We start from the raw sequence: 116,183 nt of genomic DNA on the forward strand, positions 1-116,183 counted from the left end.
TTGCAGAACAATCTATTCATGAAACCATAGGTAAAAAGGTAACTGGATTCCAGAAGGCAAAAGCTCCCTTAAGAACTGTGCCAGAAGGAGTGGAAGACGAAACCAGCGTACGTCAAGTAGAGTACGGCATCGCTCCTAGAACACGTGCAAGGGGACAGCTGAGTAGAAGGCTAAGTACTCCATCGGCAGGCACTCAGCAGCTACTGAAGACAGGCAAACCAGGTCTGTTTGCACTGTCTCCTAGGAGAAGTAGCAGGCGAACAAAAGAAGCACCTGAGACTTCTAGTCTTCAAACGGAAGAAAATGCTCAAGAGGAGCAAACACTTGTGATGCCTGTTACTCCTAGGAGAGGCAGGAAGCCTAAACCAAGTACTGCAGGAAAAGTAGAAAGCAGTCTTTCTGATGGACAAACATTGTCCCTCCCTACACAGTCCGTAGCCACTACTCCAAGAAGAAGATTAAGGAGAGCGAAGGAAGCTGCAGCTGAACTCTTGGGAGAGGCTAATGAGGAAACTTCTCTTGCTGAAGGTAGCATTATCGCTTCTGCTACTTCCCAAAGGACTAGAGGAGGGAAAAGTTCAGCAGGAGGTCAAGAAACTGGCCAGACTGACACAGGTCATAAGATAAAAACGTCAGTCAGTCCCAGCAGAAGTGCAAGAAAACTGAAAAGCGTTAATTTACAATTTATGGAAAATATTGTCAAGGATCAAGAGGTGCAGCCTAGTGCCCAACTCCTTTTACCGGTGGCAACTCAAAGAGGCAGAAGAAGAAAGATGAGTTCATCAGAAGTTTCAGAAAATTCTGACCTTGATCTGTCTAAATCATCGCTTCCTCAAACAGAATTCAAACTTCCCGTCACTCCGAGGAGAAGTGCTAGGAAGCAGGCACAAAATCTCCTGGCAGACACAGAATCTCTCTCTGCTCAGGAAGACATGTGTGCAGGTGGGAAAGTGGGAATCCTCGATACTCCTAAGAGAAGAATAAGAGGAGTCCCACATGCTAAACTAGAAAAAACACATGCTCCTGAGCAAAGAGCTGCCCAGCCAAACGAGGAATCAAGCACACCCAGGACTGCAGCAGGAACCAGGCGTCGGGGCAGAAAGAGACGATTAGCACTGGAGGAGAGCACAGAGGAGGAGGCCTTCCCCCAAGGACCTGGTAGCAGTCCTATGATGCTTAAAGAGAGAAACCCATCAAAATGTGCTGCAATATTAAGATCTGTAATGGACCGTATTACAAGAACATGCCTAGTGTGTAAGTAAAGCCACAGATAACTCTCAGGGTTGTCAGTGCAATACATTTATTTGCTGGAACTTCATCAGTTCCCATGTAACTAATCCGAAATAGCCTAGGTGTTGATTTCTGGTGGGGAAAAAAACAAGCTACAGGCAGAAACCAGTCCATAGTTTCTTGTGAGTTGTTAGGCAATGCTTATAACCTATTAGTCTAGGCCAATCTGAAAATACGAAGAGAGAATAGGATTTCAAGTAGTAAGACAGCATTTGTTTCCTATTCTGTTTGCACTTTTGTCTTCTATGCAAAACTTCCAGATTTCCATTCCAGGAATGCTTTTTTCACCAAAGCAGTCAAGATCATGAGTGTCTTTGATATGCCTGGAGATAAATGTACCGCGGTTCCTTTTGAATTAAAGCTGTTCCTAAAATAAAATGCATTTTCCAATGCACTGTGCTGTGTGGATGACCCATCTGTGAGGTAGAGGGAAAAATGCAAGTTACGGTCACTGATGTGGCTGTTTGTTCAGGTCACTCACTCCTTGGCTGTGACTCTGACCTGGCAAGGTCCAAGAGCAGGCTTATCCCACAGCAGTCATTGGTGTGGTGTGCATTGCTGTTGTTCACTAAACCGTGAATTCTTAGTGAATGACTGATTGCTTGTATTTTGATACTACGACTGCAACTTCAATACACAGAGAGAGAAAGGTGAGGAGGTAGGTGTGCGATTTCTATGAGCACCAACAGCACAAGCATATGTAGAATCCTTCTGGAAGCAGGACGTTGGGAACAGTCTTGCAGAGGGGCAGTTTAGTTCCAAGTTAACTGCAGTACGCACATTGTCCCATAGCTTTCTGAAATACACTCATGTTTATTGCAGGGAACAAAGGAAGTTAAAATTGGACTTCTCAATATACTTAAGCCCTTAGAGATGCAAGTTGTAGCTTAACCATCTCATTATTTAAGTGCTCAATGGCTCTGTGAAGTTTGACTTGCATGCCCACAAGCAAGAACGTATATGCTTCTTAATCCATTTAAGGGACTGACAACGTAAGTGATGCCAGTTAAGCAATCTCAGTCTCTGTCAAATTCAGTGATGGCTTTTTGTAGGAATTTTACTTGTCTTAAACTGTCTTTCCATTCACTGCCATCAAACTCTTCTCATGTAAGGACATAACTGACCAATCTTCTTGGTGCTGATCTTTTTGGCTTTGCCCACCTGAACAGAATAGTTGTGATCTCAATCTTCAACACAGCTGTGATACTACAGAGCAACAGTTGCATGGAATTTGCCTGCTAATAGAGATGGTGAATGTGATACAGCTGTGGGAGATGAAGAGATTTTTCTACCTCAAAAGAGTAACTTTCAGAACTTTAGGAGGAAACTTTCTTATGTAAAGTACTTCAGTAAGGGTCACCAATATTAGCTTTACTCATTACACTTTTCATTTGTCTTATCTAGTTAATGACATAACGTAAATAATCAACCAAAAGGAAAATAATGTTAAGAGCCATATTCAGTTTTCCTCCAAGGTTCAAAATAAAGGAGGATGTAGACTGTGAAAACCGAGATGGACTTAACAGGTTTTGGTAGACCTTAGCTACAACAACAAAAAAACCCCCAACAACCACCACCACCACCAAACAGCCCACCCAGAAAAACCCTGAACCACCACCAGCTTGTAGGGCCACTCAGGCCTCCCAGCCCTGGCACCGCTGGCCACCATGGGGAGAAGAACTGCCGTGCTGCTGATCACGGTCTCATTGACAAACCCTACTCTTTGTGCTTTCTCTTCCATTTTAGCGCAACTCACTACAGGCAAGCTAGTAAGAATGAAAGTCAACATACCTTATGACAACAGTACAGAGTCACCTGGTCTCTATAATAACCCAGGGGAAAAAAAGAGACAAAACTGTTCCTTAAGCTCTGAGAAACAACAACTACTCTTTTATTTCACTGTGGGCACTCAGGCTTTGAAAGCAAGAACACCACAAAGCAATAGCACCCCTCCCAAAGAGGCATGAGGAGTAACTAGTTGTTTCATCTGCTAAGGCACTTGTTATCCAGGGCCTGCCTGCTTTTAATAGTTGCAGACTGGGGCCAAGCAAGAAGGCTGTGGCTGATTGTGAAGCTGATGCCATAGTGGTTCCGTTAAGTAGTAACTTAAAACTTAGAAGAGATCAAAGAAAATTCTAGAACTAGTACCCAACAAGTCACTGATTTAATATGCTTGGGAATTAAAACTCAATACCCTTTATGGGCTTGCTCGCTATAGCAAATAGTATTGTAACTTTTAACTCTGTTTTTCTTCTGTTTCTGCTGTAAACAATAGCACAGTGAAACTATTTTATGATTAGGCTTTTGCAGCCAAAGGAGTTTTATTGGAGTTAGACCCAGGAAAGGGGTTAGTTCATACAGTTCTGTCTTGACTTCAGAGTTCAGGCTTGCTAATAACAGAGAACTCAACACCACGTTTGCTGAGGCGATCGATCAGTTTTGTTTTGGAGAAAGCAGCTCCTGGAGAATATACACCACCCCTGTTAATGAAAATCAAAAGAGAAAAACACTAGTGGTACAGTGAGTGAGTGAGACCTTTTTTTTATTTTTTTTATTTTTCTTTTTTTAAGTCAAGGATGTATTTCACTGCCTGAGAAAGAAAAAGCCACTCTCTCCCACAGGAGAGCGTGTGCAGAATGTACCAAGCCAGCAAACTCAATAGAAACCATCCCATTAACTGAAAATCCAGACATTGATGCAACAGATGCAGCAAAAGCATTTCTAAAGACGTATGACTACATCCTTTCAAATTGAAAGGCAGATGAAGAGTAAATGGCTGTGAATCAGTATCTGAAGGTTTCATGTATTATTTTAATAATGACCTTAGAATTATTACATATATTACACATTACTACATAGGTGTATTACGATGACACACATAAAAGTACATTGAAATGCAGTGGATTGACCTTGGCTGAATGCCAGGTGCCCACCAAGCCGCTCTATCACTTCCCTCCTCAGTAGGACAGGGAGAGGAGAAAATAATAAGGAAAAAAACCCCTCACAGGTCAAGATCAAGGTGGTTTAATAAAGCAAAAGCAAAGTGTGTGAAGTTATCTCCCTTGCACAGCCATTTGGGTGAGGCAAGACAAAAATCCACAGGGTTATGAGATCTGCAGTTTCCAAGAGAAACATACACATATAGTAGCTTTAGGGGAGATCAAGCTGTTCTGCATGGGAAAGTACTTACCGTTTAGGCAGACAAGCTGCATCCTCCAGAAGAGATACAGCTGCTTGAACCATTGCAATTGGTGTAGCAACATAGCCAGGCTCTGACAAAAAAAAAAAAACCAACCACAAAAAACCCCAAACAAACAATGTACAGCGTGTTGAAATGTAGAATGTAATCTCGCTCTTACCCACAGCGTGCTGAAGAATAATCTCCTTGGCCACGAAACAGCCTTCCCCATTTAAGAACAGCTTTTTTACCTTGTAATCATCCCAAGTAGCTGGTGAAGTCCCTAAGATCTAATCTGGACAAATACTGCTTCAACTACAGGCCTATAACCACACAACAACCATGAGCGATCACCTCACAGGTGAGAGAGGGCTCTCCATTACAGCAAGAGCTTTCCCCATTCTGTGCTTAAATTCAGACTTTTGCTGTGAGACTGCTGCATTCAGCAGTTATTTAAAGAAGCTATGCTTCATTAACTCCTTTCTGAATACACATTCTTGCTGTCTCCAAACTTGACTTCAGGTGTCACCTCCCCTCAAAGGAATGACCTGAACACAGGTATGTTATAGCTAGAAATGATACTATGCCAGATCTGCTTAAGTTCACTCCCAGGGGACTGGAAATAAACACATAGTAAGTCCAGGCTGCAACAACTGAAAACTAATGTTAAAACACTCTCCCTTTAACTGCTCTACTCTGCAAAAATGAAGGAAAGCGAATGACAAGGCAGCAAATGAAGGGGCTATTTCAAAAAACAGGTCACAGTGAACGCTACTCTCTGTAAAGGCTGTTGACTTTGTCCATGCTGCAAGTGCTCCTCAAGGGTGAGTAGCAGTGGAACCATAAACTTCTTTTCAAGTAGGGAATGTAAGGCAAAAGCAGTAAGCTGCTACTGACATACATACCTGGTCCTTTCACTTCAGTGCAGATCTTTACATTCGGTTTGCCATACTGGGGGTCTTGCCCCTCACTGTAACCCTCGCCAAAAAAAGTCATTGTAAAAGAGGTTCCATCCATCTGTAGTGGACAAGACAAATGTGGCCGCCAAAACAGTAACGCACTTATTATCAGGCAAGCACAAGTAGTAAATACAGGTATCTATTATGCCAAATTATGCCAAATACTATGATCTATCTAAATATGAGAGGAGTTATTGCTTAAAAGGTACAATCTCATCTAAATTTGTAATCACTTCCCCTTTGTTGGAACTGTTATTGTCCTGAAGCCCATTTATTCTCTCAGGGCTTTCAGTCCTGGGTTTGTACTACTCAGTGTCCCCCTGTCATCACCGCTGACAGATTTGAGTGCTGCGAGCCATCCATGTAAATACATCAGACCCAGCAACATGACCCATTTTCTCCTGGTATGAGTTGCACATACTTTGATGTCTAATAGCAGAAGGCATGATGATTTAAATATTCAAAGCTAACTGAACAGGCACACACAATGTGCATTTAGAAATTATTTCTCTGGGACTAAGCAGCTGACTCTAGATTACTATTCCACCATTATCATCACAAATCTATTCAGTAATTGTGATGGAAAACAGTCAGCTACCTGTTTCTGGGTTGGTCCTTTCTTTGTGAAGAATCCAGCAGAGAAAAATTCCGGGTACTATGTAAGAACAGGGGAAAAAACAAACAAACAACAGTAAACTAGAGGGAAAAAAAATATCCGAACACTTAATTCTTTTGTGTTCTGAACACTTACTTTTGTCAGAAGTTTTCTTCCAAAGCTAAACTTCACAAGAAGAAGAAATAAAATGCCGGCAAACATCAGCTTGATAACAGAGCCAAGGCCACCTATGTTCACATAAGCGCCATACTGCACCTGAGGCAAAAACATATTTCCAGTGGTAGAATTTACATTAAAATTTTTGCATCAGTGCATTTGTCAAAATGAATCTACCCCCAAATTAGGATGCAATTCTTTGATACAATAGATAGCTGTTTAAATAGGGCCTTAGACAATTGTCTTAGTTCTAAACAACTCTTTGAATAATGCTTCACTTTATAATTCATTATGAGAAGACAGTGTAACTACAGAATGGCGAGGGAGCGAGCATGGTAAACAAGAGTGGAAAACTTTAAAGAAAGATGCATTTTGGTATCCAATTCCAGGCTTCTTTCCCAAGATCTTCCTTTCCTCCTCTTACTGCTTTAGTTTAAGACAAACTGACGCCTTCCTTTAGAATTTCGGAATAGCAATGGGAAGCCTTTCTCATGAGTAGTTTCCAAGCATATTTTCAGAGCACTGCCTCACCTTCATCTCTTAACTGATGCCTGTGATTCTGCACAGCTCTTCTATACATTGTTGGTGCTGGTCTCCTCTCAGGAAACCATGGAAAACAAAAACTAAACACGACCACCACTTCACCTTGCCTTTACTCTGCACACCAGAGACCCAAGCATCCAAGAAGTCTCCAGATACAAACGAGCAGCATACGAATTCTTTATCAGAATGTTTACTACACTATACTGACCTGACTATAGTTGCACAGACTACAATTACAATGCTTTTAGAAGCTCCACTGATTAAAACGAGAAAAGCCTCTGCACAGGAACAGAATTTAACGTATTCGTCATTCCCAAAAATAAGGAAGCCTACCTCTCAAATATTTCTGTGACTCAAGGCTTCCATTCCCTACAAACACAGGCCCAGAAATCAGATAGCATAAGAACCCTACAAGAGACTCTCGTATCTATTATGCTAGCAGCAATAAGCAAGCTCATCAGGCAGAGTATCGAGTAGTACGAAACAGGCCCGTGCACCCAGAAGAACCTGGACCACATCAGGTCAAACAGCTTGCAAAGGAGATCAACAGCACAAGCCTCCTTCTCTACAGAAGCAAAAGCACATCGCAGTTCATTACTATTTACCTAACTACAGAAGCCCTACTATGCAGATCTGCACTAAGAACAGTTACCACATAAAGGAAAGATGCGCTGAAAATGCTAATAAAGACACAGTATACCAAAACCAGTAACTTACAGGTGTTTCCTGCAACTCTGTGTGCAAGTAACACTGAGACCGTTTCACAACGGAACCATCAGATCCCATGAATCGAATGGAGTACTCTTTGAATTCCTGATTGTAAAACACAAGTCCTCTGCCAATGGAAAAAAGAAAGTCAGAAAAAATTTTCAAATGTTCACGCATACTGAAAGAAACAGATCATAACAGCCCTACCAATACTGGCTTTTTCCTCAAGCATTTTTATGACGTCACCTCTTTCCACTGAAAGCAAACCATTCCAAATTTATCCCTGGCTCAACTCAAAATTCCACGCGCTACAGCGAGGATGAATTTGATAATCAAAATAATACTCTCCTCACATTTCTTTTTTCCTTCTACCAATCGCTTCTGAAATCAAACACAAAAGTTTGCCATGTCAACAAAAGTCTCTTAGAACAAGTTAACTTTGAGACCCACTAAATGCTGGGACATGTTCTTTATTTTCAGTAAAATAGGAACAAATCAGTAAAACTGAACTTATCTTCAATTCTACTAGATGAGTATCCATCCGTTCATATTACACTGGAGTCCTAAATGCATCTTTTTAGTATTTAGCAATACGTTACCAACCTATATAGCAAATACTGGAGCTGTTAGAAGACAGCGTGTTTCACATCTTACGCTTCTTATACCTGCTTTTAAGTTTTGCACCAACTACTGGAACAGGGGCATATCCTATCTTTTTTCGAAGCTTCCTCAGGTTGTCTTGATCCGCAAGGCCATAAACAGCTGACTTCCAGGTCCCATCATGTGCACAAGAGCCCTGGCAACATACCATGAAACCGTAGTTAATTCACTATCTGAAGGTTTCATGTATTATTTTAATAATGACCTTAGAATTATTACATATATTACACATTATTACATAGGTGTATTACGATTACACGCATAAAAGTACATTGAAATGCGGTGGATTGGCCTTGGCTGAATGCCAGGTGCCCACCAAGCCGCTCTATCACTTCCCTCCTCAGTAGGGCAGGGAGAAGAGAAAATAACATGGAAAAAAACCCCTCATAAGTCAAGATCAAGGTGGTTTAATAAAGCAAAAGCAAAGGCCGCATGCAGAAGCAAAGGAAAACAAAAGCTTTATTCTCTACTTCCCATCAGCAGGCGATGTCCAGCCACTTCCCGGGAAGCAGGGCTTCAGGACACAGAGCAGTTGCTCCAGAAGGCAAACATTGTACTAACACGTGCCCCCCACCCTTCCTCCTTTCTCTTAGCTTTTATCACTGAGCAGACATCATATGGTATGGAATATGCCTTTTGTCAGTTTGGGTCAGCTATCCTGGCTGTGTCCCCTCCCAGAATCTTGCCCACCCCCAGACTGCTGGGTGAGGGCGGGGGGAAATATTGGAGAGACAGCCTTGATGCTGTGCGAGCACTGCTTAGCAGCAGCCAGAACACTGGTGTGTTATCAGCACCTTTCTAGCACCAATACAGAGCACAGCACTATGAGGGCTGCTATGGGGAAAATTAACTCCATCTCAGCCAGACCCAATGCAATCTCCACCCCTTACGCCATACCATTTGTGTCATGCTCAGGTCCCACCTAAGTTAAGACAGAGAAGATTTTATATTTTTATATATAACTGCCCCATTGTATTTAATTCTCATTACTAAATCCCTTCTTACCAACACTTACAACCTATCCTACATACTTAAACCACCTTTATACCCAACATACAGGTTTATACACTCTCATTAACTACTATTCCCTGTCCTTTAACAGACAGGTATTACTCTCCCAATCCATGCACTTCCTCCACTCCTCCCAATGCTCATAAGAACAGGCTATGACTTGGGCCCCATCTGTCAATATGGGTGCTCAGGACAGGACAGGAGAAGCAGTATGTTCAATTGCTGGGCACCAACACTGTCTTGGTTTGGGTCATCGTTGCATTCTTTAAACAATGACCTTACAATTAGTACATATATTACACCCTATTACAATTATTACATACTTTAATGCATGTAATGCTAATACATGTACCTTGAAACATACCCCCCAAACAGAACAAACAAACAAACCAACTCACCAAACAGCCAAACACTAGGATTACTGGCAACACACTATGTATCTGTTACAGTTTACTTATGTATGAATCCTTCCGACATCTCTGCAAAACTAAGTTATTTCCTGAAATGGCTTAACACAACAAACTTTCGGTAGACAGCCTATGCAAATGAACCTTACAAAAGCGTGTTTGCTCGGCATACTTCTGTTAGCTCCTAAAGCTCTTAGAGCCATCACCAAAGAACTGCCAGCTTGTTCCTTGGTCTGAATTAATGTAACAACAGTTATTCTAATGGGCTACGGTGATGTCACCACAAATACCTCTCAGTTTCCAAGAAGGCGTAAACCAACTAACCTCAGGCCCAGATTTCACCTTCAGGAAACTTTCAACAGCAGTTAAGGTACCTTTAAGGGAGGAGAAAACATTACTTGGCATATACAGTCGTTAGTTCACAAAGCCAGAGTACACTCTGGTAGACTCAAACAGCAGGCCACTGACACTGTTAGTTGAAAAGGCAGAGTCACATCTTTACCTCAAAGTAAAATAAACTACAGTTAAGTTCCACAGCTGTTTTAGTTAGCAAGTATCAAACTTCTTGCGTAAAGTACTTCAAGAAGGATCACCAATATTAGCTTTACTCACTACATTTTTCATTTGTCTTATCTATTTTTATTATGTCATTAACTAATCCACAAAAAAAAAAAAAAGGAAAGGAATATTAAGAGCCATATTCAGTTTTCCTCCAAGTTTCAAAATTAAGGATGATGTAGGCTGTGAAAACTGAGATGGACTTACAGGTTTTGGTAGACCTTAACTACAAAAAAAACAAACCAAACAAAAAAACCCCACCAACCCCCTCCCCCAAACCTCAAAACACACAAGATATCCTAAAACCTTTAATTTTAGCATAGCTTGTGTTTTGCAAAGCATGCTTAGTTGTGACGAATAGCAAAACAAAACAACAACTCCAAATTCTGCTTTGTTTTGCTTTGCTCAGTTCCTTCTGAGAACGTGAAGACTGTACTCGTGGGGGCAAATTTCAATACAGCAAGCAACTGGATAGACAGCTGGTAATACCCTAAAGGCCAAATAGGAAGATATAAAAGACATCTTTATTCAAAACAAGTATCAGACATCAAATTATAACCCCACAAACAACCAGATACTCATTTCCATGCCTCTCCTCTCCCTTCAATCAGATCCAGATTGAGTTTTATTAAACTGAAAGCTGATGACACACTCCAATGTAAAGCAATCCCACTTTATAGCACTTTTAACGGTACATAAAAGCAAAACATTCGGATACTTTTATCAGCCCTTCCAATTGCAAGTCAGACCTGATGAATGAAGTACCCTCATTTGAGATTAGGAGCAAGTCCTATTTGCACAGAATGGAATCATCTCGCATCTTTTCTCAAATATATTTGTCCTCTTTCAGTTACTGTCCAGCTGCTCTTAAAGAAAAAGGCATTGCACAGCACTGGCTGTCTTCTTACACGCAGACAATGGCTTCTCAGGGCTTCCAGTAGAGAAAGAAAACCCAGGAAACCGGATTACCCACTAATTTCCAATCCCTCTCCCACAGCCTTCCTGTCCCCACTGTCTTTTCCCTACAAGATCCGCACTGCACAAGGGGCAGTGTGCTGAGCCTTGCCTAGGGATGTCCACATCCTGGCTCAACAGCCTGCTGCTGACAGCTGCAGGTTCTGTTCTCTCAGTGAGCAACATTACCTTGAATCCCTCCTTCACCTAATGACCAATCTTCTCCAAGCTAATGGGAATATGATTTACTTTTCAATTTTTATTTACCAGGTTTGGTTGAAACCGATCAGCTGGTAAAGGCAGGCAAAAAGAGAGACTGAAGGAGTCTCCACATAAGCATCGCTGCTTTGGGAAGCCAGATGAAAGCATGATCTGCATTTCTTTTTCCGCATAAGGTCACACTTAAATAAGTCACCTTTCAACTTGTCTCTGGTGTACAGTACTCCCATATCAGCTGGTATAGAGTCAAAGCCACAGCTTCCAATGACATACACTCCCTTTTCCGCAGCTTTTTCGTTGTATTTCAGGTACATTCCTTCCAGAAACTAAAACACAGTCAGAACAAGTATTGTAAGCAGAACTCTGTACTCGGCCACACCCAATATTAGCCATCAGCGCTTTACTGTCTTATCACAGCACCCCACATACTTCAAAACACTTACAAGCATCTTTAAGACAGATACATGCTACTCCTGTCTTACGGTATGAAAGTATCACAGCAGTGCAGAGAAAGGTGGCCTGCACAAAATTCCTATGTAGAATCACAACCCAGACTCGAAGCAGAACTCAAACATTTTGGATTTCCAGAGAACCCGAGAGGCGCTTGTCTCTAAGTCAGAAAACTATCCAACTAATACACATTAATGTACTTTAAAACAATTAATGCATCTTAAACCAGCAGATCAGGAGGCAAAAGTTGTCTTCACGTTCAGCAACGTTCGCGGAAAAATACTACACAAATACCCCTTTAACAGCTCTTTGATAGAAGGTAGCATTTTTCTACGGTCACGTACCTGGGGTTCTCCACAGATGTCAATGCAGCTCGCACCATTTTCAACACAAGCTTCTACCACAGGCTCTCCAAAGAATCTATACTATAGAAGGAAAGACCACCACACGTAACAAAAAATAAAACCCCCACACCACAACTCACCCAGCGTGCTTCATCTAACAGAGCCACCTACAAGAGAAGTAAGCCCTTGGTGGGTATTGGTTTTGCTACATGGGGCCAAAATGCAATAGCACTTGTGGGTTTTGGGGGGCTCGGGAGGAGGAACAGCACAACAAACTTCATCACTGATGATGCAGTTTGCTGCACGGACTGCTGCACCCTGTTTCTCTCTCTCCACAGGTAAGACCACCAAGGCCAATTCAACAAGGTATGCTTTTTGCGCTCCTGTTATCAGCATATTCTGTACTTAAGCGCCCCCAATTTCAAAGACGTCATCGTGACCCAACTTCCAGCTCTGGTACTTTGATCCCCTCCAAACGCGCTGGAAGTATCGCCACTGAAAGTTTTCAAGGGGCCAAGAACTTAGAAGAGCATCTCTAGGGGCTTCTTTTCCACAGATTTCCATTTCTTTTCAGCGCTAGCACCCCTGAAACCATTCTGGCCCAACCCAAAGCTCCTCCCCACTGTTACAAGCAGTTTCTTATGCTGCCTGTGAAAGACTCCCCCCAAGCCACAAAACAAGCAAAAAAAACCCCCCCGCCGCCAAACCCCCAACCAACCCTGCTGCCCTTCAGCGAGAACCGCCCGCGAATGACACCAGCAGAAATCGTGCTGGGGAATCTTCAGGCGACCCCAGGACACGGCTGCACTGCTGGCTCCCTCTCAAAAAGCGCCCTGTCAGCCGGACGGCTCCCGAAACCCCGCAGCCCAGCCGCAGAGGCTCCCGGTCGCCGCCTCAGCTCTCCCCGCCCCGAGCAGCGGGGCGCCCGGCCGAGGGGCAGGCGCCGGCCGAGGGGCAGGCGCCGGCCGAGGGGCAGGCGCCGGCCGAGGGGCAGGCGCCGGCCGAGGGGCAGGCGCCGGCCGAGGGGCAGGCGCCGGCCGAGGGGCAGGCGCCGGCCGAGGGGCAGGCGCCGGCCGAGGGGCAGGCGCCGGCCGAGGGGCAGGCGCCGGCCGAGGGGCAGGCGCCGGCCGAGGGGCAGGCGCCGGCCCGGGCTCTGCCGGCAGCCGCGCCCGGCGGACGCCGCGGGAGCACCGCCCGCGTCCCCGCACTCACCGGGCCCACGCAGTTGAGCACCAGCCGGGTCTGCCTCGCCACGGCGGCCAGCGAGGCCGCGTCGCCCACGTCGCACAGCAGCACGCCGACCTCCGCCCCGAGCGCCGCCTTCCCTGCGCACCGGAGACCGCCGTCACCGACGCCGCCCGCCGCCTCGCTTCCCGCCCCGGGCCGAGCCGCCGCCGCCGCCGCCCCCTCCCCGGCGCGGGCCCCGACGCCGCCGGGTGGGCGGGGGGGGGCTCGCCCCGCGTCGCCCCCTCAGCCCTTCCCTTCACAGCCGCCCGCCGGCGGCTCCCCACGGAGGCGGCCGGGGCCGGGGCCGGGGCCGGGGCCGGGGCCGGGGCCGGGGCCGGGGCCGGGGCCGGGGCCGGGGCCGGGGCCGGGGCCGGGGCCGGGGCCGGGGCCGGGGCCGGGGCCGGGGCCGGGGCCGGGCGGCTTTGCTGCGCCAACACGGCCCCCCCCGCCGCGGCCCGTACCCAGCCTCTCGGCCGCCCGCTCGAGCACCGCCTGCAGCTTCTCCCGGCTTTGCGGCGCAGCTTTCGTAGCTGCTGGATGCTCCCGCGCCATCAGCGGCCTTCTGCGCTTGTGGTCCGGCGGGTTCTAGCGCTGCTGTAAGCAGAAAGCTTCGCTCCCGTGACGGAGTGCCTTCTGTCTGCAAAAGTACCACCCCGGTTGCTGGAGGCTGCTTGTGATTTACTCCTCCCTTCAGAAAGAGCACGTTGTTTTCCCGAACCAGCCTCCCCAGCTCTGTGCCAGCAGAAATGACGCAGGGATGCCACTTGCGAACACGTCTCTGTTTTCCTCTGACGCCGTCCACTGTGCGCTCCTGTGAGAAACGCACACGGCAGTGACAACTCATTCCTCCCCATCTCGCTCGCCATAGCCACGGGGACATGCAAGCCCCTGTTTGGTGTGGATTTACTCCCGTTAGAGCCAGTTCTCGGGCAGAGGGAAAAAACCGTGTCCTGGACCTTTCTTGTTACTTTTAATGCGTAACCATGGTCTTGCTAGTAGGGAACAGGTTTCTTTTTCAAGTTAGCGGATTTCGTACTGCGAAGCTTAACGGTTGATGCCAGAGCCGGCCAAGTGGTGGAAGGGATGGTACAGCTCTGCTCGCCCGGGGCTTCCTCCTTGCGGGCCGCAGGAGCCTGGCCTGGGGCACCCCAGGCCCGGGGGTGTCTCGGAGCCAGACCCGTGGATGTGGCCGCTGCTTTCCCGTTTGCAGGTTCGGCCAGTAGCGAGGCTGAGCGTGCACCACGCACATGCATGGCAACACCACGGCCGGCTACGCAGGCTGCCAGAGAATGGGCCGTGCCTTTGCCAGCCGCCATCTGGCACTAAGGCAACTCGCCGAAAGCCTCCTCCCCGGCTCGTTGCCGTCGAAGCTCACGGGTGACACCAGAGGCATGCTGTCACCCTGCAGGTTCCCACGCGCGCCCACGTTTCCAGAGCCCCCGAAGATCAGCGCAGCCTCAAGCCCAGGTGCCGTCTGTGCCCCCACCCTGGGCTCCCTCGCTCACCTCTGGCTGAGACACCGAGTCTCTCCAGAGAGGGCTTTTCCTCCCGCTCGCTGCCTAGCCCACCCCAAAGTCTGCCAGCAATGTACACGTGCACCTAGGGCTAGGGGAAAATACAATCACCTGCTCCCTCCCCTCGCTGGCACCTCGGACGCCTGCGCCGCGTGACTGTGGTCCCCTGTCCAGCCGCTGGCACCGAGACCCTCACCGCCCCGCTTGCTGACACCGCAGACCCACGCGCCTCTGTCACCCGTGACCTGACTTCGGTTGCTGACGCTTAACCGTGACCCGTGGTCCCACCAGTTGCTGGCACGGGGACCCTCATGCGATCCGACCGCCATGATGTAGCATAGCAGATGCTCTCACGTCACACGTACCCTTACGCAGGTAATACGTATGGCTGGAGCTGTTCATCCAGAAATCGGAACCATTGGCTTTTTCTTTCTTAAAACAGCCTCGAAAATAAGTACTGGTTGAACCACCGTGCCCAGCTATCAGAAATTAACATTTGCCCGTCTTGAATTTTCTGCATAGCTGTCTAGATGCTGCACAACTTAATTTCTAAGTAAAATGCGTTATTGAAATGTACCTTAGGATGGCGTCTACCTAGACGGCGATAAGGATTATGCACGTAAGAGTAGGTTGAAGAAATGCTGGAGAAGAAAGAGAGTGGGGATGAATGAAACAGTATGGATCTGATAAATAACTGCATGAAGTAAGCTTTTGTAATGGTTTGGGATGAAGGCAAGTTTTGATCTGTGTAACCTGTGTTATTTTTACAGCGGGATGACACTCTGTGAAGCTGGTGGGTTTTTTCCCAAACACGTGTTACCTTCTAGTTACTTCTCGTCTTTACAGATTACTTCCAGTATGCTGGGAACTTCTAACCAACAGGTGATGAACTCGCTTTGTTTCAGTATTAACAAACCTTAGTTTTCTGTGTACATTTCTTTCTTTTGTTTTTGCCTATTGCAATTGGAAAGTCATCCGTTCTGCTATCTTAACATGACCCTTCTGGGCACGTTGGCTGAAGTGTGTGGGTGCTATCTGGACCTAGCAGCACCTTTTTGCTGCTTTTTGCTGCCCGGCTGCTCTGCCGTACCGGTGGCCAAGCTGTTTCATCCCTTGTAGTACTTTTCTTCTTTCTCCTTTCTGTATTTTGCTCCTTGGTGAAGAAGAAGGGGGTTAAGAAGAAAGTTAGCATTTTTATCTGCTCTCTTTCCCCGATGCTCCTCGTCTTGTTAGTCTCTGACGTTGGCAGACACGGGACTCGTTGCTAATTGGAAATGGGTAATCTGTTTCTCCTGAGCTGGGAGGGGATTTTGAAGATGGTGTATGTGTCAGAGCACTGAATTTTTAGCTGTCCTTCTAAGGTTTATGCAGTTTGCCACTTGCCTGTGAACTACTTTCCCCTGTACCTCCCTCCTCATTGGTCTGGAGCCACGTGGCCAATTTCAGACAGGTTTGATGCAGTGGGCAGGAAAAAAATAGGAAAAAAATGAGCACAGGGGAAGACAGACCTCATTCATTTTAGCGGCGCATGGAATAAGCTTGTTGAAACCCCTTATCTAATGGCGATGACAGAAGCAGAGGCAAATGACGCCTTTGTCCTGAATGTTGCAAACGTCTTAAGTCTACAGATGTGAGCTCTCGGTGTGGATTAAACTTACCGGGCAAGTGGAACTCTCCGGGAATGAATTTCGCGAACAACTACCCCGTGCTCCGCCGTAGTCGATCTTAATTTTTGTTCCATCCTTACTAAGCGTAACAATTTTTTTTCTGGTGCTGGTAACACATTTTGGCTCTCCAAAACCAGGAAGCCTGGTGGGCTCAAGATTAGAGAAGAGCAGCAGCAAGGTTTTTAAGTGGACGGTTTGAAGCTGGTGCCCTGTGGAGGTGGAGAGGTTAATGGAATGCGGGAAGAAGATGAGAAGAGCAGCTACGACTACCATGAATGCCACCAGCCGTGGGTCTCAGGGGGTCGTCACCATCCAGCTCGAACAGGTGTAGTGTGCAGGCACTGTTTCCGCCGTTCAGTATAGCTGTTTAGCACTCTGCATGAACTCAGTCCTCTTAGATGCACCGTCAGACGAACTCGTGGAAGTTCATGCAGACGCGAAACCCAGGGTGGCTCTGTTTTACCTAGACCCACCCTCGTTTATTGGCACCTCCACGACAGCGAGCAGATGAGAGCCTGTTGGGTTGCCTCACCCCGGGCTGCAGGGCCAGCCTTGCCAGCCCACCTTTTTGGCGCTTGCACGCTGTCCGCCGCCGCTGCTCTCGGAGCGGGGATCGCCGAAGGCAGAGGTGTCCGAAACCACTGCCTGCTTGCAGGTTGGCTCCGTATTTAAGATCCTCTGCGTGCCAAATATTACAGGCGGTCTTTGAAAATCTCTCGCTGGTGTCCAGAAATAACCTACGGCCACTGTTTCTCTCTGGCAGCTGCTGCTTGCCCGTCAGCGCTCTGCAGAACTCCTGGGCTCGCGCTAACAAGCAGCCCTGCAGCGAGCAAGCTCACAGGGCGCGGCACAAGCGCGGGGCAGTCTGCGGCACCTCCCCGACCCCGCGTGAGGGAAGGCCGCAGCGCGGCGGTGGCAGAGACGTGACCCCAGAGGGTCACCGTGGCCCGAATCCTGCTGTCCTCGCTGTGTGTGCCCCCGGCCAGGCGGAGGGGTGCTGGGTGACCGTGGTGCTGCTGCTGACGGGCGGCTGAACCACCTCAGAGCAGCCGGGCCGGGGGAGGCGACTGCTCGCGGCTCTGCTCCGGACAACGGGCCTTGCTCCTATCATCGCTCGCTCCCCCAACGTTTCCCCTCGGGAGACGGACACCAGAACTACCGTTTTTGCTGAAGTCCCCTGTCGACAGAGCTGGAGAGGGGTCTGCAGAGCCGCTTACGCAGGACGAGCCCGGGCTGGGGCTGGTTGAGGAGGAGGGGGCTCCGGCTGGCCCGGACGTGCGTGACCCGTCTCTGGAGCACAAGCGAGCTCAGCTCCCCACGGCTGCTCGCGCAGGCAGCTCCGAAAGCTGCTCAGCCCTGGCAGGCAGGGCCAGTCCCGGGCTCATCTGGGACGGGGATGGGAGGGAGACGTCGTCTTTGCAGCCGGGGGAGGTTGGGAGCCAGCGGTGCTTCCGTACCCCCTTTCTGCGGGTGCAGGGGATGAGCGGCTTTGTCTGCTGCTTCATCCTGAGAGGCGGTAGGTCGTTTGCTTTGAGGCACACCTTTGTGGTTCTCGTCTTTACAGCAATTCTTCCTAGGTCAGATGTTCCAAGAGCGGTAACTGTCGCAACCTATTTATTTCCTCTGCGTTTCTGCAGAGTATCGTTTTCTGTATCTTACTTCATAATGTCTGAGGGACGGATCTGGTAATTTTTCCTGCTGTTGATACCGTATTTTAACAGATTTTTCTCGACGAAGCCATCGCCAAACAGCCAGTTATAAATCTGGCGGACTTGGCAGGAAGCGAAAGGCAAAAATCCTCCTCTGAAGGATCTGAAGGAGACAGGTTGAAGGAAGGCAGGTGGGTAAATCTAAGTCTAACCACATTAGGAAATGTCACCAGCTGGTTTTCTTTTTCTTTTTTTTTAAAAAAATCCTTCCCTGTGAAGTAAAAATTAAATTTCTGCAGGTGAAAAATAGTTTTCCCTCCATTCAGGATTCCTTGCCGTCTGGCTAAAGAAGTTACTTAAATGAATAAAGCCTGAGATGTCCACAAGCACAAACATACTGAAGCCTGTGCCTAAGCATGAATATACGGAAGGTTCTAATCTGGTAGCCTCTTCCCTGCCGCCGGCCCCCCAGATTTGCTTTTCATAGTCATGCTTCTACTTTTCACTTTATTTTCCCTTAGTGCTCTGGCTGAGGTTGCTACAGGAAAGAGAGTGGTGCACATCCCATACAGGGACTTGGTCCTGACGAGACTCCTGCAGTCTGCTCAGGGGGGAAGAAGCAGGACCATCATGGTAAGTTGATTCTTGAATTTATAACCCGCTTTGCCCATTGAAATAGAATTGTGCGGCTCTGACATTGGTGAAAGTGAGTGTAATTTAAAAGTTAAGCTTGCTTCCTGTGCAACACAAAGGGGAGAACCCTTCTGCTGGTCAAAAGCTTCTAGCCACTACTAAACGTGTTACTCAAATGGAGAGCACTTCTGTTTTCGGAACAGAAATGTGGCTGGCGCAAAATAGATATCTCTGTCTACGTTAGAGATACAACCTCCGTTTCTTCTGAAAGAGTTTTCTGCATATCTGTAAAAATTTATTGACATATAGGTAAATGTAGCTATAAAGCTCAGAGGCACCTGTTTTATATAAAACCCGTGTTCTTTACCTACCTAAAACTAGGCTGCATTATGAAACAAGTCCTTTTTGCCCTAACTTCTGAGATTATCGTTTGTGCCGTGCACCAGAGGTTGCATTCCTAAATGAGATGAAACTCCCCTAGGTTCTTCCTTGTCTCAGGTGAATTAACTGTATGCTCCAGCATCTTGGAAGAGGTATTTTTTTTAAAGGAAGTGCAATTAAATGAAAGGTGGAAGAATACGAACAGAAAATGTGCACATGTGAAAAGGTTGACTGTAAATGCTGATACTCTCAAAACAGCTTACCTGGGTTTCTTCAAATGCTAGCTTGCGTAATTCATCGGAGATGTTTTGAACAAACTGAAGGACAGATCCTTCAATTGCTACTTGAACAAAGACCATCAAAGTGGTTTTGCGCCCTTTTTTTTTGCGTTGGTGCTAGCATTAAGGCAGAGTTAGCAGGATTCGAGCGCCTTCAGTATTAATTTTTGCAAAACCCACCTCTATCTTCTCATCTTTCTTTCTGTCTCATTTCTCTTCTGGCACAAGTGTTAGAAAGAGTTAATTTATGGCCAGATTGCTAAGACACCTGGGTTCTCCTTTTATATTTGGGGACTTAATGGTCTATCTTTCCACGTTAATCCCTGTCTGGTTTTTGGTAGCGTTTAAAACTATTTTAAAAACCCTCCTTCAAAATCTAATGTCAGTTAATACTTTTCATATGCTTAGAGATTGCGGCCGTTGAGTCCAGCAGACATCTGTTACGAAGAAACTTTGTCAACCTTACGATATGCTGACAGGTACGCTTTCATAAGTTTTCCCTTTCTGGTCTTGGTGCACATTGCGGTCAGGTGCTGGGCAAAATGACAGAAGATACCAGTTCAACGGGACTGACAGCTCAGAAGGAAGAAAGGGTGAATCTGTCCATAGGCAGGGGCGGCACATGAAGAGCTTGTTCTTTACCCTTATTAACGAACGGCATGTGTTTTTACAGGTAAGTTGTACGACAGAGGTAACTGTATTTCCTGAGGATTCCAGGTCTCCCTCATATGTGTGACTTAATTGAGCTTCTTTCCTGCCCTTTCTTTCCCAGTAACACAGCACCTCTAAAACTAAGCTGTAGTTTGGGGTCCCACAGCCCAACCGTGGTTGAAACGTAGAACATAGAAGTGATGCCTGCTGCCAGGCATTTGTCGTCTCTGCTTCCCAATCCCAGATCCCAGCGATAGTGCCACACAGAGCTATTCCTTCCTGCCCAGGAGCAGCTTGCTTTCCCGGCCACTTTCCCAGTCCGTCAGCTCCTTCTGGAGGAGAAGGTTCCCTCTCTGCTCCCCTTTGCTCTCCTCCTGCGCTTCCTGGGCCTCAGGACTGAAAACCGCTCTCTTTGCAGTCCTTTCAGGCAGGCTTTTGCTGGACTCCAGCACTAATGCCTTCTTATTCCCTCTCCCATAAAAAGAGGTCAGGCGCTTACACCCCAGTCCGTTATCCCAAAGCGGGTGATGGCTCGGTGACCTTGTAGCCGCAGCAGCCTGGCTGTTTGCAGGTGTCAGGAGCAGAAGATTTAATGTCTCCAGCAGCAGTTCAGTCCTGCAGAGAGCTGAACTGCTTTCATGTGCCGATATGAACGCAGACCAACAAACTCCCCACGCCTGAGCCAGCTCCGTGCAGGGGCAGCTGGAGTTGTCCTTTGCCTGCCTACCTGCCGTACCCACACTTACAGTGGGTGAGGTGTGGTTTTGAAGTACCCCATCCCATATTGCCCTGCATACTAGAGGCAGAGCGGCTATGGCTCCATTGCTGCAAGTTAGGGTTAGCTGGAGAAGAGAAAGGTTTTCGTGGGCTGGCAGGGGCAAAACCAAACCGGGCTGTGATTGCTGGTAGCGGTACAGGAGAGGGCATCAGATGTTTCCACCCAAGGAGCAAAGTGGCTGTGAGACTTTTTCGCTTGTGAAGTTCCAGAGCTACATGGGATATTTCCGAACAGGGAAAAGAACAAAACAAAACCAAACCAAAAGTCACGTTTGATTGGAAACGTTGTCGTTTGCTGGGATTGTCTGGGTAACAGCTTCTTTTTTGTCTTTTATGTATTTTCATATTTAAAAGGACAAAACGGGTCAGGAACAAAGCAGTGGTAAATGCCAGTCCCAGTGGGAAGCTTCTAAGAGAACCAACCGCAGGCTGCAAATAACAAACTGTTGTGCAGACTGGCTGGGCTCGGGAGCACAGGGCGACCAATAGCCGATGGAACACGTACGTATTTCAGCATAAATACAGCTATGAATAGCAAGCAGATTTTGACTTCCCAGAACATTCTCAGGAGGCATTTTTGGTAATCTGTAACACCGAAGAAGTACGGTGGGAATGGAGCTGAGGAGGATTCGCGGGGGTTGGCTCCTGTGCACGCTCTGGGCACCGTGTTTTGTTGATCACCTTCTGGTTAGACGAGGACAAGGAAGATGGCAGCTTTCATTTCCAGTTCAGGATGCTGACAGCAGCAACAAACATCTCGGCTGTTCCGCAGCGAGGTGGGTTTGTGTCCCCACGTGCCGTACGGTCCCCAGGAGGTTTGGGTTGGAAGGGCTTGCTCTGCAAGAGGCCAGACCGCCTCCCACTGCATGGCTTCCTCGCTGCTGGTCCTCGTCTCTCACGGGGCTTGATATTTTACACGTAGGTACCCTGGTTAAAGCTGTCTTGCTGTTCACAAGAGGTGTGGTTTTTGCTGGCTGAGAACAAGTGGCAGATCTGGAGCACGCAGGCGACGTGGGAGTCCTGGCTGGAGGAAGCCCAGAAGGAGTGGGAGCACCAGCACACTGCAGTGGCTCAGGCGAGTTTCCCAGTAATGGGCATCGCGGCCAGATACCTTAACCTCTGCTCTTCTGCTTCTGATGTTTTCCCCTTCTTGTCATCTTTAAGACTCGTTGCTCACACACTTCTGTGCCAACAGTGCCCCGATGAGACCCTCCAGGGGCTTTTCAGCCTGGGTAAACTGGCAATAACGTAGCCCTGGGTTACGGGTCCACAACATAATAGCAAATCTCTCATGAGCTCAGATAACAGCATATTCTGTCTACTTCTAAGTACCTTACGGTTTCTTGGTTTCATTTTGTAGTTGTGAGAAATCATGACTGAAATAAAAGGTGCCAGTGAATGTACCGAGCCGTGTCAAAGCAGCTCAGGCTTGGGTCACTTCAAAGTCCTTGACAGGGAGAACCAGAGGTTTTCCCTTTAAAACCAGTCATGAGATGAACACCCTAGAACTTGGGGCAGATGTGTTCTTTGCACTTTCTGAAAAAAACCCAAAAAACAAACCAAACCCCCCCCAAACAAACCCCCAAAACCCAACACCCCCTCCCCCCCCTTTTAGTTTTGGGCATGTTTCTGAAAGCAACCAATGTTCACATGACTTATTTAGCCAGCCAGAAGCATTTCAGTAGGAGGCTGTGGCGGTGCGTGAGAGCCAAGGAGTGCATGACGGGCTGCTCTGGGAAAGAAGGGGCCTGATGGTGACTTGATGAATAAGTCGTTCAAGGCACACCTTCACTGAAAGGCCATACGCTGCTCCCCTCCCAGCTGCTTCTCACGAACCATTTTATTGCTTCAACATGGGTAACTGCCAAACAGAGGAGCTGGGAAATCGGCTCTCTGCATAGAGCGGCGATCGATTGTGGGAAGAGGGCTGGGTTTAATGGGGAGAGCAGAGCTTTACAGGAATCCCGCGCGTTTTGTGGGGGTCTCTTGATTTTTGCATGAAGCCTGCATCACGCAGCAAAGTTGCTGACTTAAACAAAAGTGCTTGATTTCTTCCTGACTCGAGGTCTGGAGCTTCTGCCAATAGAAGGAAGCGTGGAGTCAGTCTTTCAGCTCTAGTAATTGCTTGCTGATGGTGTTTGGTAAAACTAGGGGACATTCAGGGGCTGAATTCTGTCGGGAATGCTGAACCCCGTGTAGGGTGTACGGCTAAACGTGGTAGTTCAAGTGCCGCCTTAGGCCCATCGGTCTGGATGATGGCATCAGTCTTGGCTGGCAGCTGTCACAGGTGTTTGGGCACACAGGACAGGACCCTGTTCTGCTGAGGACAGCTCCTCATCCACTTACTGCATCGGCTCGTTTTCCTGCATTGATTTGCCCGGGGTGTGCTTTTTTAAGACGGTGAAATGAACTTAATCGGGCTTCTATTAGTTTTGAGTCTTCTCCCCAGCAAGCTGTTGGATACAGTTTTAGAGAAGTAATGGTGACAAGCCTTTGCTGGTGTGGTATTTTTTCACCTGTGTGGTGGAGAGAATACTTAAATTGGTAGGAGAGAGTCACCAAAAGCCTGGGCCTGTTGCACGTGTTGCCAATGTTTTTGCGGTTCAGCTTGTCAGGTTGCTGTTTGTCCAAGTACGTTTCAGAGCTGGATACTCAGAAGCCGTCTGGACGTGGTGCTGGGCAGGCTGCTCTAGGTGAGCCTGCTTGAGCAGGGGCTTGGACCAGATGACCTCCAGTGATTCTGGAAGGCCGCCTGCTTCCAGAAGAGAACTTCTGGAAGTTCTCTTCCTTGTGATTCTGTGATTCTAGAATTTGTGCTGGGAGGGGCAGGCACCGGGGCGATGGCACACCGGTGTGGTATGCTGGAAATGTCAGCTGCTGTCTCCCTCTCTTAGGAAGGCTGCGCGTGTGTTCTGTGCTGAGACACTTAGCACCTATGTCTGTCTGTCCAGGTACGCCAAGCAATGTAAAAAGAGCGTAAGTTCAGAAGGGACTTTAGGAACTTTTGCTAGCTTAGCCACGTTAGACGGGGGCTGCGACTCTTGAATGAAAGTATGGTCGTGTTAGAGAATAACCATAGGAGGTGGCTGGGTAAACTGGCTCCAGTGTCAAATTCTGAGCTGTGTTGGTTTTGTTTGTGTTTTCCTTTGAAGGGAAGTCAAATCTATGGTCTTAGCTGTTGGGGGTTGTTGGGCTAGAGAGCTGAAATTCTTCCTTCTCCTTGCCTTCTGCTGTAGGTTTGGGCTTGTGGAGCATCCGCACAAACTCTGCAAGAGAATCTGTAGGCTGCGCTTGAGTGAAATAAGCCTGGCTGTGGAGTTCCGATACAGACTGTCTCTGTTATGCTAGTGGCTTTTTAGACTAGAACTTAGGCTTTGGATGAAATGTAGGGTGGTTGCCTAAAGCATCGGGGCGGGGGGGGTGTTTCTGCCTAAGTGGGAAAGAAATGACCCGGTGGTACTCACAAAGTCACCTGCTAACTCACTCACTAAATCCTCTTTCGGCTGGAGTAAAATATGGCAAAGCGCAAATTCACTGAACCCGACTACTAAGGTGCAGAAAGTGTCTTTTCCATCCACTGCTCCTCCAGCGCTTGTGAGCTGCCTCCTGCTTTTCTGGGGAAAATGTCATTGAACCAGTCGTTAATAATAATTCAAAAAATTCTGTCATTGTCATCTTTAGCTGTTATTCAACAAAGTGGATGCTGGTTTCTCAAAAGGACTTAGTTTTTCTTCCATTTCTTCTTCTTTGGCTTCTTCCCACTCTGTGTCCTGTTTCCTTGGAAAATGTGACCTGAATCGTGTCGCACGCTGTTGTCCGTTCTCTGATCACCAGGTAGCACTTCCCTGAAATCGCTTTAGCTTCCACATCTGGCTGAATGAAAGAATGATGCCTGTCAGCTGCAGCCTTTCTCAGTGAGACAGTGAGTCTCTACGCGCACGAGGGAGTTAAAAGTTGACTGACTGTGTCTCGGGTGGTGTCCTTTCTAAAAGGAAAGGGTTCTGCAGCTCTCCTTGCAAATTGTGTGTGTAGTTTCACACGTGTATGAGCTAGCGTAACGGCTTACTGCCACAAAATGGAGACGGACGAATTCCCTCTCCTTCTTCCCAACGCACTGTCCTGCCTCCTTCCTTGTGCCAACTTTCATGCTTGCCAGTTCTCTCTGCCAGCCAGTTTAACTCTCTAAGCTGGTGGAAAACTATCTACTTTTCTGGGTTCGTTTCCCATCTGCTTAGGCAGTTAACCTGGCTCGTAAAGTGCTCTAAAAAGTGCTCAAGTCAGTGCAAGGTAAGCCGCAGGAATACAGCAGTAGAACAAAGGAGCAGATGGAGAGATGGGAGGCGGCAGCAAGGCCTCTCTTCCGGCGGCAGTGAAGGCAACGTGTTTTGTGAAACCGTATCTTCAGCTGCGACTGAGCGTATTTTTAGCTTTTTCTTCAGTAAGCCTGTAACATTGTTGGCCTTTGATTTTCCTGGACTACCGTCAGTCAGAACTGACATCGCAGAACTCTGACTTGGCTGTATGTGATTCCACTTGAACATGTAATTTCTCTTTTTTTTTTCCCCCTGGGGATTTTTAATCCAGAAATCTGTCATCAGTCTATGACTTGTGGCATGTTCCTTTCTTTGGAAACAGTTCATGGTGTTTAGAGGTCATAAGTAGCAAGGGTGAAGAAGAACGGTAATTTTGGCAACTTGTGCACAGACCACTTTGGTGTAGCATACAGCGGGGAGGTTGGATTCTGGCTTCCTCCTGAACATGGAGTAGGCCTGTGGCGTTTTACACTGATCTGTTTTCTACCAGACAGAAGGAGGAATGTGACTGTAGTTGTTGTTTTCAAAGAGAGCAGAAATGCAGTTAGTGTTGGATATCGCTCTTAAAGGAGAGGCTTCACGCCTTTAACCTAGTTCTATCTAACTATTTTCCCACTGTGTGGATTTGCCAGTAATCCTTGGTTCAACTTAGCAGAATGATGCAAGTAAAACGTCCTGATAGCCAGGTCACTGTATATACAGTTCAGGCTTTATTGTGGAGTTTATTTTCCTAGTTCCATATTACCAAGCCAGATGTCTAGGAACAAAATGTTTCAAACGGCCATTGGCGTACTGGCGGAAACCTGGGCATGCCTGATGGTCTAGCGTTTTCATGTGCTTTTCTATGCAGTTAATAACTGCAGCGGAATTAAATTTAAAGTTCCATGAATGGTCCGGGCGTGGGAGTGTTACGTACTTGATGGTTCTTAGCGGTGGTATGGGCCTGATAAGCACATTTGTTGTGTACTGTAGGCAGGAGTACACTGTGTCAAGGTGTGAGCTTTCCACCAGAGAAGAATTCTTTCTGATTTGGTGGGGAGTTTGGGGTGGCGAGTGGTTTGTTTTTACGCTCAACTCTCCCCAGTAGAGTATCTTAAAATTTGATGTGCAATTTGGCCACGCCAAGTTCTGTGCTCTTGGCCTGTCCAGGTAGGCAGTGGCAAAGGCAGGGTGACGCAGGGTGACTCTTGTTCTTCCTCTTCTGAAATTTCTTCCCGTGATAATCTTCTCTGGTCATTCCTCCTTTCTTATTCAGCATCACGGTATTGCTGAAGGCACCTGTCAAAACAGCTGGACGTTGAAGGCCTTTGAGAGATGCTATTCACCAACCCAATAGATCTGTATTTGTATTTGGTATTATGGGTTACTCATAAAACATATGGATTAAATCATGACAATTAAACTGAGCCGGAAGGCTGGTCAAACTGTGGGGCTTTTTACTCTCTGGAGCCCCTGGATGCAGTGCAAAAGTTCATCCCGCTGTCCCTGTGAAAGGATGACAAGTACCAAAAAGCAAACGCGAGAAAACTACTGCAAATGAGTTGTCCCACTTGGAACTTGACCTGTGCTAGTTGTGAATGCTGGCAGGGCGGTCAGGCTGGCCGGCTGCAGCAGCGTCCTGCAATACTGGCTTTGCCATCGGCAGCCTTTTTTTCCGAAGGTTGACTTGCGCTTAGTGCGGGACCCTGGCTTACACTGCCTGTGTTTCACGCGCTCATTGTTTTCATGCTGGCAGAAGATACTGGAACATGTTCTCAGGTAGAGTGCTTGTGACCTGAAATATAGTAGATTCCAATGCCCAGGCTTTAGAGCATAACCTTTCTCCACAGAAGTACAATCTGTGTAAATGGTATTATTTATAAGCGTTTCCCTTTAATAACTTTGTGTTGCTCCCAGAGTCTGGTCTTCAGAACTAGCTGTAACCTCCTATGCCGTAAGGAAAATAGGTTATTAGTGCACGCTGGAAGAAGCAACCATAAAACTTTGCTTGCGGGAGAACATGTGTGCTACAGTTAATGCAATGGGCTTTGTGTGCCCATTGAAGTGGCTGGCTGTACTGGTTTGTGGCATAGGGTAAGGGTTCTGTTTGATGCCCGAGTTGGTCAGCATGTGTAACGCCCAGGAATAGCGAGCTACGTAGAATATCTTCCTTCTGAGACTCCATGGAGAAAGCAGTGCTATTTGAAGAGATGCTTGAACCTGTCTTGTCTTCCGGAGGCTTTTTCAATAACCCATAGAACTTGCAAAACGTAGTGAGCTGAAGTAGTTTGTATTTCCACGTGTGTGGAATATCTCTTATTTAGCCTCCTATTCAATCTTGTAAGTCACCTGAGCTTTTAAGTCCCCGTCCCCCGTCCCCCATCCCCCAAAAAAATCTATCTTGACATAGTGAAACGTGAACTGTCTGTGGAGCACTGATAGAGGTGTGGAAACTGAAAGGCCTCAAAGTTTTTGTACAATAGTGCAGAGATGTGATAAGGACTGGCAATAGGAAGGAAAGGACTGGAATAAGGAATATGGGGATTTAAGTGTAGAAAAGAATCCGTGTTTTAAGGTGCTGTGTTATGTTCAGGTGATAAGTGTATGGAAAACTACTTTCCAACTGATGAGCTATGAAAGTCTGTATCGCTTGTCATGCGGAAACATCAACGGTACATTTTCTGGAAGAGTTTGAGAGTGAAGGTAGTTAAGAACTTAGTATTCCTTAGAGTTCAAAATAAACACACAAGAAGTGAACAAGACACAAACGATGCCTGAAATCTACTAGAAGACAATTGGCAATAAATAATGAGGTACAAAATCAAGAGCAAGGACTAATGGAACCTCACACCTCTTACTGCAGCGCTAATTGAAATATGCTTTTTCTCGGATTGCATCTTACTACAGACTCGCATATCTGAGTAGACTTGAACTCGGTGTATTGTTTTTTTTTCCTGTTATTGACCTTATCAATACCCCTGTGTCGCTTTTTGTTGGTGATCTCATAGGCATTAGAAAAGTAAAAGGATTCTCCTTTTGCTCTGCTGTGAGATCAAAAACTGTCCCGAGTGCCATTTTTTGAAGGAAAAGAGCTACAGGAGCTGTCTAGGAGATTACTTGCGGCATACTGATGAAACTTCTGTCAATCTCAAAAAGCAAATCTCAGTTATGGCTGACATGAGTCTGTTTTTGCATTTTTTTCTTTATTTACAGTGAAGAATGCGAGACCTATCAGCTCAGGTAACGAGCAGTCTGCTGCAGTTTCCAGAGGTGACTACTGAGGCACTTGGGGAAGATGAGAAACCCCTAGGTTCTGTGCTGAGCGGGAAGTTTTCTGGAGGTGAGCGTTCTCCTTTAAATTTGGTCTCGGTCTGAAGTTCTTATTGCCTGGAGGTTACCTGAAGCACAGGGTCACAGTATCGACTGTGTCAGGCTGGTGCTGTTGTTAAGATGCATCAGGTTTCGAGAGAACAGGAAGGAAGTTTTAACTATTAAAAATGCTAATATTAAAACCTTAAAACTAGTATAGTTAAACTTTGAAATTACAGCAACCTTCACCAGTCTTGTGCTATTAAAATAATTTAGTTAAGCATGCTGAGTCAGCGGGCCTTCCTCAATGTTGTGGTCACTCAATTGTTAATTAAATAAAAGGCAGTTTTCAAAAAAGTGATAGTGTTGTTTTGGGCCCTATTTATTTGTACCAGCTCAAGCTCTATGACCATCATAACACCACATGCGGAACTAGTTCTTCTACAACGTTACAGAGGCACCCCCCTCCCGCCGCCCCCCCCCCCCCCCGCTTTTTCTTTTCCTAGTCTGAATACAAACAGCAAAGGAAGAGGATAACACTGTTAAGCGCTGCAGCCATATTTCCAACGTATTTAACAGGGTGCAGATGAGTACCCAGGGAGAGCTGCTGAAAGTGGCTAAGCAGATTAGGTAGTTGACTTTCTAGGTGATCCGCAAGTAGAGCTAGCTGGGTGCCTACCTGGTTGTCTAGGCTCTGTTAGACCAGGTGGAATCCATCTACCTGACTGAAAGTGCAGTAATTGAGTTAATACTTCCTCCGAGTTTGTTCAGTGAAACAAAATGTGTTAAATTCTTTCTGTCGTCAGCCCGTGTAAAAGATCAGATGTACTCATGCAGTGCCCATTTGACGATAATTTCTTGCTGCCGTCCAAATCCCTGCCCCAAGTAGGCGTGTGTCAAGTAAAATTAATAAACTAGAAATGAATTGGTTTAGATTTGTTATCTTTGAAGTGTGCTTTAAGACTTGTATTCCCGTATGTATTTAGACGATTTCTAGCCAAAACAAGCCGAATATGGGATGAAGTCTCTAGATCAATATGTTGTCATCTTCATCCCAAGCAGTCCAAATCCTTCAGTGCGGGAATGACAAGTAGAAATGCAAAATAATAAGGTTGTTAATATTAAGAGGTAGTGCTGGAGGATCTCCATGGGTGATTTTGAATAATTGACCACAACTAGGGAAGTCGGTCTTCCCTTTTGGGTACTTTTAGTGAAGGAAAGGGGCAGTGGCTGTGATTTTTCAGTTGTTTTCAGTCTTGTATTGGAAATTTGCTTTAGTCAGCTTTCTTTTCTCTTACAGGGAGAAATGGCTTGGCATGGCTGGCGTGTGGTCCTCAACTGGAGGTAGTGAGCTCTGTGACGGGAGAGCGGCGCTCTGCTTACCGTTTCCGTGGAGTAAAGAAACAGCCTCCCACCATTCGTGTGGTAAAGGATTTTTCCTGGCAGAAGAGAACGGGACTGCTGGTTGGGTTGGAAGAAGCAGAGGGAAGTGTTCTCTGTCTGTACGACCTTGGAATATCGAGAGTGGTTAAAGCAGTTGTTCTCCCAGGAAGGGTACGTACACTTTAATCGGAGGAACGAAGCTTTTGCGTTGTCAGGTGCTGCGTAATCCTGTTTCAGGAGAAGCTTTGGAGCGTCTCTTTGTAGGCGGTATTTTTTCTATCTTGCATTAGTGCAGACTGCCACTTCAGAGTATCCAGTCAAGAGAGCCTTGGTGCAAACTCTTGGGCTTAACAGTACCGTTATCTTTTGAGCTTACTGATTGTAAAACAAGTTTTCTGGGTTTATGGTAGAGCACATAGTTACCTAATTCTCCACTGCCACAAAAAGGCATTGAGAACTATCTTTTATTGGCCAGAGTGAAAAAGGAAAAAAACCCCCGCTGTTCCCAGTGTCTGTAACATACATTTCCGAAATGCTTGATTTCTATGTATGTTAGAAATACTGTCTTTAAAATATCTGAAACTTCCATAGTTGTGCTGTAAATGACTTAGACACATTCCCCTGAATCTCAGACTAGCAAGCGGGTGGCTTTAGAGCAGAACAGATTTTTATGTTGACTTAGGATAGGAAAGAAGAGCCGTTAGGGAGTTACCTGACGGATTGTTGAACGATTGACTTTCAACCTGCAGTCCTTGAATCGCTGCTTATTGAATATTGTGTTTGTGTAGATGGGAGAGGCTGGTGGAATGTTACTCATTTTTTTCTGTCTTCTGTAACCCAGGAAGTCCAATGATGTAATGTCCCCTAGTCTCATTATCTTAATGTAAACAAGAATCAGTGCAAGTTAATAGAACATCAAGATTGACTATATTGGTTTTTTCTTGATATAACTGGAAACAATGCTTTGCTTTTAAGTCTTATGGTCCTCTGCATTTACTTTCTTGTTTCTGATGTGCTAATTCCGGCTTCACTTTTGAATGATTTCTGTTCAGCTTGTCAAACAGCTTAAATGCTAGCTTGCAGTTTTCCTGTAGGTAACTGCTATAGAACCCATAACTAATCACGGAGGACCCAGCGTGAGCACTCGGCACCTACATCAGAGTCTGCGATGGCTCTTTGGAGTGGCAGCAGTGGCTACAGATGTTGGTCACCTACTTCTGGTGGACCTTTGTTTGGATGATTTCTCTTGCAGTCAGAATGAAATACAAGCATCGGGTAAGCCTGCAGTTTTTAAACTTGAATTTGAGAGTAGGAAAACTTGTGTATAAACAACATGCATCCCACTTGGAAGACACTAGTGTGCAGGCATTTCTGACTGCTGGTTACAGATGGCGGTTTGCCTTGGTATAGTCCCGACCTGATTAAAAATGGGAGTGGCTTAATACTCCTTCTAATGTTATAAATGCCCCCCTGCCACCAAGATCCGTACATCACTATGATGCTTGCCAGTGAGGTGTAGGAATTTTACCACGTGAGTCAGTGCAGCTGCCTGAGAGGAAGTTGTGTCAGAGGCGCCCTATTTCTTGGGAATGTTCTTCTGCTTCTGTGGGTTGACTTGGGGCAAATTTTAGGCTTGCTTGTTAAAATGAATCCGACTTGTCAAAAATCGTGCATTTGGATGACTGAAATCTCTAATTTGCATATTTGGGTTGCATACGCTGTTTTGGCTATTACAAGAGTGGCTTCAGGAGTTGGTGTCGCTTCAGCCAGCTTCATCGTGAGGCCCAAACGCGTGATTTATAGAGCCCAGGAAGAATTTGTCTACGAAGGTTACGCTCTTACCTGGTTTTTATTTACGAGTGAGAATACCTGTCCGATCGGAGAGTTCTTCTGTTCTTTGGAAACATACAAAAGAAAGCGTTGCATAAATGGGTATTTTGCCCCGGACGGTAGAATTGGATGAGACGTGTTGTCACGTCAGTGTTCAACATGCAGCCTAAATGGCCTGACACATTAACTCATGGCGTGGTTTTGTGTGTGTAGGTCTAGAAGTTGTCACTAGAATTCCTGCTGAAGTTCCACAAAGAAGAGAAGCTGTGACCAGAGAAGGGAGACATCTCTGCTTTCAACTACAAAATCCTTCAGGAACAGCAATATCAACCCTGTACTACATAAGCAGAAGCAATCAGCTTGTTGTGGGTTTTTCAGATGGCTGCCTGTCACTGTGGAATATGAAAACTTTGAAGAGGGAGTAAGTAGGCCTTTACAGCTGGCCATGCCCGGAGGTGCAGGGGTCTCAATTGTTTGCTTACGGAAGCATGTTCATGAAAGAGAACATTTTAGGGAGTGAAATTTTGGGTATAATCTTGGGATGTTTAGAAATCCTCTTCTGAAATAACTATTAAAAGTCATACATGGATTAAGTGGACCGCCTTCTCCCCAGTGGACTAGGATTGTTTTCCTCCTTGTGCCTGTGGCTCGAGGGATTGTGGAAAGCATGCTTCTTGGGGTTACGTCAAGCAGTTTAGGATGCGATGGAGCTCATTTTTCTAAGACGCTTTGTCCGATCAGTAGTGTTCAGTGAAGCCAGGAAACGTGTGTGTTTTGATGAACCAGATTTTAGGAATGATTTTTCAGAACCAGCTACTGCAATTAGGGCATACATTGAGAAGCTTACGTATGTTAATAATGTGGGTTTGGGGATAATATTCTTTAAAGCGCCCAGGATGAAACTAGTGAGACACGAAAAATCAATAGCTGATCCGTGCCTGAAAAGATATTCTTTCCTACATGTCAGCCTTGTCCAAAATAGGGGACTGACCCATTCCAAGGCAACGTTGCGTGTGAATGAAAATTTGCTTGGAACACTTGGAGATGAGGATAAGGGGCATGTAAATCTATAAGCAATAGAAAAATTAAGAGACGATTTTATATCTGCCAAAGGGCAATCACACGTGAAATATGTGACCAAATTCAGATAGGGATTGGCTTAAGCAAACCTGCAGTGACTCACCAGAAACTGTTGGATGCATAAATAGACAGTGGAGGACTAACTGGGTGGCAAGAATAGATTGTGAAGGTACACGTAAGGTTCAGAAGTCTGGAGGAAAAATGCTTTACGTAGCATCCGAGTAAAGAAATGAGAAAGTACTTGTGTTTGGCCCTGTCTTAAATTTGTTCAGAAGGTAGGCTGCATTTTAAGTTCAATATTGAAGTCGGCTGGAACAGGAGGAACAATCTTTTGCCTGGCAGGTGAAGTAATCATTTATGTTCTTCCTCCCTAGGCAGAGGAGGATATAAACCCAGGTTATTGCATTTGATGGACAGTAATTTCCTCAGCTCTTGACTGCTGCATAAAAAGTAGTCGCTTCCCTGACTCACTTGTCTGAGATGGAAGTGTGACCTTCTGTACTTTGGGGATAAGCACGGAAGGATAAGCTTTTTTCTCAGAAGATGCTTCTACCCTTCTACAAACAGTTAGGGCTCATCGTAGGCTCACAGGTTTTTATTTTTCTCTCTTTTCCCCTTTTCCTTTTTTTTTTTTCATTTTTTCTTTCTTTTTTTTTTTTTTTTTTCCCAACCACGTAGGCACCACTCTCAGCTTGAAGGAGGAAGGATTCCTGTCTATGCTGTTACTTTTCAGGAGCCTGAGAATGATCCTCGCAATTGTTGCTACTTGTGGGCTGTTCAGTCTACACAAGAAAGGTGAATAAAAAGTTACTATAAGCCACTGAATGCATTTAAATTTTTTTGTATCTTTGTTCACATACCGTTGATACATGTATATTTGTTTTGTTTATGTAGCCGTGCAGGAGATTCTCTCAGGTGTGGAAGGTGTTAAGCTTACACTGCAATTTTTACAGGATTTAACAGATGTGAAGAGGGACCTACTAGTGCCTACCTTCTGAAAGAAGGCAAAGCAACAGTGGCTGTATCTTTGTGCTTGCATTCTTAAACGATTTCCTTTGTTTCTTGAGGACTGCTTCACGATTTGTTTGGTACTCGCACCATGGTATGAAAATACCATTCAAAGTAGTTGGGGCTGCAGATCTCGAGCGCTAAACGTGCCAATATGACAGCCGGCTGCCCCTAAAGGAGGGAGGTGACAGTATTGCGGATTACCTTGTGCCAACTTGCACGGTCTTTGGAGCCTTTGTGAGCCAGGCCAGCTCACCTGGCAGAGACCGATCCCTGTTGAGCAGCAAAGTCAATGGTTTCCTGCTGGGCTAATGACCCGAATCAGTATGTGGAAGGGTGCAGCGTGTGTATGCAAGAGAGGGGCTGGAACTTTGGTGGGAAGGGAAGGGAAGGGGAGAAAGATCTCTCTCTTTCAGCATCAGCAAGCTATTTAATCAGCTCAGCCGTTCACAGTGTGGCAGTCTTTTTAAGTTTGACTTTAAAGCAACAATTTGTAGTCCGTACAACATATTAAAGTTTTCAAATTGTATGGTTAGCATTTGCCCCTGAAGCTGTTAGTGTCCAAATGTCCTCCTTTGTGTTGTAGCGGCTGCACGTGACCAGTTATCTGATGGTTTGGGAAGTGGTGTTTTTCTTTTCAGCAAGAAAACATCAGTCTAGATCTAATAAAATGATAACAAGGCCTCTAAAGCAGCTTTGTAATCAAATGTCCTAATTTCTACCTTTTTCAGTGAAGGTGACGTCGTGAGTTTACATCTGTTGCAGTTAGCATTTGGTGACAGAAAACGCTTGGCCCCAGGACAAGTCATGTATGAGGTAAGGCGTGCACGTATGTGAAAAGATGAAAATAGTGATTTTGTCTATGTGAGTATCAGTGAAGTTGTCAGGGGTGATTTTTACCATCAAAATTCAGAGGTGACTGAAACCCCAATCTTTTGCTGAGTCTTTTTGGGCATGTTTTATGCTGCTGCATCTCTTGTAGTGCTCTAAGCACTTTGGCAGGTCGACAGGAGAAAGATGCTTTAATCGTTCTCCAGTTTCACTTTTGAACTTCTGCTTTGCTTTATCCTCTTTTAAAAGTTATTTGTAGCTACAGTCTTAGCAGTGGCAAAGACCTTGTACTGTGTGCTGCTTTGGAAGAAAACCCAGTCGTCGATATCCATTCCTCGCGTGGCTACTTTGTTCTGTCTCAACGCTTTAATGTTAAAATGGGGGACCTTTTACTATTTGGCAATGCTTTGCCTTGGTCATCTTCTTTTCCTGAAAAAGGTGTGACGAGTGTCAGATTTCACCTCAGAGGGTTGAAATGTTTCAGCAGCTTTGAAAAATGGGTCTGCTAAAATTTCCGGTTTTAAAAAAAAGCACACAAAGTGATTAAATAATGTGGTTTGCGTTTGTGACCTGAGAAAGCTGTGGTGTCGCTAGTGTGAGACTTTTAACCCTCTACAGACAGTGCAACCAGTAATACATTCACAGGCTTCTAAGAGGTGTCAGGCACCAGTCTCTGCCTTTGAGATATTTTACTCCCCTGCTGTTCCTGCGTTCCTGTGATGAGCGTTGTGCAAGGTTGAAACAGGAACCAATCTCACAAGGTAGTTGAAGAGAGAACAAAACAGCTGGACCTCTGGGGGGAAAAGTCAGGTTCTTCAGCTAGCTTCCAGATGAGCCACTTACACATGTAGCTTCATACCAAGACTTGCTAACACCTCCTGCCAAAAAAACCCCCCAACAACTCCCACCCCCCGGAAACAAACCCAGAAGAAGCATTAGTACAGGATCTGTGTTCTACAGAGGACACTTGGAGTGTCGGAATACTTCCCTGTAGCCACAGATTGGTCAGTACTACATGACTGTCTGCCTGCGTGACTGGCTGAGTCAAGTTTCTTGTCCGTCTTCCGTGGCAGAAAATTGAAGAGTTGTTCCCAATTGCCAGGCCAAATTGGAGGAAAGGAGGAGGAATCTACTGTTGACCCTTGTTCGTTGAAGAGAGTTCACAGAAGCTTGAAAGAAAGCTTGAAATCTAGTGCATCCGGCCATGGTCATGGAGCGCACCTTGACATTTGTCCTGCATGATGCTTGCAGGTGGATAGAGTATGCAGCCCCCACGTCCACATCAGAGTCTGACGAGTGCATCTCATTTGAAAACTGTCTTCAGATTTTACGGGTCAATAAAGTCATTATTTAACATCTTCCACGCAGTGGAGTTCCTTAACTTAGATTTGCTTGCCCCAGTGGAGAATTTAAAATACGCTGTTTTGCTTCAGAAGTTGTCTTCGGCAGGAATTGTTTGATATCTTTTTTCCCTTCCCCTCAGCCCTAACTTTGCGGGGGGACTGGCTCTTCACAGATGAATAAAAGTTGAAATTTCTAGCGGTTAAAATTCATCTCTAAGAGGTTGATGGAGTTGTAGTACTTTATCTGACAAAAGGGTCTTTTGGCACGGTGGACCTGTTCAGGACATCTTTTATTATAAACTGTGTTTGGTGATTATTCCTTCTGTAATAAAAATGGGATTCTTTGCTTAGGCTTCGCGCTAGTTTTTCAAAGAGATGGTTTAGATTTTCCTGTCTACTCTGCACATGTCTGTTATTTCCAAAGTTACTTGATAAAGTAGAATGAACTGTGCATACTGCAGAGCAAATTTTAGCGAGGGAAATGCTAAATTCTGAAAATGTGCAAAGCCCGTTACTATTTGATGCTTCATTCTCTTGCATGTCAGATGTAGTTTCTATTTGCCATCAGAAATAAGCTCATGGGAAATATACGGTACAATATGCATATTATATTATACATATATACATTCTTTCACATTTAGCTATAATGTATGTTTTTATCTCAAAATGACCTTTTCTCTCTCCTTTTATTTTTTCCCCAGGGTCTGGAATACTGTGTCGAAAGATACAGCTTAGGTCTCACAGGTGGAGTCTTTCCCTTGAGCGGGCAGGCCAGCGATATTAAATTACTTAGCTGTCAGACTGTAGAAAAACTTCCCAAACGTGTCGATGGAGAGGATAGCGTTAATGCAGGTTTGTTCTAATGTCCCTGTTTGGTTATTCTAAAATAAGTAGTTTTGGAATCTAAGCAATGAATGCTGTTCTGTACCCCAGTCTGTGAGTCTTGAATACCTTTACAGACTAGCTTGTTGGGCTTATTTAAAAAAAATAAATGGGTGCTTAAGTTATATGGGACTTCTTTAAAGGAAAAAATAAGTTGTGTTTTATGCTTGCTGACATGCTATAGCGATGTATGGTGGGGTCACCTGCATGAAGCTTGTCAGTCGTTCTATTCCTCCAGCTGTCGTCTTTGAACAGTAAGATGATGCTCCCCATTGCTTAGGAGTGTTACCTGAATTTTTCTTTCCCTGTTCCAACCTATGTCTGCATCTGCATCCAGCTGGTGGCCGGTCACAAGTGGTGTTCCCCAGGGCTCGGTATTGGGGCCAGTTCTGTTTAATATCTCTGTCAATGATCCGGACGAGGGGATTGAGTGCACCCTCAGTAAGTTTGCAGATGACACCAAGTTGGGTGGGAGTGTTGATCTGCTTGAGGGTCTACAGAGGCTCTGTGGAGGGATCTGGACAGGCTGGCTCAATGGGCCAAGGCCAACTGTATGAAGTTCATCAAGGCTAAATGCCAGGTCCTGCTCTTGGGTCACAAGAACCCCATGCAACACTACAGGCTTGGGAAAGAGTGGCTGGAAAGCTGCCTGGCTTTGGGCCCCTCGCTACAAGAAAGACATTGAGGTGCTGGAGCGCATCCAAAGAAGGGCAACAGAGCTGGTGAAGGGTCTGGAGAACAAGTCTTACGGGGGTGGCTGAGGGAACTGGGGTTGTTTAGCCTGGAGAAAAGGAGGCTGAGGGGAGACCTTACCACTCCCCCCAAGTACCTGAAAGGAGGCTGTAGCGGGGTGTAGTGTTGGTCTCTTCTCCCAGGTAGCAAGTGATAGGACGACAGGAAATGGCCTCAAGTTGCGCCTGGGGAGGTTCAGGTTGGGTATTAGGAAAAATTTCTTCACTGACTGTGTTACAAAGCATTGGAACAGGCTGCCCGGGGTTGAGTCGCCATCCCTGGAGGTATTTAAAAGACAGGGAGATGTGGCGCTTAGGGACGTGGTTTGGTGGTGGACTTGGCAGTTGGCTTTAGGGTTGGGCTCAATGAACATAAAGGTCTTTTCCAACCTAAGCAACTCTACGATTCTGTGATCTGCCTGTCCATTTCTTCCTCTCTAAATCTAATAGGTTCCTACACCTGCAAGTTCTTAAAGCAATAGCTTTCCTTGTCCATATACACAGTTAAAACTCTTACAAAGTCTTTCATTATCTTGCAGTAATTAAATGTCCCTCTCTGGGTTTACAAATTCACTTATGTTCTGACCCTATTTTTGAGCCTGCTGCAGTGATAACTTCCATGGCCCTTTGTTTTGACTGCATTATTCACCTTCCCTCTCTTCTGACTGGCCTTTACTGATGTATGATGTTTGCAAAGAAGACACTTGCATGATCTTTCTAGGCTACTTCTGTTTATCATCTTTGACTTAGTCCTGAAGCGGCAACTTGCATCTCTTTTGTGATGCCATCCTCTATCAACAGTGTGTCAAAATCAAACAAAAACACCTTTGGATTTTCTCCACTTGTGTCACGTTTCTGAGGAGAGTGCCTCCTAAAAGCTTGTTAAAAACAAACACACACCACCACTCCACCACACCCGAAAAAAAAACCCCAAACCAAAATAAGAACAACAAACCCCCTTTCTGTCTCCTTTTTATGAAGCATGAGGCATGGAGAAATACCTGTAATTTCTCGGATGGTTTCTAATTAGCTTTCATTCAGAATCTGTTTGAGTTAAGTTCTAGGCACACATGAGCTGCTGTTGGATGTGGGTTGAGGCTAGCAGAGAAGCTGTCTTCTGAATTATGAAAATAATTGGTATCTTCAAAGGCACTTGCAGCAGCTACAAAACGGAAGCGGCACAGATGTTCACAATGAAACATAGTAAAGTGTGTGAGGATCCCTAAACGTAATGATGAATTCAGCAGAGAACAGAGAAACCTTTTGCCAAACAAACTGTCGCCTTCTTCCTTACTCTACTAGGGTAAATGATATACCACATCCTTTGCTTACATCTGGAGAATGCGTTCTCCCCAGAGAAGACAAACCATTCCACTTATTGAGAGAACTGGAGTATAACATTGTGAATGTTTTATGTTAAAATCTTTGTTCCAATTTCCCGTTTGTTGGGTTTGGGTTTTTTGTATTTATTTTGTGTGATAATTGTGTTCGTTCATTCTGAATGTGCTGGAAAGGAGCTATTCTTAAAACCTGTAATTGAGTCCGATCTGGAAATTAGTAGTGCCTGCTGAGTGATACCAGAAGAAGGGGCAGTATGACTGAAACCTGTCACAGAGATGTTTGCTATTCCGTAAATTTTTTTTGTTGTTCTCAGTGAGTGTTGTGCTTTGTGAGTGATATAACAGAATTAAGCCAAAATAGGAAGTGGTGTTTTAAACATATCAGCTATAGCGTTATTTTCTACAAATAAGAAACAATGTCTTGTCTTTTACAGTAATATCGCCTGACACCAGTGTATCAATCTTCAGCTGGCAAGTGAATACATGTGGTCAGGGAAAACCATCTGCTTACTTGGGTGTATTTGACATTAATCGCTGGTATCGTGCTCAAATGCCAGATTCACTAAGGTATATTTTTATTAAGTTGTTTTCAATATCCCTACAAATCAATCATTTGGAAGTCGGTGTTTAGCTTATGCACTTGCTTGCTTTCAGGCCAGAAGAACTCCTTCATGATTGCCCCTATTTTGCGTTGTGGTCACTGGATACTGTAATAAGCATGACTTCTCCAAACCCCATTTTGGATATTCTGGTACACGAGCGGAGTCTAAGTCAGGGAGTTCCTCTTTCTCGTCCACCACCTGAGCAGTTTTTTCATCCAAGCTCCTACAATTTTGGTAGGTATTTCACTGCTTTTGATAGTGATAAGCTTAAAGTGAGGTCAAATGCCATTTATTGGTTCTCCTGTTCATTGTTTGTCACTCAAACCCCATCCGAAACCAAAAAGCCCCAAACGCCCACAAGCCCAACCCTTGATTACGTTGTACTAACAAGGTGTTTAACACTGTGACACATATCTGACAGTCTGCTGAGTTTTGGGTTGTGGTGCTTTTGTAATGTAGCCTGTGAAGGGGTGATGGTCATCAAATGAAATGACGTTGAACTGAAGCTCAGAGCAGAGCACCTTGATAGCACTAGAGATAAAATTGCTACACGCAGTAATTATTTTCAAAAAAGTAAGTTTGGAAGTGATCTGATGAAGAAAATGGGTACTCAGTTACAGCTTTCCAGATACTGCTATTTACAAAACGTAAAGTGGTCATAAGCTAAGTGCGAGAGTATGGAAGGCTGTCAAACGTTCATTGTCTCTGCAGATGGTACGTGCTTGCTGAGCTCCGGAGTTGTTCGTATGACTTGCACCGGCTTCCAGAAGGAGGTGATCTTTTACTGTATCTTTATTGAGAATGGCAAGAGATGAACCTTTCCTATGTTTTCTATTGCACTGCTTTCAGGGTCGGAGACCATTTTATGCCCATCCTGCCCATCCACATGCATGATTGCAATGGTGTCCTGCCAGTTTTATGCAAATGGTAACATTTTAGGTCCACTCTTGGGACTGTAGAACTACCACTGTCTCCTGTTGAAGCACGCTGAGGGATTGAATGTCTAGAGCGGAATACAACGTTGCTGTAGGAGCAGGAACAAAACTGTTGTGGAAGTTGGGGAAAGCTGTTACTTCTGCATTACCCATCAGTGGAACTGCCTCCATAGTCTTGAGTTAGGGTTTTGATGCCTGATTAACTTGAAAAAGGAGGGCAGAATGGAGAAAATGAAATATTACTTAACTGTTTGAGAAGAAACGATTATTTTTTTTTTCTCCCGCACTTGGCCGAATTAAAACTTCCAAGCCACTGCACAGCTTGTGACAAATAATTCTGAATTAAATTTCAGCTCGCTAAGTGTTTCCAACATAAATCAACTTCTGCACAAACAAGCACAGAAAGGGTCTTCCAAAGCGTGATTTAAAGTTGTGTGCTAGCTTTAGCTTATATAGAATACATTTTGTGTCAGTGTTCAGGGTAAAAAAAGGTCTGTGTATTGACAGAGAAGCTAGAGAATACTTAATTAAGCATTGCAAGGGCTGACCTTTTGTTTTACAGGATATTTTTTATAAACCGTAGCGGTTAGTTTGGCTGCCGTCTTTAAGACTCTACGTAGTAGTGCTTACTGATGCAAGCTTTCTAACAATTTAAGTGAACATTTTTTTTTATTTCTCTTAGCGATTATTCAGAACCTTAGTGACTGAATAATACTGCTGTCTTAATCCGTAGTTTTTGATTAATGTTTCAGGCCTTGAAATTTTTAAAGAAATGTGGTCCTTCTATAAGTGAAACCATTCACGATAGCTACAACAGGTGTCTTGTAGCTGGCTTGCTGTCTCCAAGACGCGTTGATGTCCAGCCATCCAGTTTGAGTCAGGTGAGTGCGTATCAGGGAATCAAGGGGGAAATACATCCATCTCGTCTGAGAGGGCTGTAGAGGCTACAAGACATGATAATCTGATTTTCCTATTATTCGCAAGTTGCACTGAAATGCAGGTGTTGACTTGAGTTAGCAGAAGTTATAGTATTCTTCAATCCAAACTACCGAGTTTGAGTGGGGGCAGCACTAAGAGATCTGCGTTGAGAGACCCATCTCTTAATTCCGTGCCACAGATACGCACAAGGAAGCGTGCAGGCAGTGCTGGTCATGCGCAACATAAAGCATCTTTCCCTCACAACAACCTTCACCCCATCGGTTTCTCAAAGCATTATGTTCAGTGCAGTAGCTGACTATGGGGGTGCCTCACTCGGATGCGAGCTGTTGCAAACATCAGCTTGCTGCACTAGACGTGATCGCTTGCTTCCAAGGAATTGGGCTGTGGTAAACAATTACTCTTGTCAGCTCTGCCCGACAACTTCATCACCGCTCCCCCTCATCTTCCCTTCATCAGTAGGCTTTCCTGCAGCCTCTCAAAGCAGATCTTCACCTCTGTAGCCTCGTAGCCCAATTTACTCTGCTTAGACTGCCCCCTTGTTGCTGCAACACCTGAATCGCCTTTATCTCCTGACACCCACTATCTTCTCTCTGCTTTGTCCCACCATAGTGACTCCCCCCGCCTCGTCACAGGTTTTCCACTTGCAGTGCACCAACCTTTCTCTCTCATCTGAAGAGTTTCATGAGAGACGGAGCCTTTGTGATGAACAGCCCCTCTTCACGCAGGCAGGATCTAAGCTAAACGATTAGCTAGCTAGTCGTCACACAGTGGAGCCATTAGTAGGAAGGGGAGAGCGGTCTTCTCGCTGCCCTCATCTTCCTGTCTACTGGACTGTTCACCAGATTTGTGGAAATGCGTTAAGGCAAATAACACTTCTGCACAGTGTGGTAGCTAAAAGAAGTTTCTTGGCAAGCTGCCCTAGCCCATAGACTGCTTATTTTGCAAGCCTGGCGTAGACTCTTGCATTCAAATGGGATGTTCTGATGTCAGCTCCGGTTTGGAAATAGCTTGGGCAACCAAGACGTGTTTTAATAACCTTTGCTGAATTGTGGCCATATCATTCAGAGACTTGTTATGCATTTGAGCAGGGATTTCTTTTGAAAGTTAGTAAGACAAATTTCAGAATTAGGGTCGAGAAGCTGGGTTTGGAGTTTTGTTTGCCACCGTAAGTAGTATCTGGTGTGTTTCCTTGTCTGAAACCCATTTTCAGAAAAAGATGGACATATCATATGTGTATTCTAATGTGTAGAAATTGCTTTGAATGTAATGATTTTGCCTAGAAGGGAAAGCTACTTTTGAATGTGTTTAAAAAAAACCACATTAAAAAAACAAACAAAGAAAAAAACAAAAAGAAAGAAGTAAAATTTTGTGAAGGGTCATTTCACCTGAAAGAAGTAATCACACCACCAGCTGAAATAAGCTGCTACTTAATAATCGCACGTCTGTGCATAGCTGTGCATTATCCTTCTCAAGGATTACCACTGCATTATAATACAGTATTTGAGCAGCCTACAATTTAAACCTATTAGAATTTAAATGTGTCACGTCTTTTTCTGTCATTTTAGAAAATGGTAAAGTTTTGGGTGTCTGAACTGCTTCATGTCTTCAGAGTCTAGGAAGCTGCTTGCCCTTAGCTTCCCCGTTTCCGTGCAAGCGTTGCACCGTTGTCTTTGCTCTGTCCCCTTCACGCATTCCTGATGGCAAACTTCTACGTGCAAAATGCGTGACGGGTATTAGCAGAGGATGTTACCGGAAATAGTTAATTGGAACTCGGTAAACTGAGACTATACTGCAGAGGCATGCAAATAAAGGTTAGAATCAGCCTTCAGTAAGTTGAAATGTTAGAGGGAAAGTTTAACGTGTTTCTCAGACCAACAAGCAGTGCAGCCTGTGGCTAGAGTTAAGAAAAGGAATGTGGAATTAGCTGCGTGTGTACGAGTGGACTGTGTGATGTTTGAATGAGTGTACAGTTAGAAACAAACGCTTGCTGTTGCTGGTTCAGATATTGAAAGCATGTAAGATTCTCAGTTTATTTTGTCGGTTATGTTTAGGAGGAGCAGTTAGAAGCGGTATTGTCAGCTGCCGTCCAGACAGGTTCTTTAGAACTTCTGACTGGATGCATTAAACATTGGGCATCTGAAGGTAATACTTCTTACGTTGTTCTTACGTTATATATTTTTCTAGTTTGCAATTGTCGATTCATTTCTTTTTTGTTTTCTTTTTTTAAAGCGCAGCCAAGTTCTGCTGCTAATTTACAGTTTGTTCTTGAGTGGACATGGAAGAAAGTGATCTATGCAAAAGATGAGTTTGACCAAATATGTGAGTACTAGTGTAGTCATTCTGCCAACACAAAATGGTTCTTTCTAATTGAGCTTATTCAGGAACGTGGCGGTATATGGTACTGCACGGGGTTCTTTAAGCGTACTTTGAAGCTCTGAAATTGCTCTGAAGGCTAATGATGTAATATTTATTCTTGAAAAGGTGTTCCGCTGTTTGATGGCTCTCGCAACTTTGTTGACCCGCAGACGTTACAGTCTCTTCAGCACTGCCAGTTGCTTTGGAGCAACCTGAGCACGGTCTTAACCTGTTTTCTAACAGAAGCACAAGAGCTTACTGAAAAAGGTTTGTAATCGTATATATGAAATCTTTGGTATGTTTTACTAAGATTTGGAATTATGCTTGAGTTGTAAGTGTGGAAAGATGAGCTTCTGTTGGTTTTGATGATTGGAAGACAGCCAAATTTAGCTGGGAGAAGGGGCTGAAATCTGAGAAGTTGGGACTACCACTTAATACGCGTTGATTTCAGGGAAACAGTTGGTTGTGGAGTTCATGCAAGTGGGTAGGGGAGGCTACATTCAGCGAGAAGCTGTGTAAGCAGCTGGGTGGAGATTCCAGCAACCGGATGTGGTAGCGCTGCAAATGATTCCTTTTAATTCTTAGCTAGCAATTTATAATTGCATGCGAATGTTGTATTGCAAATTGCTAGAAAATACAAAGGAAGCACAAATGAGTAACTTGTGAAGTAAGTTACTTGAGTTTCTGTAGCTTTTTATGTTATCACTTGTCCTTGGCATATTGAGGGGAAAAGAAGACTATCCCTTTGCTACGGTAAAAATCCCCCGCTACGTGAAAAACAAATGTCTTATTCGTGAGTGTATGTAATAGTTCCGGCTTTAGGTTTTTTTTCTTTGAAGCTTTAGTGAATCTGGTTCTTTGTAGGGGTTGCTTTTTTGGTTTGGTGGTGAATGTGGTTTTTTTCTTCAAATAAGAAGGTGCCACAGAGTGAGAAATGCAAAGACCGCGATGTCTACCACGTTACTTTTATACTTTCTATTTGGGATGATGAAAGGGGGTTTGTAAAAATGAAAGGAATTGGATAACAAGAATCATCTCGTGCCTTTTTTTCAGGTTTTACAGACTTGACAAACAAGCAGGTGGTAACTGGCCTCCTTTCTTTGTATGCACGAGTGGTCATCTGGTTCTGTCGATCCAGTCTCCTTCCAGAGGGTTTAGGTAAGCATGAACTGTAACACATTTGTAACAGGGAGACTATCCAGTAAGTGATTCCGATGAACATGTGCTTAGCCATGTTTTTGTAAATGTTTTGTCAGTGCTGAAGGTTCTTTTGGTGAAACGGAGATTTTACTGTTTTTTTCAAATACCTAGTGTAGAATAATGCAAGCAGTTTCTTTCCTGGATGTTCCTTAGAAAGAGCAATAAGCCTCTGACTTGAAGGAGTTGCTTGTGTCCACAGCTTGCAAGACTTGGGATTTGAAACAAATTACTATTACACAACAAATCCTGGAATGCTTGTTTTTACAGCAAAGGCATTACCTGCGTGTTTGGAACTTTTTATTCATTGCCTGAGGAAAAAATACACCTCGGCAATACTTCTTTATTTGGGTGGATTATAAAGTCTATTGTCAGCCTTCATTGTCTCACAAATGCTCACATGACATGTTTAAGAAACCATTCCCTTTGAGAATTGTCCTTTCTGTAGTGAGCTTCTGCTTACAGTACGTGTTCTGAATGCTACCTCAATTGTAAACTTGAAATGGCACTTGAGAGAAGAAGGAGTTGAGTCTTGTGTCTCACCGCTCCGTTAGCAAAGGCAGAAAGAGGATTGGCTTCTTTCAAAGTGGGAGGCTTGCCTGTGCTTCTTGATGCTTAGCTCGTATGATCTTCTGTCTTTTTAGTCAAACGTTTTAGTTTCAACATGTGATATTGCTTCTTTAACTTGCTTTTACTTTATTGCCTGTAGATGATGATGCGCGTTTGGGTAGACCTTTCTACAATTACCCTCTGATTCAGAGCTACTACACTGGTCATCGACAGAAACTTGAGCGTTTATCAAGGTGAGCCTTACAGGAGAACTCGAGAACACTTCCACTGCGAAATCAGAAGTGGCAGTGAGTGAGTGGCTTTGCTATCAACAGTTGGTATTTGCTCTGCTTAATGCAGTTGCCGGCAATCCTCTCCGCTTCAGTGATGCATGCGTTCTCTTGAACACGGAGGTTACTTTCCTGTGTTACAACATTTGTGTATACCTCTGCTTAGTACCATTTGTTGGCATCATCGTTTCTTGGTAGCGTACTTAATCCAGCGGCCAATCTGTATCATTTGGTACTACTGAAAAAGGTCATGTGTTCAGGAGAGGGTCAGCGATCTCCCGTTCAGCAAAGCACGGTGTTCACAGAACAGGTGTTTTGGACAGAGAAGAAAGCCAGTTTTAAACCCAAACCAAACCTCATCTCGTTTATTGACTAGCGAGCAAGGGTAATAACTGTATTGGCCTAAATCACAAGTACATTTGTGTGATTTAACGAGATAGTCAGAGTTCGATGTAGTTGGCACACCTAGCACTCTACTGGCTGTTGGATAAAAGTCACTTGCTGAACGTGAACTCTCTTTGCTGCGCTAGCTCACTAGCATATAGGTGATATGCCTTGGATTAGACGATAATAGATTTTTCTTTGGAAATTGTGCTGAAAACTAAATAAAGAGCTAAAGAAGCTTAGGCTATGGCACCGCAAACAAGAACAGGATGCTGCAAGATGAGTTAAGGTGCAAGCTGCGGTGTAGTAGCTATTGACTTTAAAGTTCATCTTACTTAGCTTACTTCTCAAGTAACTTCCATACCGGCTCAGATGTCCCTTAGAAGCATACAACCTCCAGTGTGCTCTTTCTGCTTCTTATTATGGGGAAATTAAAGGGTAGTGTCGCAGTCAGCCAAAGATTGTGATGGACTTGTGAAGAAAGCAATTTTTAAAGCTTCACCCATCCATGGTTGTAATGGTCTGTGCACAGAAACATAAATGCTGCTTAAGATGACACTAAGCTTCACCTGTATGCTCAGCTTTCTGAAAACAACTTTTTTTCAGTAGCAAAAGTGAGCTGCTGAGAACAAAATCTGAACTTTCCGCGGTGTTGTCTTCTCACAGCTGTGTATTGGGACACTCCAACGGGAGGCATTAGACTTGCGCTAAAGAATAGTCCTGGTCTTTTGATACTGTTCCGTTTCCTCTGTTAGACAGTAGGAGAGTGGTTATTTCTGGCACATAAAAAACTTTGTTCACACTTCCTTTGTACTACAAGTAAGACAGCAAAAGAGAGAACCTGAAAACGAAAAGGTCCCTTAGTAGGGGAGCTTTCCAGGATGTCTGTTTGGAACTCCTCGAATCATTCACTATGATCTAACAAACATCTTTCACCTGACTCGGACGTTTCTTTCATGTGCGTTTCAAGTCATAATCATGCCTTTGTGTGTTTGTCACTTTCTTTGCCTCGTGGGAGCTTTTTTCTGTTTGGTTTGACTGGAGGAGATCTGTTACACTGAGAGGCTGGAATTAGTGTTTGACTCTCCAAATCCTTGCTACCTTTTGTTCCAGAGGAAAATGGGATTCTGACTGCTTGATGATTGATGGAATGGTTTCCCAGTTAGGAGACCAAGTTGAGAAGTTGTGGCGGAGAGATGAAGGAGGAACTGGGAAATACCCACCTGCTAGTTTACACGTGAGTGTTACGTTCCCTGAAAACAGCAACGAACCCCCCAAAGCCCCACCCAAAAGCCCATGATTCATGAAAGACAGGAGTTTTTAAAAAACTTTTGATTTTTCATTTTCAGGCACTGCTGGATCTCTATTTGCTAGAAGGCATTGAAGAAAGCTACAAACATGCAATTGTATCCCTTCTCGTTATTTTTACTACACCTTCAGCATATGCACATAAATGTTCTTAAATGTTTGTCACCTGCGCCTTTAATAATGTTTTTGAATTTATGCTTCCAACACAGTGCAAGTGAAAACATTTAGTTTAGAATGAAGGCGTGGACAGGAGCATTGTTTTATTTCTTTGTACCGTGGATTCTTTATGATTTTTTTTTTAATGTTTTGTTGCAAAGTCTTTTCTGACATGCGAAAACAGGTTTACTGAGAAATGTTAAAGATAAAAATCTCCCTTGGTTTTTCTCAAAACTTAGCACAGTGTTTAATTTTTTAAAGCACCCGTACCTGTAGCAAATGGCTGCTTACTAGGATGATGCAGTAATACGTGCTGCTTGAGAGCAGAAGGATTTCTAACCGGTACCTGATTTTTGCCCAATTCATCCGTCTTCCAGCCCAGATAGCAGTGCTTGCTTTTGTTCTGTTAGAAGTGCAGGCACACCGAATAAGAAAGGGAGAGAAGAGAAAAGTCATCGGGCAGAAACTTAATTTTTAAGCTGCTGAAATATACAGAATTACTTTTTGTTGTTTGCTGCCTAACCCGAGAGGGGAGCCTAGAGAGCAAGGGGTTTAAAAACGGTTGTACCCCAGAGCTGTCTTATTAGAATATGTCCCTAAAAACGGATGTCAGAAAGAGAAAATGACACTACCGATGAGTGATCCGCATACTGTTTTAAATCCAGTGTCAATCATTCAGTGCTACGTTGTCTTGTAAGGACACCTTAATTTACATTGTTCTATATACTCTGGAAATGAGGAAAAAACCAACGGTAGAATTTGTTTGCTTTAATAATTAAGCATTGGATGTTCAGGTGTTTTGAATGTCCAACTGGTAGCTCCAGTGACTAAAGAGGGAGCCTGAGTTTGTAACAACGGAAGTATTTAAGTATCTAAAGTTAACCTTTCTGAATGCCTTACAGAAATCAAAGAGTATTTCTTTGTGGCTATTTATTCAGAATGCAGTTTTGTGGTTAGGACCTGACCGTCCTCAAGTTAGAATAGCTCAAAATGGCAAGACTAATACGGCAGTATTTTCTGCTTCCTACCACTTGTATATCCTGACTTCACTGTGTTTTTCGAAACGTGATGTGATAAGTGTTTGGTCTTCCAAATTGATTAGCCTTAACTAGATACTTGATGTCAGACAATTTACTTGCTGCTAGATATCACGCGTTCCTTTCCGAATAAAACAGAGACTTCAATCGACTCCTTCCCAACTGCCTTTGCTATCCCTTGGGGACTTGTTAAGCTTGTTGAAGGTTTTTGGCTTCTAGATCACAATGATTACGAAGTAAGTACGTTACAGTTCAGTTAGACATCCCTTACAGTCCAAAGCTGTAATCTGTAAAATGATTTTAAAAAATCGGTGCTTAGCTAATAACAGGTGCTACAACATTAGAAGCCCTTTTGTCATACTGCTTCGACATCTTTAGCAATAAGTTATAATCTGAAATTCTCTTTTAGCCACTTTGACAGGAAATGGATTAAAACAAAGAAGAAATCAACTTTAATCATGCTTGATACTTGAGTTTTCAAAGCCATCCATTTAGGTTGCTTCCAGCAGACCGATGGAGCGCTTTCTCAAAGACAGTGTTTTAGGTACTTTAAATATTAAAACTATGATCATAGCAGCAAGGTTTGAGGCAGAAGACTGCAGAAGTGACTGTTCAACCTAATTCATGTTCTTTCTGATGCTGAAGGTTGTTCTTTGCCTGTCACAAAGTTAATATATCTGTTTGTCTGGGAGAATAGCTTATTATTTAGTAATGTATTTATAGAAAGTGGTGTTTGTACACAGAGATTTGGTTACTCTGGAAAAGTGTGAATTACTCCTTTTAAAACACTCGCTTTGTTCTGTATGGCTAACTGGATTATTTTTTTTGCAAATACTTGAGAATTTTTATCTACAGTAGTTAGTCATCTAAGTTTATTTGACACACGTCCACCCTTACTTAAGATACTTTTGAATGTTCTTGTGGCGTGCGTGCACGTGCATATGATAATACACCTGACCTCTAACCTCTACAGAATTCACTGGCCCTGCTCTTTCATCCAGCCACAATCAAAACTGTGTCATGGCAGCACAGGAGAATTATTCAATCCCTGATGTGCCAAGGAGAGCGTAGGCGAGCCCTCAGATACATACAGATGATGAAGCCAGCAATGTCAAGCAGCAGTGAAGTGCGGCTTTTCCTCACGGTGTTGTTGTCCAATAGGTAAAGAAACCTATCCCACCGTTTTGGCATTCCAATATTGTGAAAGGTGGAGAACAACTAATGCGAATCACCATGCCCTAAATTCCCTTTAAACTCTGAATACAGTCGTTTGGGGGCATCTTTTTGGTGATACTATTAATATTCCTTTACATCTCAAAAAATTGAATTACAGGTGCGTGGTGGAGGCTTGGGGTCTGTTGCAGCAACATGCCACCAGGTTAAACATCGAAGAGCTGTTAAAACACGTGTATGAAATCTGTCAGGAGATGGGACTAATGGAAGACTTACTGAAGCTACCTTTCACAGGCACTGAACAAGTAAGTGTGGACACGAAAAAAATCTTAATGGTCTCTTTGAAAAGAGAAGAGGCAGAATCATAACAGATTTTTGAAATGTGTTATTTCTCATAGGAGTGTTTGGAGAAGATTTTACAGAGCGATGCTGCTGTCCGGAATCTTAGATTTCCTTTAGACCACCATGTGCAGCGTGCCAACTATATCCCAGCGCTGCAGTCGAATCGTTCAATGAACGTTAATCTTACGGTAAGCGTGAAAGTTCTGTCAAGTGTGCAGGTTTCTGTTAGGTGTTACTAACCATTTTTGGTAGTAAATAAAATAAAAATCAACGCTTTGGTTTTTATACCATTCTTTGAAATACTAGGAATAAGTTTCTACACTTTCCGTTCCAGCTGAACCTAAAAGTTGAACAAAATATTTCACTACTCCAAAGCTACTGCGTGAAGTTATAAACTAAGTGTTGCAGACCATTGTTGACTCCACTTAAAATAGTTTGTTTGCATCTAAGGAATAATGGTTTAGATTGCCGAACGCTGTTTGTGTCACTCCTTTCTGTGGCATGAAGAGTATGTTGTATGTCACCTCTTGAATCTTGCACACAACTTTATTTTTCTAGCTGAGAGCAGTCTGGATGCCAATGCACAGGTAAAATCTGTGTGCTGGTTTGGTTTTCTTTTTATTTCCTCCAGTTATAGCATGAGCTCTGCGACTCCACAACTTCTGTTTTACCCCTTTGATGACAGAAATTCTTATCTAACTTCTGTTTCTCAAAACAGCCAGATTAAATTTTGCATTTTGCGAACTTCTGTTATGAATCTGTGATACATTTTCTGTGTTCCGGAACCATAGTTTTCCAGTGGATCGCACTTATAAGGTGGTCTTGGAAGGTTTAGGTCCTGCATTTGAAAACTTTCATTTGGCCAGAAGGTGTGTGTAGGTAGCCTTTTCTTACTTGTTTTAATATTCACATCATTGCGTCCACTGTAATTTGCAGTTGCCCTGAATATTCAGTCATCTCGGACATTGGTGTTTCAGGAAAAACAAGGGAAAGCCTGCTATTTCGTAAGCCATTTGAAAATTGCAGGTGAGAACAAGCGTATCGGAGTGAGGTTCTGCCGAGTGCCAGAATTGTTTCAACTTGAAGTTGTAGGTTCTGTTCTTATCCTAGTCTGCCTTGCCCTTTGCTGAAATTACCAGGTGAAATTGGTGTGTGCCAAGGAGTAGAACTTGCTGCTCCTCTGTGCAGTGGCGGTATTATACAGTATCTGTGGAGGAAATGTATTCACTAATTAGAAATAGCAGAGATAGTTGTGTGCAATGAACTTCTTGTAATCAGTTACCTTCTTGCTTTATGCTTTTTGTTCATCAGAATGATCGTGAGCCTGGCTTGAGAGAGAGAGCAGTTGCCAGGAATTCTACATTGCACCAATGTGGCAAGATCCTTCCTAGAGTTCAAAGGAAGCTGGCCAGAGAGAGAGCCAAGCCTTACCACTTGCCTTCATCGGTCTCAAGAGAAGGTAATTCTTTAGAGGAGGGAAATACAATGGACAACTGACCACGACTTTGATCACACAAGGCTGATATGTTTTCCCCTCTTGCTTTACAGGCGCAAGACAAAAGCCGTTATCAACAGTAACAAAACAAGCAAATGCAGGAAATGTGCGTACAAGAGCAACGTTCATCAGTAATGTATTGTCCAAAATTGGAGAAGTAGGGGTAGGAAATGAGCAGGAAACCAGTTGCTCATGCCGTGAGAGGTAAGCAGCCTTTTAACAAAGTTTAGTCTTGAGCTGCGTGTTTGGAGAGAGGGAGAGAGAGAGAAATCCACTTGAATTATGTTAGTGTTTTGGAGGGAAGGGGCACCTGAATAAAGCTTTCTTTGGCTTTTTTTGCACCTACAAGATATAACATTTAAGAATCGATTCATCTTAAGTAATACTTGGAGCGAGAGTTCTTCTGCTATGATAGTCTCATTTATGCGAATACATCTATTTACATTACAGTAAAAGTGTTTACAGAATTTAAGGTAGCTGAAACGAAACCCATGATTGCCAACAAGCTATTGGTGTACAGGTTTTGGTAGACTTGATTGTGTGATCAAATAGCAATCTTTTACCACTTTGTGCCCAGCTTCTGCTTCGTTTCTGCCTTTTTCTTTTTTTTTTCACTCAAAACCAGGCAGAATTATAAAGAGCAAAAAAGAAGCTAGCAGTTGTCAGATGATTTTCCTAGAGGTAGTATATTCAAGGTGAAACTTGAATTCTGGTACGTTTGGACTTGAGGGGAGTGCAAGTCAGTTACATTTTCCTTTTAATTCTAGGCCTAGAGCTACAGAACCACCAGTCATAACACGTCCTCTCCCTGATGCAGAGTTGCCCGACGCATTTGTTGGGACACCCGTTAACAAAATTTAGCTTTGTACCTGTTAAAGAAAAGGTCGGCTTGGGGACACAACTAAGTGGAGAATTTGAAGTGGCCCCAGCATTGAAATGCAGAGGAATTTTCTTCTGACATGAGAATTACATCACTGGTGCAACGTAAAATTGCATTACTCTTGCCTCAGATGGCAGGGATTTAGGAAATTAAGTGTGACATGTCACGAAATCATGAAAAAACAAGAGAAGGCCTGTAACTTGTTCATGGGCCTGATCCATCAGCCCAGCAGTGCGGGTTCACCTGTATTTCTTGTTCATTGAATGTTTTTGTTATGTATCATCTCAGATGTCTTGAGTGCAGCTCAAGATTTTATTTCATGTATTTATTTATGTTCATATTTTCAATTGTGTATCTTCACAGATTGCCGGATTTGGTGGTTCGTCCTGTTCCTTCAAGTTCTGCAGCACAGGGTGGTAGCTGGCAGTCACCATGCAGCGCTTCTACTTCATTCATGGCATCCAGCCCATTGAAATCAAATATGCTTGGTTCCATCTCACAAAAGAATTTTTCAAGAGCATCGGAGCTGAATTTACTGGAGACACCTCTTGTGGTTAAGGTTTGTGTTTTAGAAAACAGGATCAACCAACCGAAGCAAAAGCCTGTAAGCTTTGTTTAACATGAAACCACCGAAGTATTTAACACAAACCCTGTTGGATTCAGACTGTGGAATATTTTCCGCATGCGTGTGGTTATTGGACGTAGAATCCTTTTGGAAGCAGGACGTTGGGAACAGTCTTGAAGAGGGAAAGTTTAGTTCTAAGTTAACTGCCGTACGCACATTGTCCCATAGCTTTGTGAAATACTTTGTTCCATGCAATAAAAACGAGTGTAAGTTAAAAATTGGACTTCTGAGTACACATAGATCCTTAGAGATGCAATTTGTAGCTTAACCATCTCATTGTCTAAGTGCTCGATAGCTCTGTGGAGTTTGACTTGCATACCGACAAGCAAGAATGTATATGCTTCAGTTTCTTAATCCACTTAAGGGAATGACAACGTAAGTGATGCCAGTTAAGCGATGTCAGTCTCTGTCAAATTCAGTGATGGCTTTTTGCAGGGATTCTACGTATTGATGCTTGTGACAAGAAGATGCCATATCCTTGTTTCTTCAGGAAGTTAATTTGAACGCTAACATTTTATGTTGCATTAATTAAAAAAAAAAAAAGAAGAAAGAAGCCAGTAGATTCATAAGAAACATAAAATGCATGGTTTTTATACCATTAAGTTTTTTGTCCCTTTGGAAAAAACAGCAGTGCAGAGGCTAAACTTTGTCCTCTCTGCTGGTACAAACTCGGTTTAATTTGAACTAATACTTTAGTTGTGTGCAGTGAACTTCTTGTAATCAGTTACCTTCTTGCTTTATGCTTTTTGTTCATCAGAATGATCGTGAGCCTGGCTTGAGAGAGAGAGCAGTTGCCAGGAATTCTACATTGCACCAATGTGGCAAGATCCTTCCTAGAGTTCAAAGGAAGCTGGCCAGAGAGAGAGCCAAGCCTTACCACTTGCCTTCATCGGTCTCAAGAGAAGGTAATTCTTTAGAGGAGGGAAATACAATGGACAACTGACCACGACTTTGATCACACAAGGCTGATATGTTTTCCCCTCTTGCTTTACAGGCGCAAGACAAAAGCCGTTATCAACAGTAACAAAACAAGCAAATGCAGGAAATGTGCGTACAAGAGCAACGTTCATCAGTAATGTATTGTCCAAAATTGGAGAAGTAGGGGTAGGAAATGAGCAGGAAACCAGTTGCTCATGCCGTGAGAGGTAAGCAGCCTTTTAACAAAGTTTAGTCTTGAGCTGCGTGTTTGGAGAGAGGGAGAGAGAGAGAAATCCACTTGAATTATGTTAGTGTTTTGGAGGGAAGGGGCACCTGAATAAAGCTTTCTTTGGCTTTTTTTGCACCTACAAGATATAACATTTAAGAATCGATTCATCTTAAGTAATACTTGGAGCGAGAGTTCTTCTGCTATGATAGTCTCATTTATGCGAATACATCTATTTACATTACAGTAAAAGTGTTTACAGAATTTAAGGTAGCTGAAACGAAACCCATGATTGCCAACAAGCTATTGGTGTACAGGTTTTGGTAGACTTGATTGTGTGATCAAATAGCAATCTTTTACCACTTTGTGCCCAGCTTCTGCTTCGTTTCTGCCTTTTTCTTTTTTTTTTCACTCAAAACCAGGCAGAATTATAAAGAGCAAAAAAGAAGCTAGCAGTTGTCAGATGATTTTCCTAGAGGTAGTATATTCAAGGTGAAACTTGAATTCTGGTACGTTTGGACTTGAGGGGAGTGCAAGTCAGTTACATTTTCCTTTTAATTCTAGGCCTAGAGCTACAGAACCACCAGTCATAACACGTCCTCTCCCTGATGCAGAGTTGCCCGACGCATTTGTTGGGACACCCGTTAACAAAATTTAGCTTTGTACCTGTTAAAGAAAAGGTCGGCTTGGGGACACAACTAAGTGGAGAATTTGAAGTGGCCCCAGCATTGAAATGCAGAGGAATTTTCTTCTGACATGAGAATTACATCACTGGTGCAACGTAAAATTGCATTACTCTTGCCTCAGATGGCAGGGATTTAGGAAATTAAGTGTGACATGTCACGAAATCATGAAAAAACAAGAGAAGGCCTGTAACTTGTTCATGGGCCTGATCCATCAGCCCAGCAGTGCGGGTTCACCTGTATTTCTTGTTCATTGAATGTTTTTGTTATGTATCATCTCAGATGTCTTGAGTGCAGCTCAAGATTTTATTTCATGTATTTATTTATGTTCATATTTTCAATTGTGTATCTTCACAGATTGCCGGATTTGGTGGTTCGTCCTGTTCCTTCAAGTTCTGCAGCACAGGGTGGTAGCTGGCAGTCACCATGCAGCGCTTCTACTTCATTCATGGCATCCAGCCCACTGAAATCAAATATGCTTGGTTCCATCTCACAAAAGAATTTTTCAAGAGCATCGGAGCTGAATTTACTGGAGACACCTCTTGTGGTTAAGGTTTGTGTTTTAGAAAACAGGATCAACCAACCGAAGCAAAAGCCTGTAAGCTTTGTTTAACATGAAACCACCGAAGTATTTAACACAAACCCTGTTGGATTCAGACTGTGGAATATTTCCCGCATGCGTGTGGTTATTGGACGTAGAATCCTTTTGGATGCAGGACGTTGGGAACAGTCTTGAAGAGGGAAAGTTTAGTTCTAAGTTAACTGCCGTACGCACATTGTCCCATAGCTTTGTGAAATACTTTGTTCCATGCAATAAAAACGAGTGTAAGTTAAAAATTGGACTTCTGAGTACACATAGATCCTTAGAGATGCAATTTGTAGCTTAACCATCTCATTGTCTAAGTGCTCGATAGCTCTGTGGAGTTTGACTTGCATACCGACAAGCAAGAATGTATATGCTTCAGTTTCTTAATCCACTTAAGGGAATGACAACGTAAGTGATGCCAGTTAAGCGATGTCAGTCTCTGTCAAATTCAGTGATGGCTTTTTGCAGGGATTCTACGTATTGATGCTTGTGACAAGAAGATGCCATATCCTTGTTTCTTCAGGAAGTTAATTTGAACGCTAACATTTTATGTTGCATTAATTAAAAAAAAAAAGAAGAAAGAAGCCAGTAGATTCATAAGAAACATAAAATGCATGGTTTTTATACCATTAAGTTTTTTGTCCCTTTGGAAAAAACAGCAGTGCAGAGGCTAAACTTTGTCCTCTCTGCTGGTACAAACTCGGTTTAATTTGAACTAATACTTTAGTTGTGTGCAGTGAACTTCTTGTAATCAGTTACCTTCTTGCTTTATGCTTTTTGTTCATCAGAATGATCGTGAGCCTGGCTTGAGAGAGAGAGCAGTTGCCAGGAATTCTACATTGCACCAATGTGGCAAGATCCTTCCTAGAGTTCAAAGGAAGCTGGCCAGAGAGAGAGCCAAGCCTTACCACTTGCCTTCATCGGTCTCAAGAGAAGGTAATTCTTTAGAGGAGGGAAATACAATGGACAACTGACCACGACTTTGATCACACAAGGCTGATATTTTTTCCCCTCTTGCTTTACAGTCGCAAGACCAAAGCCGTTATCAACAGTAACAAAAGTTTTGGCCACAGCTGCTTCTGGTTTTCCTGTGTTTACTCCTCGGTCTATTCTCAGATCCAGCCTTCGCACTACACCCCTAGCAACTCCTTCTGCATCTCCAGGACGATCTCTACCTCCTCCTCTACGAGCAAAGGAGCGTAGAGTATCTTTCAGGGAAGAGAACTTGAATGCAAAATGGACTGTTGGGGTAAGCTGGCCTGTAGTTAGTGATCTTTATAGTTAAAGGCTTTACAGACTGTGATTTGATTTAGTTTTTTTCAAGTTTTCCAATACTCCTTATATTGAGAACTGGAATAGCAAATCAGAACGGCAGACTTGAATTTGGTCCAAAAAGGTTATGTTAGACCTTCTGTAACATCACCTGCCTGCAGGAACATATTCTTAACAAATACCAGCCACCTTGGTGGTTTTTACTCCAGCATCACTAGGCGCTGTGATTGTTCCAAATTGCATGTGTGCAGCTTCCCGCTATACCTTTTGAAATGGTGGTATGGCAGGAGGGTAAGGAATACAGATTGAGTCAGTTGTTTGGGTTCGTTAAGCTTTGTGAATGAAACACCTCTGAAAGCAACAAAAGTCATGAGCTGCATTTACTCTCAGTCTCTCTTTTTGCAAGGCCTGGGTTTCCTTAAGCTATGGTAAAAATAGACTGCCGATGAAGAGAGCTGTATGGCTGTCTCTTCTCTAGCCCTAAAGTTCTTGGTTTTGCTTCTTGCCTTGCACCAGCGATAGCATTTGTGTAGTTGTCAAATGAAGTCTGTCCACCTGGAAGTTGCCCCCTTCTGCTCCTCCTTTTGTTCTGTCAGGTGGCTTCCCTGATTCAGCTCGTCATGCAGTTGCCAAAATAATGTTCCAAAGCTAGTATCTACCTGGAGGAGCTTTCCGTACCTGTACTAACAAATTGTCTTAACCTGTTTTTATCGTACCTGTTATTGCCTGTTATAAAGAGCTAGTCAACTGTAAGAAGAGGCTCTCTCTCCTGTAGGAAGTTCTTAGTAATAGTGCAGTGTGGCCGGATTAATTTACTTGTTCCACGCCACAGGCATAGTGAACGCTAAAATATGTTAGTAGTGCATACAAGCTGAAAAGGCAAGCATAAAAAAAGAGAAATCTTGGAGTTATGATTTTAGGTATGCAAAGCTCCCTCTTCTTGAAAACACAGTAGTGAACCCAATGAACAGCCTTGAGATGACAGGGTAAGCAAGCACTTACAAAGCCCACTTCATCTTAATTCTCCAAGGCTGTGGAAACTCAATAAGCAGTCAACAGTGGGATTGGTTTTTACACTCTGCTTTAAAAGCTAAGATAGTGCTAGCATGAGAACTAATTTTGTAGCGCCTTGCTTAAGGCGACACTTGCAAAACTGACAAATATCGGTATATATTTGTTCTTTTTTTTTGTCTTGCTTTGACAAAAAGCATATGTGTGATCTTGATTGTGAACTTTCTTTTTAAAAAATAAAGGTAACGGAAGATAACAAAGCACCATCTGGAGTTTCATCTGAGCATCATCACGGAGTGGTGGAGGATGCTTGGTCGGAAAGTAGAGATAAACCAGCTCTGTTTCCTCTGAGCAATCCCGAGGAAGGTGGTGCTGAAGTGGAAGAGTCTGGAGACGGTTTGGAGAAAACGGATGTCAGCAAAGAAAACAGTAACTTCTCTGCCAGGTCAGACCAAGCTGCTTTGGAGTATCATGATGCAAAATCACCTGGCGATTTTGAAGATGAAGTCATCTTTATAGCTGCTAATCCAGCTAATTCTTCCGCTGAAGAAACTGCCGATTTTGAAGAACTGGAGAAGGAGGAAGACAGTGAAATAGTTGAAGAGAAACCCTTCCCGATGGGACAACCAGATTCATCAGAACTGAGAAAAGCAGCTGGTGTGTTTCCTGCTATGATAACCTAAGCTTCTGCATTTTTCAAATGTCTTCAAAAGGCTAAATTACTGACGGGTGCAACAGTCCATGATGAGCATTCACAAATGTCCGAGGCACTTCCTTGTCCTAGGCTTTTAAAATTGCCACTGTGTTTTGAGCCCTTTTTTAGGTCTCGTGGACATTCTGCATGTATACTGCTTTTGGCTGGCATTTCTTGTGTGTAATTGCAGCGGAGAGGCAGCAGCGACTTGTGGGAGTTTTGAGAGGGGTACAAGCTGAAAACTTAGGCTTCTGGTTCTGTTTTAGGGGGACTTCTGTAGGCTGCAGGTTCTTTTACAGCACGTTTAGCCTATGGCGTGCTTTGACTAGATAGGTAATTTTTTGTTGTTTTGTTTTTTTACCCCCCTCGTTAGTGCTCAGTTAAGTAGTTTTCTTTGGGAAGTGAGTCTGCTTGTGTATCTGCTTCTCATTACAGCCATGTTTGCTCCTTTTGCTGGCTCAACAGCTTCTGCAGCCTTTTCCAAACCTATTTCAGCTGGTCTTTGGTAATTCAGCTCAATTCAACTCATTCAAGCCAGTGCAGCTGCTGAGGATGTGTTCATATGAGCAGGTCTGCTGGCAGATTAGAAGAGATGTAGCTCACTAGGTGGTGAGCAGTGATGAAGAGCTGGGAATGACAGTGGTGCAGGAACAGGGAGAAGATGTGTAAACACAGCTACAGTCAGGATTGGACAAACAGAGCTCAGTCCGCTCAGCTCCTTAGAACAAAAGTTTGCTATTCCTGGGAGAGGTATGCAAGTGTCGGAGTTCTGCGTCCGAGGTCTCGAAACAGTTTGTAGCGGGGAGCGTGTACTCCGGTATCAGTGCATCATATGCAGCCTGATTCAGTCCTAAGCCTGAGATGATTCCGGAGGATCCTGGAGAGTCACTGCTGCTCCTGAAGCTCCTCAGCTCCTTTTCTTTTTCAATAAGAGCAGTGCCCAGACAGGGACTCCGTGTACATGGGTAAAAGGGGTTCTCCAGGTCTGAGTGTTTCTAGTAAGATAGGTCAAAACATTTGCCTGTCTGCTTTTAGCTGCCCTGTGTTTGGACAAGAAATCAAGGGTGCTTTTCCTTAAAAACAATGATAAGGTCCTAATCATTAAAGAATAACCTTATGAAGAAAGTTTGTCATTGCCGGACTATGGTACAAACAGTTCTGTACAATTTCGGTACTCTGGAAGCGTTAGGGGGCAGTCAGTATAGCTCTTGTTTGGGCTGAGCTAGCAAAATTATCCCAGTCCTGCGTACTGTCTGCAAAGGTAATTGTTGGATCTGGAGGAAGCAGATGGCAGAAACAAAGAAGAAAAGGAGGAGGGTGTTTCTAGAATTTGGCCTGTTGAGAGAAAAACAGGCTAGCAAGCAGTTGGGTTTCAACACCACCAGTCAACCGCTAGAGAAAAGAACAGGAGACGACCTTAGATGCATTCTTGTAGAAGAGGGGAAACGAAATCAGGAAAGGAAAGAAGCATTGCTGGGATGAGTTAAATATCCAAAGAGAAATAAGAAAAACTTCTGACCCAATTTTAAGAAGGAGGGATGTTTCCTGAGGTTTTTATGTATTAGGTCAGTAACATATCAAGTTGAGTTTGTAAACAGAATGTCAATGGCCATGTTGTTTTCTTGACGGAAACTATGCATCAGACTTCTGGTTTTACTGGACAGAAGAACTCAGACCTTCTGTGCAGTTGAAGTCTTGGTAGCGTTATTTTGTTAGATCACCATCCTAGGTGAAATGCGTTACGGCTCTCTTGAAAATCATATGAGCATTTTGAAAGAAATGATGTTAAGTGCAACAGGGAAGTCACCCATCTGTCTGTTTTTGTAGGATTTGTGGAAGAATCAAATGCTGACCGTCTTACCCTTCCTGAGGATGGTAAATGGTTGTTTAAAGCTGCTGAGGCTGCTACTTCTGGGACTGCAAGTGAAGGGTAAGTTTATGAAATATAGATACACCTTTAGGTTCACACAACATGTGACTGCTGGCTTTCCTGTGTTTGAAAACTATGATTTTTGAGCTGGTATTGGTTCTCTCCTGTGTTCTTAAATACAACAGGTTTCCTGTTCCTTTCTGTCTGTGGACAGAACTAATGTGGCATGAAGAGAAGTCAAATTGACGAGCTGTCAGTTTGAGCCTTTTTTTCTCAAATCATTGCAGACCCCAAAGTAGCGGGATAAGGATTTTGTTCAGCAGGCTATATGCACCTTTTTACAGTTTGAGGGGGTTACTAAGCAGGTACTGTGAAGAGAAGCCCTGCTTTTGTCTGAATGTTATGTCGGTGCAAATTACACCTGAGATTCCTGTAACTTTAGTGGGTTTATTGTGGGGCTTGACTACTTTCTGGCAGTAATTTATACACTTAGTTTCTATTTTCTGTGTGTGGTCAATTAGCACCTGTTTGTTTCTGGAAAGGGAAGCAGTTTTCTCACCAGGTACTTTAAAAGCTGCAACTGCTTAGTGAGAGACGTTAGCGATGAAATAACCCTTAATTTCAAGTGGTAACTTACAGTGGCACAAACTTTTGTTCAGTTGGTTCTAGACCTCGAGTATGGCAGTTGCACTCTTTCTACAGAAGACAAAGAATATATTATTCTTTAATACAACTCTGTTGTTATGTTATTATCCAGTGTGAGATAGCTGGGAAGAATGTTAAGTACTTGATTCGTTGCACAAGATGAGTCGGGAATTGAATGTCGATGTGTTGGTAAAGGAATTTCTCATTTTCCTTAGTTTTTTTCTGTTTGGAAACTGGAAGACTTTACAGTGAGAAAGTAATTTGTAAAGCTCTTCAAGGTTTGTTTTGAAGCTTTGTGATGGATTTCTCTCTTTCTGCTCATGCAGTGAAGCAAACCAGCAGGAGTCCAAAATGTCCTCTTCATCAGAAGAAAAAGCCATACCAGTTGCAACAAACCCACAGCTTTCTGAATCCCTGCAGGCAGAGGGTGAATGTACGTACAGTATGTGGGAGATGTTATGTGAGTTAAGGCAGCTGAAGGCCTCAAGTAAAACATGCAGTTTGCCATAGCGCTACAGGTGTCTCAGACTGAAGTAGTACTAGCATGTTACTGCTACCTTTCATTAAACTGTAGAGAGAAGAATACCCTCCTCAGAGAAAGTCCTTGTAGAAAATGCATAGCCAATGTTCCTGTTCTGGATAAAGGTACTGAGAAAACGGGTAGAATGTCAAATATTAGAAGGAGAGATCATTATGTATTTCGGTGTTGTACACCACTACTAATTTGTGTGCTATGGGATCTGCTGCTTGAGTTACTATTTTGAAAGATGATGCATCCCTCAGTACTCAGGCTGTGAAGAATAACTAGCTGCCGGGTAGATGGTTCTGGTTTCTAGCGTTTGGGGAAAGCCCGATGTATGTGGCAGGATGGAGAACTGTATTCTTGGCTCCTGCTCCCTCTGTTACTTCCTGTTGCTTAAACGCATCTCATTTATAGAGCAGTTAAGTTAAAATGATATAAATCTCTTCCAGCTGTGATACGTATCCTTGACAGCGAGGAAGTGGTCAGTACTCATTCAGAAAATTGCCTTGAGGGGAAGTGTGTGGATTTACCTGAAGAACGTAACCCAGAAGCAGCTGGAGATGAAGGAAACGTTCCTTTTCCACAGGAAGAAGTAACTGTTTCTAACAATCTTCCTAAAACTGAGGAAATTAATGTAAGTAAACTATTTTCCCATTTTCTACTAAAGAGAAAACACCTTGCAAATTGAGGACAGTCCTGTCTAACTGACGATTAGAAGGCACGCAAAACCGTCTCAGTTTCTTTAGCTGGGTAACACAAGTCCAAACCTCGTTGGGTAAGGGCAGATAGGTTTTTCTCCTACGCATTTGCTGTACCGATAACACAGAATAGAACCTGTCAAGACTTGGGCCTTTGAGAGCTGTAGGAGTGCCAAAACCCGCCTAAATATTTTTTAAAATCACCATGCCTTCATTTGGTTTGCTAGACTGTAAATGTTTCTTATTTGACTTAAAAAAAGAAATAGTTTTAATGTTAAAGACAATAAGAAAAGTTGGGGAGTGCAGCTTTTCAATACCGGAGGCCGTTTACCAAATGACAAAATGGCGTGGGAACCAAACTCATTTTCAGAATGATTTGGGTGCTTAGATCCTTTGCTATTTGTTCCTTATTAACATAAAGAGAATTCCCAGTAATGAGTTAATTTCAGTGTCAAGATATTTCCAGCTGCCTAAAACTCTTTTTGTGTGCGTGTGAAAATGCGGGGGTTTTAACATCTCAACTTTGTAAAGTATGAATTTTAAAAGGTTGTTCACAAGGGCTGAAAATCAGAGCCAGAGATTCCTCAGTTGTGGCAGGTTTTCCCCATTGTTCTCACTTCTGCTGGGGCCGATGAGTGATTTGGATTCATTGTGGATGTCCTCTAAGTACCACATAGAGTATGCTGTCGATTTCCTGTAGGGTTGTACTCACGGGAATTAGTAATAGTTAGAGTGAAATACAAACTGAAAGGTAGGCGTAGCACAAATAGATTGGTCTCAAGCAACAGAAGATGCTTTTCGGTGTCGCAGATTTCAGATGAAGTTGAATAGGCAGTCGCTTACGTCGCTCGTCTCGGCTTTGGGGTTTAGGACAACGCTCTAGAGAAGATGATTATAGACTTGGGAATACATAAATCACTCACTTATGGGAGTAAATGGAGAATTTGTGATGGGAAGAAGGGAGCCGGTACGTGAGACGGTCACAAAGCTGCTGCAGTCATTCCTGTAGCAGTAGAGTGAAGGTTTTCCTGCTTTCGTTATGAGTGGTTCTTACTGAGTTATACGTAAACGTGTCTTTTTGGCTTGTCTACCTTCACTGAATTTAGGACAAACTACTTACTACTTTCTTGGTCGTAGATTTGTAAGCATAAAAGGAAAGTTTATGCAGACTGAGAGGGTTGTCAAACATTGGCATGTGCTGCCCAGGGAAGTGGTTGAGTCACCATCCCTGGAGATATTCAAAAAGTGAGTGGACAGGGTACTTCAGGACATGGTTTAGTGGGCATGGTTAATGGTTGGACTCGATGATCTTGAAGGTCTTTTCCAACCTAAATGATTCTACGATTCTATGATTCTATGACTAGTATTTCTCGAATTTAGCTTTGAAGCGTGGCATGTTGCTAGATGCGTGTTGCGCAACTACATGCACTTGTTCTCAAATTTGCGCTAATACCTCGCTTGCAGTCTGTGCTCCCTGCCGTGCTGTTAATGGCCGGTGGGAACCGGGCTGGAGTTACCCTGTCGTTGCACTTTGTAACGCCGGCTTATGACAGGGTAGAATTGCTGGTGGTCGTGAAACTAGTCTGGTATTTGTACTCGGTATTGCCGTCACCTTCGTACTTCGGGAGCCATCCATCGGAAACTATCAGTAATTACAGCTTTTAGCTTTTTTCCTCGGCGAGCCCGCCTATGGGGGGCATCTCCGTCCTTCGGGTGCCATCGCCTGGAGACTGTTAATGATTCCACTTTTTACCTTTTCTCCTTGGGGAGCCAGCCTAGGGAGGAGAAATCTTCCCGCATCTTCCCCTTCTCTGCCAGGCTAATTCCAATAGTGTTTGAGGACTTTGAAAATTTGCATATCCTTGGGCTGCTGAAACCAGCATGGTCCTATGCGAGGTCTCCTGCATGTCGTTCAGGTCTTGTTTAGGGTTGAACAACTGTTTAAGAATACGATCAAAGATGATGCTTTAGCAACTTTTGGCAAGGCAGGAGGCAAGAAAATAAGCAGATTCTATGGAGACTCCCGCTGAGTGGCTTCCTCCTTCTGCCCTCTTTGGCTAGCCCTATAACTTAGAGGGTTGGGCAAAGGTCTTCACGCGTTGATTAAATTACCTTGGCCACCTGCGTCACTTGAAATACATAACAGAGACTACTTTTGCTCTCAGCATAAAAGCTTGAGTGTCTCATGTGGCTCTAGCAGGAGAGAATAATTGCTCAGTACGGGGAGCTACAAAGGCTGCGATGGAGGTATTTAGAATCTATGTGTTGTCTCCTGCAATCCAAGTGATTCCTTAAAGTGCGGTGTTGAGTTGTGCGATGTGATACCTGGCCAGTTTGACTAAGTGTTGCGGTGACACCTATGATGAGCGAAACTTTAAGCTTGGGGGACATCGTTGTACTTTGCCCCGTTAGATGCAGAGTCGGTCACTCTGTGTGGATTTGTAGTCAGTGCGGAAAGTACTGCAATGTGATGATTACTGCCAGCTGGGTGTACAGCTTGTATTGTAAAACTGCTCACTTTGTTCACGGGTGGTGGCAAATCGTTAGTCATGAACAGAAGTATCAGAAATGGAGCATGTGATTGCATACACGGGATACTCTGTTCTCTGTCCCTTAAACGCATAAACTTTTACCTGTAGTAGAGAGTACATGGTATGTTTCTAACTTTACATTTGGTGGTGATCGGAAAGGAAAAGCAGCATTTCAGTGTCCTCAGCTTCATCTAGCTCAGCCTGAAGTTAGTCTGTTTGGTAACTGATACTGCATTAAGAGACCTTTTTTAACTTTAGGTTCTTGAAGACGGTGCGGTTAAGGCACAAACCTCAGAAGAAGCACCTGAAACATCACCATGTAGTGAACTACATCCCTCAGGCAATCTTCAGTACAGCTATGATAGTACAGAGCAACAGTTTGCATGTCATTTGCCTGATAACAGAGATGGTGAATGTGATGCAGCTGAGGGAGATGGAGAGCTTTTTCTATCTCAGAGTAATTTTACTTTAGTCTTGGAAGGAGAAGAAGGTGAAGCAGAGATGGGAGACCCTACATTAGTAGATGCTTCTAAAGCAGCTGGCACAACAACAGAGGAAAAACCTGTCAACAGTTTAGGCAATACTGAAAACCAAGAACATGTTACCAACTCGGTGTCCACTGTAACTAGTGATCAGGCATCTCAAAATATTGCAGAGTCGCTCCCGTATGTGCCTGAACCCATTAAGGCAGCTACTGCTGAGAACTTACCGGATGCAATCAAAGACACAAGAAGTAAAGAATTTACATCTGAAGTTGCAGAACAATCTATTCATGAAACCATAGGTAAAAAGGTAACTGGATTCCAGAAGGCAAAAGCTCCCTTAAGAACTGTGCCGGAAGGAGTGGAAGACGAAACCAGCGTACGTCAAGTAGAGTACGGCATCGCTCCTGGAACACGTGCAAGGGGACAGCTGAGTAGAAGGCTAAGTACTCCATCGGCAGGCACTCAGCAGCTACTGAAGACAGGCAAACCAGGTCTGTTTGCACTGTCTCCTAGGAGAAGTAGCAGGCGAACAAAAGAAGCACCTGAGACTTCTAGTCTTCAAACGGAAGAAAATGCTCAAGAGGAGCAAACGCTTGTGATGCCTGTTACTCCTAGGAGAGGCAGGAAGCCTAAACCAAGTACTGCAGGAAAAGTAGAAAGCAGCCTTTCTGATGGACAAGCATTGTCCCTCCCTACACAGTCCGTAGCCGCTACTCCAAGAAGAAGATTAAGGAGAGCGAAGGAAGCTGCAGCTGAACTCTTGGGAGAGGCTAATGAGGAAACTTCTCTTGCTGAAGGTAGCGTTATCGCTTCTGCTACTTCCCAAAGGACTAGAGGAGGGAAAAGTTCAGCAGGAGGTCAAGAAACTGGCCAGACTGACACGGGTCATAAGATAAAAACGTCAGTCAGTCCCAGCAGAAGTGCAAGAAAACTGAAAAGCGTTAATTTACAATTTATGGAAAATATTGTCAAGGATCAAGAGGTGCAGCCTAGTGCCCAACTCCTTTTACCGGTGGCAACTCAAAGAGGCAGAAGAAGAAAGACGAGTTCATCAGAAGTTTCAGAAAATTCTGACCTTGATCTGTCTAAATCATCGCTTCCTCAAACAGAATTCAAACTTCCCGTCACTCCGAGGAGAAGTGCTAGGAAGCAGGCACAAAATCTCCTGGCAGACACAGAATCTCTCTCTGCTCAGGAAGACATGTGTGCAGGTGGGAAAGTGGGAATCCTCGATACTCCTAAGAGAAGAATAAGAGGAGTCCCACATGCTAAACTAGAAAAAACGGATGCTCCTGAGCAAAGAGCTGCCCAGCCAAACGAGGAATCAAGCACACCCAGGACTACAGTAGGAACAGGGCATCGGGGCAGAAAGAGACAGTCAGTATTGGAGGAGAGCACAGGGGAGAAGGCCTTCCCCCAAGGAGCTGGTGACAGTCCTTTGCTGCCTGAAGACAGAAACCCATCAGGACATGCTTTAACAGATCGTTTTACAAGAGCCAGATCCCGCAAAACTTCTATGCATCAGAAACTGTCTCTTGAGGAAAAAGAGTCCTTCCTTTTCTCTCCTCCTCTCACAAAGCTGACAAAGAAATGTAAAGGTAGGTGCACTATGTTTATATGCAAAATAGGGCATATTGCTGTTTTGTAAACCACAGAAAACAGCTTGTGAGGATGGCTTTAAGTATGGTAAGAGTATAACCATAGGAAATAAAAAATTGGGAAAGAGGCATTTCATCTTTTTTCTGAACTCTGTATGACTGCCTGGCTAGCTGTGGTGGAGACAGGAGAGGAGGCTGATCTGAGTACACTGAAATGAAATTTAAGCTTAATTTTTTGTCATGAGCTGAATGTCTATCTGTTTTGAAAACTGGAGGACATATCTTAATATGTGGTTGTCATCACTTCCCCCCAGTGGAGAAATAAAGGAGACATGCTTTCAAATTCTGTTAATGTTTTAACTTAACATGAGCTGCAACTTGCAACAAACTATACAGCTGTTTAGTTATAGGATTGTTTTTCATGGGCATATACTTTGTTAGTGAAGTCACTGCTCATGGGGTTCTTTGTATTGGAGTACATGATAAAAAAATATTTTTTGAGATGAGTAAGGACTGTCGATGCCTCTTGAGCATAGTATCTTTCATTATGTAAGGGCAGGTAAAATGGCTACACTGGCTTATTTTTGTTTCACTATATAATGTAAAAGAATGGATCTCAAGAGGCAGTTACTAGGCGAAGAATACCTGCACATTTTTTATAAACCCAATTGGACCTTTTATGTCAGGAATCTATTGTGCTTTTGATTATTAGCTGTAATTTAATGTCACCGTCGTTTATGTATAACGTACATGAATGTTAAGAATGCCTTGTCATTTTAGCTGGAAAAGAAGACCATCCTGTGCAGCTTAAGGATATAGACCCGGACTTGTCTTCTCAATTTGTCTTTTCACCCCCTCTGTTGAGGTCGAGGAGAAAAAATAAATCTAGGATTTCCCAAATTGTGAAAGAAGCAGTAAGTAAAAACTCTAGTTGTTTCATGTTCAGAAGAATAAGAGGAGTCCCACATGCTAAACCAGAAAAAACGGATGCTCCTGAGCAAAGAGCTGCCCAGCCAAACGAGGAATCAAGCACACCCAGGACTACAGCAGGAACAGGGCGTCGGGGCAGAAAGAGACGATTAGCACTGGAGGAGAGCACAGAGGAGGAGGCCTTCCCCCAAGGACCTGGTGGCAGTCCTATGATGCTTGAAGAGTGAAACCCATCAAAATGTGCTGCAATATTAAGATCTGTAATGGATCGTATTACAAGAACATGCCTAGTGTGTCAATAAAGCCGCAGATAACTCTCAGGGTTGTCAGTGCAATCCATTTATTTGCTGGAGTTTCATCGGTTCCCATGTAACTAATCCGAAATAGCCTAGGTGTTGATTTCTGGTGGGGATCTGGCCTGTTGAGAGAAAAGCTCTGCAGAACTCCTGGGCTCGCGCTAACAAGCAGCCCTGCAGCGAGCAAGCTCACAGGGCGCGGCACAAGCGCGGGGCAGTCTGCGGCACCTCCCCGACCCCGCGTGAGGGAAGGCCGCAGCGCGGCGGTGGCAGAGACGTGACCCCAGAGGGTCACCGTGGCCCGAATCCTGCTGTCCTCGCTGTGTGTGCCCCCGGCCAGGCGGAGGGGTGCTGGGTGACCGTGGTGCTGCTGCTGACGGGCGGCTGAACCACCTCAGAGCAGCCGGGCCGGGGGAGGCGACTGCTCGCGGCTCTGCTCCGGACAACGGGCCTTGCTCCTATCATCGCTCGCTCCCCCAACGTTTCCCCTCGGGAGACGGACACCAGAACTACCGTTTTTGCTGAAGTCCCCTGTCGACAGAGCTGGAGAGGGGTCTGCAGAGCCGCTTACGCAGGACGAGCCCGGGCTGGGGCTGGTTGAGGAGGAGGGGGCTCCGGCTGGCCCGGACGTGCGTGACCCGTCTCTGGAGCACAAGCGAGCTCAGCTCCCCACGGCTGCTCGCGCAGGCAGCTCCGAAAGCTGCTCAGCCCTGGCAGGCAGGGCCAGTCCCGGGCTCATCTGGGACGGGGATGGGAGGGAGACGTCGTCTTTGCAGCCGGGGGAGGTTGGGAGCCAGCGGTGCTTCCGTACCCCCTTTCTGCGGGTGCAGGGGATGAGCGGCTTTGTCTGCTGCTTCATCCTGAGAGGCGGTAGGTCGTTTGCTTTGAGGCACACCTTTGTGGTTCTCGTCTTTACAGCAATTCTTCCTAGGTCAGATGTTCCAAGAGCGGTAACTGTCGCAACCTATTTATTTCCTCTGCGTTTCTGCAGAGTATCGTTTTCTGTATCTTACTTCATAATGTCTGAGGGACGGATCTGGTAATTTTTCCTGCTGTTGATACCGTATTTTAACAGATTTTTCTCGACGAAGCCATCGCCAAACAGCCAGTTATAAATCTGGCGGACTTGGCAGGAAGCGAAAGGCAAAAATCCTCTGAAGGATCTGAAGGAGACAGGTTGAAGGAAGGCAGGTGGGTAAATCTAAGTCTAACCACATTAGGAAATGTCACCAGCTGGTTTTCTTTTTCTTTTTTTAAAAAAAAATCCTTCCCTGTGAAGTAAAAATTAAATTTCTGCAGGTGAAAAATAGTTTTCCCTCCATTCAGGATTCCTTGCCGTCTGGCTAAAGAAGTTACTTAAATGAATAAAGCCTGAGATGTCCACAAGCACAAACATACTGAAGCCTGTGCCTAAGCATGAATATACGGAAGGTTCTAATCTGGTAGCCTCTTCCCTGCCGCCGGCCCCCCAGATTTGCTTTTCATAGTCATGCTTCTACTTTTCACTTTATTTTCCCTTAGTGCTCTGGCTGAGGTTGCTACAGGAAAGAGAGTGGTGCACATCCCATACAGGGACTTGGTCCTGACGAGACTCCTGCAGTCTGCTCAGGGGGGAAGAAGCAGGACCATCATGGTAAGTTGATTCTTGAATTTATAACCCGCTTTGCCCATTGAAATAGAATTGTGCGGCTCTGACATTGGTGAAAGTGAGTGTAATTTAAAAGTTAAGCTTGCTTCCTGTGCAACACAAAGGGGAGAACCCTTCTGCTGGTCAAAAGCTTCTAGCCACTACTAAACGTGTTACTCAAATGGAGAGCACTTCTGTTTTCGGAACAGAAATGTGGCTGGCGCAAAATAGATATCTCTGTCTACGTTAGAGATACAACCTCCGTTTCTTCTGAAAGAGTTTTCTGCATATCTGTAAAAATTTATTGACATATAGGTAAATGTAGCTATAAAACTCAGAGGCACCTGTTTTATATAAAACCCGTGTTCTTTACCTACCTAAAACTAGGCTGCATTATGAAACAAGTCCTTTTTGCCCTAACTTCTGAGATTATCGTTTGTGCCGTGCACCAGAGGTTGCATTCCTAAATGAGATGAAACTCCCCTAGGTTCTTCCTTGTCTCAGGTGAATTAACTGTATGCTCCAGCATCTTGGAAGAGGTATTTTTTTTAAAGGAAGTGCAATTAAATGAAAGGTGGAAGAATACGAACAGAAAATGTGCACATGTGAAAAGGTTGACTGTAAATGCTGATACTCTCAAAACAGCTTACCTGGGTTTCTTCAAATGCTAGCTTGCATAATTCATCAAAGATGTTTTGAACAAATTGAAGGACAGATTCTTCAATTGCTACTTGTACAAAGACCATCAAAGTGGTTTTGCGCCTTTTTTTTTTTTTTTTTTTTTTTTTGCGTTGGTGCTAGCATTAAGGCAGAGTTAGCAGGATTCGAGCGCCTTCAGTATTAATTTTTGCAAAACCCACCTCTATCTTCTCATCTTTCTTTCTGTCTCATTTCTCTTCTGGCACAAGTGTTAGAAAGAGTTAATTTATGGCCAGATTGCTAAGACACCTGGGTTCTCCTTTTATATTTGGGGACTTAATGGTCTATCTTTCCACGTTAATCCCTGTCTGGTTTTTGGTAGCGTTTAAAACTATTTTAAAAACCCTCCTTCAAAATCTAATGTCAGTTAATACTTTTCATATGCTTAGAGATTGCGGCCGTTGAGTCCAGCAGACATCTGTTACGAAGAAACTTTGTCAACCTTACGATATGCTGACAGGTACGCTTTCATAAGTTTTCCCTTTCTGGTCTTGGTGCACATTGCGGTCAGGTGCTGGGCAAAATGACAGAAGATACCAGTTCAACGGGACTGACAGCTCAGAAGGAAGAAAGGGTGAATCTGTCCATAGGCAGGGGCGGCACATGAAGAGCTTATTCTTTACCCTTATTAACGAACGGCATGTGTTTTTACAGGTAAGTTGTACGACAGAGGTAACTGTATTTCCTGAGGATTCCAGGTCTCCCTCATATGTGTGACTTAATTGAGCTTCTTTCCTGCCCTTTCTCTCCCAGTAACACAGCACCTCTAAAACTAAGCTGTAGTTTGGGGTCCCACAGCCCAACCGTGGTTGAAACGTAGAACATAGAAGTGATGCCTGCTGCCAGGCATTTGTCGTCTCTGCTTCCCAATCCCAGATCCCAGCGATAGTGCCACACAGAGCTATTCCTTCCTGCCCAGGAGCAGCTTGCTTTCCCGGCCACTTTCCCAGTCCGTCAGCTCCTTCTGGAGGAGAAGGTTCCCTCTCTGCTCCCCTTTGCTCTCCTCCTGCGCTTCCTGGGCCTCAGGACTGAAAACCGCTCTCTTTGCAGTCCTTTCAGGCAGGCTTTTGCTGGACTCCAGCACTAATGCCTTCTTATTCCCTCTCCCATAAAAAGAGGTCAGGCACTTACACCCCAGTCCGTTATCCCAAAGCGGGTGATGGCTCGGTGACCTTGTAGCCGCAGCAGCCTGGCTGTTCGCAGGTGTCAGGAGCAGAAGATTTAATGTCTCCAGCAGCAGTTGAGTCCTGCAGAGAGCTGAACTGCTTTCATGTGCCGATATGAACGCAGACCAACAAACTCCCCACGCCTGAGCCAGCTCCGTGCAGGGGCAGCTGGAGTTGTCCTTTGCCTGCCTACCTGCCGTACCCACACTTACAGTGGGTGAGGTGTGGTTTTGAAGTACCCCATCCCATATTGCCCTGCATACTAGAGGCAGAGCGGCTATGGCTCCATTGCTGCAAGTTAGGGTTAGCTGGAGAAGAGAAGGGTTTTCGTGGGCTGGCAGGGGCAAAACCAAACCGGGCTGTGATTGCTGGTAGCGGTACAGGAGAGGGCATCAGATGTTTCCACCCAAGGAGCAAAGTGGCTGTGAGACTTTTTCGCTTGTGAAGTTCCAGAGCTACATGGGATATTTCCGAACAGGGAAAAGAACAAAACAAAACCAAACCAAAAGTCACGTTTGATTGGAAACGTTGTCGTTTGCTGGGATTGTCTGGGTAACAGCTTCTTTTTTGTCTTTTATGTATTTTCATATTTAAAAGGACAAAACGGGTCAGGAACAAAGCAGTGGTAAATGCCAGTCCCAGTGGGAAGCTTCTAAGAGAACCAACCGCAGGCTGCAAATAACAAACTGTTGTGCAGACTGGCTGGGCTCGGGAGCACAGGGCGACCAATAGCCGATGGAACACGTACGTATTTCAGCATAAATACAGCTATGAATAGCAAGCAGATTTTGACTTCCCAGAACATTCTCAGGAGGCATTTTTGGTAATCTGTAACACCGAAGAAGTACGGTGGGAATGGAGCTGAGGAGGATTCGCGGGGGTTGGCTCCTGTGCACGCTCTGGGCACCGTGTTTTGTTGCTCACCTTCTGGTTAGACGAGGACAAGGAAGATGGCAGCTTTCATTTCCAGTTCAGGATGCTGACAGCAGCAACAAACGTCTCGGCTGTTCCGCAGCGAGGTGGGTTTGTGTCCCCACGTGCCGTACGGTCCCCAGGAGGTTTGGGTTGGAAGGGCTTGCTCTGCAAGAGGCCAGACCGCCTCCCACTGCATGGCTTCCTCGCTGCTGGTCCTCGTCTCTCACGGGGCTTGATATTTTACACGTAGGTACCCTGGTTAAAGCTGTCTTGCTGTTCACAAGAGGTGTGGTTTTTGCTGGCTGAGAACAAGTGGCAGATCTGGAGCACGCAGGCGACGTGGGAGTCCTGGCTGGAGGAAGCCCAGAAGGAGTGGGAGCACCAGCACACTGCAGTGGCTCAGGCGAGTTTCCCAGTAATGGGCATCGCGGCCAGATACCTTAACCTCTGCTCTTCTGCTTCTGATGTTTTCCCCTTCTTGTCATCTTTAAGACTCGTTGCTCACACACTTCTGTGCCAACAGTGCCCCGATGAGACCCTCCAGGGGCTTTTCAGCCTGGGTAAACTGGCAATAACGTAGCCCTGGGTTACGGGTCCACAACATAATAGCAAATCTCTCATGAGCTCAGATAACAGCATATTCTGTCTACTTCTAAGTACCTTACGGTTTCTTGGTTTCATTTTGTAGTTGTGAGAAATCATGACTGAAATAAAAGGTGCCAGTGAATGTACCGAGCCGTGTCAAAGCAGCTCAGGCTTGGGTCACTTCAAAGTCCTTGACAGGGAGAACCAGAGGTTTTCCCTTTAAAACCAGTCATGAGATGAACACCCTAGAACTTGGGGCAGATGTGTTCTTTGCACTTTCTGAAAAAAACCCAAAAAACAAACCAAACCCCCCCCAAACAAACCCCCAAAACCCAACACCCCCTCCCCCCCCTTTTAGTTTTGGGCATGTTTCTGAAAGCAACCAATGTTCACATGACTTATTTAGCCAGCCAGAAGCATTTCAGTAGGAGGCTGTGGCGGTGCGTGAGAGCCAAGGAGTGCATGACGGGCTGCTCTGGGAAAGAAGGGGCCTGATGGTGACTTGATGAATAAGTCGTTCAAGGCACACCTTCACTGAAAGGCCATACGCTGCTCCCCTCCCAGCTGCTTCTCACGAACCATTTTATTGCTTCAACATGGGTAACTGCCAAACAGAGGAGCTGGGAAATCGGCTCTCTGCATAGAGCGGCGATCGATTGCGGGAAGAGGGCTGGGTTTAATGGGGAGAGCAGAGCTTTACAGGAATCCCGCGCGTTTTGTGGGGGTCTCTTGATTTTTGCATGAAGCCTGCATCACGCAGCAAAGTTGCTGACTTAAACAAAAGTGCTTGATTTCTTCCTGACTCGAGGTCTGGAGCTTCTGCCAATAGAAGGAAGCGTGGAGTCAGTCTTTCAGCTCTAGTAATTGCTTGCTGATGGTGTTTGGTAAAACTAGGGGACATTCAGGGGCTGAATTCTGTCGGGAATGCTGAACCCCGTGTAGGGTGTACGGCTAAACGTGGTAGTTCAAGTGCCGCCTTAGGCCCATCGGTCTGGATGATGGCATCAGTCTTGGCTGGCAGCTGTCACAGGTGTTTGGGCACACAGGACAGGACCCTGTTCTGCTGAGGACAGCTCCTCATCCACTTACTGCATCGGCTCGTTTTCCTGCATTGATTTGCCCGGGGTGTGCTTTTTTAAGACGGTGAAATGAACTTAATCGGGCTTCTATTAGTTTTGAGTCTTCTCCCCAGCAAGCTGTTGGATACAGTTTTAGAGAAGTAATGGTGACAAGCCTTTGCTGGTGTGGTATTTTTTCACCTGTGTGGTGGAGAGAATACTTAAATTGGTAGGAGAGAGTCACCAAAAGCCTGGGCCTGTTGCACGTGTTGCCAATGTTTTTGCGGTTCAGCTTGTCAGGTTGCTGTTTGTCCAAGTACGTTTCAGAGCTGGATACTCAGAAGCCGTCTGGACGTGGTGCTGGGCAGGCTGCTCTAGGTGAGCCTGCTTGAGCAGGGGCTTGGACCAGATGACCTCCAGTGATTCTGGAAGGCCGCCTGCTTCCAGAAGAGAACTTCTGGAAGTTCTCTTCCTTGTGATTCTGTGATTCTAGAATTTGTGCTGGGAGGGGCAGGCACCGGGGCGATGGCACACCGGTGTGGTATGCTGGAAATGTCAGCTGCTGTCTCCCTCTCTTAGGAAGGCTGCGCGTGTGTTCTGTGCTGAGACACTTAGCACCTATGTCTGTCTGTCCAGGTACGCCAAGCAATGTAAAAAGAGCGTAAGTTCAGAAGGGACTTTAGGAACTTTTGCTCGCTTAGCCACGTTAGACAGGGGCTGCGACTCTTGAATGAAAGTATGGTCGTGTTAGAGAATAACCATAGGAGGTGGCTGGGTAAACTGGCTCCAGTGTCAAATTCTGAGCTGTGTTGGTTTTGTTTGTGTTTTCCTTTGAAGGGAAGTCAAATCTATGGTCTTAGCTGTTGGGGGTTGTTGGGCTAGAGAGCTGAAATTCTTCCTTCTCCTTGCCTTCTGCTGTAGGTTTGGGCTTGTGGAGCATCCGCACAAACTCTGCAAGAGAATCTGTAGGCTGCGCTTGAGTGAAATAAGCCTGGCTGTGGAGTTCCGATACAGACCGTCTCTGTTATGCTAGTGGCTTTTTAGACTAGAACTTAGGCTTTGGATGAAATGTAGGGTGGTTGCCTAAAGCATCGGGGCGGGGGGGGTGTTTCTGCCTAAGTGGGAAAGAAATGACCCGGTGGTACTCACAAAGTCACCTGCTAACTCACTCACTAAATCCTCTTTCGGCTGGAGTAAAATATGGCAAAGCGCAAATTCACTGAACCCGACTACTAAGGTGCAGAAAGTGTCTTTTCCATCCACTGCTCCTCCAGCGCTTGTGAGCTGCCTCCTGCTTTTCTGGGGAAAATGTCATTGAACCAGTCGTTAATAATAATTCAAAAAATTCTGTCATTGTCATCTTTAGCTGTTATTCAACAAAGTGGATGCTGGTTTCTCAAAAGGACTTAGTTTTTCTTCCATTTCTTCTTCTTTGGCTTCTTCCCACTCTGTGTCCTGTTTCCTTGGAAAATGTGACCTGAATCGTGTCGCACGCTGTTGTCCGTTCTCTGATCACCAGGTAGCACTTCCCTGAAATCGCTTTAGCTTCCACATCTGGCTGAATGAAAGAATGATGCCTGTCAGCTGCAGCCTTTCTCAGTGAGACAGTGAGTCTCTACGCGCACGAGGGAGTTAAAAGTTGACTGACTGTGTCTCGGGTGGTGTCCTTTCTAAAAGGAAAGGGTTCTGCAGCTCTCCTTGCAAATTGTGTGTGTAGTTTCACACGTGTATGAGCTAGCGTAACGGCTTACTGCCACAAAATGGAGACGGACGAATTCCCTCTCCTTCTTCCCAACGCACTGTCCTGCCTCCTTCCTTGTGCCAACTTTCATGCTTGCTAGTTCTCTCTGCCAGCCAGTTTAACTCTCTAAGCTGGTGGAAAACTATCTACTTTTCTGGGTTCGTTTCCCATCTTCTTAGGCAGTTAACCTGGCTCGTAAAGTGCTCTAAAAAGTGCTCAAGTCAGTGCAAGGTAAGCCGCAGGAATACAGCAGTAGAACAAAGGAGCAGATGGAGAGATGGGAGGTGGCAGCAAGGCCTCTCTTCCTGCGGCAGTGAAGGCAACGTGTTTTGTGAAACCGTATCTTCAGCTGCAACTGAGCGTATTTTTAGCTTTTTCTTCAGTAAGCCTGTAACATTGTTGGCCTTTGATTTTCCTGGACTACCGTCAGTCAGAACTGACATCGCAGAACTCTGACTTGGCTGTATGTGATTCCACTTGAACATGTAATTTCTCTTTTTTTTTTTTTTTTTCCCCCTGGGGTTTTTTAATCCAGAAATCTGTCATCAGTCTATGACTTGTGGCATGTTCCTTTCTTTGGAAACAGTTCATGGTGTTTAGAGGTCATAAGTAGCAAGGGTGAAGAAGAACGGTAATTTTGGCAACTTGTGCACAGACCACTTTGGTGTAGCATACAGCAGGGAGGTTGGATTCTGGCTTCCTCCTGAACATGGAGTAGGCCTGTGGCATTTTACACTGATCTGTTTTCTACCAGACAGAAGGAGGAATGTGACTGTAGTTGTTGTTTTCAAAGAGAGCAGAAATGCAGTTAGTGTTGGATATCGCTCTTAAAGGAGAGGCTTCACGCCTTTAACCTAGTTCTATCTAACTATTTTCCCACTGTATGGATTTGCCAGTAATCCTTGGTTCAACTTAGCAGAATGATGCAAGTAAAACGTCCTGATAGCCAGGTCACTGTATATACAGTTCAGGCTTTATTGTGGAGTTTATTTTCCTAGTTCCATATTACCAAGCCAGATGTCTAGGAACAAAATGTTTCAAACGGCCATTGGCGTACTGGCAGAAACCTGGGCATGCCTGATGGTCTAGCGTTTTCACGTGCTTTTCTATGCAGTTAATAACTGCAGCGGAATTAAATTTAAAGTTCCATGAATGGTCCGGGCGTGGGAGTGTTACGTACTTGATGGTTCTTAGCGGTGGTATGGGCCTGATAAGCACATTTGTTGTGTACTGTAGGCAGGAGTACACTGTGTCAAGGTGTGAGCTTTCCACCAGAGAAGAATTCTTTCTGATTTGGTGGGGAGTTTGGGGTGGCGAGTGGTTTGTTTTTACGCTCAACTCTCCCCAGTAGAGTATCTTAAAATTTGATGTGCAATTTGGCCACGCCAAGTTCTGTGCTCTTGGCCTGTCCAGGTAGGCAGTGGCAAAGGCAGGGTGACGCAGGGTGACTCTTGTTCTTCCTCTTCTGAAATTTCTTCCCGTGATAATCTTCTCTGGTCATTCCTCCTTTCTTATTCAGCATCACGGTATTGCTGAAGGCACCTGTCAAAACAGCTGGACGTTGAAGGCCTTTGAGAGATGCTATTCACCAACCCAATAGATCTGTATTTGTATTTGGTATTATGGGTTACTCATAAAACATATGGATTAAATCATGACAATTAAACTGAGCCGGAAGGCTGGTCAAACTGTGGGGCTTTTTACTCTCTGGAGCCCCTGGATGCAGTGCAAAAGTTCATCCCGCTGTCCCTGTGAAAGGATGACAAGTACCAAAAAGCAAACGCGAGAAAACTACTGCAAATGAGTTGTCCCACTTGGAACTTGACCTGTGCTAGTTGTGAATGCTGGCAGGGCGGTCAGGCTGGCCGGCTGCAGCAGCGTCCTGCAATACTGGCTTTGCCATCGGCAACCTTTTTTTCCGAAGGTTGACTTGCGCTTAGTGCGGGACCCTGGCTTACACTGCCTGTGTTTCACGCGCTCGTTGTTTTCATGCTGGCAGAAGATACTGGAACATGTTCTCAGGTAGAGTGCTTGTGACCTGAAATATAGTAGATTCCAATGCCCAGGCTTTAGAGCATAACCTTTCTCCACAGAAGTACAATCTGTGTAAATGGTATTATTTATAAGCGTTTCCCTTTAATAACTTTGTGTTGCTCCCAGAGTCTGGTCTTCAGAACTAGCTGTAACCTCCTATGCCGTAAGGAAAATAGGTTATTAGTGCACGCTGGAAGAAGCAACCATAAAACTTTGCTTGCGGGAGAACATGTGTGCTACAGTTAATGCAATGGGCTTTGTGTGCCCATTGAAGTGGCTGGCTGTACTGGTTTGTGGCATAGGGTAAGGGTTCTGTTTGATGCCCGAGTTGGTCAGCATGTGTAACGCCCAGGAATAGCGAGCTACGTAGAATATCTTCCTTCTGAGACTCCATGGAGAAAGCAGTGCTATTTGAAGAGATGCTTGAACCTGTCTTGTCTTCCGGAGGCTTTTTCAATAACCCATAGAACTTGCAAAACGTAGTGAGCTGAAGTAGTTTGTATTTCCACGTGTGTGGAATATCTCTTATTTAGCCTCCTATTCAATCTTGTAAGTCACCTGAGCTTTTAAGTCCCCGTCCCCCGTCCCCCATCCCCCCAAAAAATCTATCTTGACATAGTGAAACGTGAACTGTCTGTGGAGCACCGATAGAGGTGTGGAAACTGAAAGGCCTCAAAGTTTTTGTACAATAGTGCAGAGATGTGATAAGGACTGGCAATAGGAAGGAAAGGACTGGAATAAGGAATATGGGGATTTAAGTGTAGAAAAGAATCCGTGTTTTAAGGTGCTGTGTTATGTTCAGGTGATAAGTGTATGGAAAACTACTTTCCAACTGATGAGCTATGAAAGTCTGTATCGCTTGTCATGCGGAAACATCAACGGTACATTTTCTGGAAGAGTTTGAGAGTGAAGGTAGTTAAGAACTTAGTATTCCTTAGAGTTCAAAATAAACACACAAGAAGTGAACAAGACACAAACGATGCCTGAAATCTACTAGAAGACAATTGGCAATAAATAATGAGGTACAAAATCAAGAGCAAGGACTAATGGAACCTCACACCTCTTACTGCAGCGCTAATTGAAATACGCTTTTTCTCGGATTGCATCTTACTACAGACTCGCATATCTGAGTAGACTTGAACTCGGTGTATTGTTTTTTTTCCTGTTATTGACCTTACCAATACCCCTGTGTCGCTTTTTGTTGGTGATCTCATAGGCATTAGAAAAGTAAAAGGATTCTCCTTTTGCTCTGCTGTGAGATCAAAAACTGTCCCGAGTGCCATTTTTTGAAGGAAAAGAGCTACAGGAGCTGTCTAGGAGATTACTTGCGGCATACTGATGAAACTTCTGTCAATCTCAAAAAGCAAATCTCAGTTATGGCTGACATGAGTCTGTTTTTGCATTTTTTTCTTTATTTACAGTGAAGAATGCGAGACCTATCAGCTCAGGTAACGAGCAGTCTGCTGCAGTTTCCAGAGGTGACTACTGAGGCACTTGGGGAAGATGAGAAACCCCTAGGTTCTGTGCTGAGCGGGAAGTTTTCTGGAGGTGAGCGTTCTCCTTTAAATTTGGTCTCGGTCTGAAGTTCTTATTGCCTGGAGGTTACCTGAAGCACAGGGTCACAGTATTGACTGTGTCAGGCTGGTGCTGTTGTTAAGATGCATCAGGTTTCGAGAGAACAGGAAGGAAGTTTTAACTATTAAAAATGCTAATATTAAAACCTTAAAACTAGTATAGTTAAACTTTGAAATTACAGCAACCTTCACCAGTCTTGTGCTATTAAAATAATTTAGTTAAGCATGCTGAGTCAGCGGGCCTTCCTCAATGTTGTGGTCACTCAATTTTTAATTAAATAAAAGGCAGTTTTCAAAAAAGTGATAGTGTTGTTTTGGGCCCTATTTATTTGTACCAGCTCAAGCTCTATGACCATCATAACACCACATGCGGAACTAGTTCTTCTACAACGTTACAGAGGCACCCCCCTCCCGCCGCCCCCCCCCCCCGCTTTTTCTTTTCCTAGTCTGAATACAAACAGCAAAGGAAGAGGATAACACTGTTAAGCGCTGCAGCCATATTTCCAACGTATTTAACAGGGTGCAGATGAGTACCCAGGGAGAGCTGCTGAAAGTGGCTAAGCAGATTAGGTAGTTGACTTTCTAGGTGATCCGCAAGTAGAGCTAGCTGGGTGCCTACCTGGTTGTCTAGGCTCTGTTAGACCAGGTGGAATCCATCTACCTGACTGAAAGTGCAGTAATTGAGTTAATACTTCCTCCGAGTTTGTTCAGTGAAACAAAATGTGTTAAATTCTTTCTGTCGTCAGCCCGTGTAAAAGATCAGATGTACTCATGCAGTGCCCATTTGACGATAATTTCTTGCTGCCGTCCAAATCCCTGCCCCAAGTAGGCGTGTGTCAAGTAAAATTAATAAACTAGAAATGAATTGGTTTAGATTTGTTATCTTTGAAGTGTGCTTTAAGACTCGTATTCCCGTATGTATTTAGACGATTTCTAGCCAAAACAAGCCGAATATGGGATGAAGTCTCTAGATCAATATGTTGTCATCTTCATCCCAAGCAGTCCAAATCCTTCAGTGCGGGAATGACAAGTAGAAATGCAAAATAATAAGGTTGTTAATATTAAGAGGTAGTGCTGGAGGATCTCCATGGGTGATTTTGAATAATTGACCACAACTAGGGAAGTCGGTCTTCCCTTTTGGGTACTTTTAGTGAAGGAAAGGGGCAGTGGCTGTGATTTTTCAGTTGTTTTCAGTCTTGTATTGGAAATTTGCTTTAGTCAGCTTTCTTTTCTCTTACAGGGAGAAATGGCTTGGCATGGCTGGCGTGTGGTCCTCAACTGGAGGTAGTGAGCTCTGTGACGGGAGAGCGGCGCTCTGCTTACCGTTTCCGTGGAGTAAAGAAACAGCCTCCCACCATTCGTGTGGTAAAGCATTTTTCCTGGCAGAAGAGAACGGGACTGCTGGTTGGGTTGGAAGAAGCAGAGGGAAGTGTTCTCTGTCTGTACGACCTTGGAATATCGAGAGTGGTTAAAGCAGTTGTTCTCCCAGGAAGGGTACGTACACTTTAATCGGAGGAACGAAGCTTTTGCGTTGTCAGGTGCTGCGTAATCCTGTTTCAGGAGAAGCTTTGGAGCGTCTCTTTGTAGGCGGTATTTTTTCTATCTTGCATTAGTGCAGACTGCCACTTCAGAGTATCCAGTCAAGAGAGCCTTGGTGCAAACTCTTGGGCTTAACGGTACCGTTATCTTTTGAGCTTACTGATTGTAAAACAAGTTTTCTGGGTTTATGGTAGAGCACATAGTTACCTAATTCTCCACTGCCACAAAAAGGCATTGAGAACTATCTTTTATTGGCCAGAGTGAAAAAGGAAAAAAACCCCCGCTGTTCCCAGTGTCTGTAACATACATTTCCGAAATGCTTGATTTCTATGTATGTTAGAAATACTGTCTTTAAAATATCTGAAACTTCCATAGTTGTGCTGTAAATGACTTAGACACATTCCCCTGAATCTCAGACTAGCAAGCGGGTGGCTTTAGAGCAGAACAGATTTTTATGTTGACTTAGGATAGGAAAGAAGAGCCGTTAGGGAGTTACCTGACGGATTGTTGAACGATTGACTTTCAACCTGCAGTCCTTGAATCGCTGCTTATTGAATATTGTGTTTGTGTAGATGGGAGAGGCTGGTGGAATGTTACTCATTTTTTTCTGTCTTCTGTAACCCAGGAAGTCCAATGATGTAATGTCCCCTAGTCTCATTATCTTAATGTAAACAAGAATCAGTGCAAGTTAATAGAACATCAAGATTGACTATATTGGTTTTTTCTTGATATAACTGGAAACAATGCTTTGCTTTTAAGTCTTATGGTCCTCTGCATTTACTTTCTTGTTTCTGATGTGCTAATTCCGGCTTCACTTTTGAATGATTTCTGTTCAGCTTGTCAAACAGCTTAAATGCTAGCTTGCAGTTTTCCTGTAGGTAACTGCTATAGAACCCATAACTAATCACGGAGGACCCAGCGTGAGCACTGAGCACCTACATCAGAGTCTGCGATGGCTCTTTGGAGTGGCAGCAGTGGCTACAGATGTTGGTCATCTACTTCTGGTGGACCTTTGTTTGGATGATTTCTCTTGCAGTCAGAATGAAATACAAGCATCGGGTAAGCCTGCAGTTTTTAAACTTGAATTTGAGAGTAGGAAAACTTGTGTATAAACAACATGCATCCCACTTGGAAGACACTAGTGTGCAGGCATTTCTGACTGCTGGTTACAGATGGCGGTTTGCCTTGGTATAGTCCCGACCTGATTAAAAATGGGAGTGGCTTAATACTCCTTCTAATGTTATAAATGCCCCCCTGCCACCAAGATCCGTACGTCACTATGATGCTTGCCAGTGAGGTGTAGGAATTTTACCACGTGAGTCAGTGCAGCTGCCTAAGAGGAAGTTGTGTCAGAGGCGCCCTATTTCTTGGGAATGTTCTTCTGCTTCTGTGGGTTGACTTGGGGCAAATTTTAGGCTTGCTTGTTAAAATGAATCTGACTTGTCAAAAATCGTGCATTTGGATGACTGAAATCTCTAATTTGCATATTTGGATTGCATACGCTGTTTTGGCTATTACAAGAGTGGCTTCAGGAGTTGGTGTCGCTTCAGCCAGCTTCATCGTGAGGCCCAAACGTGTGATTTATAGAGCCCAGGAAGAATTTGTCTACGAAGGTTACGCTCTTACTTGGTTTTAAAATACGAGTGAGAATACCTGTCCGATCAGAGAGTTCTTCTGTTCTTTGGAAACATACAAAAGAAAGCGTTGCATAAATGGGTATTTTGCCCCAGACGGTAGAATTGGATGAGACGTGTTGTCACGTCAGTGTTCAAAATGCAGCCTAAATGGCCTGACACATTAACTCATGGCGTGGTTTTGTGTGTGTAGGTCTAGAAGTTGTCACTAGAATTCCTGCTGAAGTTCCACAAAGAAGAGAAGCTGTGACCAGAGAAGGGAGACATCTCTGCTTTCAACTACAAAATCCTTCAGGAACAGCAATATCAACCCTGTACTACATAAGCAGAAGCAATCAGCTTGTTGTGGGTTTTTCAGATGGCTGCCTGTCACTGTGGAATATGAAAACTTTGAAGAGGGAGTAAGTAGGCCTTTACAGCTGGCCATGCCCGGAGGTGCAGGGGTCTCAATTGTTTGCTTACGGAAGCATGTTCATGAAAGAGAACATTTTAGGGAGTGAAATTTTGGGTATAATCTTGGGATGTTTAGAAATCCTCTTCTGAAATAACTATTAAAAGTCATACATGGATTAAGTGGACCGCCTTCTCCCCAGTGGACTAGGATTGTTTTCCTTCTTGTGCCTGTGGCTCGAGGGATTGTGGAAAGCATGCTTCTTGGGGTTACGTCAAGCAGTTTAGGATGCGATGGAGCTCATTTTTCTAAGACGCTTTGTCCGATCAGTAGTGTTCAGTGAAGCCAGGAAACGTATGTGTTTTGATGAACCAGATTTTAGGAATGATTTTTCAGAACCAGCTACTGCAATTAGGGCATACATTGAGAAGCTTACGTATGTTAATAATGTGGGTTTGGGGATAATATTCTTTAAAGCGCCCAGGATGAAACTAGTGAGACACGAAAAATCAATAGCTGATCCGTGCCTGAAAAGATATTCTTTCCTACATGTCAGCCTTGTCCAAAATAGGGGACTGACCCATTCCAAGGCAACGTTGCGTGTGAATGAAAATTTGCTTGGAACACTTGGAGATGAGGATAAGGGGCATGTAAATCTATAAGCAATAGAAAAATTAAGAGACGATTTTATATCTGCCAAAGGGCAATCACACGTGAAATATGTGACCAAATTCAGATAGGGATTGGCTTAAGCAAACCTGCAGTGACTCACCAGAAACTGTTGGATGCATAAATAGACAGTGGAGGACTAACTGGGTGGCAAGAATAGATTGTGAAGGTACACGTAAGGTTCAGAAGTCTGGAGGAAAAATGCTTTACGTAGCATCCGAGTAAAGAAATGAGAAAGTACTTGTGTTTGGCCCTGTCTTAAATTTGTTCAGAAGGTAGGCTGCATTTTAAGTTCAATATTGAAGTCGGCTGGAACAGGAGGAACAATCTTTTGCCTGGCAGCTGAAGTAATCGTTTATGTTCTTCCTCCCTAGGCAGAGGAGGATATAAACCCAGGTTATTGCATTTGATGGACAGTAATTTCCTCAGCTCTTGACTGCTGCATAAAAAGTAGTCGCTTCCCTGACTCACTTGTCTGAGATGGAAGTGTGACCTTCTGTACTTTGGGGATAAGCACGGAAGGATAAGCTTTTTTCTCAGAAGATGCTTCTACCCTTCTACAAACAGTTAGGGCTCATCGTAGGCTCACAGGTTTTTATTTTTCTCTCTTTTCCCCTTTTCCTTTTTTTTTTTTCATTTTTTCTGTCTTTCTTTTTTTTTTTTTTTTCCCAACCACGTAGGCACCACTCTCAGCTTGAAGGAGGAAGGATTCCTGTCTATGCTGTTACTTTTCAGGAGCCTGAGAATGATCCTCGCAATTGTTGCTACTTGTGGGCTGTTCAGTCTACACAAGAAAGGTGAATAAAAAGTTACTATAAGCCACTGAATGCATTTAAATTTTTTTGTATCTTTGTTCACATACCGTTGATACATGTATATTTGTTTTGTTTATGTAGCCGTGCAGGAGATTCTCTCAGGTGTGGAAGGTGTTAAGCTTACACTGCAATTTTTACAGGATTTAACAGATGTGAAGAGGGACCTACTAGTGCCTACCTTCTGAAAGAAGGCAAAGCAACAGTGGCTGTATCTTTGTGCTTGCATTCTTAAACGATTTCCTTTGTTTCTTGAGGACTGCTTCACGATTTGTTTGGTACTCGCACCATGGTATGAAAATACCATTCGAAGTAGTTGGGGCTGCAGATCTCGAGCGCTAAACGTGCCAATATGACAGCCGGCTGCCCCTAAAGGAGGGAGGTGACAGTATTGCGGATTACCTTGTGCCAACTTGCGCGGTCTTTGGAGCCTTTGTGAGCCAGGCCAGCTCACCTGGCAGAGACCGATCCCTGTTGAGCAGCAAAGTCAATGGTTTCCTGCTGGGCTAATGACCCGAATCAGTATGTGGAAGGGTGCAGCGTGTGTATGCAAGAGAGGGGCTGGAACTTTGGTGGGAAGGGAAGGGAAGGGGAGAAAGATCTCTCTCTTTCAGCATCAGCAAGCTATTTAATCAGCTCAGCCGTTCACAGTGTGGCAGTCTTTTTAAGTTTGACTTTAAAGCAACAATTTGTAGTCCGTACAACATATTAAAGCTTTCAAATTGTATGGTTAGCATTTGCCCCTGAAGCTGTTAGTGTCCAAATGTCCTCCTTTGCACGTGACCAGTTATCTGATGGTTTGGGAAGTGGTGTTTTTCTTTTCAGCAAGAAAACATCAGTCTAGATCTAATAAAATGATAACAAGGCCTCTAAAGCAGCTTTGTAATCAAATGTCCTAATTTCTACCTTTTTCAGTGAAGGTGACGTCGTGAGTTTACATCTGTTGCAGTTAGCATTTGGTGACAGAAAACGCTTGGCCCCAGGACAAGTCATGTATGAGGTAAGGCGTGCACGTATGTGAAAAGATGAAAATAGTGATTTTGTCTATGTGAGTATCAGTGAAGTTGTCAGGGGTGATTTTTACCATCAAAATTCAGAGGTGACTGAAACCCCAATCTTTTGCTGAGTCTTCTTGGGCATGTTTTATGCTGCTGCATCTCTTGTAGTGCTCTAAGCACTTTGGCAGGTCGACAGGAGAAAGATGCTTTAATCGTTCTCCAGTTTCACTTTTGAACTTCTGCTTTGCTTTATCCTCTTTTAAAAGTTATTTGTAGCTACAGTCTTAGCAGTGGCAAAGACCTTGTACTGTGTGCTGCTTTGGAAGAAAACCCAGTCGTCGATATCCATTCCTCGCGTGGCTACTTTGTTCTGTCTCAACGCTTTAATGTTAAAATGGGGGACCTTTTACTATTTGGCAATGCTTTGCCTTGGTCATCTTCTTTTCCTGAAAAAGGTGTGACGAGTGTCAGATTTCACCTCAGAGGGTTGAAATGTTTCAGCAGCTTTGAAAAATGGGTCTGCTAAAATTTCCGGTTTTAAAAAAAAGCACACAAAGTGATTAAATAATGTGGTTTGCGTTTGTGACCTGAGAAAGCTGTGGTGTCGCTAGTGTGAGACTTTTAACCCTCTACAGACAGTGCAACCAGTAATACATTCACAGGCTTCTAAGAGGTGTCAGGCACCAGTCTCTGCCTTTGAGATATTTTACTCCCCTGCTGTTCCTGCGTTCCTGTGATGAGCGTTGTGCAAGGTTGAAACAGGAACCAATCTCACAAGGTAGTTGAAGAGAGAACAAAACAGCTGGACCTCTGGGGGGAAAAGTCAGGTTCTTCAGCTAGCTTCCAGATGAGCCACTTACACATGTAGCTTCATACCAAGACTTGCTAACACCTCCTGCCAAAAAAACCCCCCAACAACTCCCACCCCCCTGGAAACAAACCCAGAAGAAGCATTAGTACAGGATCTGTGTTCTACAGAGGACACTTGGAGTGTCGGAATACTTCCCTGTAGCCACAGATTGGTCAGTACTACATGACTGTCTGCCTGCGTGACTGGCTGAGTCAAGTTTCTTGTCCGTCTTCCGTGGCAGAAAATTGAAGAGTTGTTCCCAATTGCCAGGCCAAATTGGAGGAAAGGAGGAGGAATCTACTGTTGACCCTTGTTCGTTGAAGAGAGTTCACAGAAGCTTGAAAGAAAGCTTGAAATCTAGTGCATCCGGCCATGGTCATGGAGCGCACCTTGACATTTGTCCTGCATGATGCTTGCAGGTGGATAGAGTATGCAGCCCCCACGTCCACATCAGAGTCTGACGAGTGCATCTCATTTGAAAACTGTCTTCAGATTTTACGGGTCAATAAAGTCATTATTTAACATCTTCCACGCAGTGGAGTTCCTTAACTTAGATTTGCTTGCCCCAGTGGAGAATTTAAAATACGCTGTTTTGCTTCAGAAGTTGTCTTCGGCAGGAATTGTTTGATATCTTTTTTCCCTTCCCCTCAGCCCTAACTTTGGGGGGGGACTGGCTCTTCACAGATGAATAAAAGTTGAAATTTCTAGCGGTTAAAATTCATCTCTAAGAGGTTGATGGAGTTGTAGTACTTTATCTGACGAAAGGGTCTTTTGGCACGGTGGACCTGTTCAGGACATCTTTTATTATAAACTGTGTTTGGTGATTATTCCTTCTGTAATAAAAATGGGATTCTTTGCTTAGGCTTCGCGCTAGTTTTTCAAAGAGATGGTTTAGATTTTCCTGTCTACTCTGCACATGTCTGTTATTTCCAAAGTTACTTGATAAAGTAGAATGAACTGTGCATACTGCAGAGCAAATTTTAGCGAGGGAAATGCTAAATTCTGAAAATGTGCAAAGCCCGTTACTATTTGACGCTTCATTCTCTTGCATGTCAGATGTAGTTTCTATTTGCCATCAGAAATAAGCTCAGGGGAAATATACGGTACAATATGCATATTATATTATACATATATACATTCTTTCACATTTAGCTATAATGTATGTTTTTATCTCAAAATGACCTTTTCTCTCTCCTTTTATTTTTTCCCCAGGGTCTGGAATACTGTGTCGAAAGATACAGCTTGGGTCTCACAGGTGGAGTCTTTCCCTTGAGCGGGCAGGCCAGCGATATTAAATTACTTAGCTGTCAGACTGTAGAAAAACTTCCCAAACGTGTCGACGGAGAGGATAGCGTTAATGCAGGTTTGTTCTAATGTCCCTGTTTGGTTATTCTAAAATAAGTAGTTTTGGAATCTAAGCAATGAATGCTGTTCTGTACCCCAGTCTGTGAGTCTTGAATACCTTTGCAGACTAGCTTGTTGGGCTTATTTAAAAAAAATAAATGGGTGCTTAAGTTATATGGGACTTCTTTAAAGGAAAAAATAAGTTGTATTTTATGCTTGCTGACATGCTATAGTGATGTATGGTGGGGTCACCTGCATGAAGCTTGTCAGTCGTTCTATTCCTCCAGCTGTCGTCTTTGAACAGTAAGATGATGCTCCCCATTGCTTAGGAGTGTTACCTGAATTTTTCTTTCCCTGTTCCAACCTATGTCTGCATCTGCATCCAGCTGGTGGCCGGTCACAAGTGGTGTTCCCCAGGGCTCGGTATTGGGGCCAGTTCTGTTTAATATCTCTGTCAATGATCCGGACGAGGGGATTGAGTGCACCCTCAGTAAGTTTGCAGATGACACCAAGTTGGGTGGGAGTGTTGATCTGCTTGAGGGTCTACAGAGGCTCTGTGGAGGGATCTGGACAGGCTGGCTCAATGGGCCAAGGCCAACTGTATGAAGTTCATCAAGGCTAAATGCCAGGTCCTGCTCTTGGGTCACAAGAACCCCATGCAACACTACAGGCTTGGGAAAGAGTGGCTGGAAAGCTGCCTGGCTTTGGGCCCCTCGCTACAAGAAAGACATTGAGGTGCTGGAGCGCATCCAAAGAAGGGCAACAGAGCTGGTGAAGGGTCTGGAGAACAAGTCTTACGGGGGTGGCTGAGGGAACTGGGGTTGTTTAGCCTGGAGAAAAGGAGGCTGAGGGGAGACCTTACCACTCCCCCCAAGTACCTGAAAGGAGGCTGTAGCGGGGTGTAGTGTTGGTCTCTTCTCCCAGGTAGCAAGTGATAGGACGACAGGAAATGGCCTCAAGTTGCGCCTGGGGAGGTTCAGGTTGGGTATTAGGAAAAATTTCTTCACTGACTGTGTTACAAAGCATTGGAACAGGCTGCCCGGGGTTGAGTCGCCATCCCTGGAGGTATTTAAAAGACAGGGAGATGTGGCGCTTAGGGACGTGGTTTGGTGGTGGACTTGGCAGTTGGCTTTAGGGTTGGGCTCAATGAACATAAAGGTCTTTTCCAACCTAAGCAACTCTACGATTCTGTGATCTGCCTGTCCATTTCTTCCTCTCTAAATCTAATAGGTTCCTACACCTGCAAGTTCTTAAAGCAATAGCTTTCCTTGTCCATATACACAGTTAAAACTCTTACGAAGTCTTTCATTATCTTGCAGTAATTAAATGTCCCTCTCTGGGTTTACAAATTCACTTATGTTCTGACCCTATTTTTGAGCCTGCTGCAGTGATAACTTCCATGGCCCTTTGTTTTGACTGCATTATTCACCTTCCCTCTCTTCTGACTGGCCTTTACTGATGTATGATGTTTGCAAAGAAGACACTTGCATGATCTTTCTAGGCTACTTCTGTTTATCATCTTTGACTTAGTCCTGAAGCGGCAACTTGCATCTCTTTTGTGATGCCATCCTCTATCAACAGTGTGTCAAAATCGAACAAAAACACCTTTGGATTTTCTCCACTTGTGTCACGTTTCTGAGGAGAGTGCCTCCTAAAAGCTTGTTAAAAACAAACACACACCACCACTCCACCACACCCGAAAAAAAAACCCCAAACCAAAATAAGAACAACAAACCCCCTTTCTGTCTCCTTTTTATGAAGCATGAGGCATGGAGAAATACCTGTAATTTCTCGGATGGTTTCTAATTAGCTTTCATTCAGAATCTGTTTGAGTTAAGTTCTAGGCACACATGAGCTGCTGTTGGATGTGGGTTGAGGCTAGCAGAGAAGCTGTCTTCTGAATTATGAAAATAATTGGTATCTTCAAAGGCACTTGCAGCAGCTACAAAACGGAAGCGGCACAGATGTTCACAATGAAACATAGTAAAGTGTGTGAGGATCCCTAAACGTAATGATGAATTCAGCAGAGAACAGAGAAACCTTTTGCCAAACAAACTGTCGCCTTCTTCCTTACTCTACTAGGGTAAATGATATACCACATCCTTTGCTTACATCTGGAGAATGCGTTCTCCCCAGAGAAGACAAACCATTCCACTTATTGAGAGAACTGGAGTATAACATTGTGAATGTTTTATGTTAAAATCTTTGTTCCAATTTCCCGTTTGTTGGGTTTGGGGTTTTTGTATTTATTTTGTGTGATAATTGTGTTCGTTCATTCTGAATGTGCTGGAAAGGAGCTATTCTTAAAACCTGTAATTGAGTCCGATCTGGAAATTAGTAGTGCCTGCTGAGTGATACCAGAAGAAGGGGCAGTATGACTGAAACCTGTCACAGAGATGTTTGCTATTCCGTAAATTTTTTTTGTTGTTCTCAGTGAGTGTTGTGCTTTGTGAGTGATATAACAGAATTAAGCCAAAATAGGAAGTGGTGTTTTAAACATATCAGCTATAGCGTTATTTTCTACAAACAAGAAACAATGTCTTGTCTTTTACAGTAATATCGCCTGACACCAGTGTATCAATCTTCAGCTGGCAAGTGAATACATGTGGTCAGGGAAAACCATCTGCTTACTTGGGTGTATTTGACATTAATCGCTGGTATTGTGCTCAAATGCCAGATTCACTAAGGTATATTTTTATTAAGTTGTTTTCAATATCCCTACAAATCAATCATTTGGAAGTCGGTGTTTAGCTTATGCACTTGCTTGCTTTCAGGCCAGAAGAACTCCTTCATGATTGCCCCTATTTTGCGTTGTGGTCACTGGATACTGTAATAAGCATGACTTCTCCAAACCCCATTTTGGATATTCTGGTACACGAGCGGAGTCTAAGTCAGGGAGTTCCTCTTTCTCGTCCACCACCTGAGCAGTTTTTTCATCCAAGCTCCTACAATTTTGGTAGGTATTTCACTGCTTTTGATAGTGATAAGCTTAAAGTGAGGTCAAATGCCATTTATTGGTTCTCCTGTTCATTGTTTGTCACTCAAACCCCATCCGAAACCAAAAAGCCCCAAACGCCCACAAGCCCAACCCTTGATTACGTTGTACTAACAAGGTGTTTAACACTGTGACACATATCTGACAGTCTGCTGAGTTTTGGGTTGTGGTGCTTTTGTAATGTAGCCTGTGAAGGGGTGATGGTCATCAAATGAAATGACGTTGAACTGAAGCTCAGAGCAGAGCACCTTGATAGCACTAGAGATAAAATTGCTACACGCAGTAATTATTTTCAAAAAAATAAGTTTGGAAGTGATCTGATGAAGAAAATGGGTACTCAGTTACAGCTTTCCAGATACTGCTATTTACAAAACGTAAAGTGGTCATAAGCTAAGTGCGAGAGTATGGAAGGCTGTCAAACGTTCATTGTCTCTGCAGATGGTACGTGCTTGCTGAGCTCCGGAGTTGTTCGTATGACTTGCACCGGCTTCCAGAAGGAGGTGATCTTTTACTGTATCTTTATTGAGAATGGCAAGAGATGAACCTTTCCTATGTTTTCTATTGCACTGCTTTCAGGGTCGGAGACCATTTTATGCCCATCCTGCCCATCCACATGCATGATTGCAATGGTGTCCTGCCAGTTTTATGCAAATGGTAACATTTTAGGTCCACTCTTGGGACTGTAGAACTACCACTGTCTCCTGTTGAAGCACGCTGAGGGATTGAATGTCTAGAGCGGAATACAACGTTGCTGTAGGAGCAGGAACAAAACTGTTGTGGAAGTTGGGGAAAGCTGTTACTTCTGCATTACCCATCAGTGGAACTGCCTCCATAGTCTTGAGTTAGGGTTTTGATGCCTGATTAACTTGAAAAAGGAGGGCAGAATGGAGAAAATGAAATATTACTTAACTGTTTGAGAAGAAACGATTATTTTTTTTTTCTCCCGCACTTGGCCAAATTAAAACTTCCAAGCCACTGCACAGCTTGTGACAAATAATTCTGAATTAAATTTCAGCTCGCTAAGTGTTTCCAACATAAATCAACTTCTGCACAAACAAGCACAGAAAGGGTCTTCCAAAGCGTGATTTAAAGTTGTGTGCTAGCTTTAGCTTATATAGAATACATTTTGTGTCAGTGTTCAGGGTAAAAAAAGGTCTGTGTATTGACAGAGAAGCTAGAGAATACTTAATTAAGCATTGCAAGGGCTGACCTTTTGTTTTACAGGATATTTTTTATAAACCGTAGCGGTTAGTTTGGCTGCCGTCTTTAAGACTCTACGTAGTAGTGCTTACTGATGCAAGCTTTCTAACAATTTAAGTGAACATTTTTTTTTATTTCTCTTAGCGATTATTCAGAACCTTAGTGACTGAATAATACTGCTGTCTTAATCCGTAGTTTTTGATTAATGTTTCAGGCCTTGAAATTTTTAAAGAAATGTGGTCCTTCTATAAGTGAAACCATTCACGATAGCTACAACAGGTGTCTTGTAGCTGGCTTGCTGTCTCCAAGACGCGTTGATGTCCAGCCATCCAGTTTGAGTCAGGTGAGTGCGTATCAGGGAATCAAGGGGGAAATACATCCATCTCGTCTGAGAGGGCTGTAGAGGCTACAAGACATGATAATCTGATTTTCCTATTATTCGCAAGTTGCACTGAAATGCAGGTGTTGACTTGAGTTAGCAGAAGTTATAGTATTCTTCAATCCAAACTACCGAGTTTGAGTGGGGGCAGCACTAAGAGATCTGCGTTGAGAGACCCATCTCTTAATTCCGTGCCACAGATACGCACAAGGAAGCGTGCAGGCAGTGCTGGTCATGCGCAACATAAAGCATCTTTCCCTCACAACAACCTTCGCCCCATCGGTTTCTCAAAGCCTTATGTTCAGTGCAGTAGCTGACTATGGGGGTGCCTCACTCGGATGCGAGCTGTTGCAAACATCAGCTTGCTGCACTAGACGTGATCGCTTGCTTCCAAGGAATTGGGCTGTGGTAAACAATTACTCTTGTCAGCTCTGCCTGACAACTTCATCACCGCTCCCCCTCATCTTCCCTTCATCAGTAGGCTTTCCTGCAGCCTCTCAAAGCAGATCTTCACCTCTGTAGCCTCGTAGCCCAATTTACTCTGCTTAGCCTGCCCACTTGTTGCTGCAACACCTGAATCGCCTTTATCTCCTGACACCCACTATCTTCTCTCTGCTTTGTCCCACCATAGTGACTCCCCCCGCCTCGTCACAGGTTTTCCACTTGCAGTGCACCAACCTTTCTCTCTCATCTGAAGAGTTTCATGAGAGACGGAGCCTTTGTGATGAACAGCCCCTCTTCACGCAGGCAGGATCTAAGCTAAACGATTAGCTAGCTAGTCGTCACACAGTGGAGCCATTAGTAGGAAGGGGAGAGCGGTCTTCTCGCTGCCCTCATCTTCCTGTCTACTGGACTGTTCACCAGATTTGTGGAAATGCGTTAAGGCAAATAACACTTCTGCACAGTGTGGTAGCTAAAAGAAGTTTCTTGGCAAGCTGCCCTAGCCCATAGACTGCTTATTTTGCAAGCCTGGCGTAGACTCTTGCATTCAAATGGGATGTTCTGATGTCAGCTCCGGTTTGGAAATAGCTTGGGCAACCAAGACGTGTTTTAATAACCTTTGCTGAATTGTGGCCATATCATTCAGAGACTTGTTATGCATTTGAGCAGGGATTTCTTTTGAAAGTTAGTAAGACAAATTTCAGAATTAGGGTCAAGAAGCTGGGTTTGGAGTTTTGTTTGCCACCGTAAGTAGTATCTGGTGTGTTTCCTTGTCTGAAACCCATTTTCAGAAAAAGATGGACATATCATATGTGTATTCTAATGTGTAGAAATTGCTTTGAATGTAATGATTTTGCCTAGAAGGGAAAGCTACTTTTGAATGTGTTTAAAAAAAACACATAAAAAAAAACAAACAAAGAAAAAAACAAAAAGAAAGAAGTAAAATTTTGTGAAGGGTCATTTCACCTGAAAGAAGTTATCACACCACCAGCTGAAATAAGCTGCTACTTAATAATCGCACGTCTGTGCATAGCTGTGCATTATCCTTCTCAAGGATTACCACTGCATTATAATACAGTATTTGAGCAGCCTACAATTTAAACCTATTAGAATTTAAATGTGTCACGTCTTTTTCTGTCATTTTAGAAAATGGTAAAGTTTTGGGTGTCTGAACTGCTTCATGTCTTCAGAGTCTAGGAAGCTGCTTGCCCTTAGCTTCCCCGTTTCCGTGCAAGCGTTGCACCGTTGTCTTTGCTCTGTCCCCTTCACGCATTCCTGATGGCAAACTTCTACGTGCAAAATGCGTGACGGGTATTAGCAGAGGATGTTACCGGAAATAGTTGGAACTCGGTAAACTGAGACTATACTGCAGAGGCATGCAAATAAAGGTTAGAATCAGCCTTCAGTAAGTTGAAATGTTAGAGGGAAAGTTTAACGTGTTTCTCAGACCAACAAGCAGTGCAGCCTGTGGCTAGAGTTAAGAAAAGGAATGTGGAATTAGCTGCGTGTGTACGAGTGGACTGTGTGATGTCTGAATGAGTGTACAGTTAGAAACAAACGCTTGCTGTTACTGGTTCAGATATTGAAAGCATGTAAGATTCGCAGTTTATTTTGTCGGTTATGTTTAGGAGGAGCAGTTAGAAGCGGTATTGTCAGCTGCCGTCCAGACAGGTTCTTTAGAACTTCTGACTGGATGCATTAAACATTGGGCATCTGAAGGTAATACTTCTTACGTTGTTCTTACGTTATATATTTTTCTAGTTTGCAATTGTCGATTCATTTCTTTTTTGTTTTCTTTTTTTAAAGCGCAGCCAAGTTCTGCTGCTAATTTACAGTTTGTTCTTGAGTGGACATGGAAGAAAGTGATCTATGCAAAAGATGAGTTTGACCAAATATGTGAGTACTAGTGTAGTCATTCTGCCAACACAAAATGGTTCTTTCTAATTGAGCTTATTCAGGAACGTGGCGGTATATGGTACTGCACGGGGTTCTTTAAGCGTACTTTGAAACTCTGAAATTGCTCTGAAGGCTAATGATGTAATATTTATTCTTGAAAAGGTGTTCCGCTGTTTGATGGCTCTCGCAACTTTGTTGACCCGCAGACGTTACAGTCTCTTCAGCACTGCCAGTTGCTTTGGAGCAACCTGAGCACGGTCTTAACCTGTTTTCTAACAGAAGCACAAGAGCTTACTGAAAAAGGTTTGTAATCGTATATATGAAATCTTTGGTATGTTTTACTAAGATTTGGAATTATGCTTGAGTTGTAAGTGTGGAAAGATGAGCTTCTGTTGGTTTTGATGATTGGAAGACAGCCAAATTTAGCTGGGAGAAGGGGCTGAAATCTGAGAAGTTGGGACTACCACTTAATACGCGTTGATTTCAGGGAAACAGTTGGTTGTGGAGTTCATGCAAGTGGGTAGGGGAGGCTACATTCAGCGAGAAGCTGTGTAAGCAGCTGGGTGGAGATTCCAGCAACCGGATGTGGTAGCGCTGCAAATGATTCCTTTTAATTCTTAGCTAGCAATTTATAATTGCATGCGAATGTTGTATTGCAAATTGCTAGAAAATACAAAGGAAGCACAAATGAGTAACTTGTGAAGTAAGTTACTTGAGTTTCTGTAGCTTTTTATGTTATCACTTGTCCTTGGCATATTGAGGGGAAAAGAAGACTATCCCTTTGCTACGGTAAAAATCCCCCGCTACGTGAAAAACAAATGTCTTATTCGTGAGTGTATGTAATAGTTCCGGCTTTAGGTTTTTTTTCTTTGAAGCTTTAGTGAATCTGGTTCTTTGTAGGGGTTGCTTTTTTGGTTTGGTGGTGAATGTGGTTTTTTTCTTCAAATAAGAAGGTGCCACAGAGTGAGAAATGCAAAGACCGCGATGTCTACTGCCTTACTTTTATACTTTCTATTTGGGATGATGAAAGGGGGTTTGTAAAAATGAAAGGAATTGGATAACAAGAATCATCTCGTGCCTTTTTTTCAGGTTTTACAGACTTGACAAACAAGCAGGTGGTAACTGGCCTCCTTTCTTTGTATGCACGAGTGGTCATCTGGTTCTGTCGATCCAGTCTCCTTCCAGAGGGTTTAGGTAAGCATGAACTGTAACACATTTGTAACAGGGAGACTATCCAGTAAGTGATTCCGATGAACACGTGCTTAGCCATGTTTTTGTAAATGTTTTGTCAGTGCTGAAGGTTCTTTTGGTGAAACGGAGATTTTACTGTTTTTTTCAAATACCTAGTGTAGAATAATGCAAGCAGTTTCTTTCCTGGATGTTCCTTAGAAAGAGCAATAAGCCTCTGACTTGAAGGAGTTGCTTGTGTCCACAGCTTGCAAGACTTGGGATTTGAAACAAATTACTATTACACAACAAATCCTGGAATGCTTGTTTTTACAGCAAAGGCATTACCTGCGTGTTTGGAACTTTTTATTCATTGCCTGAGGAAAAAATACACCTCGGCAATACTTCTTTATTTGGGTGGATTATAAAGTCTATTGTCAGCCTTCATTGTCTCACAAATGCTCACATGACATGTTTAAGAAACCATTCCCTTTGAGAATTGTCCTTTCTGTAGTGAGCTTCTGCTTACAGTACGTGTTCTGAATGCTACCTCAATTGTAAACTTGAAATGGCACTTGAGAGAAGAAGGAGTTGAGTCTTGTGTCTCACCGCTCCGTTAGCAAAGGCAGAAAGAGGATTGGCTTCTTTCAAAGTGGGAGGCTTGCCTGTGCTTCTTGATGCTTAGCTCGTATGATCTTCTGTCTTTTTAGTCAAACGTTTTAGTTTCAACATGTGATATTGCTTCTTTAACTTGCTTTTACTTTATTGCCTGTAGATGATGATGCGCGTTTGGGTAGACCTTTCTACAATTACCCTCTGATTCAGAGCTACTACACTGGTCATCGACAGAAACTTGAGCGTTTATCAAGGTGAGCCTTACAGGAGAACTCGAGAACACTTCCACTGCGAAATCAGAAGTGGCAGTGAGTGAGTGGCTTTGCTATCAACAGTTGGTATTTGCTCTGCTTAATGCAGTTGCCGGCAATCCTCTCCGCTTCAGTGATGCATGCGTTCTCTTGAACACGGAGGTTACTTTCCTGTGTTACAACATTTGTGTATACCTCTGCTTAGTACCATTTGTTGGCATCATCGTTTCTTGGTAGCGTACTTAATCCAGCGGCCAATCTGTATCATTTGGTACTACTGAAAAAGGTCATGTGTTCAGGAGAGGGTCAGCGATCTCCCGTTCAGCAAAGCACGGTGTTCACAGAACAGGTGTTTTGGACAGAGAAGAAAGCCAGTTTTAAACCCAAACCAAACCTCATCTCGTTTATTGACTAGCGAGCAAGGGTAATAACTGTATTGGCCTAAATCACAAGTACATTTGTGTGATTTAACGAGATAGTCAGAGTTCGATGTAGTTGGCACACCTAGCACTCTACTGGCTGTTGGATAAAAGTCACTTGCTGAACGTGAACTCTCTTTGCTGCGCTAGCTCACTAGCATATAGGTGATATGCCTTGGATTAGACGATAATAGATTTTTCTTTGGAAATTGTGCTGAAAACTAAATAAAGAGCTAAAGAAGCTTAGGCTATGGCACCGCAAACAAGAACAGGATGCTGCAAGATGAGTTAAGGTGCAAGCTGCGGTGTAGTAGCTATTGACTTTAAAGTTCATCTTACTTAGCTTACTTCTCAAGTAACTTCCATACCGGCTCAGATGTCCCTTAGAAGCATACAACCTCCAGTGTGCTCTTTCTGCTTCTTATTATGGGGAAATTAAAGGGTAGTGTCGCAGTCAGCCAAAGATTGTGATGGACTTGTGAAGAAAGCAATTTTTAAAGCTTCACCCATCCATGGTTGTAATGGTCTGTGCACAGAAACATAAATGCTGCTTAAGATGACACTAAGCTTCACCTGTATGCTCAGCTTTCTGAAAACAACTTTTTTTCAGTAGCAAAAGTGAGCTGCTGAGAACAAAATCTGAACTTTCCGCGGTGTTGTCTTCTCACAGCTGTGTATTGGGACACTCCAACGGGAGGCATTAGACTTGCGCTAAAGAATAGTCCTGGTCTTTTGATACTGTTCCGTTTCCTCTGTTAGACAGTAGGAGAGTGGTTATTTCTGGCACATAAAAAACTTTGTTCACACTTCCTTTGTACTACAAGTAAGACAGCAAAAGAGAGAACCTGAAAACGAAAAGGTCCCTTAGTAGGGGAGCTTTCCAGGATGTCTGTTTGGAACTCCTCGAATCATTCACTATGATCTAACAAACATCTTTCACCTGACTCGGACGTTTCTTTCATGTGCGTTTCAAGTCATAATCATGCCTTTGTGTGTTTGTCACTTTCTTTGCCTCGTGGGAGCTTTTTTCTGTTTGGTTTGACTGGAGGAGATCTGTTACACTGAGAGGCTGGAATTAGTGTTTGACTCTCCAAATCCTTGCTACCTTTTGTTCCAGAGGAAAATGGGATTCTGACTGCTTGATGATTGATGGAATGGTTTCCCAGTTAGGAGACCAAGTTGAGAAGTTGTGGCGGAGAGATGAAGGAGGAACTGGGAAATACCCACCTGCTAGTTTACACGTGAGTGTTACGTTCCCTGAAAACAGCAACGAACCCCCCAAAGCCCCACCCAAAAGCCCATGATTCATGAAAGACAGGAGTTTTTAAAAAACTTTTGATTTTTCATTTTCAGGCACTGCTGGATCTCTATTTGCTAGAAGGCATTGAAGAAAGCTACAAACATGCAATTGTATCCCTTCTCGTTATTTTTACTACACCTTCAGCATATGCACATAAATGTTCTTAAATGTTTGTCACCTGCGCCTTTAATAATGTTTTTGAATTTATGCTTCCAACACAGTGCAAGTGAAAACATTTAGTTTAGAATGAAGGCGTGGACAGGAGCATTGTTTTATTTCTTTGTACCGTGGATTCTTTATGATTTTTTTTTTAATGTTTTGTTGCAAAGTCTTTTCTGACATGCGAAAACAGGTTTACTGAGAAATGTTAAAGATAAAAATCTCCCTTGGTTTTTCTCAAAACTTAGCACAGTGTTTAATTTTTTAAAGCACCCGTACCTGTAGCAAATGGCTGCTTACTAGGATGATGCAGTAATACGTGCTGCTTGAGAGCAGAAGGATTTCTAACCGGTACCTGATTTTTGCCCAATTCATCCGTCTTCCAGCCCAGATAGCAGTGCTTGCTTTTGTTCTGTTAGAAGTGCAGGCACACCGAATAAGAAAGGGAGAGAAGAGAAAAGTCATCGGGCAGAAACTTAATTTTTAAGCTGCTGAAATATACAGAATTACTTTTTGTTGTTTGCTGCCTAACCCGAGAGGGGAGCCTAGAGAGCAAGGGGTTTAAAAACGGTTGTACCCCAGAGCTGTCTTATTAGAATATGTCCCTAAAAACGGATGTCAGAAAGAGAAAATGACACTACCGATGAGTGATCCGCATACTGTTTTAAATCCAGTGTCAATCATTCAGTGCTACGTTGTCTTGTAAGGACACCTTAATTTACATTGTTCTATATACTCTGGAAATGAGGAAAAAACCAACGGTAGAATTTGTTTGCTTTAATAATTAAGTATTGGATGTTCAGGTGTTTTGAGTGTCCAACTGGTAGCTCCAGTGACTAAAGAGGGAGCCTGAGTTTGTAACAACGGAAGTATTTAAGTATCTAAAGTTAACCTTTCTGAATGCCTTACAGAAATCAAAGAGTATTTCTTTGTGGCTATTTATTCAGAATGCAGTTTTGTGGTTAGGACCTGACCGTCCTCAAGTTAGAATAGCTCAAAATGGCAAGACTAATACGGCAGTATTTTCTGCTTCCTACCACTTGTATATCCTGACTTCACTGTGTTTTTCGAAACGTGATGTGATAAGTGTTTGGTCTTCCAAATTGATTAGCCTTAACTAGATACTTGATGTCAGACAATTTACTTGCTGCTAGATATCACGCGTTCCTTTCCGAATAAAACAGAGACTTCAATCGACTCCTTCCCAACTGCCTTTGCTATCCCTTGGGGACTTGTTAAGCTTGTTGAAGGTTTTTGGCTTCTAGATCACAATGATTACGAAGTAAGTACGTTACAGTTCAGTTAGACATCCCTTACAGTCCAAAGCTGTAATCTGTAAAATGATTTTAAAAAATCGGTGCTTAGCTAATAACAGGTGCTACAACATTAGAAGCCCTTTTGTCATACTGCTTCGACATCTTTAGCAATAAGTTATAATCTGAAATTCTCTTTTAGCCACTTTGACAGGAAATGGATTAAAACAAAGAAGAAATCAACTTTAATCATGCTTGATACTTGAGTTTTCAAAGCCATCCATTTAGGTTGCTTCCAGCAGACCGATGGAGCGCTTTCTCAAAGACAGTGTTTTAGGTACTTTAAATATTAAAACTATGATCATAGCAGCAAGGTTTGAGGCAGAAGACTGCAGAAGTGACTGTTCAACCTAATTCATGTTCTTTCTGATGCTGAAGGTTGTTCTTTGCCTGTCACAAAGTTAATATATCTGTTTGTCTGGGAGAATAGCTTATTATTTAGTAATGTATTTATAGAAAGTGGTGTTTGTACACAGAGATTTGGTTACTCTGGAAAAGTGTGAATTACTCCTTTTAAAACACTCGCTTTGTTCTGTATGGCTAACTGGATTATTTTTTTTGCAAATACTTGAGAATTTTTATCTACAGTAGTTAGTCATCTAAGTTTATTTGACACACGTCCACCCTTACTTAAGATACTTTTGAATGTTCTTGTGGCGTGCGTGCACGTGCATATGATAATACACCTGACCTCTAACCTCTACAGAATTCACTGGCCCTGCTCTTTCATCCAGCCACAATCAAAACTGTGTCATGGCAGCACAGGAGAATTATTCAATCCCTGATGTGCCAAGGAGAGCGTAGGCGAGCCCTCAGATACATACAGATGATGAAGCCAGCAATGTCAAGCAGCAGTGAAGTGCGGCTTTTCCTCACGGTGTTGTTGTCCAATAGGTAAAGAAACCTATCCCACCGTTTTGGCATTCCAATATTGTGAAAGGTGGAGAACAACTAATGCGAATCACCATGCCCTAAATTCCCTTTAAACTCTGAATACAGTCGTTTGGGGGCATCTTTTTGGTGATACTATTAATATTCCTTTACATCTCAAAAAATTGAATTACAGGTGCGTGGTGGAGGCTTGGGGTCTGTTGCAGCAACATGCCACCAGGTTAAACATCAAAGAGCTGTTAAAACACGTGTATGAAATCTGTCAGGAGATGGGACTAATGGAAGACTTACTGAAGCTACCTTTCACAGGCACTGAACAAGTAAGTGTGGACACGAAAAAAATCTTAATGGTCTCTTTGAAAAGAGAAGAGGCAGAATCATAACAGATTTTTGAAATGTGTTATTTCTCATAGGAGTGTTTGGAGAAGATTTTACAGAGCGATGCTGCTGTCCGGAATCTTAGATTTCCTTTAGACCACCATGTGCAGCGTGCCAACTATATCCCAGCGCTGCAGTCGAATCGTTCAATGAACGTTAATCTTACGGTAAGCGTGAAAGTTCTGTCAAGTGTGCAGGTTTCTGTTAGGTGTTACTAACCATTTTTGGTAGTAAATAAAATAAAAATCAACGCTTTGGTTTTTATACCATTCTTTGAAATACTAGGAATAAGTTTCTACACTTTCCGTTCCAGCTGAACCTAAAAGTTGAACAAAATATTTCACTACTCCAAAGCTACTGCGTGAAGTTATAAACTAAGTGTTGCAGACCATTGTTGACTCCACTTAAAATAGTTTGTTTGCATCTAAGGAATAATGGTTTAGATTGCCGAACACTGTTTGTGTCACTCCTTTCTGTGGCATGAAGAGTATGTTGTATGTCACCTCTTGAATCTTGCACACAACTTTATTTTTCTAGCTGAGAGCAGTCTGGATGCCAATGCACAGGTAAAATCTGTGTGCTGGTTTGGTTTTCTTTTTATTTCCTCCAGTTATAGCATGAGCTCTGCGACTCCACAACTTCTGTTTTACCCCTTTGATGACAGAAATTCTTATCTAACTTCTGTTTCTCAAAACAGCCAGATTAAATTTTGCATTTTGCGAACTTCTGTTATGAATCTGTGATACATTTTCTGTGTTCCGGAACCATAGTTTTCCAGTGGATCGCACTTATAAGGTGGTCTTGGAAGGTTTAGGTCCTGCATTTGAAAACTTTCATTTGGCCAGAAGGTGTGTGTAGGTAGCCTTTTCTTACTTGTTTTAATATTCACATCATTGCGTCCACTGTAATTTGCAGTTGCCCTGAATATTCAGTCATCTCGGACATTGGTGTTTCAGGAAAAACAAGGGAAAGCCTGCTATTTCGTAAGCCATTTGAAAATTGCAGGTGAGAACAAGCGTATCGGAGTGAGGTTCTGCCGAGTGCCAGAATTGTTTCAACTTGAAGTTGTAGGTTCTGTTCTTATCCTAGTCTGCCTTGCCCTTTGCTGAAATTACCAGGTGAAATTGGTGTGTGCCAAGGAGTAGAACTTGCTGCTCCTCTGTGCAGTGGCGGTATTATACAGTATCTGTGGAGGAAATGTATTCACTAATTAGAAATAGCAGAGATAGTTGTGTGCAGTGAACTTCTTGTAATCAGTTACCTTCTTGCTTTATGCTTTTTGTTCATCAGAATGATCGTGAGCCTGGCTTGAGAGAGAGAGCAGTTGCCAGGAATTCTACATTGCACCAATATGGCAAGATCCTTCCTAGAGTTCAAAGGAAGCTGGCCGTAGAGAGAGCCAAGCCTTACCACTTGCCTTCATTGGTCTCAAGAGAAGGTAATTTTTAGGGGAGGGAAATACAATGGACAACTGACCACGACTTTGATCACACAAGGCTGATATTTTTTCCCCTCTTGCTTTACAGTCGCAAGACCAAAGCCGTTATCAACAGTAACAAAACAAGCAAATGCAGGAAATGTGCGTACAAGAGCAACGTTCATCAGTAATGTATTGTCCAAAATTGGAGAAGTAGCGTTAGAAAATGAGCAGAAAACCAGTTGCTCACGCCGTGATAGGTAAGCAGCCTTTTAACAAAGTTTAGTCTTGAGCTGCGTGTTTGGAGAGAGAGAGAGAGAAAAATCCACTTGAATTATGTTAGTGTTTTGGAGGGAAGGGGCACCTGAATAAAGCTTTCTTTGGCTTTTTTTGCACCTACAAGATATAACATTTAAGAATCAATTCATCTTAAGTAATACTTGGAGTGAGAGTTCTTCTGCTATGACAATCTCATTTATGCAAATACATCTATTTACATTACAGTAAATGTGTTTACAGAATTTAAGGTAGCTGAAACGAAACCCATGATTGCCAACAAGCTATTGGTGTACAGGTTTTGGTAGACTTGATTGTGTGATCAAATAGCAATCTTTTACCACTTTGTGCCCAGCTTCTGCTTCGTTTCTGCCTTTTCCTTTTTTTTTTCACTCAAAACCAGGCAGAATTATAAAGAGCAAAAAAGAAGCTAGCAGTTGTCAGATGATTTTCCTAGAGGTAGTATATTCAAGGTGAAACTTGAATTCTGGTACGTTTGGACTTGAGGGGAGTGCAAGTCAGTTACATTTTCCTTTTAATTCTAGGCCTAGAGCTACAGAACCACCAGTCATAACACGTCCTCTCCCTGATGCAGAGTTGCCCGATGCATTTGTTGGGACAGCCGTTAACAAAATTTAGCTTTGTACCTGTTAAAGAAAAGGTCGGCTTGGGGACACAACTAAGTGGAGAATTTGAAGTGGCCCCAGCATTGAAATGCAGAGGAATTTTCTTCTGACATGAGAATTACATCACTGGTGCAACGTAAAATTGCATTACTCTTGCCTCAGATGGCAGGGATTTAGGAAATTAAGTGACATCACGAAATCATGAAAAAACAAGAGAAAGCCTGTAACTTGTTCATGGGCCTGATCTATCAGCCCAGCAGTGCGGGTTCACCTGTATTTCTTGTTCATTGAAAGTTTTTGTTATGTATCATCTCAGATGTCTTGAGCACAGCTCAAGATTTTATTTCATGTATTTATTTATGTTCATATTTTCAATTGTGTATCTTCACAGATTGCCGGATTTGGTGGTTCATCCTGTTCCTTCAAGTTCTGCAGCACAGGGTGGTAGCTGGCAGTCACCATGTGGCGCTTCTACTTCATTCATGGCATCCAGCCCATTGAAATCAAATATGCTTGGTTCCATCTCACAAAAGAATTTTTCAAGAGCACCGGAGCTGAATTTACTGGAGACACCTCTTGTGGTTAAGGTTTGTGTTTTACAAAACAGGATCAACCAACCGAAGCAAAAGCCTGTAAACTTTGTTTAACATGAAACCACCAAAGTATTTAACACAAAGTATTTAACATATTTTCTTTGGAAAAAGAGCAGTGCAGAGGCTAAACTTTGTCCTCTCTGCTGGTACAAACTCACTTTAATTTGAACTAATACTTTTGACAAGTGAAGTCTTCCATTTTGAAGATTTAATAGGTCTTAAATTAAATATTTTTTTTTCTTTTCATAGAGAGCTAATGTTTTGGCCACAGCTGCTTCTGGTTTTCCTGCGTTTACTCCTCGGTCTATTCTCAGATCCAGCCTTCGCACTACACCCCTAGCAACTCCTTCTGCATCTCCAGGACGATCTCCACCTCCTCCTCTACGAGCAAAGGAGCGTAGAGTATCTTTCAGGGAAGAGAACTTGAATGCAAAATGGACTGTTGGGGTAAGCTGGCCTGTAGTTAGTGATCTTTATAGTTAAAGGCTTTACAGACTGTGATTTGATTTAGTTTTTTTCAAGTTTTCCAATACTCCTTATATTGAGAACTGGAATAGCAAATCAGAACGGCAGACTTGAATTTGGTCCAAAAAGGTTATGTTAGACCTTCTGTAACATCACCTGCCTGCAGGAACATATTCTTAACAAATACCAGCCACCTTGGTGGTTTTTACTCCAGCATCACTAGGCGCTGTGATTGTTCCAAATTGCATGTGTGCAGCTTCCCGCTATACCTTTTGAAATGGTGGTATGGCAGGAGGGTAAGGAATACAGATTGAGTCAGTTGTTTGGGTTCGTTAAGCTTTGTGAATGAAACACCTCTGAAAGCAACAAAAGTCATGAGCTGCATTTACTCTCAGTCTCTCTTTTTGCAAGGCCTGGGTTTCCTTAAGCTATGGTAAAAATAGACTGCCGATGAAGAGAGCTGTATGGCTGTCTCTTCTCTAGCCCTAAAGTTCTTGGTTTTGCTTCTTGCCTTGCACCAGCGATAGCATTCGTGTAGTTGTCAAATGAAGTCTGTCCACCTGGAAGTTGCCCCCTTCTGCTCCTCCTTTTGTTCTGTCAGGTGGCTTCCCTGATTCAGCTCGTCATGCAGTTGCCAAAATAATGTTCCAAAGCTAGTATCTACCTGGAGGAGCTTTCCGTACCTGTACTAACAAATTGTCTTAACCTGTTTTTATCGTACCTGTTATTGCCTGTTATAAAGAGCTACTCAACTGTAAGAAGAGGCTCTCTCTCCTGTAGGAAGTTCTTAGTAATAGTGCAGTGTGGCCGGATTAATTTACTTGTTCCACGCCACAGGCATAGTGAACGCTAAAATATGTTAGTAGTGCATACAAGCTGAAAAGGCAAGCATAAAAAAAGAGAAATCTTGGAGTTATGATTTTAGGTATGCAAAGCTCCCTCTTCTTGAAAACACAGTAGTGAACCCAATGAACAGCCTTGAGACGACAGGGTAAGCAAGCACTTACAAAGCCCACTTCATCTTAATTCTCCAAGGTTGTGGAAACTCAATAAGCAGTCAAAAGTGGGATTGGTTTTTACACTCTGCTTTAAAAGCTAAGATAGTGCTAGCATGAGAACTAATTTTGTAGCGCCTTGCTTAAGGCGACACTTGCAAAACTGACAAATATCGGTATATATTTGTTCTTTTTTTTTGTCTTGCTTTGACAAAAAGCATATGTGTGATCTTGATTGTGAACTTTCTTTTTAAAAAATAAAGGTAACGGAAGATAACAAAGCACCATCTGGAGTTTCATCTGAGCATCATCACGGAGTGGTGGAGGATGCTTGGTCAGAAAGTAGAGATAAACCAGCTCTGTTTCCTCTGAGCAATCCCGAGGAAGGTGGTGCTGAAGTGGAAGAGTCTGGAGACGGTTTGGAGAAAACGGATGTCAGCAAAGAAAACAGTAACTTCTCTGCCAGGTCAGACCAAGCTGCTTTGGAGTATCATGATGCAAAATCACCTGGCGATTTTGAAGATGAAGTCATCTTTATAGCTGCTAATCCAGCTAATTCTTCCGCTGAAGAAACTGCCGATTTTGAAGAACTGGAGAAGGAGGAAGACAGTGAAATAGTTGAAGAGAAACCCTTCCCGATGGGACAACCAGATTCATCAGAACTGAGAAAAGCAGCTGGTGTGTTTCCTGCTATGATAACCTAAGCTTCTGCATTTTTCAAATGTCTTCAAAAGGCTAAATTACTGACGGGTGCAACAGTCCATGATGAGCATTCACAAATGTCCGAGGCACTTCCTTGTCCTAGGCTTTTAAAATTGCCACTGTGTTTTGAGCCCTTTTTTAGGTCTCGTGGACATTCTGCATGTATACTGCTTTTGGCTGGCATTTCTTGTGTGTAATTGCAGCGGAGAGGCAGCAGCGACTTGTGGGAGTTTTGAGAGGGGTACAAGCTGAAAACTTAGGCTTCTGGTTCTGTTTTAGGGGGACTTCTGTAGGCTGCAGGTTCTTTTACAGCACGTTTAGCCTATGGCGTGCTTTGACTAGATAGGTAATTTTTTGTTGTTTTGTTTTTTTACCCCCCTCGTTAGTGCTCAGTTAAGTAGTTTTCTTTGGGAAGTGAGTCTGCTTGTGTATCTGCTTCTCATTACAGCCATGTTTGCTCCTTTTGCTGGCTCAACAGCTTCTGCAGCCTTTTCCAAACCTATTTCAGCTGGTCTTTGGTAATTCAGCTCAATTCAACTCATTCAAGCCAGTGCAGCTGCTGAGGATGTGTTCATATGAGCAGGTCTGCTGGCAGATTAGAAGAGATGTAGCTCACTAGGTGGTGAGCAGTGATGAAGAGCTGGGAATGACAGTGGTGCAGGAACAGGGAGAAGATGTGTAAACACAGCTACAGTCAGGATTGGACAAACAGAGCTCAGTCCGCTCAGCTCCTTAGAACAAAAGTTTGCTATTCCTGGGAGAGGTATGCAAGTGTCGGAGTTCTGCGTCCGAGGTCTCGAAACAGTTTGTAGCGGGGAGCGTGTACTCCGGTATCAGTGCATCATATGCAGCCTGATTCAGTCCTAAGCCTGAGATGATTCCGGAGGATCCTGGAGAGTGACTGCTGCTCCTGAAGCTCCTCAGCTCCTTTTCTTTTTCAATAAGAGCAGTGCCCAGACAGGGACTCCGTGTACATGGGTAAAAGGGGTTCTCCAGGTCTGAGTGTTTCTAGTAAGATAGGTCAAAACATTTGCCTGTCTGCTTTTAGCTGCCCTGTGTTTGGACAAGAAATCAAGGGTGCTTTTCCTTAAAAACAATGATAAGGTCCTAATCATTAAAGAATAACCTTATGAAGAAAGTTTGTCATTGCCGGACTATGGTACAAACAGTTCTGTACAATTTCGGTCCTCTGGAAGCGTTAGGGGGCAGTCAGTATAGCTCTTGTTTGGGCTGAGCTAGCAAAATTATCCCAGTCCTGCGTACTGTCTGCAAAGGTAATTGTTGGATCTGGAGGAAGCAGATGGCAGAAACAAAGAAGAAAAGGAGGAGGGTGTTTCTAGAATTTGGCCTGTTGAGAGAAAAACAGGCTAGCAAGCAGTTGGGTTTCAACACCACCAGTCAACCGCTAGAGAAAAGAACAGGAGACGACCTTAGATGCATTCTTGTAGAAGAGGGGAAACGAAATCAGGAAAGGAAAGAAGCATTGCTGGGATGAGTTAAATATCCAAAGAGAAATAAGAAAAACTTCTGACCCAATTTTAAGAAGGAGGGATGTTTCCTGAGGTTTTTATGTATTAGGTCAGTAACATATCAAGTTGAGTTTGTAAACAGAATGTCAATGGCCATGTTGTTTTCTTGACGGAAACTATGCATCAGACTTCTGGTTTTACTGGACAGAAGAACTCAGACCTTCTGTGCAGTTGAAGTCTTGGTAGCGTTATTTTGTTAGATCACCATCCTAGGTGAAATGCGTTACGGCTCTCTCGAAAATCATATGAGCATTTTGAAAGAAATGATGTTAAGTGCAACAGGGAAGTCACCCATCTGTCTGTTTTTGTAGGATTTGTGGAAGAATCAAATGCTGACCGTCTTACCCTTCCTGAGGATGGTAAATGGTTGTTTAAAGCTGCTGAGGCTGCTACTTCTGGGACTGCAAGTGAAGGGTAAGTTTATGAAATATAGATACACCTTTAGGTTCACACAACATGTGACTGCTGGCTTTCCTGTGTTTGAAAACTATGATTTTTGAGCTGGTATTGGTTCTCTCCTGTGTTCTTAAATACAACAGGTTTCCTGTTCCTTTCTGTCTGTGGACAGAACTAATGTGGCATGAAGAGAAGTCAAATTGACGAGCTGTCAGTTTGAGCCTTTTTTTCTCAAATCATTGCAGACCCCAAAGTAGCGGGATAAGGATTTTGTTCAGCAGGCTATATGCACCTTTTTACAGTTTGAGGGGGTTACTAAGCAGATACTGTGAAGAGAAGCCCTGCTTTTGTCTGAATGTTATGTCGGTGCAAATTACACCTGAGATTCCTGTAACTTTAGTGGGTTTATTGTGGGGCTTGAATACTTTCTGGCAGTATTTTATACACTTAATTTCTATTTTCTGTGTGTGGTCAATTAGCACCTGTTTGTTTCTGGAAAGGGAAGCAGTTTTCTCACCAGGTACTTTAAAAGCTGCAACTGCTTAGTGAGAGACGTTAGCGATGAAATAACCCTTAATTTCAAGTGGTAACTTACAGTGGCACAAACTTCTGTTCAGTTGGTTCTAGACCTCGAGTATGGCAGTTGCACTCTTTCTACAGAAGACAAAGAATATATTATTCTTTAATACAACTCTGTTGTTATGTTATTATCCAGTGTGAGATAGCTGGGAAGAATGTTAAGTACTTGATTCGTTGCACAAGATGAGTCGGGAATTGAATGTCGATGTGTTGGTAAAGGAATTTCTCATTTTCCTTAGTTTTTTTCTGTTTGGAAACTGGAAGACCTTACAGTGAGAAAGTAATTTGTAAAGCTCTTCAAGGTTTGTTTTGAAGCTTTGTGATGGATTTCTCTCTTTCTGCTCATGCAGTGAAGCAAACCAGCAGGAGTCCAAAATGTCCTCTTCATCAGAAGAAAAAGCCATACCAGTTGCAACAAACACACAGCTTTCTGAATCCCTGCAGGCAGAGGGTGAATGTACGTACAGTATGTGGGAGATGTTATGTGAGTTAAGGCAGCTGAAGGCCTCAAGTAAAACATGCAGTTTGCCATAGCGCTACAGGTGTCTCAGACTGAAGTAGTACTAGCATGTTACTGCTACCTTTCATTAAACTGTAGAGAGAAGAATACCCTCCTCAGAGAAAGTCCTTGTAGAAAATGCATAGCCAATGTTCCTGTTCTGGATAAAGGTACTGAGAAAACGGGTAGAATGTCAAATATTAGAAGGAGAGATCATTATGTATTTCGGTGTTGTACACCACTACTAATTTGTGTGCTATGGGATCTGCTGCTTGAGTTACTATTTTGAAAGATGATGCATCCCTCAGTACTCAGGCTGTGAAGAATAACTAGCTGCCAGGTAGATGGTTCTGGTTTCTAGCGTTTGGGGAAAGCCCGATGTATGTGGCAGGATGGAGAACTGTATTCTTGGCTCCTGCTCCCTCTGTTACTTCCTGTTGCTTAAACGCATCTCATTTATAGAGCAGTTAAGTTAAAATGATATAAATCTCTTCCAGCTGTGATACGTATCCTTGACAGCGAGGAAGTGGTCAGTACTCATTCAGAAAATTGCCTTGAGGGGAAGTGTGTGGATTTACCTGAAGAACGTAACCCAGAAGCAGCTGGAGATGAAGGAAACGTTCCTTTTCCACAGGAAGAAGTAACTGTTTCTAACAATCTTCCTAAAACTGAGGAAATTAATGTAAGTAAACTATTTTCCCATTTTCTACTAAAGAGAAAACACCTTGCAAATTGAGGACAGTCCTGTCTAACTGACGATTAGAAGGCACGCAAAACCGTCTCAGTTTCTTTAGCTGGGTAACACAAGTCCAAACCTCGTTGGGTAAGGGCAGATAGGTTTTTCTCCTACGCATTTGCTGTACCGATAACACAGAATAGAACCTGTCAAGACTTGGGCCTTTGAGAGCTGTAGGAGTGCCAAAACCCGCCTAAATATTTTTTAAAATCACCATGCCTTCATTTGGTTTGCTAGACTGTAAATGTTTCTTATTTGACTTAAAAAAAGAAATAGTTTTAATGTTAAAGACAATAAGAAAAGCTGGGGAGTGCAGCTTTTCAATACCGGAGGCCGTTTACCAAATGACAAAATGGCGTGGGAACCAAACTCATTTTCAGAATGATTTGGGTGCTTAGATCCTTTGCTATTTGTTCCTTATTAACATAAAGAGAATTCCCAGTAATGAGTTAATTTCAGTGTCAAGATATTTCCAGCTGCCTAAAACTCTTTTTGTGTGCGTGTGAAAATGCGGGGGTTTTAACATCTCAACTTTGTAAAGTATGAATTTTAAAAGGTTGTTCACAAGGGCTGAAAATCAGAGCCAGAGATTCCTCAGTTGTGGCAGGTTTTCCCCATTGTTCTCACTTCTGCTGGGGCCGATGAGTGATTTGGATTCATTGTGGATGTCCTCTAAGTACCACATAGAGTATGCTGTCGATTTCCTGTAGGGTTGTACTCACGGGAATTAGTAATAGTTAGAGTGAAATACAAACTGAAAGGTAGGCGTAGCACAAATAGATTGGTCTCAAGCAACAGAAGATGCTTTTCGGTGTCGCAGATTTCAGATGAAGTTGAATAGGCAGTCGCTTACGTCGCTCGTCTCGGCTTTGGGGTTTAGGACAACGCTCTAGAGAAGATGATTATAGACTTGGGAATACATAAATCACTCACTTATGGGAGTAAATGGAGAATTTGTGATGGGAAGAAGGGAGCCGGTACGTGAGACGGTCACAAAGCTGCTGCAGTCATTCCTGTAGCAGTAGAGTGAAGGTTTTCCTGCTTTCGTTATGAGTGGTTCTTACTGAGTTATACGTAAACATGTCTTTTTGGCTTGTCTACCTTCACTGAATTTAGGACAAACTACTTACTACTTTCTTGGTCGTAGATTTGTAAGCATAAAAGGAAAGTTTATGCAGACTGAGAGGGTTGTCAAACATTGGCATGTGCTGCCCAGGGAAGTGGTTGAGTCACCATCCCTGGAGATATTCAAAAAGCGAGTGGACAGGGTACTTCAGGACATGGTTTAGTGGGCATGGTTAATGGTTGGACTCGATGATCTTGAAGGTCTTTTCCAACCTAAATGATTCTACGATTCTATGATTCTATGACTAGTATTTCTCGAATTTAGCTTTGAAGCGTGGCATGTTGCTAGATGCGTGTTGCGCAACTACATGCACTTGTTCTCAAATTTGCGCTAATACCTCGCTTGCAGTCTGTGCTCCCTGCCGTGCTGTTAATGGCCGGTGGGAACCGGGCTGGAGTTACCCTGTCGTTGCACTTTGTAACGCCGGCTTATGACAGGGTAGAATTGCTGGTGGTCGTGAAACTAGTCTGGTATTTGTACTCGGTATTGCCGTCACCTTCGTACTTCGGGAGCCATCCATCGGAAACTATCAGTAATTACAGCTTTTAGCTTTTTTCCTCGGCGAGCCCGCCTATGGGGGGCATCTCCGTCCTTCGGGTGCCATCGCCTGGAGACTGTTAATGATTCCACTTTTTACCTTTTCTCCTTGGGGAGCCAGCCTAGGGAGGAGAAATCTTCCCGCATCTTCCCCTTCTCTGCCAGGCTAATTCCAATAGTGTTTGAGGACTTTGAAAATTTGCATATCCTTGGGCTGCTGAAACCAGCATGGTCCTATGCGAGGTCTCCTGCATGTCGTTCAGGTCTTGTTTAGGGTTGAACAACTGTTTAAGAATACGATCAAAGATGATGCTTTAGCAACTTTTGGCAAGGCAGGAGGCAAGAAAATAAGCAGATTCTATGGAGACTCCCGCTGAGTGGCTTCCTCCTTCTGCCCTCTTTGGCTAGCCCTATAACTTAGAGGGTTGGGCAAAGGTCTTCACGCGTTGATTAAATTACCTTGGCCACCTGCGTCACTTGAAATACATAACAGAGACTACTTTTGCTCTCAGCATAAAAGCTTGAGTGTCTCATGTGGCTCTAGCAGGAGAGAATAATTGCTCAGTACGGGGAGCTACAAAGGCTGCGATGGAGGTATTTAGAATCTATGTGTTGTCTCCTGCAATCCAAGTGATTCCTTAAAGTGCGGTGTTGAGTTGTGCGATGTGATACCTGGCCAGTTTGACTAAGTGTTGCGGTGACACCTATGATGAGCGAAACTTTAAGCTTGGGGGACATCGTTGTACTTTGCCCCGTTAGATGCAGAGTCGGTCACTCTGTGTGGATTTGTAGTCAGTGCGGAAAGTACTGCAATGTGATGATTACTGCCAGCTGGGTGTACAGCTTGTATTGTAAAACTGCTCACTTTGTTCACGGGTGGTGGCAAATCGTTAGTCATGAACAGAAGTATCAGAAATGGAGCATGTGATTGCATACACGGAATACTCTGTTCTCTGTCCCTTAAACGCATAAACTTTTACCTGTAGTAGAGAGTACATGGTATGTTTCTAACTTTACATTTGGTGGTGATCGGAAAGGAAAAGCAGCATTTCAGTGTCCTCAGCTTCATCTAGCTCAGCCTGAAGTTAGTCTGTTTGGTAACTGATACTGCATTAAGAGACCTTTTTTAACTTTAGGTTCTTGAAGATGGTGCGGTTAAGGCACAAACCTCAGAAGAAGCACCTGAAACATCACCATGTAGTGAACTACATCCCTCAGGCAATCTTCAGTACAGCTATGATAGTACAGAGCAACAGTTTGCATGTCATTTGCCTGATAACAGAGATGGTGAATGTGATGCAGCTGAGGGAGATGGAGAGCTTTTTCTATCTCAGAGTAATTTTACTTTAGTCTTGGAAGGAGAAGAAGGTGAAGCAGAGATGGGAGACCCTACATTAGTAGATGCTTCTAAAGCAGCTGGCACAACAACAGAGGAAAAACCTGTCAACAGTTTAGGCAATACTGAAAACCAAGAACATGTTACCAACTCGGTGTCCACTGTAACTAGTGATCAGGCATCTCAAAATATTGCAGAGTCGCTCCCGTATGTGCCTGAACCCATTAAGGCAGCTACTGCTGAGAACTTACCGGATGCAATCAAAGACACAAGAAGTAAAGAATTTACATCTGAAGTTGCAGAACAATCTATTCATGAAACCATAGGTAAAAAGGTAACTGGATTCCAGAAGGCAAAAGCTCCCTTAAGAACTGTGCCGGAAGGAGTGGAAGACGAAACCAGCGTACGTCAAGTAGAGTACGGCATCGCTCCTAGAACACGTGCAAGGGGACAGCTGAGTAGAAGGCTAAGTACTCCATCGGCAGGCACTCAGCAGCTACTGAAGACAGGCAAACCAGGTCTGTTTGCACTGTCTCCTAGGAGAAGTAGCAGGCGAACAAAAGAAGCACCTGAGACTTCTAGTCTTCAAACGGAAGAAAATGCTCAAGAGGAGCAAACGCTTGTGATGCCTGTTACTCCTAGGAGAGGCAGGAAGCCTAAACCAAGTACTGCAGGAAAAGTAGAAAGCAGCCTTTCTGATGGACAAACATTGTCCCTCCCTACACAGTCCGTAGCCGCTACTCCAAGAAGAAGATTAAGGAGAGCGAAGGAAGCTGCAGCTGAACTCTTGGGAGAGGCTAATGAGGAAACTTCTCTTGCTGAAGGTAGCGTTATCGCTTCTGCTACTTCCCAAAGGACTAGAGGAGGGAAAAGTTCAGCAGGAGGTCAAGAAACTGGCCAGACTGACACGGGTCATAAGATAAAAACGTCAGTCAGTCCCAGCAGAAGTGCAAGAAAACTGAAAAGCGTTAATTTACAATTTATGGAAAATATTGTCAAGGATCAAGAGGTGCAGCCTAGTGCCCAACTCCTTTTACCGGTGGCAACTCAAAGAGGCAGAAGAAGAAAGATGAGTTCATCAGAAGTTTCAGAAAATTCTGACCTTGATCTGTCTAAATCATCGCTTCCTCAAACAGAATTCAAACTTCCTGTCACTCCGAGGAGAAGTGCTAGGAAGCAGGCACAAAATCTCCTGGCAGACACAGAATCTCTCTCTGCTCAGGAAGACATGTGTGCAGGTGGGAAAGTGGGAATCCTCGATACTCCTAAGAGAAGAATAAGAGGAGTCCCACATGCTAAACTAGAAAAAACGGATGCTCCTGAGCAAAGAGCTGCCCAGCCAAACGAGGAATCAAGCACACCCAGGACTACAGTAGGAACAGGGCATTGGGGCAGAAAGAGACAGTCAGTATTGGAGGAGAGCACAGGGGAGAAGGCCTTCCCCCAAGGAGCTGGTGACAGTCCTTTGCTGCCTGAAGACAGAAACCCATCAGGACATGCTTTAACAGATCGTTTTACAAGAGCCAGATCCCGCAAAACTTCTATGCATCAGAAACTGTCTCTTGAGGAAAAAGAGTCCTTCCTTTTCTCTCCTCCTCTCACAAAGCTGACAAAGAAATGTAAAGGTAGGTGCACTATGTTTATATGCAAAATAGGGCATATTGCTGTTTTGTAAACCACAGAAAACAGCTTGTGAGGATGGCTTTAAGTATGGTAAGAGTATAACCATAGGAAATAAAAAATTGGGAAAGAGGCATTTCATCTTTTTTCTGAACTCTGTATGACTGCCTGGCTAGCTGTGGTGGAGACAGGAGAGGAGGCTGATCTGAGTACACTGAAATGAAATTTAAGCTTAATTTTTTGTCATGAGCTGAATGTCTATCTGTTTTGAAAACTGGAGGACATATCTTAATATGTGGTTGTCATCACTTCCCCCCAGTGGAGAAATAAAGGAGACATGCTTTCAAATTCTGTTAATGTTTTAACTTAACATGAGCTGCAACTTGCAACAAACTATACAGCTGTTTAGTTATAGGATTGTTTTTCATGGGCATATACTTTGTTAGTGAAGTCACTGCTCATGGGGTTCTTTGTATTGGAGTACATGATAAAAAAATATTTTTTGAGATGAGTAAGGACTGTCGATGCCTCTTGAGCATAGTATCTTTCATTATGTAAGGGCAGGTAAAATGGCTACACTGGCTTATTTTTGTTTCACTATATAATGTAAAAGAATGGATCTCAAGAGGCAGTTACTAGGCGAAGAATACCTGCACATTTTTTATAAACCCAATTGGACCTTTTATGTCAGGAATCTATTGTGCTTTTGATTATTAGCTGTAATTTAATGTCACTGTCGTTTATGTATAACGTACATGAATGTTAAGAATGCCTTGTCATTTTAGCTGGAAAAGAAGACCATCCTGTGCAGCTTAAGGATATAGACCCGGACTTGTCTTCTCAATTTGTCTTTTCACCCCCTCTGTTGAGGTCGAGGAGAAAAAATAAATCTAGGATTTCCCAAATTGTGAAAGAAGCAGTAAGTAAAAACTCTAGTTGTTTCATGTTCAGAAGAATAAGAGGAGTCCCACATGCTAAACCAGAAAAAACGGATGCTCCTGAGCAAAGAGCTGCCCAGCCAAACGAGGAATCAAGCACACCCAGGACTACAGCAGGAACAGGGCGTCGGGGCAGAAAGAGACGATTAGCACTGGAGGAGAGCACAGAGGAGGAGGCCTTCCCCCAAGGACCTGGTGGCAGTCCTATGATGCTTGAAGAGTGAAACCCATCAAAATGTGCTGCAATATTAAGATCTGTAATGGATCGTATTACAAGAACATGCCTAGTGTGTCAATAAAGCCGCAGATAACTCTCAGGGTTGTCAGTGCAATCCATTTATTTGCTGGAGTTTCATCGGTTCCCATGTAACTAATCCGAAATAGCCTAGGTGTTGATTTCTGGTGGGGATCTGGCCTGTTGAGAGAAAAGCTCTGCAGAACTCCTGGGCTCGCGCTAACAAGCAGCCCTGCAGCAAGCAAGCTCACAGGGCGCGGCACAAGCGCGGGGCAGTCTGCGGCACCTCCCCGACCCCGCGTGAGGGAAGGCCGCAGCGCGGCGGTGGCAGAGACGTGACCCCAGAGGGTCACCGTGGCCCGAATCCTGCTGTCCTCGCTGTGTGTGCCCCTGGCCAGGCGGAGGGGTGCTGGGTGACCGTGGTGCTGCTGCTGACGGGCGGCTGA

The 116,183-nt window shown here is 43.8% G+C and overlaps 2 protein-coding genes and 1 pseudogene across 2 annotated transcripts; 2 read left to right on the top strand and 1 right to left on the bottom strand.

Annotated features, from left to right (window-relative positions):
• Window positions 1-3,230: 3,230 nt before the first annotated feature.
• Window positions 3,231-14,020, bottom strand: LOC142038100 (saccharopine dehydrogenase-like oxidoreductase). Its single transcript, XM_075043144.1, has 12 exons — window positions 13,742-14,020; window positions 13,266-13,378; window positions 12,054-12,134; window positions 11,456-11,585; window positions 9,853-9,902; window positions 8,116-8,246; window positions 7,460-7,577; window positions 6,179-6,298; window positions 6,026-6,082; window positions 5,374-5,485; window positions 4,481-4,562; window positions 3,231-3,770 (listed from the first exon to the last, which is right to left on the bottom strand). The coding sequence occupies exons 1-12, from the start codon at window positions 13,830-13,832 to the stop codon at window positions 3,665-3,667; spliced, it is 1,191 nt and encodes a 396-aa protein (XP_074899245.1). The 5' UTR covers window positions 13,833-14,020; the 3' UTR covers window positions 3,231-3,664.
• Window positions 14,021-14,158: 138 nt separating this feature from the next.
• LOC142038101 (protein ELYS-like) lies at window positions 14,159-68,157 on the top strand (annotated as a pseudogene).
• A 4,606-nt stretch (window positions 68,158-72,763) lies between these two features.
• LOC142038103 (protein ELYS-like) lies at window positions 72,764-115,804 on the top strand. Its single transcript, XM_075043145.1, has 34 exons — window positions 72,764-72,902; window positions 79,339-79,465; window positions 80,732-80,985; window positions 81,909-82,089; window positions 82,858-83,065; window positions 84,405-84,521; window positions 85,452-85,536; window positions 87,597-87,747; window positions 90,283-90,415; window positions 90,503-90,684; window positions 91,162-91,223; window positions 92,138-92,266; window positions 94,372-94,462; window positions 94,550-94,639; window positions 94,802-94,942; window positions 95,729-95,833; window positions 96,582-96,675; window positions 98,209-98,332; window positions 98,445-98,501; window positions 99,686-99,832; window positions 100,570-100,757; window positions 100,930-101,074; window positions 101,168-101,299; window positions 102,423-102,570; window positions 102,659-102,809; window positions 103,371-103,457; window positions 103,819-104,038; window positions 104,294-104,491; window positions 105,768-106,182; window positions 108,047-108,149; window positions 109,061-109,167; window positions 109,707-109,891; window positions 112,745-114,569; window positions 115,350-115,804. Exons 2-34 carry the CDS (start codon window positions 79,345-79,347, stop codon window positions 115,724-115,726), a joined length of 6,753 nt encoding a protein of 2,250 aa, XP_074899246.1. The 5' UTR covers window positions 72,764-72,902; window positions 79,339-79,344; the 3' UTR covers window positions 115,727-115,804.
• The last annotated feature ends 379 nt before the right edge of the window (window positions 115,805-116,183 follow it).

This window comes from Buteo buteo, chromosome 12 (assembly GCF_964188355.1).
Source record: "Buteo buteo chromosome 12, bButBut1.hap1.1, whole genome shotgun sequence".
NCBI classification, from domain to species: Eukaryota; Metazoa; Chordata; class Aves; order Accipitriformes; family Accipitridae; genus Buteo; species Buteo buteo.

Coding starts and splice junctions, on each gene's coding strand:
- LOC142038103 (XM_075043145.1), top strand. CDS start 79,345: ATGCGAGACCTATCAGCTCAGGTAACGAGCAGTCTGCTGCAGTTTCCA. Junction 83,066..84,404: donor ATGAAAACTTTGAAGAGGGA/GTAAGTAGGCCT, acceptor CCAACCACGTAG/GCACCACTCTCAGCTTGAAG. Junction 90,416..90,502: donor CAAATGCCAGATTCACTAAG/GTATATTTTTAT, acceptor GCTTGCTTTCAG/GCCAGAAGAACTCCTTCATG.
- LOC142038100 (XM_075043144.1), bottom strand. CDS start 13,832: ATGGCGCGGGAGCATCCAGCAGCTACGAAAGCTGCGCCGCAAAGCCGG. Junction 4,563..5,373: donor CACTGAAGTGAAAGGACCAG/GTATGTATGTCA, acceptor TTTTTTTGTCAG/AGCCTGGCTATGTTGCTACA. Junction 3,771..4,480: donor GCAGCTTGTCTGCCTAAACG/GTAAGTACTTTC, acceptor TTTCATTAACAG/GGGTGGTGTATATTCTCCAG.